This window comes from Topomyia yanbarensis, chromosome 2, assembly GCF_030247195.1.
Source record: "Topomyia yanbarensis strain Yona2022 chromosome 2, ASM3024719v1, whole genome shotgun sequence".
Lineage (NCBI taxonomy): Eukaryota > Metazoa > Arthropoda > Insecta > Diptera > Culicidae > Topomyia > Topomyia yanbarensis.
The window spans coordinates 194,860,392-194,986,107 of NC_080671.1; the positions used below are offsets into that span (position 1 = coordinate 194,860,392).

General features: G+C 38.3%; 3 protein-coding genes across 3 annotated transcripts; 1 reads left to right on the forward strand and 2 right to left on the reverse strand.

The window, feature by feature from the left end:
• Positions 1-41,955: 41,955 nt before the first annotated feature.
• LOC131682564 (ER degradation-enhancing alpha-mannosidase-like protein 3) lies at positions 41,956-62,188 on the reverse strand. Its single transcript, XM_058964135.1, has 12 exons — positions 61,524-62,188; positions 61,316-61,462; positions 47,487-47,639; positions 47,270-47,423; positions 46,644-47,207; positions 46,498-46,587; positions 46,181-46,433; positions 45,863-46,125; positions 45,571-45,802; positions 43,241-43,336; positions 42,924-43,096; positions 41,956-42,868 (listed from the first exon to the last, which is right to left on the reverse strand). Exons 1-12 carry the CDS (start codon positions 61,667-61,669, stop codon positions 42,734-42,736), a joined length of 2,406 nt encoding a protein of 801 aa, XP_058820118.1. The 5' UTR covers positions 61,670-62,188; the 3' UTR covers positions 41,956-42,733.
• A 452-nt stretch (positions 62,189-62,640) lies between these two features.
• Positions 62,641-65,954, reverse strand: LOC131682565 (DNA repair and recombination protein RAD54-like). The gene is made up of 6 exons (XM_058964136.1): positions 65,813-65,954; positions 65,249-65,760; positions 64,694-65,189; positions 63,814-64,638; positions 63,558-63,721; positions 62,641-63,495 (listed from the first exon to the last, which is right to left on the reverse strand). The coding sequence occupies exons 1-6, from the start codon at positions 65,813-65,815 to the stop codon at positions 63,138-63,140; spliced, it is 2,358 nt and encodes a 785-aa protein (XP_058820119.1). The 5' UTR covers positions 65,816-65,954; the 3' UTR covers positions 62,641-63,137.
• Positions 65,955-68,879: 2,925 nt separating this feature from the next.
• On the forward strand, positions 68,880-103,841 carry LOC131682566 (protein ABHD13). Its single transcript, XM_058964137.1, has 3 exons — positions 68,880-69,375; positions 69,440-70,202; positions 103,457-103,841. Exons 1-3 carry the CDS (start codon positions 69,222-69,224, stop codon positions 103,563-103,565), a joined length of 1,026 nt encoding a protein of 341 aa, XP_058820120.1. The 5' UTR covers positions 68,880-69,221; the 3' UTR covers positions 103,566-103,841.
• The last annotated feature ends 21,875 nt before the right edge of the window (positions 103,842-125,716 follow it).

The window sequence follows — 125,716 nt, forward strand, 5'->3', positions numbered from 1 at the left end:
TTTTCGATTCTCTCACTGAAAAAACGACAGAAAAGAGGCTTTTGATTGCTTTGGGTCTTAGGAGCGTTGCTTCTTAAAGTCAAAATTTTTGCTTGCCTTTTTGAGGGTTATTTACGGAATATTTTCTATACACAGAAAATAATATCCTTGTAAACATTACAAGAAATCTGTGTTCAAATTTACTATGGATCAAAATGGTAAAAATAATGGAAAATTAAGTCAGCACAACCACTTAATAGCAAAAAGGACTATGCATCAATTAAAATTCTATAGTGTTGCTGACTATATTAATTATTTAAACCAACTGTACATTTGTGTTAAAATTCACTTCATTTCCGATAGTATTTATTATGCCTGTTATTATCGTCCCGTCATTTTCTTGTGATAAGGTCAAATGTTACCATGATTATGGTAAAATTAAATGTAATGTACCGACAAATTTCAGCTGACTATGATTTTCGTTGAAATGTACTAGAAACAGAGTATATCTAAGTGTGAAGGAATGTTGACATGCGCCATTTCGACCCAATTAACTTGTTTTTGTTTTCTGTCGCAACAAGTTTACTTGTATTGCTTATTTTATTGTGAGAACGAATTTTCTACAAAATAAATATATTTTATCATCCACAATCACATGTCCGGAAAACATTGCTGGAAAGTCTAGGGGTAAGTTTAAAATGAAATGTTAATAGTGGTATGACAAGCTATCGATATAATTGATTCTTTTAGGATAACCATGAACCAGTTGAATCCTGACTGGAAATTGAACTCCAGCTTCATCATAGTCGTCCGTAAGTATTCGTAAATAAAGTTTTCTAGACCTCTCAATGCATTCATAACTATTAGCAGAACGACACACTTATTTGTTACATTATATTTGTTATATAGCAAAATCTTACAGTAAAAAGTATATCGTGTATGATAAAATTTACTATGAACTTAAATTATCACAGGAGAATATTAGTTCTCAACTTGAATAATTTCATAGTAAAAACGAATACCATACGGTGAGATGAAATACTACAAACATAATGAAAACTACAGAAACCAAAGATATATGAATATAGTAGAAATAATTGCTTGCGTGGTTGCAGCAAAATCATAATATTATCAGCTGAAAATTGTGGGTACAATGTAATTAATTTAACCCTCTAAAATAGTAATTTCAACCGAAACTTTTTTTGCGTGTACGGAAAGGATGTTTCATTCCAAACTTTTAAAATTATCTTAAGGGACCGATACAAGAATAAAAATATATTTGAAATTTTTTTTATGAACCTAATAGAACACGTTAAAGACAATAATAAAAAATTCTTCGCTTGGTCAAGTCTCCCCATGTCCCCTATATCTAATGGCACATGAAAAGATCCTGTGAGTTTTAGACATATTTGACAAGCTTTTAACAGAGTTAGGAGGTACTCTATTGGTATCAGGGCAACGGATTTGATTTCATCTAAAAGATAATTACTCCATCCAATTGCCTCCAAATCCATTTACTTCAAAATTTTCGTGCAGTATTGTTTATTTATGAGAATACATTGAACATAATATAGTTCATGTGCTTCTGATTTATACAATTTTTTAATTGGCGAAATTTTCTAGAATCGTATACTGTTATCTCATGTAATAAAAATCCTTATTCCCAGAAAGAAATCTCTCATCTCATATAACTGTGGAGATAATGAAAACAACATTGATGCAGTGATTAAACCGTTGGGAAACCGATTCTGAAGTACCTATGTGCCTCCACAGAGTGTGTGTACATTTTCAATCACGATGAGGTCAACTCAGGAAATAAAAAAAACTGCAACATTCCTCCCAAACAGCATATTGTTGAGTGCTTACTATAAAGTCCAGACTGCCTCTAGAGAATGATGAGTGTTTCAAATGTGCATATCTGTGCGCCAAACAAAAGTCAACTTTGTTTCCATGTGAATTGCTTTCTGCAAGTTTTCACAACGCTGGTATCTCGTTGGTCGGATGATGGCAGGGTGGGCTATTTCTGGTAGCGTTTGGAGTTTTCCTCACAAGGATAACACATTTCGCAGTTCATTCTTTCAACATTCATTTCATCCTTTGGTAAGCTTCCTTTGCCAAGGTTCTCTTGGAGCCTGGTAGGTACACAGTGCACACTGGCTTTCTGCGGACTTGGTTTATGGCTGTCGGACCATGACACGGGAGGTTTGAAGATAAGCTTCTTTAATAGCAACTAGTCCAACTGGGATCCGTCTCGTAGTAATCGTTTTGTAGCTTCTGTAAAATATGTTTAGAATGGTCCCGAGGGGAAAAGCGATGACATGTAAAGTAAAATAAACAATTCAAAATGCGTACCATTTAGCAACTATGTTTCGTTCTAACCGTGCTATAAATCATAAAGAAACTTGGTCTAATTCCGTCTTGGTAGGGGTTTATATTATATTGCCCATAATTGAAACCTATTAAACAAATTGCAAAAGTATACATACTCAACTCGGCACTGATAGAATATATTTGTAAATCGCTATGCATTAGTTTGGTACAGATAATTTTCATAAAATATACGAATTTTTCGTACATATCGTACATCGTTCATACATCGTTCGTAGTTCTATTGAAACACATTTATTTTTTATTACGAGTTTTTCGTGAAACCCACGAAACGACTTTCGTTGGCTTATTACGAAACAGCTTCGTTCGGCAAACGAATTGTTCGCTGCTATATACGAATATCTTTATAATATTTACGAGCACCATTCGTCGAACCGTCAACGTCAACAGAGCTTCAATAGAGGTAGAATATGGAGTCATTGTTACTATACGTCAGATAATTGTTGATGTTCACGACGGTCTCGATCTGGCTATTTAGTAGCCGTATCCGTGTCCGCCGGTTTCAGGAAGATTTTCTAAACCTCTTCCGCTTCTAGTTGATCCAAAATCCGGAGCAGTACGAATTCAGTTGAGCCATCGCTCGATGGTTTTGCATGAATAATTTTGAGTTTTTCTCTGTCGGAGCAATGTAAAAGAATATGCTAGTAAATACGAAAACTTCCCTTAGATGAACGAAATGAATTCGTACGACCAACGAAATTGATCGTAATATACATAGACGTTTATTAAAATAAACATTTCGTTTCATTCCCGAAAATTAATGTCGTTTTCAACGACACTAAATAAGTAAAATTCACGAAAACTTTCCTTCATCCAGCGACCATTTCTTCATATCACAATAAAATCGATTTTGCCAGATCTGTTTTTTCAACTAAAAAAATCGGTGTTGTCAAACATCGATCCCAAAAGATCGAATGAAAAAATAAGAAGATAATAAATACGAAAACTTTTCTAATATAAACGAAATGAATTCGTGCGACCAACGAAGTCGTTCGTAATATACACAAACATTTATTGAAATAAACGAATGATTTCATTTCATTCACGAAAAATAATGTCGTTATCAACGATAACATTCGTGCCATGTACACTTGATAAGTAAAAGTTACTAAAACTTTTGTTCATCAAGCGTCCATTTCTTCACACCACAATCTTTCTAGTACTCAATAATGATGAGCAGGTTGAAATAGAATCGAATTTGCCAGATCGATCCTTTTAATTAATAAAAAATCGGTGCTGTCAAACATTGATCCTTAAACACCGAATGCGACAAACGAAATCGTTTGTAATATACATAAACGTTTATTAAAATACACGAAACATTTCGTTTCGTTCACGAAAAATAAGGTCGTTATTAACGATTACATTCGTGCCATGTAACCTAAATAAGTAAAATTCACGAAAATTTTAGTTCATCAAGCGGCCATTTCTTCATACCACAGTAAAATCGATTTGGCCACATCGATTTTTTTTAAAAAAAAAATCGATGTTGTCAAACATCGATCCTAAATGATTGACTGAAAATAATAAAAGGCTAATAATACGAAAACTTTTCTAAGATGTACAAAATGAATTCGTGCGACCAACGAAATCGTTTGTAATTTACACAACTGTTTATTAAAATAAACGAAACATTTCGTTTCATTCCCGAAAAATAATGCCGTTTTCAACAATAACATTCATGTAATGTACACTAAATATGTAAAATTTACGAAAACTTTCGTTCATCAAGCGGCCATTTCTTCGTACCACAATAAAATCGATTTGGCCACATCGATTTTTATAAATAAAAAAATTCTATGTTGTCAAGCATCGATCCCAAAAGATCGACTGAAAACAATAAGAGGATAATAAATACGAACACTTTTCTAAGATAAACGAAATTAATTCGTGCGACCAACGAAATCGTTCGTAACACACGTTTATTAAAATAAACAAAACATTTCGTTTCATTCACGAAAAATAATGTCGTTATCAACGATAACATTCGTGCGGTATACATTAAACGTGTAAAATTTACGAAAGATTTCGTTCACCAAGCGGCCATTCTTGTTCATGAAATGAACGGAACCTACTACACTCAGGTTTTTTACACGGGGGATACAGGCCGCGTAAATGAAAACCGCGTAAATGAAAACCGCGTAAATTTCAAAATCCGCGTAAATGAAAACCGCGTAAATTTCAAAATCCGCGTAAATGAAAACCGCGTAAATTTCGAAATCCGCGTAAATGAAAACCGCGTAAATTTCAAAATCCGCGTAAATGAAAACCGCGTAAATTTAAAAATCCGCGTAAATGAAAACCGCGTAAATTTCAAAATCCGCGTAAATGAAAACCGCGTAAATTTCGAAATCCGCGTAAATGAAAACCGCGTAAATTTCAAAATCCGCGTAAATGAAAACAGCGTAAATTTAAAAAACCGCGTAAATGAAAACCGCGTAAATTTCAAAATCTGTGTAAATGAAAACAGCGTAAATTTCAAAATCCGCGTAAAAAAACCGCGTAAAAAATACCACGCAAAAAAAACCGCGTAAAAAAAATTTGAGTGTATTTAGAATGCACGAAAATATTTCGTTGCAGAAAACGACGATTGAATTCGTGTATTGTATGATCGATTTCATTATGTTTACGAATTTATATTATCAGTGGTTCGTCAATTTCCCATCAGCCGTGTAGTCAGTAAATTTAGAAACTAATATCACAGTAAAGTGAGATTTGTTTGCTGAGTTTCGGTGAGATATTTTCCAAGTTTCAGCTACGAAACGTCAATTTTAGTGAGATCTCAGCAAAAAATGAGATTGTTGAGATTCGGCAGAAAAAATTAAGGTTGTATATTTTTGTGAATGTCTAAAGATTTCCCCACAAATTACCCTAACCAGGTGGTCCTCCTTGCTATTAAATTTCATTGAAACGGACTAACTTTTCCGGAAATATGGCCAAGCGAATAATATATTGCCAAACGCCCTCTCGTGAGTGTCCGTGTAAAAAATAAAAGAATTCAAGCTGTTTGCAAATTTGAGTAGAATAAGTATTATCCATGAATACAAAAATACAATATTTTGGGACCATAAAATATGATGTATTCTAGCGATTCAAACGTGGCAAAATTTAGTACGAATGCATGTGTCATCCATTCGTATCACGAAGTAAAATTCGTTGATCTTATTATAAAAAGCGACTAGGTGGGGCGTATAGACGAAATTTTAAACAATATTGCGTTGCTTATTGTTGGTGGATTCCCGATTTTAACTACTAATGGGTTAACGCAAGTCAAACTTAAGAATTGTTAGCAACCTTATTTTAGTGTTCATATTTGACACTATTAAAATCCGTATCATTGTGAAAACATTGGTAACATGTCGGAAAATAGATAAAGTTTTCGCATACGATACGTTAATTTTTTATGGATTTTAATAATTCGACCACCAATCGATTCAGATAATTACTAGTAAAATATGTTGTCAAATTTAACGTGTGTGTAGGCAAGACTTTCCCATTATAATATTCATGGGTGTCATATAAATCTCATCACTTGATATAAAAGCTCTGTTGGTTGCATGAGTATAATAGTTACGAAATTAGCTATGGAACTTGCGTTTTTTTATTTTTATTTTATTTTTATTTCTTATCGTCTTCGTGCAAGCTCGTACAGACTAGGTGGTAACTTATATACTAATATTCATTACGGTGCAACATTATATTATACTAACAACAAAACATAACATAGCCAACAACAATTATTACGAATATCTAACACAATTCTATACCAGTAGTTGTTGAAACTCTCGAAAGTAAATTCCTTTCGGCCAAGTTGATGGGTTCAGCGCTATGTAACGTAATTCCACATCAATGCCTACTTTGAACGACACATACGACATCGTCGATGTATCCTTCCACGGTGGTACAAGTTTCTGCGCAGTAATTGTGTCTTCTGTATCCCCAATGCATTATGAAACCATATCTATTACCTCTTTTTCGGTGACGGTGTTTTTTAATCTGTTAAGAAAAATCCAGTATTTCGTCGATGGCAAGACTTTTCAACTGCGCCTCATCAAAATCCACCATTAACTTAGTGACAGGACTAACACTTGTATTTCGAAGCAAACTCCTAGTCCTTCGTGGTGTCCCACAATAAAAAGTGTTCTGAGTAAGCTGATGAGAAAGAATGAAATCGAAACTAGGTTTAGCTTAGCAAGCTAGAGCAATATGCACTATGGTGTATGAAAAATTTTGGTAAAAACTATTTTTTTTCTCCACTAAAGAGAAAATTGTTTAAAACCATTTTCGCACGTAAAGGGCCCAAAACCTATAACTAAATTAGTTATGGAGTTTGCGATTCCACTTCGTCTTATCAAAATGCGACACAAACGTAGTGGCAGGACTGAGCTAGCGCCGGATTGATGAACTCCTAGTCCTGCCTGATATCCCGTAGGACTAGCAGTTTGCTCAGAAACACAAACTTGTTTTTGAAATTGCATGGAATTACTCTCTTTTGGCTTTTGTCATATAGAAAGGTTATGCCATCACTCTGAAAATCGTTAGCTTAATTTTTCGATTAAAATAGGATGAGGTTGAGCCACTGTTTCTAGGTGCAAAGAGTACTAAGAATGCAATAGACATTTTCACAATTATATTCAACATAACCAGCCATGGAATCATAGTTTGAAGCAATGAGAAAGGCACAATTGCACCAATAGGTGGATTAAAACAGCATTTTTTTCATTTATTGATCCGTATTCTAGTTATTGAAAAATTATTTTTCAATCCGTTTATTTGATAAGGTACCATTACAGCTTAAAGGAGCCAATTTTTGCGTTCTACTCTTTAAATTTCTTAAAATTAGAAGATTGCAGATTTTTTTAAAACCGCATTTGAAAAGTAAGAAGCAATATTAAACTATCTTAGAGGTAAGGACAATTTCTAGACTATCTTAATAAAGTAAAGTTCAGAATACATGGTGAATAATTCACTAAGGCTAAAAGGGGGGAGTTGGTAAATACTTGAGTGGAACGAGACAGAAATTGGAATCAAAGCGATTGCTCGGCATTTTAGAGCACTTTAATCGCTTTTTATTACTACGTTAAAGTAAAACTGTAAATTTTTCACGCTTGAGAACGGTTTTATCGGTTTAATTTGGTGTAGTATTTCACTTCCCCGACTAAGTGGCAAGAATACAAAAGCACCAGCTGCTCTCACTGTGGAGGATATGTCGGACGAGCATTGCTCTCCTCCACAACTAACAGGAAAAGGAGAGCAAAGGAGGCAGAGCTGCGACTTCACACTATGTGGTGTCGGTTATTCATCACCAATAAATTTTAATTTCGCAACGAAGGGGCAAAACTCACCTCCCTAGCTCAGTTAGGGATCGCTGCCGGAGTAGCAACAACACCGGAAGAACTCGTTCGGTGTTGACCTAGTCAGTTGGATTAGAACAAATCTTAGTGCAGCTGGTGATAAGCACCACTAAGAGTGAAATGATTTGGTAAAATTGCAGTAAAATAACTTTTTTACACCATTTTAAGCGACTTAGTGGAATGCAAGATTTCAATTGTAGCACATAGCGAAATATTACTTTCCTTAACCCTCGCGCATATGGGCTACCGAACGAGCAGCCGCTGGTCCCCTAAGACGATTTCGCTAGATTTTCAGAGCAGCGTGTACTCAGTGCACTAGCGCGACTTCCGGAAGGTTAATTTGTAGTAAATTATATTTGTTTTTCATTTTCGTTGCTTTGTGAAAGAAATTAGCAATATTTGGTGAACTCTTCGCCACCTTGAAACGCAGGATTAGTCGGGAAAAATAAGTAGAGTAATAGTTAACTTAGACTTTTTAAATATTTTGTTAAGAATCAATAAATTCCAAAAAAATTTAACCTATGCTTTTTCCCACCAAACCCGGAGAAATTGATGTAAAACCCGGAGACCCGGGGATCGCTCCCGAAAACCGGAGTCTCCGGGTCAAACCCGGAGGGGTGGCAACCCTATCAGCACACGCAAATATATATCGTCACTGTTGTGCTATCTTATGACCAGCGCTATTTAGCACTTTTCGAGAAAAATTATTTTTAAAGTTTGAGGATGAATATCTTGAAATTTTTTATATGTTAGAAGCTTTTCGGAAAAGACAATCGATGCTTCTATACTTTCTCTAGTAAGCTCTCGATTTACGCGAAGATGACAATATTGACAGTTTTTGCTTAAAGTGTAAACCATACGTGTCATAGGTGTGTATTGATGACAAAATATGCATGACATATCACAAAATTACACAGAAGATTTCTATAAAAATGAATCCTAAATGATTCGTATGATTATGCGCTATAGGCCACTACCTCCAATGTTATATTTTCACATGCGGTAGCAGCAATATCAGGCTTCAAAATGATGATATTGAATTACAAATTTTCCACAATTTTCCTCCTTTATTCGGGAAAAATAAATAAAAGTTGGTTTCATTAACAATTTGGAGACAATACATATAAAACAATGTAAGTGTTGACAAGGGACTAGGCGAAAAAAATATTCTCCTAACATAATCGATCATTAAATTTCGGTATACTTTCCAAAAATAGTGGAAATCTTAAAAGGAAATTTGTTCAATAATCTTGAAAACACATGCCAGCCAAGCGCAGAAAAAAACCATGGTGGAAAAAGTTTTGGTCCCAAGCCTAGAACATGGTTGATCTGTATAGGAATTATGTATGTCATCAGAGACATCTGTTGGCTTCAATGTGCACTTGATGCCAGGATTGTTGTCTGGTTTTTTGTTGTCACAAGATAGCTTGTCATAATCGTATTTCACTATCCTATTCTTAGTATACCAGCAGAATTTCCAAATACTGAAAACGCCGTTTTGTGGATATTTTAAAATTCAGTAACAAAAATGTCGTCATGAGATAGCACAACAACGACGAAATGGTTTCTGTCAAAACGACCCATCACTGATAACTTTCCGTTTCATAATTATTGCCATACTTATTTCAATGGTTTTGTGAAGATGTTTCGACTAGAAACCATTCTGTGGTCATGAATTTGCGGAGTGTCCATCTATCGTGCCCATGTAAAGCACGTACTGCAGTACTTCCGCTTGAAAGTTCTCACATCATCCCATCGAACAGATAAACTTTGGTTGGGCCAAGGCAGTCGATTACCAGAAACACATCCTTGCCGAGTTGAGAAGAATGTAGATACATGTGTGGAGTATTGGCCCAGCATTGGAGGAAAATAAAACGATACCAACATAAAACATAAAAACAGAAATAAATTAGATATTTTGCCAGGGAACAGCAGTTTTCCGGTTCGTTTTTCAGTTCGATGCACCTCAAATCATCAATTAGAAAACAACCCGGAAGTGCTAGTAAATGTAGTCTTGCTGTGTGCATAATGCTTTGAACATACCATCACTTCAAGAATGTTTACTGTACACGAAAAAAACAATTTTTAAATGTTCTGCACTGCAGGATTGAATTATCCTCGTACATACAGTGACACAATTTCACACATAAGTTTCTGTACACTACACATAAACAATCATTACTTGGTGTGAAAATGGCACAATTTCATATTCGTACACTTTTGAAAAGTTAATTAATTTGTAATTTAAGACCAGTTATTTCTTTTTTGTTTGTTTTACTTAGAAAAATAGATTTTATGACTACAGAAAAGTGTTCATTGGCACAGTTCCCTCTACCCTAGTTTAAGAAATTCCCTCAAATTAGCGTAATGGTTAAAAAAGTAAACTAACTGCCATTATGGGACGGAAACTAATTATTACTCACCAAAATGAAGCTAAATCACTTCATGAAATCTTTTAAATTATTCAAAGGTTGCGTCCAACTATTTAACATGTCGTTAAAAACTTTGATGAGGCGAAACGTAGAGGAGATATTTCGAAAAACTTGAACTGTAAAAAAATTACGATGAGGGATAAACGATTTTCATTTCGAAAAATTTGGGAAAATCGAGAAATTAATGTTATATACATGGTAATTAAATTTAATCATAGCGTTTAAGTATAAGTCTGCTCTGGTGCGGTTCGTAGTGTATGGAGAATGGACAATTATAATGCCTGTGTTCTGAGCAACCGTTCATCAATGAGAAGAACAAAGAATTGATTTTTTATTTACTAAACAGCATTGAAACATTTTATCGGAACATTGAAAAGACTGTAAACTTTGTCTACGAGTCCAAATTCAACATCTTTGACTCAAATGGCTGTTGTTTCGAGTGGAGAAAGTTGAACTCAGACCTGGACGTAAAAGCCTTATAACAGCAGCTAAGTGAAGGGACAGAGGAGTTATCGAAGTCGTCTTAGGTCACCAGCGGGTCTCATTCAGAGCCATTTGTGCGATTTTCGGTACTAAAAACTGACTTCTATTCCATAATTTTCAGTTCAGCAATTCGAGAGATCGTACTCACCGCAAGCCATGAAAAAAATCTGCTTTGTGGAGCGACGGTCAGTACTCCGTTTATTTAAAAAATAAAATTATTAACAAATTTCAAATGCTTTATATTTTTCACAACCTTATTAGGAAAGTTGTTTAATAAGCTTTTGAAATATGGTGTAGGAAAAAGCTGAAAATTTTCTGTATTTTCTCAATCCGCAAAATATAAACCCTTAAGTATACCAATTAATTTAGGATACCCTTTAAACATAAACTATCGCACGAATGGGAATAGGTTCGCCAAATTTTGGAAGAAGCCGATAAAATAACCCCTTAAAAATTACCAAGAAAATTTCGAAGTTCGATGCAATTGAAAAAAAAAGATGAGTGGGTTGAGTCAGAGACATAACCGAAGTGAAGTAGAATACGCTTTAGGCTGTTGATAAGAATGCTAGGTTGTATTAAAACCAGTTTTTAGTTATTTCTAACGGGTGTTCAATAAAAAATGAGAATTTTTCAGTCATGTAGTTAAAAAACAACAAAAAATTTACAGCGAATTCAGTATTTTTTTTATTAAAACATAATGTTTATTCTTCAAAAAACGTCAATGAATATTGGAGAAGGGGCCCTGATCAGTTGTACGATGCAAATTATTGCATAAATGTATAAATTCTGATGACTTGAGATAGTCACAGTAAACTGAATGTAATTATGAAATGTTCTTAGTGAAAACAATTCCATAACTAAGACAATAGACACTAGAAACCCTAAAAATATGTTGTCTGTTACAAGAAAAGCTATAGTGCACCGACGAATTAAATTTGATTATTATTAGTTTATAAGTTAGAAATTTCTCTCAAGATTCATCAAGAGATCAAAGTATTTAGGGCTGATTGAAAATGCTACGCATTCTAGACTACACGTTTACAAGGTGTAGAAGACGCTAAATTGGAATGAGTACAAAAATATCCAAAAACCCCCTAACGAAACTTTACACGCATTTGCTAAACAGGAGAACGAAACCAACGTTAAGGTTGTCTCCATGGATAGGAATATATCAGTGTGAAATCCAAGTTTATCGTTGCAAAGAATGTCCGAACAAAGTGAACTTCAACTCCTATTTTCATGATCAGGCTACTAGTACTAGTTCTGTGACTTCATCCGAAGTATGCGTTAACTCAACTTTATGAAATTTCTGTTTAAATGATACTGATCATGTCGTAATTATAATCCTGAGAAAAACACATGTTTTTTCATTTGACTCTCGTGGGGAATGGGTTAAACGCTATCTTCGACAATATTATCAGGCAACTGAGAATAACTATCTATTTATTTATTTAAGTAGATTCTTTTTAGATACTTTCATATCATTGGACTTACGAATTAAAAATATCGTAGACTGATTTTCCTAGATCCCTGAAACTATAGTAAAAGTCAAAATGTAAAGTGAGTGCAAAAAACTACTTATTCCACTACAATGCAAGAATAAGATCATTAGCTCATTGACGTTCAGAATTTTGCAAAACCGTTGGAACTTGAGAAGATTACCTAGATTAAGTAAATATTATATTTGAACATTTGAAGGTATTATTTCGGATTTCATGGGTTTTTGGACAATGTAAAATATATATTTCAATGATTTAATCTACTAATGAAAACTACCCAGAATTTAATCTACTGAGCGAAACTGCTCAGAACTTGTTCACTAATCGAAAGAAAATTACTTAGCACTGATTCTGAATGCTTCTAATTTACGTAAAATTAGGTAAATATATCACCACCAAAATAACTAGAAACTATAAACATAGGTGAGTTTAATAATTTCAGCATCACTTGCTTCCGACACATGGAAGAGAACACATCGCACTTACATCTAATTTTCAAAAGAGGCTTTCTGTTAGAGTTGTCTGTTTTCAAATCACAGCAAATTATCCGTTTCCTGTGAAACTTTTGCAAAACTTTATGTCAATTCGTCAATTTTGCCTTTATGTTTGCGAATGTCTGATTTGTTCCTTGCTTCTCGCTCTCAATAATTATCCTTCCGAATGGATTCCATTTCTCCCAAATATGACATTAATCTGCGAGTAAGCGATATCCGATCTTGTAGCGGAACATTGATGTTCTCATCGTCCATATATAGGAGGATCTTAATTATAGCATTGTCACTTTCAACCATGTTTTTTAAGTTGTTCGAAATGAATGGTTTCATCTGGGCTAATTTGTTGAGCGCTAAATGCCTGACATGGTAGAACTCGCTTCCGAAAGTCCAACCTCCATTTACACCTTCAGGAAATGTTCCACATTATGAATACTCGGTCCTAAGCGAATCATCAATAATTTTATAATCACCGTATTTGGCTGGAGCACCACTTCTTGCTTCTCGACAGATTACTACAGCAACAATTATAGTAACAGTTTCTTTTATTCTTTAGGCAAGACACACAATATAAAAGTTACTATTTTTATCGTTCGCGTCGCACTGGCTCGAGCAAAAGCATAAAGTGACTGAATTTCGTGACCATTGCCTTTGGTGGTTAGAAATAGCCTTCTTCAACTTTTTCTCAAAGATTTGTTCAAACCAAATGAGCAACAAATTTTGTTAAACATCGCCGGTTTTTGAAATTCATTTTTGAAAAATTTCGGGAGGGGCTTTAGCCCCCTAGCCCCCCCCTCTGGCTACGTGCCTGCGCTGGACGGCACTGACGTCCATCTTCCGGATACTTTTATTTCAATACCTCAGTTTGCAGCATTCTGATGAATGGAATCTGCCCAAAAAGTTATTAAACATAATCCTAAAACTGAAAGTTTTTTTTGTTCAATCATCATTCTTTTAATATTGAAAAGGACCAACACGATTTTTAATCAAAAGTTGGAATAAAATCCGTCATTTGTTACAATGAATCGAATTGTCTGATTAAGTTCATTCGAATAGAATGTTTTGAATTTAAGCCAATTGTATTTTACCAGGGAAGATCTGATCAGAAAGGAAGATAATTCTAGATTACAATAGCCATCCCAATAGACACGAATACATGATAGAAAAAATAAAATCTGTTATCTATTTTAATCAACCTCTTTAAAAGGTAAGAGAATCGAATAAGTCTGGTCGACATTTCTCTATACTTCTATGTTCATAAAATATCATTGGCGCCCAAGAACCGACGGAATCTTAAAGTATGATTTTAAAATGGGACTTTGGAAACACACAAATTCATCTGAATGCATTGTTCAACTAAACCCAACAATTTTTTGTGAGTCCTTGCATAGGGCCCGTGTAAATCTAAAAATTGATAAAATGAATTGTTGGCGACCAAAAGGGGCTAACCCACATTTTGCAGTTTCTACAGGAAATGAAAAAAATTTCCGCATTTCCAAATTAGCATTGTTTTTATTGTAAAAATACACGTTTTTATTAGTAGTTCATTGACTCATGGTGTCCAGAAAAAAATAATACCATTACATGTACTAAGTTTAATTTACGAGCATTTTCGAACTGGAATACCCGAAAAGTTTTGTTCAACAATATACATTCGTGCCAGAAATTTGGTGAGGTCGAGATGGAGCGGCACTCACCTTCAGGAACGACTGTTTCAGCCGAAACGTCAACGTACAATGCAATTCAACTAAAACAGTATTATATAGAGTTCACTGATATGAAAGCTACAACATAACATTTACTGATTGCGGATCAAAAGACTACTTTTTCTTAAAACCTCGAAAAACGAACGAGAAAGCTAGAATTTCCATAAGACACAATGTGGGGTTAGCCTAAGCTGGCCAACTCTGCCGAAAAAAATCCGTACACCTATAAAAGAATTTGGCACCGCCAAGCTAACGCATTTGTGCCTATCAAATAAACAAAGTGAATAAAAAAACCTTTCTATATGGGAAAGGCAAATCTGTACACAATTCGGCAACGAAGCGTTATCGTAAGCGCTCAGGCAAACGGTTCGCCAGAGTTAAAAATATTCAAATTCAAATTCAATGAAAATTGATCATATTCAGCCGCATTCATTTTCAATATTCAGTGACGCAGCTGAAAACGTCAAACGAACAAACCGCCCATTCATCCATGCAGATTTTCATTCGTCTCCGATTATTACTCGAAGCGGCCGTGCAGCAAAGAATCAAACGCATCAAAGTAGGCCCTGGCACAATGTAAGCGTCGATGATTGTTGTTTTATATGTTTTACTGGCATTTGAAAACATTTTCCTATATAATTAGTGAAATGAATATATTGTACGATATTCAACTGAATGAATAACATGGATAATTGAATGAATATTTTTTTCTATTCACCGCGAGTCGCATCAGGGTCATTTTCAGCTGTCAAAAAAGAGCTTCGATTATTTTTAACTCTGCGGTTCGCACAGTGTACGGGTTTTTTCGTCAGTTTTGGTCAGCTTAGGTTAGCCCTTGTGGACGCCAGCTAGTACTGGGGTTACCGCCATGTTCAACTTTGACAGTTAATAGCAAAAAATCTAAAAATTATTTTCAATTTTCTCAAATGAAAGTCTACGCAGAACTATTAAAAAATCTAAAAATGTCAATTTTGTAAAAAGTCCCTTATGGGCGCCAGCCATTCATATAGTGTATGGTCTTCTAGTGACCAAGTACCACTACACCATGAGAATATATTGATTAATATGCGAATCCTACTAAATACCTACCCACTCTTATGAATAATAAGAAAAATAAATTCTGCGTGCTCAACATAACAGCTTCAAATCAACATAGCACCGATGTGATTAATATAATAATATAGATGAGTAGAAATATATAGGCGATTTACGTATATAAAAAGTTTAATTTCAATCCTTTCTCGGCTGCAATCGAATCATAAGACAAGTGCGAAAAGGACGATAGCAATTTCAATAATGCAAGACATAATCCAGAGGACAATAAATTATTCAATTTGGTCGCTCGCTACGTCGATGTCGGAGAGTATAATCTGATTGTCATACAAACGTCTAGACAAAATAACATTAAGATCGAATGGTGCAAAACACAAAATACATCTTCCCCTTTCGCCACGCCACGCCACTACAGAAGTGCAGAATTCCAATGTTGGTCTTGAACAAAAAAGGACATTCAACGTTTCCGGTCGCAAGGCAGGGAAGGTTGAAAAAAGCACATATTTGGCCAGGCAAAGGAAACGCTCAAGCTCTTACTGCACCACAATCGATATAGCCTTTGGTTTATTGCATTATACAAGTTCGTTTGACACTGTGCACACCCGTCCAATTTGTTTACGAACCAACATTTCCAAACCCGGGAGATGCTTTTGGGGAAAAATGTGCAAGCATCATTGCATGGTCGATAGTTTTTCTGTCAGAAATATATCTGGGAACCTTGCAAATGTTCGGCACACATGAATGAATTTCGATATTTGAAATTATGGCTTAATCCTACTATTGGTTGCTGTTGCTTATTGACAAATCTCTTCGGTATCCTTGTACGGATTATCGTTTTACATGTCTTCCCCGGATTTTGATAAAATATTTATTTTGAAAAACTATGGTTGAAATTTTCTTTAATATGCTTTTTATTCTGACTAACTGCGCCAGATCTTGTACTTTATCATCCAACTAGTAGTAGTTGATTTACTTCGACCGTGTCACATTTGCGTTCTAATTTTAGCGCAAAATGATGCTGTAATCTGGATCTTTATTTTTCAAAATTGTTCATTTTATGTAGCATGAAATAGAAAATTTTTGCAGCAGTTTGGCTTAGTCAGATATTGGGATTGGTATAACACGTCGTTCTCAGAAAATGTTCCAAAATCCTACAAACCTGAAAAGTCAATCCAGTACACCAAAGATCATTACATGTTATTAAACTGTTATTCGCTGTAAAAAAACGACTCGTGGCACCACTGAGTTTACATCTCGGGTTGTGTTAAATAAACGAAATAAAATAAACAGATCATTTTAAACAACACTTTAAAGTTTATTCTAAGAATCGTCGAACTTTTCAAGTAAAATATATTATCTGGACTTTTATTTCAATACCTCAGTTTGCAGCATTAAACTGAGGTATTGAAATAAAAGTTCAGCTAATAATATTTTTTACTTCAAAAGTTCGACGATTCTTCGAATAAACTTTGAAGTGTTGTTCAAAGTGGTGTTTATTTTATTTCGACCGAGATGTAAACTCAATGGTGCACGGGTCGTTTATATTTATATCGAATAAAAATAAGAAACACTGTTGATGAGTCATTAGATTCTGCGTTTGCAATTTTACAGTGCGCGCGGAGAATCGTTTTTCTTGGTGTTGCAACTTTTTCGGAATTATTCAATATGACTTCAATTAACTTTCTTCCCAAACGCGTTGGTTTTGCTGGTGTTTTAAAATCTACGGTCGTTTGTTTAATTTGGGTATTCGTCCTGTGAGTTACGGTTGGAAACATGTTTTCCTTGTTTTCTATATCTTCGTGTCTTGCTGGGTTATAAATACTGGATGCAGTCTTTGGATAAACATTCAATGCTGGTTTACAGTTATTACTGGTTGAATAGTAGGTTGTGACAATGTTTTATCTAGTTCTTTGACATAGCACTCGAAGGTGTGATGGGAAGATCTGTTGCGCTATGGGACGGAATCATTTTCAGATCTCACAAGATTCTTGGCTTCGCGGATGACATCGACATCATTGGTATCGATCGCAGAGCGTTCGTGCCTTTTAAAAGATAAATTGAGCGATAGTTGGTAGAGGATGAGGCAATTTGTACCGAGTTGAACTCGGAATAAGATATAAGATTATTGACCAGTTTTTTAGTCTAAAGATTTATTTGAAACGGCTCAATGCGTTAGCACAACTGAGCCGTGGGTCATTTAATTTTTTACAATTTTACAATAAGTAAAAATTAAAAAATGCTAAGAATGTCGGTCTTCTAGATCTTGTTGACGCAGTTTGCTGCTGCGTGTTGAGATCCTTTACCTTGGCGGTGAAGCGGCTTGGGGGTCATTCAGTCTGCCTTCTCTCGCGTTATTGTTCCCGTTCATGTCATCATCGGTACTGCTTTTTTGCTGTTCACGATCAAAGGTTCTTATTTGTTTCTTGTTCTTACGGGTCGCTGTTGTAAATCCGTCTTCATCGGTATTTTCTTCTTCATTAGCGATGCTAGTTGTAGGTTTGGGAGTGGTTGTCGTGGTCGTTGTACCTGCATTATTGGTTAATTGGATCGTTGTTTTTGGTTTATCTGATGGTGTTGGTGGCTGCTTGTTAGAGTTGGCTGTAGATGAGTTTTGACTAGTTGCTACGGCGCATGTTTTTCCGTAGTGGTTACAGAATTGGCATGTTGGGGTCTGCCCGGGATATGTGATTAGCGTTGTTTGCTTATATGTGATTTGCACTCGATAGTCATGTAAGAAGGTATTGGTTTAGTCACTTGCATTCTCACAATACGAACGCCGTTGGGAATGCCGGTGAAAAAATTTCTCCAGGTGTCATTCGTAATAGATTATACTTCCCCATATTGCGACATGATTTGTTTGATGTAGTCTTTCTTGGATGTGCACGTCCACCATTTCGTTTTCTATATGCACCGGGATCTTGATTCTGGTGTTATTAAACTCGATCTCGTGTTGCATGTTATTCTTTTCAATGAAGTTTTCTGCCTGTGCTAAACTTCTAAACGTGATCAAAACACAGTTTTTAACGTGATGTAGCTGAATGTACGTAACTTCAGCGAGATTAAGCTCCATTTTAACTTTAACTGATTGCTCCACTTCTTGAACTGTGGGTCTAACACGAGTTTTATTAAAGTTGATCGAAATCGTGTTATCCCGTAGCACGGGCACTTGTGTTTCATTTGGCAAACTCATTTCACTCCGCAGCCGGGGATAACAATACAATATTGTTTGTGCACTGATATGATATGGACTGCTTGTGCGATAGGCACCGATCGGCTTGTAGATAGAATTAACTGTTTCACTTGTGCGGGACGATTTTTAGCTTCTGCTCAGGGCGAGGTCGGGTTTCAATTTTTTCGAACCCGAACCCGACCCGAACCCGAGAGCTTGAAAATTGAAAAACCCTGACCCGACCCGAGCCCGAAATAATAAAATTTGAAAAACCCGCACCCGACCCGAGCCCGAAAATTTTAAAATTGAAAAACCCGGACCCGACCCGTACCCGAGAATAAAAATTTTGTAAAACCCGAACCCGACCCGACCCCGAGAATTTTATAATTTGAAAACCCGAACCCTAAAATTTTTAATTTGAGAAACCCGATCCGAACCCAGCTTGCTAATACGGAGAATCCACGAAAGATCTCGAAGATTTTATTCACCATAGGCTCATCTTAGAATAGTAGAATCACTCGAATCTGAAGTAGCACCATACGCGTTGAGTTATATCTGCCTATGGCGAAACGAATCACTGGCGAGTAGAATCCGCATTTTTATTTGCTATTATTGAACGTCGAATTTGTAATGTTATGAGAAACTTACAAATCGTCGATATCTTAACCGGAAAGTAGGATAAATTGGTGGCTAACTCATGGGGAAACAAAAAACTTAATGGTGACAGTTTCAAACAACCTTGCCCGTCGTACTTAACCAAAATTTTGTATCAAAAACCATTTCTGCAAGGCAGTTTTGTATGATTTATCACATGTATTAAATTAGCTATGGTAATTGACCACAGCAGTACCACCAAATTTGTGATTTCAATATATGGAAATTGTCAAATCGTCCCCGGGCTACAACGCCCTTTTTAGTCAATGGCTGAAAAGCATCTCGTGGATCGCAACTATGCCAAAAATATAACTCGTGCTGCATTGAAATTTAATTATCATTTTATTTTATGTCTCTGTTTACAATATACATAGTTAAATCCTGGGACGGGACGTGCAAAGTGAAAAAAAGTAACTGTCACCGCGAACCGGCAATGGTCTGTCATTGCGAACCGGACCTTTCTTGACGATTTTCATTTTCTTGGAATGGACAATGCCTGGGTAGTATCGTAATATCCTGGCAAGGTGTATTTAGAAAACATATTTTACATGTTGCTTAGATGCATGTAGATGCACACAAACAAATATGAAAAATGCACCGAAGGCACGTGCAATTTAATTATTCTACTCAACAGTTTTGGTTAATGTTGTTTTACATAGTTAAATGATAACATAATTCATGTCATGTTAGAGCTCTTATTTTCGGCACAAATCAATACCTCATCGACAGAAATCTATACCGCATCGGCACAACACTATCATCGGCATTTGCTTGAAATTATTTTGTAAGTGGATTTTCCCTGCAAAATAACATCAATATCGGGAGGGAAAAAGAAGACCGTCCTCGCATGTCCCGTCCCAGGTTAAATCTAATCCCTAGAACGGTTTTGTGGGGTACATTTGTACCCCAGAGCTATTTGCAATCCTTGTTATTCCATTACAGTTTAACTGCAAGCAATCTTTATCATAAATCAATTTGATTATTATTAAACTTCCGTTAAAGCAGGTGCATCCTATTTGTTGCATTTGACCAACTTAACAGTGCCAGCTTAAAGTTTGTTACGGGTACAAATGTACCCTACAAAACCGTTTTCGTTAATGTTTTGTTATGTGTACATAATTCCGAAAACATTATCATATATTTTTTTAAAAGCGAAACATCGATACATAGTAAGCGAGAAACTTGTGTAAAATTGTATGTTTTGGAATAAAACTATCCAATTTAATCATAAATTTAATAAAAATTTGGCATATTAGAGCGATTTTTGTTCTGGGGTACGAATGTATCCCACAAAACCGTTTACTTAGAGAACGAACGTTACGAAACCGTTGTAGGGTTAATGGACAATTATTATTCAATATGTAGCAAAAAGTACTACCATTCAGTGCACTCTCGACACCCACTTTTCGATTTCTCGTGACTGTCAAAACGACCAATCAGGAGCGGATCTATAGATTGGTTTTAATTGTTTCTACTTCCCGAGGATTTCAACTCGCTTTGTTTTAGATACTATTTGCTGTACGCTTTAGCCGAGTTTTACGCGTTTACTCCGACCGCGGCCTACGTATCGGTTTTAAAGTACCTGTCGAAATTAATATTTTAAAACAGAAAGTTGAACCAATGTTTTCCGATAAATTCCTGTTGACTTGATGTATTACTAATTATCATGAAAAATAAATCGCAAAGAGATTATAGATGTGAAACACGTATTGTTGAATGCTCTCTCATGAATGTTCTTTTAAAACATAAAATAATTCAGGCAGTTTGCGAATCTGAAGAGACAGAATTTTATACAAGAATGAAAAAATACTATATTTGAGCACCAGAAAATACGACGAATTCTAGCGATTTATAGGTGATACCATTTGGTACGGTTATATGTGTCTTCCATTTGTATCACGAAGTATGAAAAGACTGGGTTTTGTGTATAGACGCAAACAGCGTCAAGAAATGGTTGAGTTGTTTTGTTCAAAACCCGAACCCGACCCGACCCCGACAATTTCTAATTTGATAAACCCGAACCCGACCCGAGCCCGAAAGTTCAAAATTTTAAAATCCCGGACCCGACCCGAACCCGAGAATTTCAAATTTGAAAACCCGGAACCCGACCCGAACCTGAGAAACTTAAATTAATAGAACCCGAACCCGACCCGAAACCCGTCGGGTTCGGGTCGGGTCCGGGTTTCGGGTCTAAAAACCCGAACCCGACCATCTCTAGTAATGTCCCAGCTTATGTCCAACCACAACACATTGGATGCGCATTTGCGGCGTATTGGGCTTGCAGAGAGCAGACTGTGCGCTTGTGATGAGGGCTATCAGGAAATCGAGCACGTTGTCTGGGTGTGTGCCGGGTATTGTGACGCCAGGTCTCAGTTAAAGAATTCCCTTCGGGCCCGAGGTAGACCGTCTAATGTTCCAGTTCGTGCTATTCTGGCAATTCGCGATTTCCCCTATATGTCCCTTATTTACACTTTCATAAAACGATAAATATCCCAATTTAGCCCCTCTCTTTTATTACTCGTTTTTAGAAGTTTCCTCCTGCCTCGTGGAACCGATCAGCTCCAGAGTGCCACTATGTAACCGCCGTCGCCCTTACCACTACGGAAACTGAAGCGAGAGCGAATCGAGGTCCGATGACTCTTGAAGGATTCCCCGCGGATCCGAAGTGTACCATCCGTCAATCCGACCTACTAGACTGAGGCGCTAATTTGTTTCGCTGATCTCCCGTTTGCCCGAAAGTTGCAAGTTTTGTTCTTCTCTCCCGGTCACCATATACGCCTTCTCTCCCCTGTCCTTGATACAACTGCTGCTACACTGATGTGGAAATAAGCCCCCCTCTGAATAACTTGACCAAGCATAAGTCTTCGTTAAAAAAAATCAAATTTGTATTCTGTATTCCTAGTTTTAAGATAGCTGTAATTTTTATTCTTTGCTAAAACTATTGTCCTCCATCTTGTAAATAGAATTGTATCCCTAGTTTTAAGACATCTGTGAAATTTCTCATAAATATTTGTTCCCTCTTTATTGTACCAAACTATATTGTTAGTTTTAAGATAACTGTAAAATATTTCGTAAAAAACTACTCCCCCGCTTGTATATCAAACAGAATTCCTTGTTTTAAAATTTTTCATAAAAAAAATCTTTTGCCCCCCTCTCTTGTATATAGAATCTTATTTCTAGTCTTAAAATAGCTGTAAAATTATTCTCTTTTATAAAAAATATTTCAACATTGTAACCTAGTTTTAAGAAATCCAAAATGTAAAAACAAAAGAATTTGGCACCGCCAAGCCACCGAATTTGTGCCTATCAAACGAAATGAATAAAAAATGGAGCCTGTCAGAGTAAAAGCAGGTAATCGGCGCCGATCCGCTCGGCTTTCACTCTGACATCATCCCTTTGGTTTGCAGCAAGCAGGTTTCTCGCATCTCGCATTCTAATGTCAGTGTCAGCCCCAGCTCAGCTTCTCGCCGCCACTCTGTAAGCGCCCTTAGAAAGGCATGTTGCGAATGGGGGGATTTCGGGAGAGATGCCGTACATTTCTAAAAATGAACCATGCATCAAAGTAAACCATACAATATATGATGAAATCTGGATGAATTTGAACGGCTGTCTCAGTCAACAAAAATCAAAACGAATGTTGTTTGCTGCCCGACGTTTCGGCTTTTTTATCAATTCTAGCAAGTATCTGAAATACACTGAAATGGTTTTGATCATGAAAAAATCCATCAAGTTTCCACGAATATTTTAAAACCAAAGGACAAATCGAGAGAGATGCCGCACTGTGGTCCTAAACTGAAAAATAGTGGATTAAAGTATTTTCTAGCTCTCGTTGAAGTTTAAGGTGTCTTCAGCATAGTTTTATGAAGTTTGATTACTTCTATTAATCGGTTAGCACCTAAACTTTTTTTAAAGGGGTACTTCGATTTCTAGAAATATTTTTTATTCAACAATATAAAAATATTTTGCATTTCTCCAGGTGTCATTTATAATAGATTCTACTTCTCCATATTGCGACACGATTCGTTTGATGTAATCTTCCCTAGTGCGCGGGGCCAAATCATGGATACGCACGATTCTGGAGTTATTAAATTCGACCTCGTGTTGCATGTAGTTGTTTGAAATGAAGTTTTCGGCCTGTGCTAAGCTTCTAAACGTGATCAAAACATAGTTTTTTACGTGATGTAGCTGAATGTACGTAACTTCAGCGAGATTAAACTACATTTTACCATTAACTAATTTTTCCACTTCCTGACACGATTTTTATTAAAATTGATCGAAATCGTGTTATCCCGTAGCACGGGAACTTTTGTCATTTGGAAAACTCATTGCACTCCGCAGCAGGGGCAACGATACAATATTGTTTATGCACTGATATAGAACAAAAGGCTTAACTGGTGCCTATAGCCTGCTATAGCGTAGCAATTTTTATGTTTCTGCTTTGTGCGAGGTCAGAAGATAGACTGAGAATATCATTCCTTGTAGTCTACATCTGCTTGAATCAAAAAATAAATGAATAAAATGAATAACGAACTCTCGACACCTGCATATTGAGGACTACCAGTCTACAATCCTGGGCTACCTGAACAGTTTCGCTTGTTCTGACCAGAACGGATTATCAATTCCGTATCGTTTGAGGTAATTATGCTCATGTTCCGACTGACTACACCGCCCGACTCCAAGCCTGGGTAGGAAAGCTATCGCCTTACCACGATGCCACCAACCCTGGATACACACCCCTTTAATCAGACTAGTTTCACAGGATTCACAATTTCTGGCTAATCTCAGCAGCTAGTTGAAAAACATTGAACTTTTCTATACCGTTTCCGTAATCCTCTGGTAACTGTATACATACAGCTATTCTACTTGGATTGCCTATTATTTAAAATAACTCACTTTCAATCAAATTGTTTAGACTACAATGAGGCTCTATGGTTATAGTATCTTAAATTGTACTCCACTCCAATAGTGTTCAATTCAATGCAAAGCAGAAAGTATATTGATTTCTCCCGTAGTAGCCAGCGGGAAGAGATATCCGAGATGGACAGCCAGCTGCCGGAGACGCAACGGTTGTTAGTTTCAATGGCTTTGCCAAAATACCGCTCCCCAAACGGTGATGATGATGATCATGATAACAACGTTTTACGGGAATGCTACAGTTTGTGTGTTGACTATCGGACACTACAGTTTCTCTCCACACAGAACTACCACATTCTGGTTTCACTGGCAACACATGGTACATAGTTGTATCGAGCTGGTTTTGCAGATTTGGTGGAGACGCGTGGTTACCCATAATTAGTCACTGTTGCTAAGCAGTTGTATCGTGTAGATTCGAATTCGACCTATAAGAGACCGTGTAAGTGTGGCGAAACCTGTACCTGGAAGGCTCCTGCTCGGTTGAAATTCGATAACGAGTTAGAACAACACAATGGGGTACTGGTTACCATCGGACCACGTGCAGCGTTTCCCACATTAGTTTCAGTTCGATTGAATTTTTGTTTATTCGTCCGGTGCTTTGGACTCTAATTCGATATAGAAATCATAGCGCATAATTGGTTTGTGTATTTCATGGATTTCAAAGTTGTTTTATTGTCCTATCAGAAGATTTCAACATGTAGCGTTTTATGTGTACGAGCAATAATGGATGAATATTAATGGTGAAATATGGAAATGCATCCTATTTTAAGCGTCAAACGAGAAGCAGTTGGATTGAGTAATAGAAAACAGTTATGTTATATCAATGCGGCATGTCGTAAAAACGACGCTAGAATAACATACTGGTATTACATAATACTTATGAGTCATTCAGTAAAGCAACACTTCATCTCGTAAAAAGGAACTATATTTTAGTTCTTTTTGAATTTTGAATTTTAATGAGCATATTTCCTATGTGTTAATAAACAAAACTGGAGAAATTCATGAAACTGTAACTTTTCTTGGATTTGTTTTTGGAAAAAGCGTATTTTCGGGATAAAATGTTTGACTATATCAATTTTAACTACCATTTTATGTATAAAAGGGCATTTTGTTCTAAAGAGAAAAGAAAACTTGATTCATTCCACTCAGGGCATAACCTTTACAGTTATCATTCTTGTCAATTATGAATCTTAAAATTGAAATATGGAAAAACCCGAATTACCGAAGCATACTAATAATTTTGTAATAATGTACAATTTATAATTATATAACACTTATAATCCACCTTGTAGTGACATAAGACATTTCATACATAGATCACCGCATCCTCTTGATACTCTGCAAATCAAGAGGATGCGGTGATCTATACCAGTGGCGTAGCCAGAAATTTTGGTTTGCTAAGGAGGGGGAGGGTAGGGGGGGGGGGGGGTAATTTGATGAAAATTGGTGCATTTGTTTTTGAAAATGCTAAAATTTAATAAGAGATTAATCAATTATTGAAAATTCAGAAACATAAGTAGTCTAACAGATGCCATTCCAGTCTACAAACAAGGAGAACCAATATGGAACAGTGTTCGAACCTTTATAGATTTTTTCTTGTACGATAAAGTCAAAGAATGCGACTTCTGAAGTGGGGCATATTGACGAAAACTTTCTCTATAGTCAAGATCACATAATTTCGAAATCATCAACGTTGAAAGTTTAACAACTTCGAAGAAGTCACCTGGGTTCGAGTCCCAACCCCGCACATGGGGTTGGAGATTTTTCCAAAAGAGATTTCTCTTGTAAGTAGGGGTTTGCCCACTACTCGGGTTCTGGTTTGCCCGGCGAACCCTTCTTTTCAGGGCGGCCTAGGTGCTCCTACCGGAATTTCGGATTTTCGTATAATAACAAACAAAAAAGCAAAAAACAAATAAACTAAATTTTAACTTTACCGTTTATTCTCCCGAAACTCTCCTCTGCTGGTCGATTCTTACGGTCTGCTGCTGATGGCGGCGGGAAGGCGACGGTTTTTTTTTTCCGACCGGCCGGGAACACAACGGCCGCGTTCTCCTTCTGGTGTCGTTGGCTGCTCCGGCAGCGGTCCTTGGCTTTTAGCTAGGGAGGTGAGCTTGGCTCCTTTGTTGGAACCTCCCTAGCGACGTTGGCGACGAATCGCCGGATCGTCTACTCGCCGTAAACGATCCCGGAAGTTACCGCAGTAAGCTTCCCAGGGGGAACCTTTGTCCGCCCTGCTTCGTTCTCCTTGGCAATTAACTGTGGAGGAGAGCTTGGCTCGTTCGACTGATCCTCCACAGTGAGAACGGCACTGGTGTCACTTGGGTCCTTTTTATTTAGCCGGGGAAGCGAGTAGCTCCTTAGCGATTAGCTTCCCGTCTCGGCGACCCTACACCAGGACTTTTTGTATGCCCGGACCACACACCAATACACTGACGGATTTCACTTACCGTCACACGCGCGCACTGAACTTTTGTTACGGTGGCGGGAAACTGTCCCGAAAAAAAGGAATAAATTTGGAACGTCTGTTCCTGGCTGTGGTCCGTCACTTTCTGTCTCTTCACGATGGCCGCCTTTTTTACTCGACCCAAAACAAACACCAAAACCAGCACCAAAAAACACAGTACCGCCGCATAACTGTCATCGATATGTGCAGCATATCCAGCACACTTATTGCAGCAAGAGGAGAGCGGTGGCCTATCTAAGCCCTATGTTTCTTGTATGCAAACATAAAACAAAAATTACTACACCTATCTGATTACACAAAACCGTTCACAAACGCAAAACTATATAAAAATTTACAAACTAAATGTGAACGGTATCGAACAGCGGTGAGCATAACTTTAACGTAAACAATACACTCTACGGAGTGTATACGTAAAAAAGGGTATATTTCCACCCAATGCTAAATTGTTACCCTGACGGATTACAATCTCGCCCACACCGGGTGGAAAAAAAATTGGCAACAATTTTTTTTCTAACCTAACACCTAACACCGATACAATAATATTGAACGAAATGAATAAATAAATAAATAAACAAAGAAAAACTAACTACACCTAATCATTTCTTCCGCAATTTATAAATTTTCATCTCAGAACTAATCGACCGGATGTCCTAACCGGTGAACTGTTTGTCTGTGTTGGGTCTGATAATACTGACAGCATACGCGAAGCGAGAGGTTGTCAGCCATCGTCATTACTCGGTTATGGGTTGAACCCTAAATCTAATCCGAAAGCAAGATCGGTAACAACTCGATATTCCTAAAATTCTGCAAGTGACATTGACAATTTTCAATGTTTCAACTTGCAAGGGAACGGTTGTCGGCATTATATTGTTCTTTTTCATCGACTGTCCAGAAATGTCTTACGTGTCCTTACGATACCAGTACTACACACTTGTGTTGGGGATTCAATCCAAATACATTCATACAATCCCATTCATTCATCCTCAATCACTGGCCTGCTCGATCATTCCCATTCCGATAAGCACTTCGAATTAACCCCAAAACAATTTTATCTTATCATTCACACATGCATTCATGCACTCTGTTCGATTCCACACTCATACATTCACTCATACAATACCGCATAACACGTCATCGTTTCTCCCACTCACAGACATTCCGGACAAAAAATTTGTATATTCGTCCCTTTTCGCCTCAAAACGCTTCGTACAGGGCAAAAGAAACGTTTGAGAGGGAACAAAGAATGTCTTTCGCATAATTTTAAAAATATCAAAATGATTCCCGCTGGAATCAAACGAACCATCCCAGGTTAAACCACAAACCCAAAATTATGCGAAATAAAATGTTGTTATTCGATTCGAGATCGAAGATGCGTGGCGCTTTTTAACCCACATCTCCCCCTAACACCCATACCATCCTGATCCGAATCGGGCTACACCTGCATGATGCAGAGCATTGGTGCGAACATCGAGGAAAGTGTCAAATCGATGATCCATTCGATATGATGAATGAATCATCAAAATTGTAAATAAAAACAAAACAGTTCGCGAAATTGGCGGTCGCAAATTGTTTTTATTCGCGATTTTTATACCGTTTCCGCGCGATTTCTCGTGATAGTTTCGGTCGGGAATCAGCCGCGTGAGTTTTTTTGTGTCCCTATCGAAGAAGGGAAAAGAATTTTTATTCGGTTCAGTGCTCAAACAAGGGAGATTTTATATAATTTAGTGCACCCGTAGGTGCGAGTGTTCCCCACTAAGAGGGTTTTTTTTTGGAAATTTTATGTTGCCGAACACGGCAGAGGAATGATGTGTATGCATCCGGCGGTGAAAAGACGGTATAGGTTCGTTTTGTTTCTTCCAAACACTGGTACTGGTTTGGTGAGAAAGTTTTCTTTACCGTAACCGTCTCGACCGCCGGAGCAAAGCAAATTAGTGGATAATTTGGTTACCTCACTGCGCGAGTGGGGCGCAAAAGAATTTTTAGTATTTGTTTGCCGAACACGGCAGGTAGTGTATTTAGATGCGTCCGATGCCCGGGAGAACGGCACGGTATAAGATTAGTGTTTTTTAGTAGAGTATTCCACCATACCGTAGTCGTCACCGGGGCCAGAGCATATATTTCGTGCGAGTGTTTGTTTACCACACTGCGTGAGTGTGGCTCTGAAAAATTGCCAGAAGGTGTTGAAGAACCTTCTCGCAGCAGAGTTGGTCTTCCACAATAAAAATAGAGAAGACGGAGAAATGTTTATTGTTTTTTTTATTCGGACCAAAGTCCGTGTTGTTGCCGTCGGGAACTGACGGCTGCTTTTGGAAAACTCCCAAGTGAGTAATCCATATAAAAGCATACCGTCAGTCCACAAACGGCACGGAAAAGTTTGTTTGTGCTGGTTTAAGGAGATTTGCTGGCCAAACTCCGAGATTTTTACCTGCTAAATCCTCCAGCTCGTAGGAGGATACACCCTTTTTTGAGACAATTTTTGCCGGTAAGTATTGTGGTCCAAGTTTAGCATTGTAAGACTCGAGTGCATTCGACAACTTCATGTTTCGACGGTACACCATTTGTCCCTTTTCAAAAGGTTTGGAGAACTTTCGATGACGCAAGTTGTACTGATGTCGAATGCCCTCGCTTGCCTTTGCCAAACTTTTGACCACAATCTCCCGGATTTTCTATCTGTTGGTGTCTTGTTTCTAGGTCACCCTCACCGGAAATCCTGCTGAAGTCATCGGCAGATGCCATTTCACACCCGTGTATAATGAAATGAGGACTAAATCCAGTGGAGGAATGAACGGTAGTATTTAGGATGCGCTCCACATCACTGATGTGGACATCCCAGTTGCGCTGCTCGGTTCGAGCATATGCCCGGATTGCGGTGTTTATCGAGCGATTTGTTCGCTCCACTGGGTTAGCCTGCGAATGATAGCGGGAGTTCAGCCAATGTTTGACGTTGGTTTCTTTTATGAATTGACTGAACTCCTTCGAGGTGAAAGTGGAGGCATTGTCGCTTAGCAGAATTTCCGGCCTACCATGGCGATTGCACCACTGTTCGCGCAGTATCGTACAGAGTGACGCACTAGCGATTTTGCGAACGGGGGTTAACATGACGTACTTGCTGAAGACGTCGAGGACGACAAGCAAGTGTTGATTGCCACGTTTGCTTTTTGGAAGAGGACCAATATAGTCCACAGAAACCATTCGCCATGGTGCATTAGTCGCACGCGACTGACCCATTTCGGGCTGGACTGGGACGAAAGAAGCTTTGATTTCCTTGCACGTCCCACATTCTCGAATAAACTTTCGTACTTCCGATCCCATACGAGGCCAGTAATATCGCAACTGCACTTCGTGGATCGTTTTATCGTATCCCACGTGAAGCAAATTTTCGTGGGTACGTTGGATCAAATCTTGACGGAACTCGGGTGCTGGGACAAGTTTCCAACTGAACCGCGAGTCGCACGGAACAACTTTTGAGTTGACATACTTAAAAAGTTGATCATTTTCTACTTTGAAGTCGGCATAGTCGTCAGGATTTTGGATAACTTTTGACTTCATGAAACAGTACCAGTCTGAGGTGGACAAAGCTGAAACGGCTGCTACGGCCCGGGATAACGCATCAGGAACGACATTGTCCTTGCCTTTCCGGTGCTCAATAGACATGTCGTAGAGTTGTAATTCTAAACTCCAACGACTCAAACGTGAACTGGTTTTCCATTTAGTCTTCAGTATCCATGTAATCGCTGACGAATCAGTGACCAGTCGAAAATGATAACCTTCCAAGTAACCTCGAAAGTGTTCAACCGCCATTATCACCGCCAGACCTTCCTTTTCAGTTGCATGATAGTTCCTTTGGGGAGTGGTCAGTTTGTGCGAAAAGTAAGCAACTACTTTCTCACCCTCGGGGTACTCCTGCACCAGAACAGCAGCGACTGCTACGTCACTAACGTCTGTCTGAAGGATGAACCCTTTGGAGAAGTCTGGTGGGACTAAAACTGGAGGAGTGACTAGAAGTTCCTTAATTTTAAGGAACGCGAGTTCTGCCTCGGAGTTCCAAACTAAGCTCTTGGTTTTCGTTTTGAGCAGATCGGTCAAGGGAGCAGTGACCTCACTGAACCGATCAATGAAGCGGCGGTAATAACCGCACATCCCGAGGAAACGACGAAGTTTCGTCACGGTAACCGGTCTCTCGTAGTCGAGAATCGGCTGAATTTTGTCAGGATTGACCTTGAGTCCGTCCCGATTCAACAAATAACCAAGAAACTTTAGTTCGGGGACTCCAAAACGGGATTTTTCCAAATTGATGGTTAGGTTGGCTCTTGCTAGACAATCGGCCACTACTTTGAGCAACTGTATGTGATGCTCGAACGTTTCGCTTACCACGATGATGTCATCTAGGTAGACGAAAACGTAAGGTTCCCATTTACTTCGTCCTAGAACCTGGTCCATCAGTCGCGCCAGAGTAGCGGGGCTGTTGACGAGACCAAAGGGTAAACGAGTAAATTGGAACATACCCCTGCCGGGAACACTGAAAGCGGTATATTTGCGACTATCCTTGGCCAGGGGTACCTGGAGAAAGGCCTCCTTCAAGTCTATAGTAGACAGGTACTTCGCCTTGGGTAAGCCGCCCAATATTCGCCCAGGGTGGGGCAAAGGGTATGCATCCCGTACAGTACGCTCATTGAGAGGCCTAGCGTCTAGACAAAGGCGGATTGAGTCGTCTGGTTTCGTGACAGCCACAATATTAAGCGACCAATCCGAATCAGACTCCTCGATAATTCCCATAGACCGCCATCGGTCAACTTCTTCCCAGACCTTAGACAGTTTCTTTGGGCTCATGTGATAAGGATATCGGCAAACGGGTGCCGCACCTTGGAATTCATCTTTGATGACAATCCTGTGCTCTGTGAATGAGGTTGGGCTTAGCTTTCCGGGCTCTACTGCCTGGAAACACTTCTTTACTTCTTCTACGCACGCTAACTGTTCCGAAGTGAGTATCGACTCACGCGGTACTTCATCTTCTTCGTCGTCTTCCGATTCCTGACCTGAGTTCAACAGAGCACAGTTTTGTATCTCAGGAGAAATCTCAAAGGCGCGCCAAAAGTCCATACCTAGAATGGAGTTGACGGTCAGATGCTCTACTACAAGAGTGCATAAGACCTTTGTCAAATTTTGAAAAGTATACGGGAGATACGCTTGTCCAATGATTGGTAAGGATTGACCACTTGCAGAACGTAGTTCGAATGGTCGTTCCAAACTTTTCAAGGGACTTTTCGAAAACTTTCGGTATATCTTTTTAGTTATAATTGTGGCGTTACTATTACTGTCGAGCAAGGCTTTGAAGGATTTGCCGTACACTACGACAATTGCAAAAGGACGGTTATCGAACGGATCGTCAAGGACGATGGTTTCGACAGACAACGAATTATCATAGTCCTCATCACGAGCCGGTCGAAAACTGTCGTAAATCTGGGGATGGATTGTTAGTTGTTCTTTGGAGCGCTGCCTTACTGCCAACTGCGACTTCAGTTGGTTCTGATCCCGTTTTTTAGGCAGTAAGGGCAACGAGAAACATCAAATCCTTTAAAACCACACACGATGCAGAAGACCCGATTTGGTTTCCGGCATTCCTCAAATTCATGTCCTTTGTCTCCACAATTGTAGCAGACGCCGAGCACGGGAGGACGATGCTTTTCCACCAAATACTCCAGACACATTATAGGTTTCTGCGGTGGTTCGATCGGTTTTTGATTGTTTCCTTCGAGATTCTTGCCGTCCTGATTCCCTTGCTGTTTCTTTTTCTGGTTGTCAGGAGACTTGCTTGAATCAAGACCTGCCGGTTTGGCATTCTTGTTCCAAAACGTTTTGGATTTTGCGTTGCCGTTATTCTGTCCACCTCCCTTTTGGTTTTGATTATTTTGTTTTTGTTTGTTTTGTGGTGGATTATCAGAATAAGCAGCAACTTCCCGAGAAGAACCGAAAACTTTCTGATAAATCGGCGTCTTGGAGGCGTCGATCGATTTACCAAGGCTCATCAATTCTGAGAGCGTGTTCACTGGCCTAAGGATAAGCATTTGTTTATAGTCGGCTTTCAGGTTCCGCTTGAGCACGTCGAGTTTTTCGCTCAGTGCCATTGGAACCGTCATAGCACGAAATATTTTCTCCATTTCCAGGAAATATTCCTGGAAAGATTCGTTACGCATCTGCCGGCGCTGGAGAGCCTTCATTTTGAGCGTAGCATCAAGTTCAGGATGAACGAAATTTACCTTGAGCTCGCAAACAAGATGGTTCCAGTTAAACAACCGGTTTTGCGCACGCATAGCCTGATACCAGGTCAAAGCATTGCCAGTGAACAGATGCATCGCAGAATTGAAAAGTTCTTCTTCGCACATTTGTTCACACGCAGCGTAATTTGCTACGGTGTCCAAAAACTCACTAAGTCCAGTTCCTTCATCAGTTCCAGCATACTTCCGAATCTTCCAATCAGCGACGCGTTGCGGGTTTCGCGAGTAATTCCTGGGGGCCACCATCGATCCGTTTCCCGCATTGGTGGATATCGAAAAGTTCGGATATGATGGTCCCGCCAGCTGTTCGGTCAAATCAGGAACGTAAGGCTGGTTCTGAGTTTGGTACGGGGCTGTGAATCCAGTATTCAGTTTCGGTTTCTCGATAGGAAGTGATGGACATAGATTTTGTTGACCCGAGAATCCTCGCTTCAACACAAATTGGTCGGGACTGGGCGCCAGTGTTGGGCGAGGAATCTCTGGTGCATCAAATGAATCGGGTACGTTCATCAAACGCAAATCTTCCAGATCGGTCTGCAGATCCATCTCGGGAGCACTTACCTTCTGATGTACTAGTGCCCGAAGTTCACTGACGGATTCACGAAGTGAGACAACTTCTTGAACTGTCTTTCTCAAAACTGACGAAATTGTTGTCAGTGAAGCAATCCAACCCATTAGTGTTTCAGTAGCTTTTGAAAAAGCATCAGACCCCTGAGACGCTAGGGCTCTATTATCGTCGGATTGCTGTCGCAATTGTCGAATCTCGTCCCTCCTCTCGCACAAGACACGCAACAGGTCGTCTCTTGCGAGCTGTTTGGAAAGAGATCCTTCGTTATCGGAAGGATTGGATCCCTGTGGAATTGCAGGTACGTCTGTACTCAGCAAATCTCCCAAAATTTCTCCATCCTCCCCTTCTTGGTTGTCGGGAGGAAGTGCTGCCTGTTCGTCGCTGAAATGACTGGCATAAACTGCTAGAACTTCCTCCAGCAACCCCGAAATTTCCTGGTTGACCTCCCCTGCCGCATAATTTCGGATAACCTGGAGCCTAGACCCCAAAATGAAGCAACCGTGTTCGGTAAATCTCCTTGTTTGGGCACCGGTACTGGAGATCTTCCTTGATTGTTAGTAATTTACCAAGGCAGATCTCCTTTTCTTCACCCACGTCACCCCGGAAATTGCGAACTAATTCCCTCCGAGACGACCGCTCATGCGACAAAATTCCCCGAAGACGCCGCTGCCGCTGGACACCCGAAAGATCCGAATCAGGAGAGATAAAAATGCTTCGAGATAGCAACTCAAAATCCAGCTCATCGAAATGTAAATGATCGACGCGCATGAACACACACGCTTGGTTGAATTTCTCCAACGCCATCATAACTTGCGCTATATTGGAAGAAATCACCAAGACACAAAGCATGTAAGTACTGACACGGTATTATTTCTGATTTTTCGCCCACTAACGATTCCCTTAAAATTTCAGGAAATCAAGCTGCTCCAAAAATGTCTCAAACCGGATTGAGAATACAAGGCGATTGGCCACCGCAACCGAATAAATGACAACAACCTTCAAACTACTCGTCCGGCAGACCAAACACAAACAACGCAATCCACAAATTCGGACAAAAAAGGAAAAAACAAAAAATCGAAAAAATACGCCAAAAAATGTAAATAAATAAATAATACGACCGCGAAACAATATTGCGGAAGAAACCTCACCACTGTTCTACGAAAATCCTTGATTTAGTAGAAGCACCCCACACTCCGGAAGAAAAAAATATTTTCCAAAATAGGAAAATATTTTTTTCAATGTGTTTTGCGCTGTGCGCCAAATGTAAGTTGGGGTTTGCCCACTACTCGGGTTCTGGTTTGCCCGGCGAACCCTTCTTTTCAGGGCGGCCTAGGTGCTCCTACCGGAATTTCGGATTTTCGTATAATAACAAACAAAAAAGCAAAAAACAAATAAACTAAATTTTAACTTTACCGTTTATTCTCCCGAAACTCTCCTCTGCTGGTCGATTCTTACGGTCTGCTGCTGATGGCGGCGGGAAGGCGACGGTTTTTTTTCCGACCGGCCGGGAACACAACGGCCGCGTTCTCCTTCTGGTGTCGTTGGCTGCTCCGGCAGCGGTCCTTGGCTTTTAGCTAGGGAGGTGAGCTTGGCTCCTTTGTTGGAACCTCCCTAGCGACGTTGGCGACGAATCGCCGGATCGTCTACTCGCCGTAAACGATCCCGGAAGTTACCGCAGTAAGCTTCCCAGGGGGAACCTTTGTCCGCCCTGCTTCGTTCTCCTTGGCAATTAACTGTGGAGGAGAGCTTGGCTCGTTCGACTGATCCTCCACAGTGAGAACGGCACTGGTGTCACTTGGGTCCTTTTTATTTAGCCGGGGAAGCGAGTAGCTCCTTAGCGATTAGCTTCCCGTCTCGGCGACCCTACACCAGGACTTTTTGTATGCCCGGACCACACACCAATACACTGACGGATTTCACTTACCGTCACACGCGCGCACTGAACTTTTGTTACGGTGGCGGGAAACTGTCCCGAAAAAAAGGAATAAATTTGGAACGTCTGTTCCTGGCTGTGGTCCGTCACTTTCTGTCTCTTCACGATGGCCGCCCTTTTTACTCGACCCAAAACAAACACCAAAACCAGCACCAAAAAACACAGTACCGCCGCATAACTGTCATCGATATGTGCAGCATATCCAGCACACTTATTGCAGCAAGAGGAGAGCGGTGGCCTATCTAAGCCCTATGTTTCTTGTATGCAAACATAAAACAAAAATTACTACACCTATCTGATTACACAAAACCGTTCACAAACGCAAAACTATATAAAAATTTACAAACTAAATGTGAACGGTATCGAACAGCGGTGAGCATAACTTTAACGTAAACAATACACTCTACGGAGTGTATACGTAAAAATAGGGTATATTTCCACCCAATGCTAAATTGTTACCCTGACGGGTTACACTCTAACCCGAGAAGAGGCCCTAAGGTTAAAACCTCTATAATCAAAATAAAAAAAAAACTTCGAAGAAGTTTTCTAGCATAAAACAGATCATCTTTCGATATACAAATTCTAGTGATTAATTCTCCATGAAATATTTATCTCTTCAAAAAAAGGTAAGTGACTTGGTGCCTTCAGCAAAGTTGTTGATAATTTCATTTCGACGAGAACATTTCTAATAAACACTTAAACAAAACGTAAACAATTCCGGTTAATACTTCAAATGGATACTAACAAAGCTTTATACACACCATAAATCAGTCGATTCTGAAACGTAAACGTAAATTTTTGATTTTCGAAAAAACACATAAGCAAAATAACTTGGTTTTTGTTTCCTTATACTTCCCTCAAAAATTAACGGTTCATATACACCCAACAACAAAACGGTTAATGGGCCCTTTCCTTAATGAAAAAGACTATACTCGAAAAGGGTTCCCATCCCAACACCTAGAAAGGAATCAAAGTAAACGTCGCCAGTGGCGTAGTAGCGGGGGGAAGGGTTTTGGGGGACGACCCCCCCCCCCCCCCCCCCCGAAATATTTTGGAGAAATTTGAAAAAATTGAATATGTTAAATAAAAATATGCCTAATATTTTAAATGAAATTTTCAAAGTTTCATTTGCAAAAGTTATCTTGTGAAAATATTTCCTTGTAGTGAAAATTGGCTGCAGACTCGACACCTACCTGTCGGCACGTTGTGGAGGCTAGCTCAACCTCCAAGGACTATAACGAGTAGATCGCGGCGAAGCGAGGAGCTAGGAGCTTAATGGTTCACGAAACGGATATCGGTACCGAGAGAAATTTCGTCACAATGTGTAGTCCTTGACTGACGGCGAACATGGACTGGAGAGTGTAAGAGAAGTATCCCCATAGATACCACCAAGCGATTCGCTACCGCATCGGTCAATGGAACCCTGCTGCAGCGCGAAGAAGGACGGGCGACAAGCTAAAGTGGAAGACGAAAGCCTTTAACGAAAACCTCTTTGTTGAGTTACTTCGGCAAACAACGGAATCAAGTTCGTTGATACGGCTGACGGCTAACGGTTATCGAGAAGGATTGTGACGGCTTGTGACGTTACAATGTCACGAAAACTAGGGCCATGCAGTAGACGGCGTGCAGCTTACTGGTTAAATGAGTAACTCAGTACGTTACACGCTGCTTGTCTTAGAGCCAGAAGGCGGGCTCAGAGCGCAAGATGGAGAGTGAGAAAGTAGTGCAAGTGACATATCTAGAAGGTAGGGACTCTTTAAAACGGGAGATCAAGCTTAGCAAGCCAATTGCCATAAGTAGCTGTGCTGAGAAATAAACGCCAATCCTTGGGGGACGAGTACTGAGTCGTCATGACGAAGACGAGGGCCCGTCGACACCAGCTGAAATATGCCCGGGTAAGCTAAAGATAATCGTTGAGGGTCTTCCCGAATCACGATTCAACTACCTGGTCACCGACACCGTACGGCGAAGAAGAAGGAGGTACCACAGTCGAGTGGCAAGTGACTAACGACGATCTCAAAGACGCGTCAATGTGACTAAAATCAAAGAAACCTCCCGGTCCGGATGGAATACCAACCGTGGCGCTGAAAGCTGCGATCCTGGCATATCCGGACATGTTCAGGATGCTACTGCTGAAGTCTTTAGATGATGGTAATCCCCGAAATGAGGAAGGTGCAGAAACTGATGTTGCTGCCAAAGTCAGGGAAGTCACCGGGCCATCCAGCCTCGAATAGACCAATGCCGCAGCGTGGCATAAAAGAATGAGCCAGATCCTGAAGAGCTACTTCCAGAGCAGAGCACTGCTGTACCAGCTGAACAAAAGGGCAGAAGGCAATGCGAGTCGCAGCGGGCATTACTCAGGGCTCCATTCTCTGCCCAACACTTTGGAATGGGATGTACGATGCACTGATAATATAAATTCGTGAATATAATGAATCATGCAATGCACGAATTCATTCGTCGTTTTCTGCAAGTTTTCAAGTATTTTCGTGCATTGTAAATAGTAAGTTTTGTTCATTTCATGAACAAGAATGGCCGTATGGTGAACGACAGCTTTCGTAAATTTTACACATTTAATGTACACTGAACGAATGCTATCGTTGATAACGACATTATTTTTCGAGAATGAAATAAAATGTTTTGTTTATTTTAATAAACGTTTATGTATATTACAAACGGTTTCGTTGGTCGCATTCGATCTTTTAGGATCGATATTTGACAGCACTGATATTGCTTCGGCAGAGAAAAACTCAAAATTATTCATACAAAATCAACGAGCAGTTCGCGACGGCTCAACTGATTCTGTACTGCTCCAGATTCTGAATCAACTGGAAGCGAAAGAGGTTCAGGAAATCTTCCTGCAACCGGCGGACACGGATACGACTACTAAATAGTCAGACAACAACAATTATCTGACGAATAGCAACAATGGCTCCATATTGCTCTTTTGAAGTGGACGGTTTGACGAATGGTGCTCGTAAATATTATAAAGATATTCGTATATACATAACAGCGAACGACTCGTTTGCTGAATGAAGCTGTTTCGTAATAAGCCAACGAAAGTCATTTCGTGGTTTTCACGAAAAACTCGTAATAAAAAAAAGTGTTTCGATAGAACTACGAACGATTCATCATATGTACGAAAAATTCGTATATTTTATGAAAGTTGTTTGTACGAAATTATTTCCTAGCGATTTACGAATATATTCTATCAGGGTCTTAACACTGCGGCTGCCCAGGAAAGTGAAAATCGTTGGTTTCGTGGACGATGTGTGAATAACGGTGAGACACTTGATGAAATGGAGGTGTCGGTGACGGAGACATTCGATGCGATCGAGAGCTGGATGAACCGGTCAAGCTGCAAATAGCTCACTACAAGACGAATTTGTTGTTGGACAGCAACTGCAAAGCGGTTCAGCGGATACAGATCATCATCGAAGGGCATGTGTATGCATCGAATCGTGCACTGAAGCAATTGGGAGTGATAATCGACGACTGATTGAGCTTAAACAACAACGTTGATTACACATGCGAAATGTCGGGTCTTTATCTAGTGTTTCGTCATCGATACTGCGATATGGGGCTCCTGCTTGGGCGCTGAAAACCAAGTGAAACCGCGAAAAGCTGAACAGGACGCTTCGACTGCTTGTCGTACGAGTTGCGATTGCGTATCGGAGGCAGTATGCCTTGACGCCGAGATGATCCCCATCTGCATTACCCTGACGGAGGATATCAAGTGCTACAATCAATGAAACGTCAGAAACGTGAGGAAGATGATGAGAATCGATTCGATGGTGATGTAGCAGCAGGAATGGGATAATACGGAGAAAGGAAAGTGGACCTACCGGCTCATCCAAACCTGTCGACGTGGATCAATAGAAAGCACGGAGAGATGACCTTCCACCTGAAACAGCTCCTACCGAGCCACGGCTGCTTAAAGAGTATCTTCATCGGTGTGGGTACGCAACGTCAACACTGTGCCTGGAGCGTCTTTGAATGTCCGACGTTTGAAGTCTTTGAATGTCCGAGGAGAGTCTTTGAATGTCCGAGGTTTGAAGTGACGTGCAGGGAGTTACTTAAAACGGGAGGACCGGACATCAACCCGGATAATGTAGCCTACAGAATGACAAGCGACGTAGAGACGTGGAACGCAGTAAACAGAGATATGATGTAGATAAGTGATTCTCAACCTGGGGTCCGCGGGCCCCAAGGGGGCCGTGAAGTCATTGCTGGGAGTCCGCGTAGAAAAATATATTTTCCAAGTGCATATTGAAATTTCAAATCTTGTTTCCTAACAAATTGAAAATAACATATTGATAGCATACAAAATTGATGTTTATCTGTGGGGGCCCGCAGCAACCCAGTGTGATATCTAAGGGATCCGTGGTACGAAAAAGGTTGAGAACCGCTGATGTAGATTATAACCGTCTTACAGCGGAATGGACATCGAACAACGGTTTCGGGAGAGCAATCACCGCCAGGGAACTCTCCGCAGGTATAAGCTAGATCCACGCCGAGGACTTGCCGAATAGACTGCAATAGATCAGCGAGTATGAGTCGTCGAAACACCAGCGAACCGGACGTCACGCTCCATGCGGATTCGCCAGACCGACCACTGCACCCCACCGGTTGTTCTGATAGAAAAATAGCGAAAACCAAAGAAGAATCGATATTGGGAAAACTTTTTTGGTCAGGGAACTCTCCGTTAGCGTAAGCTAGATTCATTGCTGGGGACTAGACTGAGTAGACAGCGACGAGACACCACTAGTCGCGAGTCATCGGTGCACCAGTGCATCGGATACCCTGCTTCACCAGAATCGCCGAACTAGCTTTAGCTCGATCTTGGGAGAACTTCTCTCGCCGGGGAATTCTCTGTCGGAGTAGGTCAGGTCCATCGTCGGGGACTAGACCGAGTTGTTCTCGAACAAATCGAGGACTGAATGGACCATCAAGGAAGTAGTGATAAATGGCCCAAGAAGAGAACTAAATGGCTCAAAGGAGTTGCGGTGCTAAATGGCACCGATTACAGAGTCAAAGGGCTCAAGAAGTTGTGGTACTGAAACCAAATAAGAATCGGTATCGAGAGAACTTCTTTCGTCTGGGACCTCTCCGTCAGCTTACAGTTAGATTCACCGCCAGGAACGAGACCGCGTAGACCGCGACGATACACCACCAGTCACGCCGGGGCTCCATCAATCCGGATGCCCTACTCTACCGGAATCGCCGAACTGACCGCAGCACCTGACTGGTTGGCTCGAACTTCTCTCGCCGGGGAACTTTTCGTTGCAGTGGGCTAGATCTATCGTCGGGCACTAGACCGAGTAGTTCGCGATCCAGTTGGAAGCTCAACGAGGAAGTGGTACTGACAGTCTGAAGTTTACCGCCCAGATTTTATTAAATTAAATTAAGTCTCCTCGATGCACGCCTATCGTAATGCGTAATGCAATAACCATCTTGAAGCAATTGTCTGTCAGAGGTTCTGTAGCACTGATACACGCAACATGCTTGATGATGTTTGTAATACTGTCAACCCCCTCAACCTTGGGGAGGGGTACAGATGATGTAAACAAATCTTATGCATTGAATACGTAACTAGCGCTACCAGCATAAACATTGAATACGTAATTAGCGGTGGCAGCTTCAGGTAACACACAGTTTTACGGGACTGGTGCTAACGCCCACGAGTCCGCATCACCAGAATGAGATCTGTGAACATAGTTCAGCTCGAACCGATACAACCTGGAAAGTGTGCGTTGAAGAGACAATAAAGAACATCTTTTTTGTCCATCATATTAACACCATCTCTGATTTTTAAGGAGTTCATCTGAAAATTTTTCGATTTTGAGAGAAGCTAGCCTCGATCAGTCTAGAGACTTTAGTGCATAGGTTGCTGTACGAACAATTTACAGTAGTTCTGGAACAAATTTTCTTACACATCTTACTAAATGTTCTAACTGATTATTTGCAGTTTCAGCTTTTTAAGGTTGAATTTATTATTTACTGAACATTGGGATTGGGTTTTAATTTTTGTGTTGACAGATACGGGTCGGGTTCAGCTGCAGATTGTTCTTTTTCTCAAATCTGGGTTTGGGTCAGGCTCGAGTTTGGTATTTCTTTTTAAATTTGGGTATAGCCGTATGGGTCAGGTTTGAGAAAACTTACAAAAAGAAAATTCGGGTTCGGATCGGGCACGGATTCGAAAAAAAAACCATACCCGCCCATCTCTATTATAGGGACTTAATATGAATCACGAAACAAATAAAACGTGATATCGATTGCAGGATAAACTCTGACTTCTGGGTAATCTCAGTCTGAGCGACCGCGACAAATCTGACAGCTGAACTACCTATAATCGCATGTACGTCCCATGTTCTATGGGATTCCTCTTCGACATGGGGTTGACTTGCGATTATAGGCAGTGAGTACCTAAAAAACGGGCATCGAAAATTAAACAGCTCAACGGTAGATCCTAATGGTGCACAGACGAACGGAAGCAAAATGACAATAAGCAGTCGTGGCGCAAAATTGTTTTTTTTTGTTAGCATCGACTAAGTTGATAGCAAAAGACATTATTTTGGTAAAACATTTCCATTTTATTTACAAAACTAGAACAGTGTTATAAGAAATCGCTTACTGCTAATAGGCAATTATTTTTTATTCACAACTATTTTCGCTAATTTTTTCACTTAAATTCATTATCATATTGCATCTTGATTGTGACTAACTAGTGATTGCTATCGATGCCGAAGGAAACATTTTGAAAAATAGCAACCTAATCAATGCCTTTGTTTATGTACACTTGTATAGCCATCTGCTGACCATGGAATCGTTTCACTTAGTTGAATAAATAATTGCAAGAATCGTTTGGAATTACATTGTAGTACTCCAGCCATTCTAGTCTTATTCTATCTTCGTTTTCTCGAATTAAGGTAGACTATTTACAACTAATCTTTTATACATCGATCACCTTATCTTGTCCGGCAGTTCTCACGTTTCTACCTCTTGTGTGAAACGGTAAATCAGCCAACCAATTGATATGTTGCTCAGCACAATCCCTTCGTAATGGCTTAGCTATTAGTTGTAACAAATCGTTTACCCATTTTCTATGCTTACTTATGATAAAAAATATTGTACACTACTCTTAACTAAGCATTATCATCTCCAAACAACTTGCATCACATCGCACTTTTACTCTGTCAACAAATATATCACTTTGAAGAGAATTGTAACTTGTATTTAAAACGCCCAAACTATGCATCTCACACAAACTCTAGATTTCACACGTCGCATTTGTATTCGGTTTCGGACAAAAATTACCGAAATCTCGATTATAAACTAGCCCACTCTAGTGAAAGGTTGGAAACTTTACTATTATGGCGCCGTTTTCGATCCGCTGTTAGAGGTCTCCGTTGATTCAGTCTTGGTTGATCTTTGTCCCAGGAATTGCTTGGATTCGGCCGGAGGCACATGATCATCCGTCGAGTCCATCAGTGGCCTTAGTGTAATCTGTAAAAAAAAATCTGATTAATCGGCGGAAAATTCTATAATTATGATGCCATACCTCAAGGTCTGGATCACCTTTTATGGCAGCAATTAACACTTCCGCTTCCTTGGTGAACAAAAACACCACTGGAATTTTTACATCATCTGTCCCATCACCAGACATCGCAAACATTTGCTGATTGTCGATTGAGGTGTTTGGTGTATTGTCGTAAACGATGGCAGCCATCGCACCTGTTTAATAGAATATTGATGAATCAATGGAAAAAACCTTAACGAAAAAACCTTAGTCACGTCACCTAGTGACTAGAATAAAATTTCCTTCTAGTCACTAGGTGACGTGACTGTGAGAATAGGGCCTCAGATCTCTGATCGTACCTCCCGCTTGTACCCTGCGTGCTTTGTCCACGAACGTGCAATCACCTCGCTCAACGATTGCAATCTTACCGTTCAACTCACGGCTGTTTTTGAGACCTAAAAAATACATATTTAGAGGTATTATTTAATTTAATGTAATAAACTCTTCACTTCGACTAGTTCGCAACCGAAGTATAATTGAACAAAGTATTAGATGATAAAATATAAATGCTTTTATTGTATGCATCGATGGAACTGAACTTTCTAAATGAAAAAAAAACTTTTTCAGATATGACATCATATTTTGATCTGATTTTGATGTGCTTACATGCTTTACGTTTTCTAAAAAAAATGTTTGTTTCTATTTCTTCGGCAAACATCAAATTGATTACTTATTTTGTTATCCATGAAATATTTCAACATCTCAACGAATTTTCAATTTGCTTTCACTGATAGCATAAATAGTTTTCTGTTTGATATCATAAGACATTTTTTTCTGCTTTCGATTTTGATACTTTAACCGTTAAAACGACCAAAATGATAACAACCTGAGCAATCATTAGCTACTACATCACAACATCAAGTTTAGTTCTCAATTTGTGATCAGACTCTGCTCGTCACGTAAACATGTGTTTATTTGGTAAAGACCTAATTATTGCCCCATTAGGATGGATGCCGCACTATTCTATTAATTACGCAGCCTACAATCGATAAAATGCACGCTTTGTTGCCAAGAACGAATATAACAAAAATGTTCTGAGAATGATGAAATACTTCTGTTTGAGCGCAACGAAAATTCAAATAATCGCACTACCACTTGAGCCAATGCGTTGATCAAAGATGGCAGAAGCTTCTCTAATTAACGTCTTCAAATGGGTAGGGCGATAATAGAAACAGGGTGAAAATAGGTTCCACACCAACATATATGATCCTGAAAAAAGTTCCACTCTTAAAAATAATTAACACAAAAAAACTTCACCAGAAAATTCATTATTGCACATACCAGTAAAGATGCCTACTAATCTTTGTGGGCAACAAGACAATTCAGAATAACAAGACAGATGTCACTATGAACAGGTTGTGCGACACAGAACTTGAAGATATTGAGAGAGATTCACTTTTTTAATTCATCACCTCCAAAATGCCCGACTTGACATAAACGAGAAATTGAAATCGATGTTACGGGATGTGATTAGCACATAGAAGAGTTGGCCACCGATACAAAACTGCTGAATATGCTGATATGTTAGCCAATGTGTACACCAAAGTACAAAACGCTGAAAGTCATCCACACAGGTAAGCATGGATCTATTAGTAGCACCATACCTGGTAGGAACAGATACGTTATGGTTATCATGGGTGATTTTTGTGAATACATGGAACTGTATTTATTAAGAGACAAAACTGAGAACAAGCAGTTACGTCAGTTTCGTCTCAATCCAATTTGGACAAAAGTCGTACATCATTCTTCGAGGTGCGGAGTTTTTAAATAGATATCTGGGCACATTAATAATCGTGACGAAGGCACGTTCTGCAAAACCTCATAGCTGTCAACCTCATTCAAATGCCGGTATTGGTACCGTGGGACGATATTCCGTACCTACAAGAAATTACATTGTATGCTTCATGGTATAAATCTTGAAAGCGATACTGGATCCTCTTGAGACTAGTGCAAATGTTCAAGATGACTTGTCATAGAAATCGGTGGTGAATAAGATTGAGCTAGGGAGCCGAAAAACCGAATTTGGGTTAGCTCAAGCTATTCGGATGTGACGAATTCGTTGACTAACTTTTGTAGGATATGGCTGCGGATCGAATGCGTACATATTCCTGTACAAGTAAACAGGGAAGATAACGATAAGCTGTGCTGTGAAATGCGTTTGCTGATAACTTTCAATGCTCAAGAAACACCTTTATATAACACCTATTCCTGTATGACGAATTCATGCTAAATATTTGCTAAGCAGCAGCTATGTCGATACTTAGCATGAAAAATGGATATCTAGCTGGCACAGCATGATTAACTAGTGACCGAAAAGAGATTCGATTACAACGATGCCAGTTTTGTTGGGTAGAACACATCATAAAGTATGCAAAATTGTTACAGTAAAGACATGAATTTGATGAAGAGTATGTTCTGTCAATATTAAGCAAACAAGATGTATAAAAATTATCATTGTCCCTCAACGCGCACTGGATTTTTTGTTCGTCATTAAAAGTCATAATTGTAGTATGACAATTTCTACTTTTACTTTTAATATGATAGAGGCGTCAATCTTCGATTTCTTTTAAAATTGTATTTTATTCCACTAGGTCAAACATTTACGATAATTTAGATATTTTAGACTTACTTGTACACACTTTGGATGGACTAACAAACACCCCTCTCTGGGAAATCATCATATCGCCGGTTAGTTCAGGTCCAAAATGGCTTGGTCCTGCCTTCAGAATCTGCGGCTCTTCGCTGGGCCTTCGGAATGATACAGCTTGTAGTTGAGTTTTTGGAATTGTGTTTGATTTGGACAGTTCGACCATTTCCTGCATGAAAATGAGTCCACGTTCGGCTTCTTCGGGTGATTTTGCCTAATAATAAAATTTGGCACGATTAGTTTACGATAGTCAATACTAATGCGAAAACCTTACGTTGTAGAATGTATGTAATAGCTGTACTTTGCCCTCGCCTAGAGAAACCATCGTAATACCCATGTCATAAACTGTGCGTAGATGATCTGCATTGCTTGCCTGAAAGTCAGCCGCTCTAAGTCTTTTGGCACTCGATATACGCGGGCATACTCCTGTAACCAGGTCTCTAAGGGGACGTCTAACCGTTTCAGGAAATAACTTGTTTGGACTAGGGCAAGACCGCATAAAATCTAGCATGTGGCCTTCTTCGTGGTCTTTGATATCTGTAATTAATTAAAATGTAAAGTTTTCTTTCCGTGAAATTTTCTTCACAATTACTGAAGGTATGATTTCCCAATTGGCCCAGCGTGAGTGGCAGCAGATGTGCTTCAGTAGTAAAGATAAAGTTCTCAATGTTTAACAGCAAATCCGAGGGGTCAGAGAACAGCAAGTACAAATATTTAAACGTCTCCGATAGCACATAGGAGTCCATTCGATCTTCGTGTTTACCCGTACGTACATCGTTTACTGCGGCATATCCGCAAGGAACTCTCGCATGCTTCTGTAGCGCTTTTAGCGCCTTTTTGCCGACCTGAAAATTTAAGATAAATCCTATATGCAAATGCTTTTCAAATTTATCAACTCAACAAATATACCTGCAAATAGTAATGGTCACCCGTCGCGCGGTACAGGAAATATGTTGATTCGATGAATTCCGGCCTCAAGTGGTGCTGACCCCAGTGAACCTTACCGAAAATAGCTAATTAGAATTGTAAATCATATCTAGCTAAATATTTCTCACCTGAAAATCGTAAGTGAAGGCTTCAGGAATGAAGGTATGCATCTGCATTACTTGATACAGCATTTCGTGCGTCTGTACGGCTGGTTTCAAATCACCAGACAGCACTTGCAGCCCGGGCCAGAAAGCCAGCAAAGCATCCATAAAATTCCTCGTCTTAGTATGTGGTCGATGCATTTGCACATCTAACAGCATCGGTCCTTGGCTGATGTATTTCATGATGGCATTATAGTGACGATTGAACCGCGCCAGATAACGTTCATCACCGAGCAGAATGTAGGATTTAAGGCAATACTCATAGTAGGAATCAATTCCTGCGCCAACCCCAGATTCTCGTCGGATCCAATCCCCGGAATGTACGTTTAATACCGTCCCCATTAGATCCGAGCTTCGATGTCGCATTTTCCATAAGGCATCCATGGCAGTGTGCGCTTTAATCTCAAAAATTGGTTCTCCGCTCAATCTGGATAGGGCAGCAAACTCCAGCAGTATCGTCCCTGCACATGCCGTGCAAGTTTCCCTCGAATGACGCAAGGCTTCTACTTTTATACCATGTTTGAGGTTTACCTTGAAAGAGCAAGCGTACAAAATATATGAAGTAGTTATTGCACCTAGTATCAATAAATTACTCGCGCGTGTGGTATCCCCGTTGATGTATTAAAAGCTGGTAGTAATCGATAACCTAAATCTTTGGCCATCTCGAGCATCTCGCCACGGTACCACATCATTACATCTGCCTGCTTTTGGATGTACTCAGCTAGAATGTGAGCTGACAGTAAACCTCTATAAGGAAGAAAAGTTGTTATTTTATCGTGGATAACACAGACATGCAATTTGGCTACATACCCAATCATTCTAATGTTGGTTTCAAATACGGATACAATAATATCGTTATCGAACTTGACATCCTTTATCACCAGCTTCACGGCTCGTTCAAACTCCTCCAAATCTCCCAAAATGACTAGCGTGTCTAGCGTGTCGACCAGTGTCATGGAGAAGCTGTTGAAAAATGATAAACCGGTGTTAGGAAAATCGCAATAGATCGAAGACTTCTGCTGGACTAGGTCTCTCCAAATTTTACATTATTGCAACAAATCTGGAGGAATTGTGATTATCTTATTGACAGGCAAATACAGATACCAAAGAGTATTCAGGAGCACACGGGCACAACAAACTCAAAAATATTAATACTAACTATTCAACCTAATCGATTAAACTATTAATTAACAAAACATAGAGTTATGTGTCTATGTTATGTTCACGAATTTTGGTAATTTTTTTACCCAAAGAGACAATCGTGTTTTCTTGTTTTTTTGTGCATTTAGTTCAAATCTGTTGCCCAGTTTACGCCATCAGGTCGGATTATTCACAAAATTATGAAGAGAAATACAACGATTATATATTTGTCCTCTTAGAAAATAATGTTTAAAAATCGTCCAATGAGGGTCTAGCGTTGGACGGTGATCCACGATTCATTCTTCTGCTGCTGCGCATGATGGGCACAGTGCACAGTGTGTCCAAAAACGTTGAATAAAAAGGGTTTCAGTATTACGATGAAAATTGGTGCTATGTATTTCGGTTGAGTGTTGATGGTCGACGAAACTTGCGTCAAGGTAGACTTCGAACAGTTTTCTGAGTAGAAGCATTAAATTTAAATTGAAAGGGGAAAGGTTGAAAGCATTTTAAAGCACCTATCTGGTTTGGCAGGCTATCGGTACCTGTGGTTTGCAAAGCCACATTTTCATTGTCGTATGCTTGAGTTACACGAGTAAGCAAATGTATCATAGGTTTACGAGGCAATCTAAAGGCAAAAGAAGAAACAATACTCTAAACGCTCACTAAACTTTTTGTCACAATGTACATAAATTTTGTTTGTAATACAGATTAAATGTAAGTCTGAAAGAAGAAATCATCCACTATATTCGAGAAACTTGGACATTCAAATCTTGCCAATGTAAATCTTAACGAATTCATTGAAAATAAGAAATAATCAGTTCATTTCATCAGCAAACCATGGAGTGTCGTTCCCCTTGGTGTCATTGTACTTGACCATAGGAAGGAGATCGCCGGTTCCTGTGGTTGTTATGTCAAATGACTTTATGCCTAAAGCGTTTCTTGCCCTTTCAAACATACTATTTACACCTATCCGATCCGTTTCAGTGACGGGTTAGTGCCATGCACGGATTCTAAAATTATTCCATACACATCACATGCGAGCACTCACACTATTCCGGCACTGCATCGTGTCAGATATATGTGAATGCTCGCATATAAAATGCATAACGGAATACTGGTGTCCGTGCAAGTTACGGAATCGTCCCTGAATCGGATCGGAAAGGTGCGAATTTGGCTTGAGAGGGTGCGAACGGATCTAAGCGTGAGAATACTGTCGTAAAAATGAAAATTTCTTCGGAGATCAGTCACAATACGACTTTAATCTGGCTCAGTGGCGTAGCCAGGGGGGTTTTGGGGGTTAACCTCCCTCCAAACCAAAATTGAAAAACACGAACAAACTAATTGATGCTTGCTAATTTAATTAAATATTGCACAATGAAAATTTTGGTGGCATATTGTCTGATCACGACATTGAGAACCTATAGTTTTAAACATCATGGGGACTCTGCAAAATTATCATGAGGTCTTTTTTGAAGAGATGCTCCAAAATAGGGATCAGGGACAATGTTTTGAATGGGAAGAGCAATTTAAAAAGTTTATAAACATAAACTTTCTCCCCAAAAAATTGTATACAATTCAATATTTGCTAAAAATGTGATTAACAACTACTATAATATTTAGGATCTAATATCTTAAGTTAGTGGCTATTGATGGTGTATATTTGAGTGTTGAATTGAATGGTACAACCATTTTTTGTATACGAGGACTCGTTTTTTTCTCATTTAATGACCCAATTCATCGATTAGTCAATTTAACCGATACCGATAGATTGAAATCAGCGTGTGTTACAGCAAATACGCGAGACGAGTTCATGGATGTTTAAAGCAAAAAAAGTTCAGCGTGGTCACCAAATTGCGGGATTCTAGAGGTTCAATACTAACAAGCGAATAAAAAAGAAGTCGATTTTTTACCCACTACAGCAGACGCCTCCCCTTAATTGACGTATTATAAAAGAAATTATAAAATTATTGTTAGGCTAATTTGGTTTTAGAACTTTACATAAACTTACGCTGTTGTTATACGCACACTCAAAAAAAAGTAAACGTTATGCCTATTGATTTTACACATAGATTTTTGCAATTAACGGAGGCATATAGACACTATTTGCTGACACATAAACCTAATGTGTGTATTTACAAGAAATATTAATCTTACATTCACATTTCATAACTATTAGACACATAAAACCCCACTCTATAACAATATGCACATATAACTTATGTGTGTGCATACATAGTTTATACAGTTGACACATAGAAGGTATGTGTGCGCGTGATAACAATAGCATTTCTTCTTCATATGAATTTTAAGCGGTTTGAAGCAAATAGAATTAACGTTTGGATTTTTTTCAGTGCATAATTGTCTCATGTATATACACTGAAAAAAATCCAAACGTTAATTCTATTTGCTTCAAACCGCTTTAAATTCATATGAAGAAGAAATGCTATTGTTATCACGCGCACACATACCTTCTATGTGTCAACTGTATAAACTATGTATGCATACACATAAGTTATATGTGCATATTGTTATAGAATGGGGTCTTATGTGCCTAATAGTTATGAAATGTGAATGTAAGATCAATATTTCTTGTAAATACACACATTAGGTTTATGTGCCAGCAAATAGTGTCTATATGCCTCCGTTAATTGCAAAAATCTATGTGTAAAATCAATAGGCATAACGTTTACTTTTTTTTGAGTGTAGGGAATCCCGTAGAATATGTGACAGATATGGGTATAATGGCAGTACATGAAATTTAAGCATTTTCAAAAAAAAAAACAATGATTTTCATCAAAACCTCCACCCAAAACAAATTTATGGCTACGCCACAGACCTGCACTGAGCCAAAAAATCACATACGTTTCATGTGAAAAAACACCTAAATTTTAAAAATGATTATGAACATCAGATTCATATGCATCAAATAAAACTTATACAATCACCGATGAATTTCAAATATAAAATGAATAACTTTCAATCGTACCCCACATACATTTTATGTGACTATCACATACTCCTAGGGTTATGTGTAAAAAACATAACTATTACAGGAACATACGATGTGAAAAAATCAAACACATTCAACATGGCGTCAAGGAACAGCACGGCGGAGAATACATTGCTCCCCGACTTGTGATTTTTCTAATTAAATGTGAAGACGTTAGAAATATATATACGATATCTCTGCTCCAGGTTGAAGATTTTAAGATGGTGTAGAATGTATTTCAAATCAATGATCAACACAGCCCAGTAAGTCCAGCCGAAAAATACGCCAAAGTTCTGGATGGCTCTAGTTAGTGACCGGTTCCAGTGACACGATTGTTTTGTCACTGAAACCGGATATTAACTAGAGTCAGTTAGAATATCGGCTCAATAATCGGCTGGACTTTACAAGGATACTCCGCACCTTTATTCAACCCAGGTTCATTACCTATCAAAGCATTTGAATGCTATTATATAGGCAACTATCAATCACATGAATATCAGATAAACCCTCTTCACGTAACATGATTGCTATTATACATTTAGTTAACGATCATCTGAATATCAGATAAAAGGTATATAGGTTTCAAATAGAAAATATTTGGCATTCCGATAGAAAGTAACTGAACATCATGTAACATATATCTGTAGTCAATACTGGTTTTTATAGGACGGAAGAGAGAAAAGATTATGTGTGAAAATAATAACATTCATGTGAAAAGTATTATGGAAAATATTTACATGTTTTTGCATATAAAAGGTAAGTGATATTTTGGTTGAGTGTACGCGAGAACACCGAGGGACCGAATAAAACGAACACTCGAAATTTGCTTGGGTTGCTCTGATGACAGTATTGGTGAGACGATATTGCTGTTAAGTCGAATCTCTTTAGTTTAGATTGAATTTTAGATTGAATAAAAACACAGTTTGTTTTCGGTTGTATATTGTTGGAACATTTTTAACGATTTTCCACTTTTCCAAATGGAAATTTGCCCATTGATCAAAACGGATAACAATGTGAAGGACCACTTTTTTGGTACACGGATTCCCGTTATCATTATGTGGATTCACGGCGACAAACGATACATTCGCTAATGCACAGAATTCCGAAGACCAGACCACCAAGACAGCTATTGCATGGACTGAATTGCAGACTAAATATATTATGGCATATAAGGAGTATATGAAGGTCGTAGGGCTGACCGAGAAACTAGGCGGATCGCAGATCGAGAACCGGTACAAAAATGTAATCAAACGCAACAAAAATGTACAAAAGCGCAACTCTACCACGGACTACTGTTCGAGTTAAAGCAGGAGGTCGGAATGATCGATGCTCTGGATAATTCGCTTGAATTGAATGTAATTATGACCCTCACGATAACGAAGAGAAAGACAGTGGCGATAAGCAATATAGATGACCCCCAGCTGGCCCAAAAGCAGAATCGATGAACGAAATAACGAAAGAGGAGAGCAGAAAAAGACCCGCAAGGCTGATGCTGCAATATTTTGGAGTTGTATGTTTGTTTACCAGTGCGATGAGAAAGAAACAAAAGGGCGCACACGTGAAGACAGACGGGAATCTCGACACCGGGAACGGATGGAGGCTATCCAGCTTTTTACGTGCCATAATGGCGGTCTAAAATGTTCAGTTCGTAATACGTTTAATTGCCCTTTTTGACAATGATCGTTTACGCCAGCATGACAGCAACGCCCAGTTGAAGATATCGGGCGTTCATTAAATAAACATCCAACGCATTGGGCTAACGTAGGATGACTTAAGGACGATTCAGACGATACATCAGCTTCCGTCAACGTCAACGGAACGTCGCCGTTTCGTCAGGATAAGTTTAATACTTTTCTCTTGTGTCCGTTCACACGTGCCGTGCGTCAAAACGTTCCGTGCCATGGACATTGTGTGTGAATGCCTCCATTTAACTGCATGTAACTTATCCTGACAGAGCGGTTACGTTCCGTTGACGTTGACGGAAGCTGATGTATCGTCTGAATCGTCCTTTAATCTCACTGGTCGGTTGACGTAAACGATTCTTGTCAAAAAGGGTCATTAAACGTATTACGAACTGAACAATTTAGACCGCCATTATGGCACGTAAAAAGCTAGATACATGAGCTCACCAAAGTGTGTTCGTCCATTGCACAAAATATTCGAAAATAGCTTGAAGAGCTAAATAAGCAAAAAACTATCTTCAACGACGGAATTATTAGAATTTTACTTGAACTGTACATAAATAAGTTTGAAATAAAGAATTTGTAAAAAGACATTTTTCACACATCCCATAAAGTCTCCCACTTATCCTGTACATGTATATCACTAGGAAAGATCACAATAGTAATAGGAAAAACCTGTTTTAATCCACCTATAGGTGCAATTGTGCCTTTCTCATTTCTCCAAACTATGATTTAATAGCTGGTTCATACAATATAACATTATGGAAATGTCTTATATTCTTATTACACTTGGTAAGTATATATAAGAGCACCTTTTTGCATTCATCGCGGTATCGGTTTGAATCGGAGTTTTGTATGTGATCGCACTCCAGAACCCGTAACTCCGGAGCCGGAAGTCGGATGGAGATGGAATTTAATATCAGTTTCCGGGGACGCAACACCTTTCATTTGAGACTAAGTTGATCAAATCGGTCTAGCCATTTTCGAGAAACCAATATAACCGTTATTCTGAATTTGGATGCTTCCGTATCCGTCGATGGTGGCCAGTGTGGCCAAAGAGACTTTGAATGACTGTTGGGGACCTAGATCTACAAATTCAACAGTTGTATTTACATTTTGGAAAAAAATTCACCTTTTTACATTCATCGCAAAATTCGTTAGAATCGGGATTTGATGCGTGATCGTACGTATCACCCTGTAATTCAGGAACCAGAACTCGGATCCACACAAAATTCAACAGCAGCTGATGGACCTTTCATTTAAAATCAAGTTTGTCAAAATCGGTTCAGAAAATTCCGAGAAACCGATGTGAACAAATCAACAAATTTTGTTTTGTAACCATACTCTTCAACTCGTAATCCGGAACAAGATGTCGGTTGAAAATGAAATTCAATAGCAACCTATGGGAATATTATACCCTTCATTTGAATCTTAGTTTGTAAAAATCGGTTCAGCCATCTCCGAGAAACCGATGTGGACATTTTGTTAACAAATCCGTCCATACACATACATACATACATACATACATACATACATACATACATACATACATACATACATACATACATACATACACACATACATACACACAGATCTCGGCGAACTGAGTCGAATGTTCTATGAGACTCGGCTCTCCGGACCTCGGTTAGACAGTCGGTTTTTTGGAGCAATTGCATAACCAAATGAGAAATATGAGAAAGGCAAAAGAATAATATTTAATTAGCTTAATCAGCATGAGTTCAATGTTATCTTCATGTGATTATATTTTGAAATGTTGGTGGAGGGAATGGGGGGGTTAGTAGAGTGGGAGTGGAGGATGCGTCAGAAATCCTTCATCTTATTTCGGTATACGGAGTGGATGAAGGAAATGCTGACGTGAATGTGGTCCAAGGGGAGGGGAGTGATGAAGAAGTGAGGTGTAAGGGCAAGGTGGGGGAGGGGCAGGGGCGGCGACGCAATACTCAACTTTATATTTTGCCTTCCATTTGAGACTTGGTTTGAGAAAATCGGTTCAGTCATCACCGAAGAACCGATGTGACTTTATTTGTGGAATATGCCCGGAATTCCGGACTTCCGGAATCGTCGATAGTGGACAATATATTCAAAGAATGTTTGATTGGCAATCAGTGATCTAGATCTGCGATTAGAAGTAATTTGGTGACCATTTCAATAGTTTTTAGCCTCTGAGGTATTACGATTGTACCGATTTATATGGGAAATTCCAGTGTATCCTTACTAACACCCCTGTAACTCCGGAAGCAAGAGTCAGAACAGAATGAAATTCAGCAGCAGTCAATGGTATTACTGTATCTTTCATTTGAAATCAAGTTTGTAAAAATCGGTAGAGAATTCGTTGGGGAATGGGTGTGATATTAGCTTAGGAACTTGGCGAGTTCTCCGGGGGCATCATGAACTGTCATAGGTGGCCAATGTGGTCAAAGCTGCTTTGATTGATCATTAGTGATCCAGACCCGCAAACTAGAGTAATGTTACATCAATTTATATATGTTTTACATCATTTGAACATCATGGTGGTACCAGTTTATATGGGAATTTGCTGTGTGACCGCACTCTTCAACCCGTAACTCCGGAACCGGAAGTCGGATCAACTAAAAATTCAATAGCAGCTTATGCGGGCGTTATACCTTTCATATGAAGCTAAGTTTGCGAAAATCGGTTCAGCCATCTCTGAGAAAATTGTGTGAGTTTAAATGACACACACACATACACACACACATACACACACATACATACACACACACAGACATTTGCCGATCTCGACGAACTGAATCGAATGGTGTATGACACTCGGCCCTCCGGGCCTCCGTTAAACAGTCGATTTTTACAGTGATTGCATAGCCTTTCTTTATATGAGAAAGGCAAAAATACAATAATACTAAATATTACATTCCAGGAGAATTCCTAGTTAATTTGAACAGTAGTAGCGGTTTCATATGCTTGAATGTTGCTGTTTCTTGTGGTTGAGTTAGGCCGCGGAAATTCTTTACAGCATCTCATGCGGGTGTGGCCAAGGGCCTGCGCTTCTTGTACGGTAGGTTGTTGTGCCACGAAAAACCTTCCCAGTACTTGATTCAAGCGAGACGAAGGGTCCACAGGTGACATGTGTTGCGTGGTGTTGAGTTGGAACGTGGAAACCCTTCCCATTACCTCAGTTGGGTTTGAGAGAGGATCTGCTTTTGACGTGAGGGTAGACTGGTTCTTTATGAGGGATTCGGGGTTCGATTGTAGTATAGTGAGTACCGTCGTGCGGGGCTACGTTGAATATGTGGGGCTATTTTGCACACTTTAGTTTTTCAATATTTACTAACAGACGCGCTTTTATTAGTTTTTTATACTTTTGACTTTTGTAGAGCCATGTCCTTTAACCATGTTGCATATGCCTTTTATCCTTTTTCTTAACACTGTTTACCAAAACAAACAAAACACTTCAAGGGTCGATAAAAGTGACTGGAGGCTCGTAAAATGAGACTGCTCAACAAAACAGAAAATCTTAAGTGTAAGACTAAGACCACATACTGATTTTCTGAAAGAAGAAAAAAATGATGAAAAATGGCGTTTTCCCTTTGTTTCTAGTATGTAATATCATGTAATATCATTATCAACAACTTTACCGAAGATACCAAGTCTCTGAATAATGTTTTTAGTTTATTCCCCGTAATTATTTCCAAGAGAATTAATTACCAAAATTGTTTTTTCAAGAGATGCACTGTATTATAATTTCTTTGAGGACATTGAACCTCCAAAGTTGGTTGTTGCGAAATAAAGATCACATTATTTCGCAACAACCAAACCTTTATTGCAGAATTCTTGACGTAAAAAGTGCATAGCTTAATAACGTGGCCTTGTGTACTAATTACGCCATCAATTTAGCACTCAAATGTACGGTATAAATAGCCCCTTATTTCACTTTTTTATTTTGCGAAATTTTCAATCCCACCGTATGGCAATTTTTATAATTTATAATACAAAACAAATTAAATGCTATTAAAAACCTATTCTGGCATATTAGAGATAAACTGATATCGCCATTTTTATCATTTTCATTTTTTCTCTCTAGGAAAAACAATATGCAGTCTCAACCCACTCAAGTTTTTTGACAAGTAACGTTGTAAATGTTATATTAAAATATATCCCTCATTTGAGAAAATTGCGATAAGTGGAAGATGTTTTATTGCTGAAAAAGCCTCTGATATCAGTATAAATTAATGATATTTCAATAAAAGTAAATAAAACTGTTTAATTTTTATTTTAAATCGAATTCAAGAAGTGTGCAAAGTAGCCCCCAGCTACTCCACAAAAATATTTTTAAACGCTATATGAACAACTTTTTTGGAACCAATTCTGCTCATATTTGGCATAAATAATACATACACGATGACGATAAATCTGTGCTGATATGATACAAATCCTCCGATTATTAAAGGGATTATAATTCGTCAAAATTGAAAAATTTCCAACAGAAAGTCCATTGTGATTCTTTGCATATGAATTGATTATTTTTTCGCAGAGAATTGAAAATACATTGGAATGAACAAAGTTTCATTTCATTCCCCAAATTATAAAAAAATGGATAATCGTAATATGTATGAATTGCAATTTTGGTGGTGCTGATAACTAGATACAGAACACTAGATTAGGATTGTCGCTGGTGTTCCCATTGTTTTCGTCTCGGAACATGTTTGTCTTGCTTTCGGTATATATCTGTCAAGGTATCGAAAGTCTCTCTAGTAAAAGTCTTTGGTCCGCACTTTTGGTACACGCAGAAAAATATGGCCTGCTTGTAACCACAAACCGTTTAGTTGAACTTCAAATTAGTAAAATGCAGAGTTTACCTTTTTCATTTCAGTTTCATTTATTCTGCTGTGATTTTTATGCATTCAAAACCGAAAATGTCCAATACATAAAATTTACAGCAGAATAAACAATAGGCAAACATAAAAATGATGTGATATCTGCTATGAAACAAATTTCTATGCGGCATACTATTTTAATTTAATTAATTTTCACATGGTGGTATCTATGCGTGACAGATAATTTTTATGCTCTACTACAAATTGCAAAAAAATATGTATGAAATCAATATATTCAATATAACGAATTTTTTTTAGTAAAAGTCTGGACAAGATAAGTTTGACATATTCAAACGAGCAGAAGTTTTTCGAATTCAAATGAGCGGAACATCGTATATTAACGTTTCAAGTAGAAAGTATAGTGGTATTGACTAACTTTGCGCTCCGGTTGACTTCATGAAAAGTAAATCTAAAAAATTGAATCAACTTCGGGATTTATTATTAAATTGATAAATAAACTATTCCATTTCCGACAATGAAACGATTTACGATCGGACCGTCTATCTTTCGTCGAAAATGCAGTGTATGCCATTTGCCTTGAATCACCTGATATTTATGATAAATTCCCAAAAGTCTGTGAAAAATCACAATATTTCATAAAATCTGTGGAAATCTGTGAAATTTTTCACAAAGTGCCAAAAATCTGTCATCTGTGAAAAAGAATCTGTGCTCAAAAATTATGAAAAAAAATCTGCGATATTACAGAAAAATCTGTGAATATTATAACCCTGCCAGGGACGCCAGGTGATATTTTGAGAAATCACTACTATTTACACTACTAACGTCTCCTTTGGATAGTTTTGGACGTCTGTCAGTCGACCCAACTAACGGATCATATTCGTTAGTTGGACATAGGCTGTGGCCCAACCAACGAATCACGACTGTACTCGTTCCCACTTCCATCAAACGATATTCTTCTCTTTCGATTCGTGCACATTCCACACAAAATAAAATACCGAAGTGTTTTCCTCAGAAAGAACTATTGTCCAGGAAACATGTAGAACAAATTGCAGAATCTAATACAGGTGTGTATAAAATGACATTGGGCAACAATTATAGGAAGCGGTAGCGCCCCTTCCTAGGATTCAAAAGAATGAAACAGTGTAATGTAAGTACGGTTATATGGTGAAACTAAAACTTTGTGCATTATCGGAGTAATTGAAGTGATGTGGTGTTAAGTTGCTGAGCTGCAGAAAGCAGTGGCTCCTCGCAAGTAAGCCATTCGCTTACCCGATTTACTCTAACATAGGAATTTATTCCTACTTTCAAACATGAGCAGTTCATTGGATCTTCATGAAAATGACTCTTTACGTCTGCCCAGTTTACACTTGAAGAAATGTCTCGACTTTTGAGCAAGACTATCCTGTTCGGCATAAAGTCTTTTGGCACAACATCGTCTGACATAAGACATTATATGCTAGTTGGCCATTTGACCTAACAGTCTTGTAGCATATGCAAAGACAAACAGACTTAACACTACGATTAATTCCTTAAAAATGTCGATCCGTCAAACACTATATGGTTCTAACCACTTATTTACAAATTAGTTAACCCTCAGACCCAGGAACATTTTTTTACTAGTGGTCTATACCGTATACTTGGGCATATATCAGTGGCGCCATATATGGATTATAATCGTAAATGCGATTACTGTTCCAACTAAAAATATATACAAAATAACCGCTAACATTGGCGAAGAATTGTTGTCGAGTGTTATATTTGTTAGTCTGTGGTATAAGTACCATTTGGCATAAGGTATGAAAATACTTTCGAATGTATTTCGTATAGATCGTACATTTGCGTACGAAACATTTCCAATGCAAGAGAAAGATAAATCTCGACAAACATATGATTACGGCGTTAAAGCCAACTGTCAAAATTCACTTTTAGCGGAAATTCTGGACAAACCGTTACTCTCCATCCACAGATGTTAGTAGTAAACAAAAGAGAAAAGTTTTCTCTTTCATTAAATGCTGTGAACTGTGCTGTCATGTTTGTCGAGAAATGCTTCAAAAACCGTTTGTCAAAATGAGCATTCATTTCGATTTTATTATAGATTCAAGGAAAGTTCAAAAGAAGGAATTAACACCTATGTTTGAATAAATCGGTCAGACGAAAATATCACAAATTTGCGTGCAAGTGTTATTTGGCATACAAAATCAAAAAACTGCTCATGATTGAAAGAAGGAACCAATCCCTATGATCGAGTAAACCAGTTATACGAGTGGATAACAGGCTTGCTTGCGAGAGGCAGCCACATTCGGCGGCATGTCGTCAGCAGATTCATACCGCATCAGTTCCTTGAATTTGGTAATGCGCAAACCTTAGGCTTCACCACAAAAAACGATTAAGAACATTAACTTTTCTGGGGAATGGGGCGTTCTGGGTTATGACTTTCTGGGGAATGGAGCATTCTGGATAATGGCTTTCTAGAGAATGGTACATTCTAGACAATGTCTTTCTGGGGAACGGTGCATTCTGGGGGATGGAATTCTGGGGATTGGCTTCTTGGGGAATGGTATACAACCAATAATAGCTATAGTACCAAATAGGAAAGATAGATCAACTGATTTGATAAATTTTTACAGTATTGCTGTGTACTGCTATAGGGGCGTTAGAGTACCTTTCAAAATTATTCCCGAGTCGGAGGGATAACCCACTGTTTGTTTAAAACTTGTAGGTAGTCGTATCGGAGAATCAATACTTTTTGAAGGAGTTTCCTTATAGTGTTAGGCCTTTTAATCTGTGGTTTAACTGAGTAGATTTTGGATTGACCGAAAGTATCAAATTGGACAACAGATTCAAGCTTTTCTTTTGCGAAGAACAGTTGTCCTGCCATTAATTAAAAATTGTTTCGTCACCTTTAGCAGATTTAGTGACAGAACTTTGTCCCTTTTAGAATCGCCATCTGCTGTATATGCAGCTTTGAAAGCTTTGGAAAAATTCAGACGCTAATGGTCTGCCGTTGTACGCATAATTGTCCAGGGAATCCCGTAGAAGATGGGACAAATATGCGTATAACAGCAGTGTTGGTCCTCATAAAACGAATATAAACGTTTTTGACGTTGCTCTGAATACACACAGGTTTCATACTACCGCCCAGGAAGTTTCAGTATATAGCTTTTTCCGCCAAATGGAACTGATGTGCAATAATGAGCAGTTATGGTAGATTAATGGTAAATTGAGAAAGGCGTGTACGGGTATATTAACCTGTATCCATAGAGTTCGGGACGGATTCGAGTTTTGTTATCTCTGGGTACAGATCGGGTTAGGTACTCGAGTTAAAGTCAAGTACTGTATTACGGGTACTGGTTGGATCGGTTTTTCATATTTTTTTTTACAAATATTCGAATTTGTTATTTCTGTAACAATCAGAACGTGCTAAACTACTGTCATATTTTTTTCTGCCTATAAATTCCATGACGAAAAACAGCAAAGCCGAGCAACACGCTGTTGGTAATTTTTTCATTTAAAATTTACACCCGGTATCATGGACTATAAACTCCACTCTCAGGTGGTCGTGATTATACACCACATCTGATCTAGCCGATGCAAACCAGACAGGTTACGATTCTAACCCACATTATTGCGGTATTATCATTTAATGACGTGTCGTTTCAATAACTCATAAGAAAGCTGCTGCAAACTAACGACGACTGCCAACAAAAATCAAGCGTCTACGGATGAATTGTCTATCTCTTAATTCGAGTAGAAGTGTTTTGGTGTTTCAACTTCAGTTGGTTTAAATTGTAGACAAGTTCAAAAAAGTTTAAATACTACCAACACTTGAGCTATTTGAATTGGCCTCATAAGGTGGTTTCTCTTATCAAACGCGCACACGTCGCCGTGTAGCTTGAGCAAATATAATGCAAGCTGTTTCCATATAAAAACAGAGATAAACATTTGCTTGTCGCTCTTCAATACTCCATGCACCTACACCCCGATCGAAATACTTACTTCCCCAGAACATCGTCAAGGTCTCCTCGCGAGGGCGTAACGCCTCGATACCGTCCGGTGCAGCTCAGTGGCATCAACTCGTCCGCGGGGTAGGCTTTATCCATGTAGGCCCTGTAGGCGTGGTAGAACATTTCTTTGGCTTCCTCCCTGAAAGTGTAACTACGATGTAGAAAACAATCTCGACTGAACCGATCACTTCAACACTCACTTGAGCTCATTTTGCTCTTTGCTGGACATATTGTGCGTGGGAACGGAGGGAACCTGTTCCGCCGCAATCGCGCTCCATAGCGAAACCACCAGCAGTACGACATACTTGATCCAGAATGCCCTTTGAAACCGTTTCAATGTTCGCATTTTTTAGCTGCGACCCAATAATCAACTACTACGGGTCCAAGATAACTTTCTCTTGCAACACTCCCAATGGCCTTCAACTAACAGTACGAACTAAAAACAAATCCTCCAGCTCTCTAGTTGGCGAACTTAAATGCGGAAGAAAACTGCCTCGGCACTGGGATTTCAGCAGCCTCTACACGACTTCATTGGTGGATGAAACACTCACTCAGTCCGCTTCCGTCCGGATTGCCAACTCGCAACTTTTGCAGCTTCCACGGGAAGCTGCGGAAGAACAACAAATTTCTTGAACGCGGTTTCGCGCACCATCAGGATGAAAGCCAATCTATTTCCAGAATGCTAAACCATCCTTCGCGGGATCACGCAAATAGGGGCCAGTGTTTTTCTGGAACTACAACAAACCGTGATGGGTAAAAATAGGAACGAATATCTGCCACCTATTTTTCCATCAGCAGCCTTCACTTTTTTCCTGTTACTACCCTCGTCGCTGCTTCGCAGATTTTCTGACACAACACAACTCGCATGACAGCTCCCTCCGCAAGTTGTCCAATTTGGTTTACAAATCCGACCACGCGTAGCGCTCGTATCCAACGAAAAGCAAATGAGTGCGTTTAGTAATGCAACTTTAAAATGCGATTACAAGCGAAAATATCATAAATAATTTTGAAATATATAAATTAAATCAAGGTGCTTAGAGTTCTTTTAGAGTTTTAGAGAATAAAAACTCCTTGAATTAAATATTGTACACCTCAAATCAATATTAATTCTTCAAAAGGGCTAATGAGATTTTTGTAAACAAACTTATTTCGCTCATTATTCCGCTGCCGTTGAACTTCATGAAAAATTCACACGAATCAACATCTTTACCCTTGATAGAATCAATTTCAAACGTTTTTCTGTGTTCAAATTATAACCAATTAAAAGAAATCAGCAAAACAAAAGTTGTTCACAAATCTATTTAGTCCTATTCATAAGTTGATATGGAAATGTTAATATATATTTTCATAAAATGGAAAGTGAATATTAATATTGATTTAGTTATTAAGAAATTAGGTTATGCTTTCAGGGGAGAAGTCGATTCAGAGAATATCGTGAAAAATTAAGAAAAGGAGTTGGCCCTCCCCTAATAAGCATCTTATGATTCAAGAGCTTACGACCAAACCATCATCCAAACAATATATGGAATCATTGCACTATATGGGTTAAAGTTCGAGTATAATACTTTTATTAGGGTCTGGGGTTGTTCTGTTTTAACCTAATGAGAGTGAGATGAATGATAAAACGACTATCACAAGGAATGCAAAGAACGACTCGGAGTGCATGTTCAAAGGCATCTAAAGTTAAATAAATTATCGAATGTTCACGAGACATATTGCGATATTACACAATTTGAATTTTTTTAACAATTTAGATTGTCATAATTCATATTCGAAAAAAAGGGAATTATAACAATAATCAACTGACTATTAGTTCATTTTGTTGGCACAAAATCTTCATCGCGGTCATCATCGGAAAAGGAATCATTTTCCTTTTCCTCATCTTCTTCGCCACAAGACTCGGAATCTTCCGCTTCTTTCGATTCTTCTTTTGCCCTTAGAGCCTCAGCACGTTTTTGTTCGGTCAGCTTCTGTTCGACGACGGCACTGTTCGAACGGTGGTGGAACACAAATGAAATGCATTTGGTAATCTCCCAACACTTGGACAGAATTTCATCCGGGATGCCCTTGTTATTGGAGCAGTGATACCAGTGCATTAAATCCGACGTGCAATCGCTATCGTCTGGCGGCAACTTGATCTGGTTATTGTTGAGACATCTTTTGCACTTAAATCTGTAACGTTGATTAGAGACTCAAATTCCTTTCTGTTTGTTTAAAAACATAAGTGTTCTCACATGCTATGCGTATCCGATAGAGTAGACTCATCCATTCGGAATAGATCTTTTAGGTCATCCTGCGTGAAGTGTCGCTCGCCGTCCTCATCATTGTCCACCACGGTATTGGATAAAGCTTTTTTGTGCGTTTGACGTTGGAAGATTTTTTCTTCGATGGTTCCAGTCTACAACAAAAGAAAAAAAAAAAAGATTCTATGGTGATCCAACCAAAATATTTTTGAATGTGTGCTTTGTGTTAGAATTACAAACTACATACCGCCAACAATCGATAAATAAAGCACGGTTTCTTCTGCCCGTCGCGCCAAACGCGAGCCATCGCCTGTTCATCGTTTGCCGGATTCCAGTCCGGATCGAACATCACCAGTCGATTTGCACCGACCAAATTCAACCCGCAGCCACCAGCTTTCGAACTTAGCATAAAGATGAACTCCTTCGAATCCGCTTTATTGAATTCATCAACGACTTTTCCACGTTTCTTGATGGTCATTGTTCCGTCCAGCCGAACATAGGCGTATCCACGTTTTCGACATAGTTTTTCAAACAAATCCAACGTTTGTGTGTAGTTTGAAACCAGTACTATTTTATCGCTTGTGTTCATCTTTAAGCTGGCCAACATACAGTCCAACAGCATCAGTTTTCCGCCAAACTCCGGTCGGAGATCTTTAGCACTATAATTGCTTGGTAGAATTTTATGTGCATTTTCAAAACCGTCAGCTCGCTCTTGAATTTTATCGTAAACCAAATCCGGATGGTTGCAGAGTTTCTTGAGCGAAGTTATATTAGAAAGTGCCGTTAGGCTGGCCTTGACTTCGCTCTTCTCCAGCACACTTTTGCGAATGGAATCCGACTGGAGAAAGCTCTTATAAAGCTCGTTCTGAATCTCGGTCATTTTGACGCAAATCACCATTTCAAACTTCACAGGCAGATATTTGGTTAACAGAGAACTTGTCCGCCGAATCATACAACGATTAACAAGAGCTGAAAGCTCTTGCAGACGTTCCGCTGCCTTCTTACGCTCAGTTTCCGTGGAATTTGCATCCTGTCCACGGAGAATGGGGTTCTCGTACTGACGGCGAAATTCCTGTAAAAAAATATTCAAAATTGTTTGCTACAAACATAAATCCTAAACTACCTACAGCTGTACTGCCCAGCATTCCAGGATTGACAAAGTGCAACAAACTGTAATACTCTGTCAAATCATTCTGTATAGGAGTGCCGGATAATAGAACCCTCCGTTTTGTCTTCAATCCCATCAACGCCTGATAGGTGAGATTCTCGCTGTTCTTCAAACGATGACCTTCATCGCAAAGCACTGCTCCGACATCGGAACTGTTCAAAATATTGGCGTACAATCGAAAGGTCTCATAGCTGATGATCAACACCGGTGTTCCATGTCGCAAACTCTGGTTGGCCATAAACTGTTCAAGTTCTTTGGTTGTATGCTCTTTCGAACCTCCGTCCATTGCCAGACAATTCACGCGACACCCGAGCCATTTCCCGAATTCTTTGTCCCAGTTTTTAACCAGTGAGCTTGGACAGACGATGATTGCTTTACCAATCGTAGGCTTACAATCTGGACTTTGTCGCAACAAAGTCCACAGAAGCGTTATGCACTGCAAGGTCTTTCCAAGTCTGCAAAGAAAAATCGTAGCATTATTTCTATAAAATAACCCAAGTAGCAAAGCTTTCACCCCATTTCATCAGCCATAATACATCCATTGAAATCTCCTCGCTTCCCGGTAACACACTCATACATAAACTTTACACCTTCACGCTGATGCGGCCGAAGAATATTTCCCAGCAGAGGATCGACGACGACGTGAACCTGGATCTTGTTTTGGTCCATCTTCAGCTTATCATGCTCCGAAAGATCGTCCGGTGTGTACAGCACTAGAGAGTTACAGGCATACGGATCGTGAAGGGCCCTTCGAGCGGCGGGTCGTTTCATACCCAAACATCGTGTAGTATGTTCCGCTACGTAATTCGGAATCGGAATTTTGAACGGACGAGTCAAAATTTGCAGAATCATCATCTCGTACTCTGAGGCGGATAATTTCGCTGGTGGAGGTTCCGCATCTTTGCAGTGATTTTTGGATCGTTCCCGACATTCTCTCGTTCGTTTGTGATTTATCGAAATTGGACTTTTGAATGTGGAATTTACCGGTGAAAGCGCTGTGCTTTGACTTGGCGCCAGACTTTTTCGCTGATTAATGAGGGAGTTTTTAATTGTTCATTTGATATTATTTTGCTCTTACCATTTTGCTTGAAATATACTCTTCAGGAATAAATAAACCTTTAGATCTAAAGCTGAATTGTTACAGAAATCGAACGAAAAACTTTTTAATGAAATATTTTGTTCTACACGCTGTTTGTAATAATATTTGAAATTTGACTCAACGAGAGTGCGTTCGCAAGTAACACTATCTATACACGGAAAAATAAAACAACCCGCAGAATAAGTTCTTCTAACTTAAATTTCAGGGGGACGCTGACTAGCAAGTATTCCGTAACCAACATCGGCTGGACCGGATCTGATTATCATGGCTAAACAGCAATAAATAATATCTTTTATAAATATATCAACTACTAGTACACGAGACATGCGAAACCGCTTACCCAATATTCTCTTTTGGGGTGAAGTAACCAAAAAACGGGGTCCAAAGTGCTGGACCGAGGCGAGATGTTGGGTACGCGCAAAATATTTGTGATTTGTCAACCACAGCCTACCCCTGTTAAAACTTACTGTAAATTATTGTAAAATTAGTGTACTGTCACAGTAAAAATCATGGTTTTGTTACTGTACATTTCTATTCGGGAATCCATTACCTACACGCAGAATTTCAGTTATTCATCGATAGCATACTATGCCTCTCGTTTCTTCTGCTGTAAATTGTATGCATTGGAGATATTCAGTCTATCCACTCATTGAATGCTTACTAGAAGTATATGCATGAAAATGCATAAAAATCACAGTAGAAGAAAAGAGACGGAAATAGAAAGTATGCTAACTATGCATATTTGTGTTTCTCAATACTATCAAAGATAAACTCAAGATAGAGTGGTCAAAGGTTTTCCATGTACCCCTCGATGAACGCGGTTCACCGTCAGAATGACAGATCAATACAAAACTGAAGCGGAGCTTTGCGAAAAAGGACACAACGTCGATCTTTGCGTCGTATCCATGACAATCAGTTATTAAACTAATAACAATACATTTTTCAACAGAAAAATAAACAAACTGAGCTTTTTGTAGTTCGGTAATTAATTGATGTGCCTACGTTAAATTTCTGCCTTTGCTAATTAATTAGTAAAATAGTCTCTAACTGACTGATATATTTTTCGTCAAATTCTTCAACGTTGTACCTTTGTATTAGATTGTACGGAAGAATTAAGTGGATGATCTCTACGACATTCCTTATTCTCGATTGTTTCGTTTGTGTTTTTCGTGGAGTGAGGGAAATTATTACAGAAATTCACCTGGTCAGGATACGAAGTGTTAGGAATGGACGAATTCGCATCAATGATTCTGGCCATCAGTCTTCTAGGAATAAGTTTACTGGACAGTATTTTACTCGTCGATTTGAAAAACATGTTTCTTTCATAATAAGATTGTTTGCAACTTTGATTTGATTCGTAACCATAGCATTTTGTTGGCGCATTCTAAAAATTATCGACGCCTATTACCGAGAGGGTAGCAAATGCTTACTATTATTGAGTTCAACGGTTCACGGTTACCGATCCATCTTTTGTTAATCGTTTGTATGGGACCTAATAATCTTGAGTTTATCTTTGATACTACACTCAAGTTTTTTTTACGCGGTTTTTTGCGCGGTATTTTTTACGCGGATTTTGAAATTTACGCGGTTTTCATTTACGCGGATTTTGAAATTTACGCGGTTTTCATTTACGCGGTTTTTGAAATTTACGCGGTTTTCATTTACGCGGATTTTGGAATTTACGCGGTATCCATCAATGAGGTTCCAATTATTCGCGGATTCTTAAATTTAAGTGGTCTTCATTTACGCGGATTTTGAAATTTACGCGGTTTTCATTTACGCGGATTTTGAAATTTACGCGGTTTTCATTTACGCGGATTTTGAAATTTACGCGGTTTTCATTTACGCGGATTTTGAAATTTACGCGGTTTTCATTTACGCGGCTCGTATTACCCGCGTAAAAAAACCTGAGTGTATTTAGTTTCGTTTTGTAATATAACTATGAATCACGCACGATCTAATTTATTTGTTCTGCTTGAGCCCAGTAAACGAAATGGCGGCTAGGCGTGTTAAAATACATGCTGGCGAGCGGTAGGCTATTGAAACATTGTTCTAGGCAACCCGCCGTAACTCGCCAGCAACCCACCCTGATAGTGTGGGAGACAATACTGACAAGAAATAAATGCAAAAAACACTGAGAAACACAAATATGCATAGTTAGCATATTTTTTATTCCCGTCTCTTTTATTCTGCTGTAATTTTTATGAATTTTCATGCATAAACTTCTAGATAGACTGAATATGTCCAATGCATACAATTTACAGCAGAAGAAACGAGACCCGGATAGAATTTTACATTATCATTTACCCTACAATCATAAAACAATAAATATTATAGTTATTACTGTTTCAACATTGTTCGATGCCTAGTTCTCACAGTAGATTTACAATAAAATTTCATGTAACAATAAATTTCACTGTTCAGCAAAAAACTGAAACAGTGCATTCACATTAAATTTTACTGTTTTCGAGAAAAAAATGTATGGAGAAAAATTGATTTCTTTAATGTTAAGATACATAACCAAGGGGGTGTAAAAGTCTATTTTTCATTGAAATTTACTGTAAAAACGTTAAAGTTTATTGTTTTTGTATTGTAGCATAACACTAAAACTTACTGTAAATTATTGTACTGTCACAGTGAAAATCATGGTTTTGTTACTGTACATTTCTATTCTGGGAGGCAGATAGAAAAGTATACTCGACTGAGTCAAATCTCTCGTTTTGTTTTTGACAAGACTAATAAATGCGAAAGCGACGCACAAACTCAAAAGTAGGTTAAGGTTGGACAGATAATGCGCAAAATTCGCAAACGAAAAAAGCAGTTTTTTCCACACCGTATGTCAGATCTTCATAAAAATCAATCAGCGTATGTAGAATGTTGTTACAGTACTGCTGATTGATTTTTATGAAGAGCTGACATACGGCGTGGAAAAAAACTGCTTTTTTCGTTTGCGAATTTTACCCTTTCTCTGTCCAACCTTAAAAGGACTTATTCTTTGGGTTATTTTATTTTTCCGTGTACATCATCTCTGACTGCGTGGATATTGTGAACGCATTCCCTTTATCATGACAGAAATGGAAGAGAATCAAAACAAAAGTATTTCGTTAGAATCGATTGTTTTGTGATTTAAATCTTAGATTATTTAAAAAAATCGAAGATAAATCGTGGGTGCCGACGAAAACTTGCAGATACAATAACATCAAATTCAATGGCTTACAGACCACCGGCTCTGGAAATGGTCAAACCTACGGAACCAATCGATTAGCGATTTGCATTGTTTATTATTTAACAGCTACCGAAGAAACACGAAATTCCTGCATCTAATAATTGTTGCCTTTATATTGTTGAGTATAAAGACGTTCAATAGCGGAAAAGTACGCCTGCAGCGATGGGATTCCGAGATTGGAAGATTGTTCGGGCTTTGGCCGGCATCGCGATGCGCATCTGGGCGGCTAGTGGGGCAGCTCTATTGGCTTCCTTCGTGATATACATTGTGTATGGCGGATTGCTGGCTTTCCTGTTGCTTCTCTTCGCAATTTCGGGTTGGTTGACCGATTTGCGTAATTGTGGTTGTTCGATGAAATACTGATTTTTTTTTCTTTTTAGGAATTCTATACCACGCACAGGATAATCTTCTGTATCACCCGGATTTACCGGCCAATTCCAGAATATTCATTCCGGTACCATCGATGCATGGTATGCCTTACGAAACTTTGCATTCGAAGACTAGAGATGGCGTGTCACTCCACTCATTCTGGATACGACATCCTGGAGACAAAGGGCGCTATGTTCCAACGATCGTATATTTTCATGGAAACGCCGGCAATATGGGTCATCGGTTGCAAAACGCAAGTGGGTTTTTTCACAGTCTTCAGTGTAATGTGCTTATGGTAGAATACCGTGGTTACGGCCTATCGGACGGAACTCCGAGTGAAAAGGGTTTCTTCTCGGACGCTCGAGAAGTGCTAGATCATTTGTGTAGTCGGCATGATTTGGATCACAGTCAGATTGTTGTATTTGGGCGATCTCTAGGAGGAGCTGTGGCCATCGATCTTGCAGCCGATGCCGTGTACGGATCAAAATTGATGGGTGTGATTGTAGAGAATACGTTTACAAGCATTCCTGACATGGCAGTGGAATTAATCCATCCTTGTGTTCGTTATTTGCCGCTCTGTTGTTATCGGAACAAATTTCTCTCGGTGCACAAGATTCAGTTCATATCGGCACCGATTCTGTTCGTTTCCGGCCTAGCGGACACACTAGTGCCTCCGAGGATGATGACGATGATGCACACTCGATGTGGCAGTACGCGTAAACAGATGCTTCAAATCGTCGGGGGATCGCACAACGACACCTGGGCCATCAGTGGGTAAGTGATATAAATTAGTCCGAAAGTACAAGACAGGTGAGGATGCAACTCATACTAGTCACAGTGGGACGAATATCGCTGTATGGAAATGTAGCATATCTTGATAAACCAAACCAAACGTTGCGATGTTACTAGTGCATATCAGCTTAAAATTGAACTCCTTTTCTTATGGGATATCACGCAAGACTGAGGCTTTGTTGGAAAACACTAACGTGTTTTCGCCAATTAGGAGGTTGCTTAGTTCTGTCACTAAGTTAGTCTAAGTCAAAACGCAAATTCCACAACGAATTTACTGAAAAATGAAATAGCGTAGTTGGTAAATCGATTGCCTTGTACGCAGCTCACTTGGGTTTGATTCCCAACCCCGCACATAGGGTTAGAGATTTTTCCAAAAGAAATTTCTCTAACCCAAAAAAAAAGCCGAATGACCTAAAGGTTAAAACCTCTATAATCGAAATAAAAACAAATCTCCGTACCAGCCCAAACTAACAGCCAGCCAACAGCCTGTGCACATTGGCGAGGCATGCTGGTGGATCGCCGTGGATTGGCCTTTTCTGTGGGCTGTGTTTGTAAACATTGTTCAACAGCTGGTAGTGTTTGTGGGCACAGCTCGCAGTGGAGGTCATTGCGTGTCGGTTTATTGGTCTGTTTCGTTATCGTGCACAGGTCAATAAAATAAAGAAATGTAGAAGTAGAAACCTATTAGTTAGTTTTTAGTACTATGTGTACAATGGTAATCTGGTAAATTAAGGTACAATTAGTTTACCGACTTACGTTAATCATCCATTCCCGGTCAGCATAGTATGATGAAATCCTGTTTTTGTTGTAGGGTTACTGCTCCCTAATTCATCTTAGCTCCTTTATTCATCTCACCCATTTGAACACGTTAGTTAGAGCAGTATCTGCTATCTCTATTCAACGCATTAGCTTAAATGGTAGGATGAATAAGGGTACGTTGTACTCGACTTTTCGCTTCGCTCAAACGGGAGCATTTTACATTTTACAGGCAAATTTTTTAACTGTACTTCTTCTTAGGTACGTGGCAAAGATGATGATACCTATTTAAGCGCAATCCAGTCACTATAAGTCGAGTTATCAATTAAATAATGTGACATACTGACTAATGAGATGAATAAGGGCACGTCTACCCTAGTTCTATTAGTTTGCTTTTCCACTACTGATATATACCAAAAATAATATCGATCAATTTATACACTTTTAGTTAATCTCTTTGCATCTTATTTCTTTATTCGGCATGCTATGAACCCTTTTATTACTATATCCTAAATTAGATTCATACTAACACTGACTAACACAATTAATTGCATATTCTCTCATATACACTCACAATCTCTCACATTCCAAACGTACAAACGCTCGTTTCTTTCGCGTTAACACAAACCTGGCCTCAAGCGCGAACATTCAATTGCAATCATCTACACATATTCAAGCAAACCCACTGCTCGCGTGATCATGAATAGCTCACGTCCGGAAGTCTACCCTCGGTTATAGAAGCATAGACTCATACCTTCAGTTGGACCAATCAAACAATGACGCTCATGCTCATTAGACAAAACGATCCACGTCGACATGACCGGGAACTCTAGTGATATGGGGAAACTGACTCTTCTAGCATTTTGCACTAAAAAATAAGCATCAGACTCACGTTTCGCGCGCAATCATTCAAAAATACATGCGAATATGCGAATTGCCACACGATTATAAAATCGAATTTATGCACGCAAAGTTACACACACGCTAACGCAAGCGACAAACACGTTAATATACAAACGCTCGAGCCCTTCGCGATCACCAACAGACATATATGTACTGTAGCGTGCACGACGTTGCTACGGATTCAATCTGCCCAATCGTCCCACCTTTCCGAACAAATGGCTTAAGCGCCACCTCTTTCGAGGACCACTTGTCGTGCTTTAGGGTTGCCCGACCAGAAACCCAGCCTCAGGGCGGGTCGATATAGTGAAGGTTTAGAGGAACGACCTAGCAGATGCAACTGAATCGAGAGGTACTCAGTTTCATGCATCAAATTACCCACGAATTAACCCAAAGAAGTTCGCTTTCCTATCCCAAAATACCTAAGAACACCACTCGTATTGTCTCATCACTGGAAGAATACCTCAAAACCAAATAACTATACCGAAAAAGAAACTCGAGTGGTGGGGCTAAGATTCCCAAGTAGCCCTACTTGGAGTAAAGAACCCAAAAGACTACAAAACTAACACGACGCGAAACATGAGATACCTCTTCAAATCAGTAAACTTTATGGGAACATGACTACCACAACAGTTTTAACCTCAACATGATTTACCGAAACAACAATTAACATAATTAGGTATATTTTAATTCTCTAGCATTTTCATAAACTTAACCTAGGATTTTCTAACATAGTGTTGCCTATATTCGTTCTGTTCCCTACTGTGTGCGGATGAGCGATCGCTATTTCCTATCGGGCTAACGTGCCATAATGTTGCCGAACTTTAGTTTGCCGGGTGCGTGTATCGGCTAAACTTTCACCATGCGCATGGATTTTGTGGTAGGTGTACTTACAGTCTTTTCCGTTGCTTGCCCACTCACTTTCGCACTACTGCGAAGACTGTCCTGATGCGGCGATGCGGTGGCGGCGATGTATCTACACCGGCGGTGATGAATCTGCGCAGGCGGCGATTAAGTATCTCCGGATGTCTTCCTGCGTACGGGATTAGATAACTGCTGGCACTGTCGGTACGCCGGACACGCTGCCAGCAACAAATTACGTACACACCAGATGGTCGTGACGTGCAGCTCAGTTGAGCAAACGATGTAAAACCGTCGCACTTCTGCCTTATTTGGTTGTAGCGGCAGAATCTTCCAAACTAGCGCGTGGGTCTAGAGCGCGTCGGTGGGCGAAGGGCGGTGTGGCGGGCCGATGAATAGTGCCAATCTAAACGGTAGAATAAAAGCCGTCGCACGGCTATTCGATGCCGTGAATTCATTGTCTCTTTTTATAGAGTACCATTGTATGTTACCTTTTTAATTTTCAGCTAACGCACACGAAATTTCCGCACTTCCTACTACTTGACTTGACGCAACACCTAATAACAAACTAATTACTGAATTTTAAAGACATCTCATATTTAAATTTGACAAACCTTCGACACACTGCGGGAAAAATTCAAACACGCACTCTAGCCTCTTTCACGGTCTATATTCAAATGGATGAGAAGCTATTCCTAAACCCTCAGATAAACGATTTTTGGTTCTACATACCCGGAAGTACGTAATTTTACCGAAGTAAAACTCGTATTTCGAAAAACGAACTTCTTGGACAATTGATTCTGAATCGCTATCTCATTCCCTCTCGAAACATTTGCATCATACCATTACGCGCCAATACCCTCACTTGCGTTCAAATAGTTTTTTTTCTGGTCGGGCGGTTGATAAGACAACGACAAAGAGGTCCGTTCGGCGACCGACACTTGCTCTAGTTTGTGCAATCGTGAGACAGATTGGGAAAGAGAAAAAACGTGCGTGCGCGAGCGGATAGTACGTTTTAGCCGCCTAGTGTTCATTCTTCCTCCTACGGAATGGAAGAAGTAAACACATATTTGCAACAGGGAACTTGGGTTACTGAATTTGGAAGTTATTTTGACTTCTGATACACGTGCACGCTACATTTTGGCGCCCAACGTGGGGCCACGTTATTGGGAAATTTCTGGAAGTTAAAGTTTTTCTGGAGTAGGTTTTCGTTTAGGTAAATGATACGGTTCAAGATTTTTCTTTCTTTTGCGAATTCAAATGCTAGGCTATATTACTGGATATATGAAAGTTTATTCTTCATGGGTTTTTCCTACCGCTATTTTTAAATTTATGGTACAGTTCGGATACTTGAGTGTTGTGAAAGTCTTAGTTATAGTTTGTGTTTAGTTGTTCGGATATTTTGTGTTACAGTGTTTTTACTTTATGGGAAGTTCTAACGTCCATTATGGAAAACAAATTTCCCAATGCATATCACCTGACAAATGATGAGGTGGATTACGAATTGGTAATTCGGGGTAGGATAGCGGAGACTAAATGGGGTCTGGAGGCCAAATGTCAAATTTTAGGGAAACTGTTTCGAAACGATGCCCGAAAGAAACGCGAATATTCTTCCCCAAATACAATTTACGAAGAATACGACTATACTAGGGTGAAAGTGGACTTTTTCGGGAGGAAGTTGGATCGATGTCACGATGAAAGGGTTGTTTCTCGCCTCAAGCATTACTCGATGAGAGTAGCTAGAAGCAAAACACCCGACGATGCGTCGGTAAGGATGCGAAATGAGCTGACTAACTTCATTCGCTCAATATTAGACAGGTCTAATGGGAAACGGGGTCCAGTTGAGCAGAGTAGGGACGTGTTTCCAGAAAACCGCAAAGGGCCGTTACACAACGCTTACGCAGTTTTCGACAGGTCAAAGTTCGAAGAATGGGAAGGTACGAACGATTCGCAGTCAGAACCTTTGTTTTCCAGATCGCTTAGTCGGTTCGCAGAAGAGTTTCCTCTCCAACTTAGTCCTGAGCAGGCATTGTTAGACCGAATATCTGAGTTAGAGAAGGAGATCGCAGCAGTGAATGAAGCCAATCAGCAGAAATCGAACACCTCTTACGAGTATGACACGGACGATACTCTATTCGATAAACCCTTCTATGGAGAAAGTACATTAACCGAATTGAAACACAGTAGTTGGGGTCAAACTTTCGAAAGGGACGGGATGACCAATCGTTGGTTTGAAGATTATGGTGGGGATAGCCGATCGTACGAGATTGCGGGCGATGAACAGCGAATAAACCGCTTTTCTGAAGTGTTTAGTCAGAACTGTAAAAGCGGTCGGTTAGAGCGGCGTTTGCCATGTAATAACGACGATCGTGTAGATAGGGATAGTTTGCTATATAGCTTTAGTTCAGAGGAAGTCGACGATGACCATTGCTATAAAATACGGGACCCAACTAACATCCAGGTACCAGATTGTCCATCTCCATCTTTTTACGAGAGCTCGTGCGAGACGAATCATGAAGTGGAATATTCGGGATCGTCGTATTGTGATGCCGATGAATTAGATCGCGCTCGGAATCAGTACGACTATGATCGGGAGTCGTGTAGGTCTTTGAATACTAACGTAATCGAGCCAATTCGATTGGATACAGTGCTAAATGAAGAAGGCAGTACCGATGAGCATAGTCCCGCTGATGAACTATGTAAGACTGGGTTGACTGATGGTTCTACGAAGTTTGAGGAAAGGGGAATCTACTCGTGTATCGATGAGATTTTAGACGGTGAAACTGTTCCCTTGCTAGATTCTGGGATCAGTGATAGTTTGAACCCCGAGGAGACATGGGGCGGTTTGATATTAGGAATGAGTCCGGTTCCAAGCGAGGGTGGTAACCGTAGTGTTCACTTAATCCCTTCTTCAGGATCGACACTAGAGGAAAATAGTTTTTGCGGGATCGTCGGCAAAAAAATCATGGAAAAGCGGCAAAGAATCTGCCGAAGGGTTGTCTGTACCCTCGAAGTGTGAAACCGCCGAACCGCAAAACACCTTACTGGAGAAAGCGAAGATCGATCGAGATGTCGAGAAACATGGCAGAATTCCGTCGTTAGTCAGAAGCGAGTCGTGTCCAATACGACGACGAAGGGTTTTAATTTCAGATGGTCGTGCATATTGCCGCCTTCGAGATTCACTCGTCACTGAGGATGTTCAGTCGAGAACCCAGAAAACGGTTTACAAAAAGTCTGGCAATAATAACTATGTTCGCTACTCTGTGGAAGAAGGAACTCCTGTGCAAATTTTGGAGCAACCGGGCAAAAGAAAACTTTTTGTTATGTTAGCACTTAAATCCGTGCTGGCAATTGTAAAGTGGGTTAAGGGAGCGCAACGCTACGACCGTGAGGATTTGAGTGGGAAGCAGCCTACGATACTGAACTTCAGATACCGCAGAAAACTCAACCCGCCCAATTCCTTCCTCTCTCCCACTTGAAAGAATTAAAAATAATTCGAGCTATGTATCTCTCATTTGTTGAGTAGAGACAATTGCACCATGATGCGAAAGCTCTGGTTGCGGAAAATACTGTTCCATCGTTTGTAAGGCTCTGCACTGTTCTTAGCACAGCTGCAGCCCCCACAACAACTTTAATTTACTGGGGGAACCTTGCGAAAGCTCAAGAGGCCTTACAAATCTGGTTGGAAACAGTTAATTTGATTTCAGGAAATAAGCTTCGTTCCCCCTCACTAGTTACTACTGCACGTATAGCTATCCCCTCGACCAGAAGTCAGAGAGAGTTCACGGCGCAAGCCTGAACGATGATCTACCAAACCAGAAACTCCGAGCCAAAGTGGCGTTGAAGAGGAGTACCAGGAATGGGAAACACATCGCGAGTCCAAGACTGGGGATGCTTGGATGATGACCGTGCAAGACTCGGAGGACTTTCCTGTGTAAGGTCGATGACGAGCAAACCCGAGTGAATCGAGCTGGCAGTATTAACTAGGAAGAGGGAAAGTTACGTATTTTCTTAAGGAAATTCAAGAGGGAAAGTATTTGAACAGGTTGGCCTGCCTGTCGAGAGAGGAGTCGATATCTTCCCCGGGGCCGAGACTAAGACGAATAGGGTGTTGTGCTAATCACAATCACCCACCCTCCCCCGTATTTCTGTAAATAATTCCCGTTCGGATTAAATGATGTTAGTGTTTTTACAACTACATCGAGTCTTATACTCTATGTTAGTACCTAACGCTAACATATATTGAAATTTACCTGCTACTTATATCTATATTGTTAGTATGGATTTATTAAATGTTTTTTTTTGTAAAATTTCATGTTTATATTTTGTTATTTATATGCATGCAATTTATTTATTTATAATTATTTATTTGTGAAATATTTATTTGTTCAGTTATTTCATGTTATTTATTTATTTAATGTTTAGTTATTTATTTTGGTGTAGATTATTTAGTGTTTATTTTGAAAATTTATGGGGTGATTATTTTTATGGCAACTTACGGCCTCCCAGATGAAAATTTTGAGGGTCTACTTTTCGGTCCTGGTGATTTGTCCGGTTGCTCCTAAAAGTAAACTTACCATTAGATCCTGTACAAAACCCTTACCTTCAATCGGAATCCAACTTTCCTTAGGGAGTCCGCTGGTTTCTTCAAAACCAGCTCCCGTACAGTATATTCCTGTGGGGTGGGTTGGCCGTCGACACCCGTCCATCTCCCGCGACAGGTAGCTAAATAAAAATAAACTGATTTGAGTTACCTTTTCTTTTGTAATCCACCGTTTACAGTACCGGTTTTATGCACAATTTACCTGGAAACTTTTCAAAACATTCCGATCTACTTTCAAACACCATCGATCACTATTTACTTTTTTGTTTTGACGTTTCTTTTCGTGACCGTGTTGGTGGTTCAATGTGTGCATGTGCAACATAATGTAAAGTGGGATTAGGGTAATGTAGGGTATGTTGTTTCAGTGTGTGTGATCATGTGGTCGGAAACATTCCGGCGTTGAAAACGCAGCTGAAATGAGGTGATGAAGTTTCTTGGGGAATTATTTTGGCAGATTTCTCACTGGCCGATGCATTTCGGCGTTAGAGTTACTGCTAGGGGTACGGATATGAGGTTATTGCGTTTTGTCGTTTCGAGATTTTTTGACCAAGAAATATTTTGGGGTTTTCTCGAAAGACAAAACTGTGCGGTAAATTGGATGTAGGGATACCTTTCCATTGAATTGGAGTAGTCCCGAAATCTGATGAGCCTGTTATTGTGTGATATGGAGTTATGCGTTTTGTCCATTTGAGAGTGTTGACCAAGGAATTTATTGGGGTTCTCTCAAAGGCAAAACAGTGCGGTGAGTTTAACGTAGGGATACCTTTCCATTAGATTGGAGTAGTCCCGAGGTTGAATGAACCTGTTATTTAAGGTTTCGTTATGTGTGTCATTGAGGTTTAATGTTTGTATTGTATGGGGTTAAGCTTGATCTTGAATTGAGAAATTTTAGATTCAATGCTATTTTGGGAATTTTGTATGTGCTTGAGTGTTTGATGTTTGAACCGCCAACAAGGAAACGAAAGAGATGTCAGACCCACTCAGTATTTCTGTACGATATATGAACTGATCATTTGTAAATATTTTGTATATAGTAATCTTAAGTTACTATACGTGATTGCTTGTAATGTGTAAGTCTTCAATGTGTTATTTTGCTTCTTCTTTACGGTTTACCGTTACGAAAATTTGGTTTCACTCCTTCAACCAAATTTTCGTAAAATAAGCTGGGGTGCTGGACTTGAACACTAAAACACACACCTTCCACGCACACATCACCACAGGGCTCATAATTAAACTTTAGATACAATGTCACATGCAATAATGACAGGTTTTCGTCTGATAACCGGGGGAAGTACATCTCAAACGCAGAACTTATTATTTCAATGATGGCCTTGGATCTGCGTTGCCTGTGTTCAAGGTACCATAGATTCGTCCGTCAGGTTAAGGTTGTATGAAACCCGCTAGCCACCACCTTCGGCCCTAGTTGCTTATAAAGGGATAAAAAATAAGATTTTGGGGGAATCCAACATTTTACAAATAAAACAATTTCTATTGCATTTGACGCAACCTAAGTTGGAAATTTCAAAACCACTGTGGCACTGTGCAATAACTCTCAAAGAGGCAAATGTTCTCTTTATTAATCGATTCAGCTGGATGTATTCATGCAAACACTTTCGATGTAGTACACTTTTGTGGTACCTACTCTTTTTCGAATTAGGTGATTCATTAAATCTCAAATTCCTAAGATATCGGAGAGGCTAGATGATAAGGTTCTTTGGGACTGCCTATGGACAATTAAGCATTGTCCCGCAATGCGCACCTAAGCGATTCAGAATAGTTTTATATAAGAATGAACATAATAGTTTTTTTTATTGATATTTAGTATTAATATGCTGCCCATGATCGCATATTTGTCCCATTTTTTGTGGGATTTCCTATCTTTATGGGACTGATATGCTATCATGGGCAGTATAGAGAGCAAGGCTGGAAACGTGACATTTTTTATGAACGTCATAAGCTTACAAACTTTCACGTTGCTGCCCAAGCAGGAAAGTCATAGACGAATTTCATGGTTGGTGTACGTATGAATGTCGTTCAATGAATGTAATGCCTTTGGTGTGCGTGAATGCCGCCACACAGCAGTTTTGTTTTCGGTCATCAGGACTGGCATTTTAATGCGAAAAACTCGTAACAAAAAAATTAAAAACAAAATTCCATTAGACGCATCGGCGGGCCTCCATGCGCACTGTAAATGTACAAAACTACTGATTTTCAACGGCCACCAACTTCCCCTTGAACGATACTAGGTGACCGCCAATATTTTGTACGCAGTGCTTTCCTATAGCAAGCGAAAAAGAAACTGACGCATATACCCATCTTGCAAATATAAGCCATGAATGTCGTTCACTACATTCATTTTGAACCGCTGCTATGAAATTTGTTTGCAACAGTTCCAACGCAACGGATGATGAAAGTTAGACTTACTGGCCATTCACATACATTTACAACTGTCAGCGAACCAAACCAAACTACGGCACCAAGCCGAATAACCGAACTTTCACGAACATTTAAGGCTCAAGTTACCTCAAGGCTTGGTAGTGTGCGTAAGAAAAATTGTGTTCAGCTTTGCCACCAGATTATCCATTTAAACCTTTCCAGAACTCTAAAAGAAGAATATCAGTCGATTTATTAGATCATCACGATTCAATTCATGCAAAATATCTGCTGGAAAAACTATCGGTTTAGCTGAATGGTGCTTTTGAAAAAGTGTTTGTGGTTTTTTCATTGCGCAGTTGTGTTGCGTAGTTCAATACGGTGTGGTAGTGTGACAAAAAATCACAGCCACTTTTTCAAAAGCACCATTTAGCAAATCCGATAGTTTTTCCAGCAGCTATTTTGTATGATTTGAATCGTTGTGATCTAATAAATCGGCTTATATTCTTCTTTTGGAGTTTTGAAAAGGTTTCAATGGATAATCTGGTTTTTGCCACCAGATTATCCATTTATGCTAACTCAATAGTGTCTAGTAATATCGCCCATTCGGAGCTGTTTGATATGAAAATAACACGATTTATGCAAAGCTGCAGTAAGTAGCAGTATTAGATGGTTCGATTTGGACCGTACTGTAAAAAATGTTAATCAATTTAGTCAGGAGCGGATCCAGAAAAAAATTTCGGAGGGGATCCGAAATTTCGAATTTGAAATGTTCGTTGTACAATACGTAATATTTTGAATTTAGAACGAATTTAAAATATAAACTATTTTAAAATTTCTCAATTTTTTGTTTTTTGTTTGAATATTATTTACTTTACTAACACATGATGCTTTTGATCATTATGACGAACTTTGGAAATCATTTAACCACAGACTAACAGACATAACACTATGAAGGAACTTCATTAAATAATATCGATTCGGCAATTTTCCCAGAACACTAGCTTCACCTTTTATTCACGGTCCCAAACACTGATTTGCTGGTGGGTTACCCCTCAGTGGTCTATCCCCCATATGCTTGTCCATATGTCAGAGGCGCCATAATTTCAAAAGCGGCCACAGTCCCAACTACGAATATATTTAAAATGACCGTTAAAGTGGGCGAAGCATTACTTTTGAGTGTTATGTCTGTTAGTCTCAAAAACTCATTGAAAGTAAGCACATCTTCCAGATTGAGTGGTTGAGTCACACCATTTGATTGAAACTTTCATTTTGAAAGCAACTTTCAGCACAGACCAAGTCGGAACACTTGCTAAATAGAAGCAATGCGTTCAGGTTAATTTAGGTTTTCATTACACCTGTATCTTTTAATTCTAGCTGCCCTTATATTGAAAAGCTTTGCTCGGTACCATTGTTTACGGAAACAATCTATGACATTGCGCTGGTCGTAATTCTAGGCATGCTAGACTGCACGTTAAATGATTTTTATTTGAATGGATACCCGAATAGAAATGTACAGTAGCGAAACCATAATTTTCACTGTGACAGTACAGTAATTTTACAATAATTTACAGTAAAGTCACATGTGATGCTACAATACAAAAGCCATAAACTTTAGTGTTTCTACATTAAATTTCAATGTAAAATCGACTTTTACGGTAAAAAAGGGGGTGGATATGTATTTTAACATTAAAAACAAACGATTTTTTTCCATTCATTTTTTGCTCGGAAACAGTAAAATTTAATGTGAATTTACTGTATAATTTTTTGCTGGAATCTACTGCGAGAACACTGCATGGAACAATAATAAAACAGTAATAACCATATTATCTATTGTTTGATGCTTGTTTGTAGGGTAAATGCTGTTGTAATTTTCTATCCGGGTAAACCACCGGTAGTAATCCTGTTTAAAATAGCGGAAAAAGAAAGCGGTTTAAACATTTATTCTAGGTTTGGATTCGAAAATTTCGATTGACAACATGGTCCTATAAAAACCCACAGTAGCACAGCATGCTTCGATCATGTAGCGTTGCCAGATCATTTTTATTTCGTCAACTCCATCCTGTCAAGACCAGGGGTGCCAATAGTACTACCTCGCGACAGTATTTTAGAGGTTGTCGTCTGCTTTTCGCTTCGACAGCACAATTACCGAATCAAACACGACAGCCGTCAGTAAAACTGTTATGCGACTTGCAACGTTGCCGTCTTGTATTGCACTGTTCACACCAAATCGAACTGCATAGTATGAAAGTATGATGCATCAAAAGTGTGATCAAAAGTGCGACTCCTTTGACACGACAGCCTTTTGACATTGACGGTTGTCAAAAACAGACAGTAGTTGTTGGTTCGACTAAATTGGCTACATAGATGTGAATAATTTATTTAATTACTTAGTCCCTTGTGGTTTTCTGTTTCCTTGCGCTCTGGCTTTCTCGAGAATATGGCCAACGTTATCCTACAGAATGTTCAACACCAACATGCTAATACAAATACAAAGTATCATTGTCTTTATGGGTATTATTTTCTCGGGATAAATAGAACTCAATTAGCGGTCATATATCGGAAGACCAAATGCACCAGCGGGAGCAAATATTTCGGAAATTCAGTGCCCAGCATAGGCTAATGGATTGTGGACTTGTATCATCAAAATCCTGTACTTTACCTCGACGAAAGCCGCGAACTATTCTACCGTCGCTTTCAGGTGAGTATCAGTGGATCAAGTATCTGCAGAATTTTGCACGCCAAAGGACTGACCTGGAAGGCATTGGAGTGCAGAGCTATTCAAATCAAAGAGCATGAAATTTTTCGTTTCTGTTCGGAAATCAACACACTCGACTGGGATATATACCATCTAGTATTTCTCGACGACGTATCGATGGACAATAAAAATATATTAAGAAACCGCGCCTATGGAGCTAAAGAAAAACGATTAATCTTTCGTGGAGAATTCGTTCGTCGCCTTAGAGCATCATTCTTGTGTTTCCTCGGTTTGCATGGGGTCATAGATTTATTTGAAACAGAGGCAACTTTCACCAGGAAAATATTTTTCGATTGCTGCCGTGAATTTGCACTGAATAACAACAAAGTACAACGGTATCCTGGATACAACTCTGTGTGGATAATGGATGGGGCACGAGTTCATTGTGATCCCAATATTATACTTTATCTACGCTCCATTATTTGTGCCTCCTTATTGCCCATTCTTTAATCCCATAGAAATAATATTTGGAATTACAAAATCAAGAATAAGGAAAGCTTATGTTGAACACAAACTATCTACCAGGGATGCAATGCACGTCAGAGCAAATAAAGAGAAGAATAAAAAACGCTTTTTGCACTTTTCATGCGCACTACCGCTCTTCTCTTCCACAATAAACCTCTTCACTCCGATGTGTGTTGCTCCCATACGTTCATTCTGCTCCTTGGCTGCACACCTCAAAGAGTAGAAATAAAGAGGCTCTTTAGTGTGAATCTTGGTCCCAGGCGCACAGTAGCAGAGAAGGCAACCAAAAAAACATTTTATAAATGTTCTTCCGATCAAACTTTATGTGAATTATAGTTTGATTCGCCTTCCTACCTGCTTGCCAGTGAGTGGAGGCACAAAAAAGTGGCTCTTCAAGGTGACTCTTTGAACGAAATTGTGCAGCTCTTTGTGCACAGATTTTTCTCTTTTTCGGTTTCAAGTTTCTCTTTGTGCGGTCGTTCTGCACATCGCAGTGTTTTTGTGCTGCTCCATTTTTCATCGGTGTATTTCGCTCTTTATGGCACATTGTGCGAGTAAATAACAAGCCTGCTATCTACACTAGCTTTTGAAACATTCGTGACTCTAGAGCATAGTGGACTGCAGCAAAATTTTTAAATATTGCGGCTATTTGCCAGGCGGAGTCTTCGATCCATCAGTTGGATTATAGCAAAATAACGGTCAGTCTGATACTGATAAAGTGGAATAAATTAAGAATTATAACAAACAAGATAAACGATTTATTTTTAAAAGCCCAACAAAACTAAATAGTTTAGTGGTTTTTAAATGATCTATGTCGAGCATATCCGAAACGTTGTCTGCAAGGGAACGACTTATATCGTTATCTTCTGGTCTGATGGCCTCTTGAATTGCAGAGATCAAACTGGAATTGTTCGATGACCGGGTACGTAGTGCGCTGACACGCTGATTCAACCTCTGTTCGAGAGAAATCAATTATTCAACTTCTTCCAATGCCAAAGAAGATAATTGGCAGGACACTGATGACTTATGAGCATATTAATAACAAAAAAAAATTAACTTTGAATGTCGGAATATATGGAATGAACTATAATATTTCAAATGTTTATTAATTTCACTTAATAGTTTATTTTTCATGCCTTATAATACAAATAATTTATTGGAACGCTAGTCTATTTTATCCCACATTAGGATCCTATAAGATCCCGCTATGATTTATATATGTATCAATAGGGTATTTCTTGCTGAACACAAAAAAAAATAGCTGCTACTACCTGCTACTCTACAAACCAAAGCCCTTTAAAGTTAGCCCAAAAAACCAAAAAAACAGACGTACACCCTAAAAACGAAGAGATATCGAGTTGGTATATTCCACAAAAAGGTGTGTTTTGAAAGCATCTACAACTTTCTAGAACATCGAGAAACTGTTAAAAATCAAAAAAGTTACAGTGAAAAAACACTTTTTAAGGGGGTATTCCGACATGTACTTCAATTTCACCCAATAACTTATTTCACTTTACAGATAGCCATTTCTCTACTTCAACAAAGTTTCATAAAATCATTTCGTCTTCAAACTGTCCATACATGACTATCAATTTTGGCAACAACTTGCAAAGTTATTTTTTTTTATCTGCGTATATACCCCCATAAATAAAATTTTCCAACATTATATTAAACTACTTAAAAATGAAGAAACCTTTCCGAAGACATCAAAGTGCCATAACCAATAGTTTCGTTGCAAATATCAATGTCCGGCTTTTTTGATTCCGTCCCACTGTGCGCCGGGGCCGTATGGATGTAGTTCGCCCATGGTTTCCATGCACTCGAATGGCCGGTGAAGTGACTGCCATGCAGCTCTCGAAGTTCATCAGCTAACTGAGAGAGAGAGAGAGAGAGAGAGAGAGAGAGAGATTGCTGGGTGCACCCGCTCTGTCGGTTTGCTGGAATTTTACTAACTGTTTGTCGTCCAACTCCCAGAGCTGCTTACACGAAACAGCTGTAGAGTAAATGTGCACATGCACTCGTATATCCTTGTCGCGCCGCCTGATCATTATTTTTTTCTATGTTGATGCGTCTTCGATTTAGGTGATTCTGCATATAAACAAATTTGCTCATATCATCAAATGACAGTTCACTGTCGGACCAAGTCGGAGTGCGAATCCCGTTATTCTCTACAAAGATCACTTCTCGATATATCATTGGCTTAACAATCGTCCACACTCCCTGTAAAACTCCTTCGACAGAATCAGTGGATAGCATTTCCGATGCTACGAGGCTACTGGATGTTTCACCAACAAAGCGACTTTTGAATAAAGAGGTACACAAAGATAAGTTGTTTTTACTGCCTCATTCATGATATTTTGTTTTGGATCATTGTGCACATCGTCTTCGATGGAATAATCGCGGGATCCGTGCGGCAGACCTTATTTTTGAAATTTGATTCATGCATTTTTAATTACCAACAGTCAACAGTTGCTATCAAGGTCGAATGAAGCAGCATATAAGTATAAATGTAGGAGGAAAACAATGAATGGTTACTTTGTACGGCATAGATATACGTATTGTCAAGGGATATCGCTTCCAACCAACGTCAGCCCTTTCGGAATCTTCATCCATCGTGCAATGTTTTCAGATCGTATCAGCTACCACCGAGTAATGAAAGACGTAGGATACCGGAACGCCGGATATGTTTAAAATGCGAGGGTCTTTCTATCTCTGGTACCGAAATACATACTCCATTCGCCTTGAAACTAATGGGGAAGGAGAATATAATCATTGCTCACCAGGGAAACCCCTTATCATTATCTTTTGGCGTGAAACATATCGCTTAGGCATTTGCAAAGGCGACAGTTCGAATCATAATGTTGACACTTCTGCTGGAAACCGAACAGCGTAGGATTTAATGCGCGCCTACTTTACTTAATTTGGAGAAAGGAATGAGAGGCCAATGTGATGACGGGGAGAGTGTTCCCAGATTTTTTAAGCATACAATTCGACACTGGTTTGTTAAATGGGCGTCAAATTTAGACAAATTATGTTTTCGGTACCTACGCATGAAGGTCTCGAAACGCAACATATCAAAATAACATTTTTGCCAATTGTATCCTTAAACTCGATACAAAATGAAACGAGCAGAACTGCAAACAGCGCGGGCCAATTGTGGAATTTTCGATGAAACAAATATCGTTTTTATTTATTTGTATGTACCGTACAATATTGCAACATCTATACTATATTTTTCCAAATTTTCTTTGCAACATATTGAAATGTGTCTTTTTACCGAATTAACCTTACCCACTTAACATGATAAAAAATCCTGTTTTAATCCACCCAGACACGAACTTAATGAGCTACGTGTCAGTATCAGTTCAGGAGAGAAACTTTTGAAGTAGAATACATCTAACGTTTCAATATGGTGTCCCGTTTCAAAATATCGGCTGTGGCAGTCGCGTCAGATTTTGAACGTTAATAACTTCCATCATACTTAATAGAATTATGTGAGGTTTAAAGCAATTTTATTGAAAATATGTTCCGCAATGTAGTATTAAAATATGGAGTATGTATAACATGCATTAATACCGAAAATACTGTTTTAAAAATCTTTCAAAAACTACCGAAAATGGTGAAAAATTTTCAGCTCATCTCAGCCAAAGCCGTCAATATGGTGCACCAACCGAAAACTTAAATGATGAAAAGTTTTAAATATAGGCCGCTACAGATTTGTTTCTATCAACATTCGTGTTTGGTTGCTTGGCGCGAACGAATGGCTGTACAATACAGAGAAATATTTGTGAGTTGTACACGACTGGTGGATGAATAAGTTTGTGTGTATACATGCTACTAGCAGAGGCCATCATTTTCATTTCTGATAGATGTAAGATAGCATACACACCCACACGCGAAAAAAACCGATTTCAAATCATCTGACTGAAGCTCGTTCTTGATTGGTTGGTAATTTCATGCACCGAGCTGCAAATCTGTATCAGAAAGAATTGTCATTTCAGTCGGTTTCAGCAAGTCCACTTGCCAGATGTCCACAGACTGTATGTCAACACCGAGAGAGAAGGTGATTATTAGGATTCATCTCCGTGGATTAATTTGTGCAGCTCCGTGTTAGAAAGCAGGAACAATTGGAACAAAAATCTCCCACCCGGAGAGTATTTTCTTCGGCAAACAAATTAGCCCTTATCAGCGCTATCATTCCACTCTAAAGAATTAAATTTGAAAATCTTTCCTTTCGTCAACTATTATTGTGACTACGACTAACGTTTCAAAATAGAAACCCCATTTCAAAGTTTCGGACAAAGATGGGTGGGTAATGTCTAGGATATAACCGGAGTGTCGTGATTACTCGTTTGACTTGTAATTCAAATCGAATGATACTCAATGAAATATGTGGGAATGTTTCAAATTATTCTTTATAATAATTATGGTGGTTCTGAAAAGAACCTTTGTTGTTGGCCTCTGCGTTGATAGGGGATGCGATGGATTCTAAGCTCGTTGAGAAATTCATTCAGGAAATGAACAAATTTCATATTTTCTTGCTTTGAAATATCAATGTTAAAATCTCTCGAAACAACCATCGGAATCTTGTTCCTAGCGTACAGAAATGAATCACGCTTAGCGAAAAACTAGGGGCGGGTAATGTCTGGGACATAACCGCGATGATCATTTTCTTAAAATTCTGCTTGTATCTTTTTCAAATGGCTAAATTTTACGCATTAAGTTCGATTCACCGGGCTCAGCGAAATTTTCCTGGGGATCCCGTTTGTTAGTCTGATCAGTAAAACAATTTTATTACCGAGTTCTCCGCACTAAATACAGGTTAATAATTGTATATGATTTCAACAAGCAGACAATGTACTTGTAAGACAGGTAGGAGTATTTTTAAGTGGTTTTAGTGGAGGTAACAACATAAAATCGTGTATTGGATATTTTACAATGATTTTCCTTAACCCCGCAAAATCACGAGGTTGGCAGCAGAGGGTTAAGTTATTTGGAAGAGATGACAGTTATTATATGATAACTAAAAATATAAAATTGTTCTATAAATTGCAAAGTTATTGCCGTGTTAACCTGAAAATTTGTCATTTCATTCATATAGGAACAATCATTGAAATTATGTCAATTTATCCTTTGCATGATTTGAAATAACTTCGAAGTGTGGTCACGACACCCCTGTTATGTAATATACATTACCAACCCATCTTTTTCCATTTTGCATTCGTCCTAATAAGGACGGTTTGTAGATAACTATGGTGATACAAGACGAGAATCTTTTGAAACGATTCAAACGTTGTCGACGATTTGTTTCTACTGCGTACATACATATTAACATTCCCCTTTTGCAGCTCACACCGAATGAGTTCGCTTTGCATCAAGGCGTTCCTATTTATTAACTTTTCGTTGCAGATGGAAGGCCATCCTTTTGTGCCATAAATGAAAATATTTTCATCATTGGTTTTGGTGTAGCTTTCGCTTAGTGGCAGAGTTGACAGATTCACTGATTTTCTTGGAAGGAATCTTCGGGTTTGTAGATTAATTTGAAAAATATTTTCTTATATAATTTTTTTTTTAATTATACAAATTAATAAAAGGAACTTCCTAATAAAATTATTTTTCCGTTATATATTCATCCTAAGGACGGTTTGCATATAACTATGACACAAATCCATCCAAGTATTTTGTTAGTCCTGAAAAGGACTGTTGGCAACATTAGAGACGCGTGAATTTACTTATCTTCTTCGGGCAGCTTTCTTGGCAGGTTTGGCGGCCTTCTTTGGCAGGTTTGGCGGCCTTCTTTAGCTTTGGGGTCTTCGGCTTGTTCGCTGCAGCCTTCGATGTTTTGGTGGCATTTTTAGTGGCAGTTGCTACCGCCTTTTCAGGGACTGCGTTTCTTAGCCTTTGGCTTTTTGGCCTTCTCACCGCCACCACCTCCACCAACGTTTTTCTTCTTCTCTCCGGTGGTAGCCGATTTGATTGGTCGTCCGATGCAGCTTCTCACGACCACGCACGTCTATTATGCACTGCGTCTTACACACGTCTGGCTTTGAGAAAAGCTGCGACACCTCTATTTATAGGTTTTATCATTAATGTTGATTCTCATTTAAAGTAGTTTTTGAACTATTTAAACAAATTGTATATAGCAAACAACGTATCGGTAGCAAGCGTTGAGCGTTTTTTTTTTCCGATTTATGAAACAAGATTAGCAATCAGTTTAGTAGAAGGAAAGTTATTAAGGTTCAAAATGTACGTAACACTTTCTCTAATTTGCACTACTATCGCTTTCTCGCTCGTTCTCGTGCGATCATGAGCCTTTCCTTTCCGTTTGGATTCTAATGGCATAACCAAAACTAATATGCCGGTTTTCCCCCACCAACTGCGCTCGTCAAGCAACCCAATACGAATAATCATGGGAACAAACATGTAGTGGACCTATATATAAACTTTTCATTACTTTATTGTTCGGTTGGTGCACCATATTGACGGCTCTGTGCGGGATGGGCTGAAAATTTTCGCTTTTCCGAGTCGTTTTCAAAAGATTTTTCAAAACACTATTTTTCCGTTGATAATGAATGTCCTACATATTCCAAAATTTAATACTACATTGGTACAAATATTTTCGACAAAATGCCGAAGAAATTGATTAAATCCATTCAGGATATAAGCGTTCAAAATCTTACATCATTTTTCTTCCGAAATTTTGAAAAGGGGCCCCTATATTGAAAGGTAAGTCGTTAGTCACGACAAAACCGAAGGTCGCGTTTTGAAAGTTTGTAACTTTCATTGTACTTAACCAAAATACACAATGTTTGTACCAATCAGTCAGAAAAATACTCAGGAATCTTCTTTAAGATTTGTAAGTATGTATAACTTACATGAATAAAGAAAAATTGATTTTTCGAAATCAAGTATTATCTGTCCCACCATTGGCCAGTACTATACGACTCGCGTATGTTAATATTTTATTTCATAGCCGCGCCTTTTTTGCGACGTTAAACCATGCAACGATTATAAGATATAAGGTTTGTTTGTATTTTTCGTCATTCGCTTACATGTTCCCGATTCCGGCGGCAGCAGCAGAAGCAGTAAAACAAGAGCAGCATCGCCAGGTCAACTGCATGTGTGTTACATCGCCAGACTGGCAGAAAGAATTTTAATACGGTTGCCGGAAAGGAAAAACACCACGAATACTGGCGCTTCCGGATCGTTTAAGGTGAGGGTCGAGGATAAGAAACCGGCTGGTGCTAAAAAGGCTGCAGCGAAAAAAAACCCGAAGAAATCGGCTACCACAGGAGAGAAGAAAAACCATTGGTGGTGGAGGTAATGAGAAGGCCAAAAAACCAAAGGCTGCCGCTAAAAAACGAAAGCCAACGCTGTCGCTGCAAAGACGGTAGCAGCGGGCAATAAACAGAAGGCCAAACCAACGAAGGCTGCAGAGAACAAGCCAAAGAAGACCGTCGCACCTGCCAAAAAGCTGCCCCGAAGATCGCCGCCAGCAAAAAGTAAACTCGCACGTCCGCAATGTTGCCAAAACATTTTTTTATCAGGACTAACAAAATCTACTTGTGAAGAATTATTAGTGCAAATTTTCCGTTAATGCTATTTCTTATGTTTCTAGTCTGAGCAGCGCTCACCTATTCAAATTGTGATAATAATTAGTGGCTTTTTCTCATCGGAAAATAAATTATGTACTTTTCAATTCCAATAAAAAAGACGAGCATGTAACGTCTGACAACCGAAGTGTTATGAAGTTTCAATTAAAATTTTTTGCAATATAATTAATTTGGTCCTGAAAAGGACCATTGGTTTGTTTCATCGTGGGAGGAAAATTCCGTTCACTTCCGATAGCGGCGAATTTCTCACAGGGCTAGCCTAGTATATGTAAGCCGTGCGCACTACTATCGCTTGCTCGCTCGTTTTCGTGCCATGCACTTTTTCATTTCTTTCTGCTACTAATACTAGCATAACCTAAACGAATGCGCATCTTTCCTCCACCATCCATTTAGTGGGCAGTGTTGCCAAGCGCATTTTCAGCTTTTCATCAAAAAAATTTCAACAATATTTTCAAAGAACGTTGCAGATTTGAAAAGAAGAAAAATAGTGGACGTGGAAGAAAAATAGTGGATGGAAAAGCATTCCCAATTTTAATTTTTAATTTCTTAACCATAATTATCATAAAGAATCATTTGAATATTTTCCATTCAAACGTGATTACGTTCAATAGCATTAGATTCGAATTACCGCCCCGAAGTGTAGTCACGACACTCTGGTTATGTCGCAGACATTACCCACCCATATTTTTTAATGCTAGAAATGAGGATTTTTTGGAAGTTTGTGATCGATTAAATATCGGTTTTTGTTTTGCAAATAGAGAAAAAGATGGGTAAGTAATGTTAACGACATTACCGAAATGAAGTAGCATACATTTTAAGCTGTTAATACGAATGCTGCAATTTTTACTAATTTCAGAAAGGTTTTATTAAAATAAGTTATTTTGGTGTTTCTAATGGAAATAGCGAAATAACGGTACAAGTATATTCGATTCTCTGTTGGTTCCAAATGAATTGTTTCACTCTCATTAAATGCTCTTTTCAGGGTTACCATATGAGGATAAAAATGTTCGAATATTTTAGGTTTCGATGTACGTGTACCGATATTTCGGTATTTCCATTAGAAATAACGAAATAGCTGGTTTTAATACAACCTATCAGAAGATAGTCAAAATTGTAGTATTCGTTTTAACAAACTAAAGTATATTCTACTCCACTCCAGTTATGTTTCTGACATTACCCACCCAACTTTTTTTTGTAATTCTAGATGATTTTAAAGATGCTATCAACTGTAAGTAATTACATGATTCAATCTAAGATGAAAAACAGAACTTCGAAAACATTTACTATTATCTATTGATTATTTTTATTATTAAATTTGGGATTAAAGGAAAGAAATCTAAAAAAAAACTATAAAAATGTGTTCAAAAGAGAATTAATCGTTGTGCAATTTACTCTTCTGGCAACCCTTTTTACTTTCCATGCCTAAGTACAATAAGTAACTAGCTACACATATAAAGGGTGAAAGGGTTGACTTCCCGGCTGTCATAAACTGATGAAATTTGGGGCACTAAATACATACGTGCTTTGTCTGGTCCAACGGGTCGCTCGAAATCAGCACAGATTCCCTAGAGAAAGATTTGCCAGCAAAAAGGGCTAAAGTTCTAAAATGGGTTGAATGATGGCTAATGAAATTTTTGTACATAATTAAAAGGATATCCAGCAACGCACATTGTCTTTGCTCGATTGGCCGGAAAGATGAACGGCTGAGCGGGACACAGGCGTGTGTGTGTTTTTTGGTGAATGCTTTAAATTTATGCAAATTAAAGGAGGGCACTGGCAAACAGCGGCTAGTGGTATGGTGTGTGTAATGTGCGTTCTTGTCGAGTCAAAGTTTTATGATATTCCTCCTTATGGCCTGATTTAAAATTCCATTTGCCGCAAACTGTTCTCGTCGTTAAATACCGTAATTAATCTCAACATCCTAGTGTCATCCAATTTGATATAGGAGGATTTGGCGCGTTGGTTAACACATTCTAAAGCATCTCAAAAGCTCATTGACAAACAGATATACAAAATCGCTTTGATTCATTTGATAACGAGAAGCTTTAAAAATCAATCTTAAAGCACGAAACTTTTGTTTTGTTGATTTTTAAATTGATTTGTATTTCATGTTTCTCGCTATTTCTCAGTACTAAGCAGAATTTCAAAATTCTGAAAACGCCACTTTGTAGAGAATTTTTCAGACAAGGAATGTGGCATACCATACTCAGTTTACCCCAAAATGGCGTTTGACATAAGATAGCACAATAGCGACGATGTGTGTTTAGCGTTTCGATTAAATGACAATTCGGACCAATTGCCTTCGAGTCCGATTTTACAGAAAACCGAAACAACTCTTAAGCGTCATCGTGGGTTGTACGTGGCTAAGTATGTTTGAAAAATGTTTCTTAGTTGAAACGTTATTGCAGTGCAGTGACTCGGCACGTTTTCACTCGCTCTTAGTTTTGCTTCCCCGAAGAGAATTTTCAGCGGATTATGTTGAAGGAATGTGACATTCGTGAATTTAATAAATAATAACGTATTCTCATTTCTTGTTGATGGTTTTCACTGTAGACTGAATGTCATCTCAGTTCGAATGCGGAAACGGATTTTCATCTAGCGATGGCAGGTGAATCTTTCGGTGTGTTTTATACAAACTCACGGTGTGACGAATTTAACAAAACCGGGATCGAGCTTACGGTTATGCTTGTCACACCTCCTCCGGGAGCATCCTAGCGTTTTACCGAGACCACGGTTGGCAGAGGATGGGTGTCAATGTCGCTAACTAAACATTTCAAAAGTCATCCTGATGCCGGTTCGTCGGTGATACACGATGTGCAGGAGCTTTTAAAACATCCCTCTTCTTTCCAGTTTGGATGATAGGATAACGGTGGGTAACCGATTCGCAAATGTGGCACATGTTTACCATTTCCCAAAAACGAATACGTCCCGGAAACCTACATTATCGCATAGAAAAAGTGTTTATCATGAGTCCAGTGTGTCAGTACCCGGAATTCACAAAATGACAAACACAATGTAGAAGTTGCGAAAAGTTCCAGTAGTCAACTTCCCTTTTAATCGTTTTTGCGTCCTTACATCGCTTGACGCGTGTCACATTCGTTCCTAGCGACATTCAGCATTGTACCGTCAAATGTGGCTCCAGCGCGTTATCCGTTATTTATTCATGGGTGTGATCCGGTTTTAGTACCGACCGGTTGTTTTGGGACTAGGTTCTAAGAAATGTTTACCCCTTTTGTGGGGAAATGGGTGGAGAGAACTGGCGGAATCTGGGCGGGGCGCAAACAACCACGTCGTTATTATTAGACGTGTGAGATGTGGGGAAGCACTTTATTGGCGTACATGATTTTACATATTTGCGGTTGCACACGTCTAATGGAAAAGCATAAGTAAGAAGCAATATGGTGCGTTGTGAGGCGTTTTCCGAATGTATGAACGTGAATGGGTTGTTGATTTTTCCGACTTTAGTATAAAAATGTTTTCGAATGGGTGTAAAAATCGAACCGAAACGAAATACCAACCCGCTTCGGATTGAACAAGATGATGACATTTTACTTGTCGTGCGTATTGATAGGATTATTCTACATCACTTGATATCCTTTTTTACATAATTGAAGTGATGCTTGTTTGTACTGCCGATTCTTTCCGAGTGGTTGGCTCGCATTTAAACGCAAAGTGCTTGAGGTGTGTGGTAGGATTCGAATCTATCTGTGACGAGTATAAATCACAAGCTATTGATATTGATGCAAAAAGTTTATTCAGCATGGTTGCGGTTGCCAAAATGCGTGTAGTCTTTAATTTTGACGATGATGAAAAATTCGGTTCCATGTTTGACGGCGTCGGTAGATGAGTGGTAAGCGTGACCGTCACTCATTCCAGTTGGTCTGGGTTCATTACCAACCGAGGTCGTTGAGATTTACCTGAGATGAAAAAATCTGTGGTCACGTCTGCCTTCGGAAGGGAAGTAAAGCCGTTGGTCCCCCGGTCCATGAGTTGATATCTACGCGGTAAAAAATTTTCTCGTCTAATTCAAAAGATTTTGCACTTGAATCAGTTTATCATGTATCACTAACAATTGAAGTGATTTAGCATTGATTTTTTAAAGATTCATAACTCGTATCAAAATGACCTGGTTTTTGAAAGCTATTTAATAGAAATGATCTTTAAATTGAAATAAATGTCCGTTGAATTCGCACAACTGTACTAATCTATTGAATTTGAGTGGTTCCACCATTAATTACAATTTTCAAAAGTGCCAAAACACTTACGGCCAATTTCTTCACTTCGTTGAAAACAGGTTTTCGGCTAGTTGGTCATAAGAAACCTGAAAACTGATTTTCAGCGAAAACCGGTTTTCATCCAGTGAAGAAATTGGCCGTTAAGTCTTTAACCTACTACAAACACTTGTTCGGAAAAAGGAGCAAAAATGGAAAAGTTGCATATTTATAGTAATGTAGAAGTTGAGTATTATATATTGTACTTGTGGTTAATTTATTATGCAATTATTTGTTCTCAGGTAACATTTATATTGGGATATACCGTAAGGAATGCGTGTATAGCTGAATGCAAGATCTGTCAGAAGCAATGTGCAACACATTTAAAATGGAAGTGCGTTGCTGTTGATTTCGTAGTGCTTTCAACCGATCTATTCCAATAACACATCGCATTGAAATGTTGGGCAAGTATTGCAAAATCAACTGCAAATCATTTTCCATCAACGTGAGGATTTTTTATTATAGTTCAGATAGTGTAGTCACCTCTCTGGCGTTGGTAAAGAAGATGTAACATCCAACTTCTATACTCTCTAACAAATATCTCCTCCTCCCGTGATACTTGTGGAGTGCGCAGTAGTATATACGGCCTCTAGCAAAATCAAGTATCGGACTAACATCCCTTCCCTTACCTTCCGCGATGTACGTTCGGGTCTGGCCGGCGCCGGTATTGATCAGTAAAACACTTTAGGATTACCAGGAATTGCACGTTGAAAGATGTTTCGTTATTCTCAAGCTTAATTTTCTATTGATTCCCTGTGCAACTTCAGCTAGTCCAGATCGATAACGGAGTAGCAGTCAGGGGCGGTAGCACAAGCTCAAGCTCAAGCTGATGAAAAATTCGGTTCCATGTCTGAACCTCTAACTGATGGTCGATAAAACATTGCAATTGGTCGGTGTTAAGTCAGACCGGACTAAGTCGCAAAATATAAAAAAATGAGATAATTACAACACTGGATAGAGAGTTTCTTCAGCTACATTCAACTTTTGCCAGATTTGAAATATGTAACTATAAACAAGAATTATGGGAAAAAAGAATTTCCAATTATAACGTAGAGGATGCTGCGATTCAAACTTTAAACCCGTTTTTCTCGAAATCAATATTTTGTCACTTGGTCCGGTCTGTGTTAAGCCGACCAGTTGTTAACGGGATGGTCTTTCAAGGATGCTTTTCGAAGTAAAATAGTTTTCTTGGATCACGGTATTACCAAAAAGAGACGAGCGGGTAATGTCAGAAACATAACTGGAGTGAAATAAGATACACTTTAGCCTGTTAAGGTGTAATCCCACCTTTTCCGCACAAATCGTAGATCATGTTAGTTTTATCTTATGTAAACAGATCTTTTATCGTCTATATTTCTAATGGTATTTTCATTTTTTAACGGTGCACTACACCGGTGTAATCGGTGCTACAGTCATTCAAACTTTGGTGTAATCAGTCTATCTCTTTTTTGCACTACACAAAAGAAAAAACGAAAATGCTATAAGGTACGAAAACAAATCTTAATTCGATTTTTCAAATACAAAATGGCGGCGTAGTATCTCTTGCGATACAATACACTGATAAAAAATCACACTATAAAACCAAAGGAAATTTAACATCATTTTCAAGTTCACTTGCCTGTTGAAAAGCAAATTAAATGATTTCCCTTCGAATTTCACATGAAAATCTATTAAAACGCAGTTCATGTGCTATTTTTATTTTTTGCCATTAAATTTTGGTTGCCATGCTGTTGAGTCGCATACTATGAACTTTCCAAATGACATTCATGTGAAAACCATATAGTGCAAATCCATATGTAAAACAATTGATTTCGGCGATTCTTCTACCCTAAATCTATAGGTAAAACTAATTGATATTCACGTGTAATTCATTTGGAAATCTTAGCCAATGGTATTTTTTATGATGTTAATGTGATTTTCACATAATGTTCTCAAGAATTCGACTTGAAAATCATATTGTCCACACTCTATTAGATATTGAAATGGCAAAGTATCATTTTCATGTGTTTTACAATTGAATACATTCAAGTGTTTTGCACATGATGTTAACGTGTCTAGTTTTTTCAGTGTACGTTTTATTGACTTTGACGATACAACTATACGGGTGTACCCTATTAGGCATAAAGACATAATGACAATGAATTCTTACCCTTTTTGATTTTGTAGATTTTCACTGATAGCTGGTCAAACTCGATCAACATTTTATGCTGCTGTATAAACGTTCAGAGATAGGATAGACGGTTGGATTGTGCATAAATAGGAATCAACAGCTTTGCTTCGTTCCTAAGAACTAACTAAAAAATCTGCTTGGTAAATGAAAAATACTGGCACTTGAACTAATCGAAAATTAGACTGAAACGCACTATTATTCATACTACCATTGGAGCTAATCCGTTGAACAGAGTTATCGGACACTGCTCTAACCACTGTATGCAAATGGGGCACTTGCTTAAATAAATCAAGCAAACCGGACGCTTGGTATGAGGTAACTTACCTTGCGTTAATATTGTTATCAACATTTTTATTTTTTGACCCCGAGAAATATTGTAATAATGTAACTGAGGTGAAAATGTGAATTAATTTAAGTCTAAGTCGTCACTGTTGTGCTATCTTATGACAAGCGCCAATTAGCACGTTTCGGGAAAATCTATTTTTAAAGTTTGAGATTGAGTATGTATCTTATAACTTATAAATAGTAGAAGCAATTTAGTGAAAACGGATGCTTCTGTCTATTCTGTGTTAATCTCTCAAATATTACGAAGATCGATTGACCAAAGTGAGAGTTTTTACTAAAAATGTAAACAAAAGTCGCTACGTGTCATAAGTGTGTATTGATGATAAAATATGTATGGCTTGTCATAATGGTGCATGACAAAATTTATATACAAATAAAGCATTAAAAAAATATTTTCATCAGTTCCTTTCTAACATCAACAAATTTGGATTGAACAATTTTGTGCGTGAAGAATGCCTAGTTTTAGTAAGTTAGGGAATTTGTATTTCGATTTCGTCTCACCTGTATGCAGGCCAACTTGATTCAAAAAGAAAATACTATTTGAATTCTCGAGCAAACGTCACGAATGAAATTTCGCACTGCTGAAAAACAACGATATCGAACAATTGTAGCGCTATATTTTGCTTTAAGGAAAAAGTAAGATTAAAACATTTTGTGCACAAAGCACACAATACCTCAATTTAGAAGTCGAAGAATTTCCTTCAATTCGTCAGAATCAATAAGGCATTTTCGTTACAATTTAATATTTTAAAAAATCTGTTTAACACACACACCGTTATATACAACGAGGAGGTAGAACTCGATTGAATGTTGATATAACTGGTACACACCTAATTTGTTCTCCCGAATCTCAGCTTTTGTACATTTTCGCCGACATCTCAGCAGCTGAGATCTCAGCCATCATTTTTTTGCTGAAATCTTAGTGAGATTTGACAGCTGAGGCTCGGAAAATATTTCGCTGAAAATCTGTAAACAGATGTCATTTTGCTGAAATATCAGTTTGCAAATTTGCTGACATCACCGCTCTAGAGACCGCTGAAGCCAAAAATCGATCCACTGTCCTCCGGCGGCCAAAACGGTAGTCTTCTGTTCATTTTTTGGACGAATGTTGAGTACGCAGTAATATATACAGAATCTAATCACAACTTCGATTAGTCATATCTTGCCAGTTATCTATTTTTAGCTTACACGTAAAAACTTATAAAATTATTATCAGAAATTAACTTGTACCACGAAAATTATTCGTTTATTCACATTGTTGTGCGTACCAAAATAAACATAAGAAAGTTGTTGGATCTTGAATTTTCTTTGGTTTCGCTTTAGTGACATTGATAATGGAAAAATAATTTTAAAAAATTAACATGTATGTTAAATCGAGGTAAAAATTATGTTAAATCGAAGTACGTTAAATCGAGGTATACCTGTATATCCAACATTGACCTGCGATAGTGACTATAAGAAACATTCAATAAAAGAAAGCACATATTAGACGAAAGTTCTGTTTTCGAAACATGTTCCCAATGAAGCGAAGTCATAAAAGAGTGTTGGTAGAGGCGATGGTAAGGTTAGTTCAGAGAAATGACAAAAATATGTTTTGGCGATACAGAGAGTGTTAGTATATTCATTAGCTTTTTCTATAATCATTGCACAATTGAATAATATTTCTCCTAATATCATAGCAAAATACTGAAAATTGAGCCTGTAACAGCGAATCTCCTGAGGCGTCTCGTTGAAAACTTGTTTTGCGGTTTACATCATAACTCAAAATATATCGGACCAATCGTTTTCAAGGCTTGCACAGCCCTTCTGCACAACCCTAGATATTGATCGAAGCTAAAAAGCGATTTTCGTTAAAAAAATTTATCTAACTTTTTATTGTAAAAATAAAAAGTAATGATGTAATGATGAGAAGAACTGTGCAAAATTGCAAACAATTTGGTTCAGTAGATTTTGAGTTATGGTGTACATCGCGTGTCTCCTGACGATTCACTGTAGCTCACCTAATTTTTAATATTTTGCGGTGAAAATTTAGAAAATATACTCAATTGGGAAATAGATATAAAATCACCGTAACGTTTAAAATTTAAAAAAAATTGCTTGATATTCTCAAAAACCCAATATCGCCCACAACTTCTACAAAACAAAATGTTTTTTAACAAAAACACATTGGATAATGGGTTTCACATAACTTGAGGTACACAATGAGAGGCAGCGCTATATGTCTAATAGAAACGAAGACAAAGAGATTCCGCCAACTTACCCCAACCACGAACTAGCCCCGGGCTCCCCTAATATTTAATTAACTTAATCAACATGTGTTAAATGTTATCTTCTTGTGATTATATTTTGAATGGGTTTGGAAGTGGAGGGGATGGAGTTTTAGTAGAGTGGGTGTGTTGGATGCGTCAGAAATCCTTCATCTTATTTCGGTATATGGGATGGATGAAGGAAATGCGGATATGAGAGTGGTCCAAAGGGAGAGGAGGTGTAAGGGCAAGGGAGCGAGGTGTGAGGGCAATCGTGGGGTGGGGGTGTGCTGAGCGGCGACGCAATACTCAACCGCAAATGTTGCCTTACATTTGAGATTTGGTTCGAGAACATCGGTTCAGTCATCACCGAAGAACCGATGTGACTTAAATTGTGGAATATGCCCGGAATGCGGGACTTCCGGAATCGTCGATATTGGGCAATATATCCAAAGAATGTTTGATTGGCAATTGGTGATCTAGAAGTGCGAGTCGAAGTAATTTGGTTACCATTTCAATAGTTTTTAGCCTCTGCGATATTACGATTGTACCAATTTTTATGGGAAATTCCGGTGTAACCTTACTAACCAACCTGTAACTCTGGAACCAACAGTCAGCACTGAATTAAATTCAGCAGCAGTCAATGGCATTACTGTATCTTTCATTTGAAATTAAGTTTGTAAAAATCGGTAGAGAATTCGCTGGGGAATAGGTGTGATATTAGCTTAGGAACTTGGCGAGTTCCCCGGAGGCCAATGTTGTCAAAGCTGCTTTGATTGATCATTAGTGAACCAGACTCACAAACTAGAGTAATGTTAAACCATTTGAATATGTTTCACGTCATTTGGACATCACGGTTTTCCAGTTTATATTGGAATTTGCTATGTGACCGCACTCTTCAACCCGTAACTCCGCAACCGGAAGTCGGATCAAAAAAAATTCAGCAGCAGCTTATGGGAGCGTTATACCTTTCAGATGAAACTAAGTTTGTGAAAATCGGTTCAGCCATCTCTGAGAAAATTGTGTGAGATAACTGACACACACATACACACACAGACATTTTCCGATATCGATGAATTGAATCGAATGGTATATGAAATTCGGCCCTCCGAGCCTCGGTTAAAAAGTCGATTTTTTTAGTGATTGCATAACCTTTCTTTATATGAGAAAGGCAAAAAGGGTTTCGGGGAAAAAGCTACAACTCCGCCAATTTTCAGCACATTTTTTTAAACTTATGCTTGTTTATTTCACTGGAAAATGTACTACGAATATACTATAAGTTTGATGTAATGAAATCATTGGTTTATGCTTGTACGTAAATTCAAACTTTCTTGACATTTTTTGCTCAAAAAGGTATCTAACCCCTTAAAGAGATGGTCAAATCAGTTTGACCCTAATCCGGACCAATGTAGTATATACCGGTATGGCTAAGGTGGCACTTTGGTATTCGTAATATGAAACTTACATGAGTGGTGTGAGTGATCACAGAATAAATCGACTTGTTTTTGTCATACCGTTCGTTTCGCTCCCATTAAATGACGTCGACCCGTTGTGCTTCTGGATTGTTTACATATTTTTGGTTGCCAACACTAACAAACCGTGTTTTATGCCCCACCTATATATACCACATTGAATCTGGACCACATTTGAAAAGATTTGTTCTTTTGAAAGCAATGATTTTAAGAAACTTTTTTTCAGAAAATCATTGAATGGTTGCAAAAAATATTTTTTTCTTCGTAAAAATCACTTACAAGTAGAAAAAAATCAAAATCACAATTACAGGTTCTGTCCAGAGGTAACCAATAGCTTATTTTGTGCGCAATATTTGTCCAAATCTCTCGCACGTTGCAGTGTAATTTAATTAATTTAGTTATTTCTAGGGGAACATGGGGAGACTTGATCAGGTTTTCAGCTAAAACTGCATAAATCTCTAAAAAAACCTTCAATCCCTCAAAAGTCATTGAGATGTAATGTGCAAAGTTGCGTCTTCATGATTTTTTGCAGAATTTTTATTTTAATTTTTGAAAAGTTACAAAAGTTTTTCTGTTATCGTTTTTTTTTGGTCAAGTCTTCCCACTGCGGGAAAAATCATAACAAAAATAATGATATAAAAAATTCTGTAATTATTTTTTGCCATATTGTTGAGATCCTTAGGTAGCAGTAAAAAATATAAAAAGGCTGCATTTGATAAATTTCGATTTTTTAAAGCATTTCTTTTTAAGGATTAACTGTATTGCTTGCATTACATGTTCACACGTCACGAAATCAGTCCTAGTATTGTTAACTTTGTTTATTATTACTTATATATAGACTTATGTTTAAGGTGCGATTTTTTATGGCGTGATTAACATTAACAGTAGATACCAAAGCATAATAAATATTAGGAATTTTGTATCTTTCTTTTGCTAATTGCCATTTGGTCAAGTCTCCCCATAAAATCTTGGTCAAATTTCCCCAACCTTAGTTATTGCGTTCAATGTCATGCAAATTCTAGTAATAACTATTCCAATGTTCCAATTTATGTAAAATCATTTCACTGCTTCATAAGGATTAAGATGGTATATTAGTACATTGATAGTAATTAGTAGTCGAGTATATATGATAAAAAATTACATCATTTAATGCAAATTTATTAATTACGGAATATTTTATGTAAGGAAAGGATTTTTTATTCCAAACTTTGAAAATTACCTTAAATGATCGAAACAAGTATAAAAATATTTTTGAATTTTTTTTTAAGAATCGAATAGAAGATGCCATAACCAAAAATAGAATTTTGCGCTTGGTCAAGTCTCCTCATGTTCCCCTACATGTTAAAATTTGAGTGTAATGGTGTAATGGGTTACATATAGGCGAGCCAAAAAACAAAAATTCACGAATGTAAATAATTGTTTTTTTTTATATTTACTTTAGAGTCGAATAAGTGTTAGGGGGATACATTTATCTTGGCTTTTTTATTTCCATAAACCATCTTTAACTTAACCCTCCGGAAGTCGCGCGAATGGCTCACTGAGCGAGTAGCCGCAACTGCTCTAAGACGATTTCGCTGGATTTTCAGAGCAACGTGCACTCAGTGCACTAGCGCGACATCCGGAAGGTTAATGAAGAACTATTGTATTTTTATATTTTGTGTATTTAAACATTGTATGACGTATGACAAATAACTGCTAAAGTAGTTAGGTGACTTCACAATTTTGCAGATGAGCAAAGACATGTTGTCCCTGATAACAGTTATTTGATCTGTAATATATGAATTATATGTTATTTTGTTACAAGTTTTCTATCGGCACTATGTGTTCGTAGATATCTTATCAAACAATTGCCCTAAAAGACCAAATGTGCCATCTTGGTTGCTTCACCCTGTTCTACTCTACTGTGGAGCTTTTAGTCATTATTAGACAGATAAATTAGGAATATCAAAAAGAAAGGGCCAATTCGAAAAAGATCACTTTAGCGACTAACAGGTAATAATACTTTAAACGCCGCTCGTTTTCTAGTAAATTATTACAGGAATAATTCCCTAATGGAATGATTTATAGTGAAAAATGAAGTTTTCAAAGGAAACGCAGCGACCGTCACGCTTATGCTCCCGTTTAATATGATCTCCGCGAGATGATTAATTGCTGGAAATAATTATTTTCCTCTTTCGAGATTTAGCTTCGCTGTAGAAATGATGAAGTAGCGGCCATGGTTAGAGCTTACCCCTTTGCCGGAAACGAGGCAAATATTGGCTTCATCGCATTTAACATCTTCTTCCTATCGTCTCCATCGTGTCAATGCCAGCCTATTTTCTCGTCTCATTTAAATATGAATAATGCCGCTTGATTATTTCACCCATTTAAGAGCATTTCCTTCTCGTTCTCTTCTCGTTTCAGCTATTACCAGGGCATCGCAAAATTTCTAACCGAATGTAAGGAAATCAAGGGGCCTCTACAGACGCCACCTGTTAGCCAGAATGTGTGGCCTAGGATTGAGGAGGTGTAGGAAAGTCCGAACCGAAACTTGGCTGTGCAGTATTTGTGTGTCTATCTGAGAGTATGCCATAGCGAATGAGTGTGATGGTACAATATGAAATACCTGCCTAGAAATATAAGAACGTGGAATAATAAAATTAACAAAAAACTGTGCAAGTTGTACAATGAAGCAAGTGAAACACCCAGCAACAACAACTAAAACAATAAGCAGTAACAAAATTTTACGCGTTAGCATAACAATGACATTAAGATAATAAATTAGTGCGAAAATATTTCAAGCTCTCAATCATTCTTTCAATTACCGCATCTACAATTTCGGAGCGCTATTCGAGAAAGAAATCCTCCCTCCATTGGCCATTTAAATATTTTTCCTGCCAAAAAAATTTATGAATCAAAGAAACGTAGGAACATCACAGCGGAAAATATTCGCATAAACAAAGGGAAAGAAATATTGCATAAATTTTTTACGAGAGTTCTCCGAGCGCAAATGGCAAAGGCTTTGATCGGGACTTGCCTTCTGTCGTACACCTACTACTGCCGTTTTCTGCACAACCGTGCCATTTCCTGTGGAATATCTATATAGGTGGGACTGTTATACGAATACCGACAATATGTATAGGCAATCGACTAGCTAAAGCATCAATCTGTTTAATATTTGATGGGATGTTGTGTATTTTATCCTACGCGAACACAAGGAACAAGATTGTGATAATGTGAATTAATGGAGGTGATCCGGTGGAAAACAATTTGTTGTTTGTGTATTATGTGCATTATTAAGATAACATTATTGGTAGATCGTGGTCTGTGAGCGTCGATCATTATTTTCTTAAACCGATTGAGCGTTTTTCGTAACAATATCATTGTTAAACATTCGCTACTAACTATAAATGTAGTTTTTGGAATTCGATCACATTCAGTGCATCCAAAATATATTTTTGATACTATTCAAATAGGCGCAAAATGGTCCGAAATGAAAAAAATCCATTTTGAGTTTATGTCAATTAATGAATACGCTTATTGCCGGGCTTCAAGGAGTAACAGTTTTGGAACAAACACGGGCTTGTTATATTACATAAGTAATATTTATCGACGTAAACGTATAGTCATTTCCTCTAGCCCTTTAATGGTTTCGTGACTTGTTCTATACGTAAACGGTTTTGTCGGGTACATTCTTGATTCTCGACACTGCGATTCAAGCTCAGACTAAATGTGTACAAGACGCGACCTCCCGCGAACGGTCTCCCTACCCATGGTGGGACAAGGAGTGCTTAGACGTGTATGTAGGGTTCTTAGTAACGACCGTTTTTGGTGAGAACCGGTTCCTCGGTACTGTATCCTTCAGTACCGGTAAAATACCAGTACTAGAATGTATTATATAAAAAAACTAAAAGGCACAAGAGCGACAAAAAATTTCAAAAATATGCTTTTTTTGGTAAGCTTTTATATACTTCAGTTTACCTTTTAATCTCACTAAGAGCAGAAAAAAACTCTGTTATAGCTATCAATTAACTAAGCCATCAGTTCTACTGCTTTGTTGCTTGTCCATCGCACAAACAGTACAGTATCGTTCTTCTGGCTGATCAATGAAACCAGAAAACTACAGCAGTGAAACGTGCCTCTGTTACCATAAACATTACCATTGCGACTGGCTTTAAACAAAGTCGTATTAGACCAAATTTGTGCTTGGTGGAACTGTTTATAAGGTGATAACGGCGATAATCCTTGACGGAAGTGGCTATTTCGTAGACGTTATGTGGTACGGCCAATGTTAACAGAAGTTTAACTGAGGCTGGATACGTCATTGTGAAAAATTTCATGCAATACAGCATCGAATACAACAATGCTAGAGCCTAGGTTCCCGTGTACAAGGATAATGATGAAATCAAGAAACGTCGATTTGCACCGCGCACGCTTGGAGCTCCCTGAAAGAATCAAATCGAAATAAGGAGACTTGAAATCCTTTAGGGAAGAAACTTTTCCCATGTATTTCCAATAGATCATGTTGTGAGAATACAGATAACGAAACATATTCTTTCTTACCTGGATTTGGATGCAAATCATAATCAAACAACACTGATCACAAACTCAGGTCGGATCACTACATGCCCTATTCGGATCCAGGTTAAGTACTAAGTCGACGTTCGTTCTTTTATAGATCAACATTTAACAGCAAAATGTATATAGGCCAGATCATTCAGTTTCTATCAATATTCTTTCTGAGAGGCTATGCTAAACAACGATATTGTCGCTGATTTCCGCTTCATTGTGAACATAAGCTCTATCTAACTGTAGCGATTCCAGCATTGTTGTTTGCGTATTGTTTTGGGACGCATGCACTCAATCCATAGATGAATCTCGAGGTGCTGGCGGGCATTTTGTTGAAAAATCAGTTATGGGTTCTCTCATTTCGATCGCTCATCCCGTGTGAGAAGCCGTTGGTGATTGAAAATTTCGAGAGACTCGGCAAGCTTAATCCTCAAACCCGAAGTATGTCCTTGTACTTTGATTGTGAGGGGACGGCCATAGCGTAGTTGGTAAATTGATTACCTTGTACGCAGCTCACCTGAGTTCTATTTCCAACCCCGCACATAGGGTTGGAGATTTTTTCAAAGATATTTCTCTAACCCGAAAAAGGTGAAAATCTCTTTAATCAAAAATGGAAAAAAATAGTTTGATTGCATGAAACAGAACATCAGGCCCACTTCGTCTTATCCCATCAATGTCAATTTCTTTCGTGCTTTTTATTCAACTGAATTCTCCGACACATCCGTGAGAAAAAAAGATTTGCGAATTCTTTAGCTAAGGTGCGTGTATTAGAAAAAACAATCGGTTTCAATGAATTTTTCAACATTCCTCGTCACATGACACAGTACATCGTGGAGCAATGGAGATTTTTTTTATTAATTTAGTAATTAAGACAAATGTAACTATTCCTATAACTATACCAGTTTACATCGATTGACGAAATAAAAAATATAGATTGGAACGGTGGTATCAACGAAACCTTGATTTAGTGTAGTGGATGTTGCTCGGGCTTCCATTCGTGCGATGTCTCGGCTCAGGTCCAATCATTAAACGCTTGATGCGCATTACCGACATATTGGACTCGTAAATAGTGGTATTTGTGCTTGTGGCAACGGTTATCTTGACATCGAGCATATTATCAGGGCTTGCGCAGTGTATTATTCCGCCAGGTTGTGGGTTGCACTGAAAAGTCGTGATCTTCCTCATATAGCCCTCGCATACACTTTCTTAACCCTTGTGAAGGCAAGCTAAAATCCTAACGCTAAAAGGCAAGACGGGCCTCTGAGGCCCGGTAAAATTTGAAATCCTCTTACAGTAATACATTAAAAATCCAAAGCATATTGACCAATTTCATTCAGAAATACAAACTTTTCGAGTGCTTGAATGATTTCTCTATTTGAATTTATTGGACAATGTAGAATAGACTGTGAAAAAAACATAAGCGAAAAATGAAGGACTAGTAAATTGTTTCAGAATATGTTACCGGATTCAAAATTAAAGCTCACGCAAGTAGTTACTTGCTGTGCTCTATACTAATAAAGTCAAATTCTCATAAAAATACGAATCCCCGGAATACCCACTCTTGGGATTAGCTAGAGTAAGCACTGGATGAAGCTGAAAGCTAAAATATGTAAATAAATAATTACCACTTTTCGAATGTGTCGAGCAATATCTTGTTTCACCACAGGCGAAAAATGGAGAACTTTGTCCTTGGAAAACGTTCGTTCACTCCATTTTCTGGCAAGAAAAAATTCAATATTGTGGAAATTTACAATTTTGACAGTTTTCGCTCAGGCGTAAAAGAATTGCCGGACAAAATTTTGCTCTTCAAAACGCATGTCTCAAACTTCTATACTGCCCATGATAGTATATTTGTCACGTTTTCGATGGAATTTCCTATCTTTATAGGACTGATTTGTGAACATAGGGAGTAGAGTGACAGGAAAAAATGACCCATATCGGCCCACCCCTGAGTCAATTCCTAGCCCCACCAGGAGTACTTGCACCCAATTTGAAGCAAATCGGACAAGTCTAGCTAACGGACCAACGTGCCTGAAGTTTGTATGGGATTTTTCAGCAATTTACATGGAGAAAACTCACTAGTTCGCATTCTCGCCGCTAGGTGGCACTGTTTGTATTGTATTATCACTGTAAGTGAAAATAAGAAAGATAATTTAATTGTCTACAACTTTTCCGTACATTGCTAGTCAATCCGGCTTTGTTAAAAGAAGTTATTAAACTTTTAACGAAGTGATGTCTGAGTCAGTTTTGCATGGGGCCTAACAGTGCATGGTTGTGTATCAGTACTCGATACGCACGAACTAAACATTTTTGTGAAATAATGGTTAGGTTTAGCTCAATTCTATGTTCAGAAGAATTATAATACATAATACGAGTCATGTTTTGATTAAAAAAAATTAGTCCTGCATGTTACCGCATAGAGGGCGCCAATACTAACTTTTCAACGAAGAGAGATAGAAATTTTGTGTCCTCTACAAAGTTATAGAACAAGCGTTTTTTAGTATTTCTTCCGAACAGCTTGATACTTTATCTCTCTTCTATGAAAAGTTAGTATTGGCGCCCTCTATGCGGTCACAGGTGGAACTAAAATTTTCTAACCGAAATATAACTCGTATTGTTTACTACAATTCTTGTAAATATACTATTCAGCTAAATCTAGTCATTATTTCACGAAAATGTAAAATTCGCGGGACTCCAGTACTTATACACAATCATGCACTGCTAGGCCCCGTGCAAAACTGATTCACACATCACTTCGTTAAACGTTTAATAACTTCTTTTAACAAAGCCAGATTGACTAGCAGTCTTCGACAAAGTTGTATACAATTAAATTACCTTTCTTATTTTCACTTTCAGTGATAATATGATGCATATAGTGCCACCCAGCGGCGAAAATACGAACTAGTGAGTTTTCTCCATGTAAATTGTTGCAAAATCCCATACAAACTTCAGGCACGTTGGTCCGGTAGCTAGACTTGTTCGATTTGCTTCAAATTTGGTGCAAGTACTCCTGGTGGGACTAGGAATCGACTCAGGGGTGGGCCGATTGAATTTTCAAAAATTCGTCATTTTTCTGGGCAGTCTAATAGGCAGTGTAACTTTGTCAAATCAGAGAATGAGATGAGATGACAGCTTCGTGTGCTAATATATTGACATTATATTACCCAAACTATGAATCCACAACTGTTATTTTGCCATACAAGCCACAAAAATGGCAGCTCTGTTCTTGAATAAGATTTTTCACAAAAAAATTCTTCAGATATCTATGTCATTATCTATTTCATCAATTGTGAAATTCTATTTGAACCAAACAGTTATATAACTTCATGAGTATGGGTCAGAACGACACAAAAATTGACTTTTTTCGGAACACCACTCAATCGAATGGTAGTTAGCTCCAGACGGCCCATTCCAAATACAAACTTGTTCGGATGCTTCTGGTTTACTCACAAGAATTTTTGAGTTTGGATGTAAAAATATATGAAATATCGGCAATGGAAACAATTTGGAATATTATTTGCATCAGCAGTATGCAGAGTTGATCTCGGAAAACCTAGCGGGTCTTTTAGGCCCCTTTGTCTCATTGTGCATGTAAAAAGTTATACACGAATCTATGAAGCACACCATAGCATATGTGATATTTCTGAAATATCTTACTTTTTCAATGAATTTTAGCGTCAGTTAATGAATTTTCCATGATAAAGCTCTTACTGCATGCATAACGCTTTGTAACTAAGAAATCGATAGCCGCCGGGCCTGGGAGAACCGCGTGCCTTTTTGAGGGTTAAATACGAAATTTAGCTTTCCCTTGTCCTTTTATTTCTTTTTTTAGCAGCATCTTCTTCCGACATCGAATGTTTGATGTAGCTTCAAGGGGACACAATACATCTCAGTCGTATCATTCAAAAAGCAAGGCAACTACAGCTAGGATATCACACGCACAACTCGGTGTGTTGCCGATCCGCATCTGAGTCGTACGAGGAATTCGTCTGGAAGAATCCTATGCTGGTCCGAGGAGGACAACCTGGTGTCTTAGTTCATGATATATCGTGATGATGGCCGCCCGAGCCTGTAATCGATGTCGTTCATTTCTCATTCACCTGAAGCTGAAAGTTAACATTTTTCTTCTCACTGTCATTATTGCCCACTCTCTCTCTCTCTCTCTCTCTCTCTCTCTCTCTCTCTCTCTCTCTCTCTCTCTCTTTCCGTTATTTCTGATACGGTTATGGTTCATCTCCCTTCTGATATTACATCGAAGCATAATAACTCTCCCTCATAATAAACAAATTCTAATGTGTTTTGCTAACCAAATGGAATCGAATCCTGAACAACATTCATTTCACTGAATCACGGTTTTGTTGACGCCTTCGGGATAATAGAATGTAACCACCGTCCCAATTCTCCATTGCTCCACGATGAATGCCAACTGTATAGTGTCATGTGACGAGGAATGTTGTAAAATTACTAAATTCAAATCCCGTTCAAAATACCGATCCCTCCTAATCAAAATAAAATGCAATCATGCCCCCTTGTATTTCGAACTGTATTCCTAGCATTAAGATAGTTGTAACAATAAGCTCTTTAGTCCAATTTGATTAATTGCTTCAATAATCTTTCTTGCTTAAGAAAATACCACACTGTATTACTACTCATAAAAATAACTCTCTTCTCTCTTTTATTAACAAAAATCTTCTACCCCCTGTAGTATATCGAAATGTGTAACTAGCTTTATGATAGCTGTGAAATTTTCCCCCTAAGTTTGAATATAAAAAATTCAATGTGTAATCCCCTAGCTTTAAGAAATTTAAAATGTGAAACAAAGAAATTGGCACGTTTCACTAATGCATCTTGCTTTATCGGATAACGAAATGAATAGAAAAAAGTATTCTCGTATCATAGAATATTAAACACACATGCGATAACGGCTAACTCTGTTTCCGCGACATTCCGTGGAGAAAAATGAACAATTATTTTTTAGACGAGACCACTAGCAAAAGTGTTGTGTTTGATACCAAAACCGTTAATGCATTATCTACTTTCCAGGAAAATACTCAGTATAAACTAAAGTGATTTTGATTCATTTTGAAAAAATACCTGCCAAAGGCAGCATTGCTCTTTCTCTTACATTCCGGTGATATTGTAGCTGTAAGGTATTCTTTTGATCGCTATGAATGTTGTCGTAAAACTTACCCGGACGAAAGGTAAGCAGATGGTAGCTATTCTGTTTTCTCGACTTATGAAAAGTTTGATACTGAAAGAAGCTTAAAACATTTTATTACGACGTCAGCCAATTCATAAGCTATGCTATTAGTGCGCTTTTAGTGGAAAGCAGGTGGGTGAAGGGCGTGAGCGAACAGAGGTTATAGTGATGTATTTTACGACAAAAGAGACCAGATTACACCAGCAGCGAACGAAAATACTGTGCAAACTTTTGTAAAGGCAGGGAAAGGATTAATTGTATGAAACATTTTCGTTTCGGAGTATCGTCCCTAAACTTCCTTATTTTCCTGGTAGTAACCGGCCACCTAACACCAGTATTTCTGTCGTTCCTCTTGTATCCTTGGCAAATAACAAAAAAATGCTTTGAAATATTCCCTCCATTATTGAGACAGAGTTGTTCCACATGTAGGGGGATGTCCCCGGTTGTGAAACAAGTTTTTGTTGTCTATCTAATATCGAAAATTTTGACGAAGAAAGCATATTGTTTATGTTTCAAACCAAACAATCATGGAACATTTCCGTTAGATTGCGTGACCATATAAAGGGTCTAAATATAAAGTGAAACGAATAATTACGATCAATGAATTGTTATTACACTATTACCATTATTCAACATTTATATACATGTAACATTTAACAATTTATAAACATATTTAAAAAATACCCAAATGTTTTACAACGATAGGCAAATAAAATCGTCAAAGATAATACAACTGGAGACATCCCCCTAATCGTGGCATATTTGCTGCCCAGCCTTTTCCACTTTTGCAGCATTAGTGAAAATTTATGAAAACTTTATCCTCACAATATAATGCGGCTGTGGCATTTTCCAGACAGAGTGAAATAAGCGTCATTGTTTTTGGTTTATTTATTGAATACCGTCTATGCTATACATCAAAATTGCTACTCGTAACTTTGCTTTCCTTATTATTTAAATATATGACCGGGGTAGCTACTGTGCTGTACTGCTTATGCCACCGTGGAAATTCGTGGCGGGAGACCGGTATTATTCCGCATATTTACTTTGAGTGAATGTAATTTATTGTGCTGTCAGAGTCGATTCGGTTGCTGTCATAATATTTTTTGAAACGCAGATTTAGTTGGGTGACACTGAAGGGGATCAAGTTTGAAACTTTCCAATGAAGGATGACAATTTCACGATTTATGCGAGAGCTTGATGCTACTTTATTTTCCGTTTTTTGCTCGTTCGACGAATTGTGCAATGGGACGTCTGGTTGATTGAAACACGGATTTGTAAGTAATGATGAAATAGTCCGATAAAGTCATAGCTGTAAATACTGAGTACAAGTCACTGGAGATTTTTGTAATGGTTTTGAATTGACGATGATTGTGTTTGTTTCAATACTAGTTAGGGCTTTCTCAGGAGCTGGTTTGTTAAGTATAGGGGAACCAGGGGCTATTAGGACCGTGGGGGTTATTCAGAACATCTTGAGTTCTCAGAAAATCGTAAGACTTTCTGACTGTTGTACATATTTGAGGAAACGCCATTCTGAAACTTTAATTTTGACAGATGAATCTCATTCTGCAGTATTTTTTAGAAAGGAGATACAACGTGTTCCATTTTTTGCCATCCTCTTAACAAAAATGAATATAATAGTAAAACCGTGAATTAAGTAACAAATTAAAGTGAAAAAATACCAGGTAAGTGTTCTGGGACGGTTGAGGCTGATTTTTGTTTGGGTGAAAACACAGATACTTTCAAGACGCTTACAACTTTTGTGCGAAATGAGCCTACGAGCCTATTCGGACCCCTATTCCATCGACCACTGTTTAGGGGCTTGCGGCTGCGCACACACCGCAGCAAAGAAAATATTAGCGGCCGCGCTTCATGAAATACTGTTCTTAGCTAATCTGTCATAATATCGCAAATTTCCCTAACGAAAGGCTGAATGAGAACACAAGATGTTCCAAAAATCCGCCCTGCGTTATGTAACGTTTTGTGTAGGTTGAGTATTCCAGATGCAAATGGTGCCAAATACATCTCGTTCCGTGAAATTCATAGATTCTTTTTAGATTACAGAATAGATAAAATTGATTTAATGAGCTATACTTATCAATCAAAATCTGCTTTAAAAATTAATTTTTAAAATTTAATGCTACCGCAAATAGCAAATACAAGTACTAGTTACACCAAAAACTCGCTGGCAACCTTAGAGCGGCCCTTAATAAGCAGTTGGTGCGGCGTGTACTTTTCGGTGAATGCCTCAATGTTGAACGTCGAATTTGTAATGTTATTAGAAATTTATAAATCGTCGATATCTTAACCGGAAAGTAGGATAAATCGGAGGCTAACTCATGGGGAAACAAAAAGTTTAATAATGGCAGTTTCAAACAACCTTGCTCACCGTACTTAACTAAAATTTCTATTTTTTATCGAAAAGAACAAACAATATTTTTACGATCAATACCGTAAGATCATGAAAATACCTTAAGATCGTGAAAATACTTTTATTTTCATGGAGGAATACGGGTCATCCCGGGGACAATCTGGCAGAAACTGCTTGTTTCATATATGTACCACTGATTTTACACTGGCACTAGTATACCATCAACCTATCGTTTTACATGCCACTATGAAACAAGCAGATTGTATTTTGCGTACAAAAAAGCGAAAAAAAGTTCGACTACGTATCTTCAACTTAAGCTGCATCGGAAAAAATAAAAAAAGCACATAGCTTAATGACCTAATTTGTCTGTTTGTTTAAGTTTGTGAGTTCAATACAGGCCATATTCGATTGTCCGTAGACTTGATTATCCGTAACTCGATTATCCGTAGAAAATGATTTGATCCGAAGAAATTGTTTTGTAGTATACGCCTATCTTTGTAAGCTACCAGAGAAACTAACAACCGAATAAACACTTTAATCAAGTACAGCACATTCTTATTATATATCTTGTGCAACCAAATAATACCAAACCTAACTTACCTACCGAAACAGAGCTATGACCATATTAACATGCAGTAAATAAGTCATCGCATCAGGTTACACACGATAGGAACAGTTTTTCCCGCTTTACACCGAGCCGGCGCTTGCCTCGGTGCACAGCGACGCAACCTAAAAACAATCAATAAATTCAATATTGTAGTCCTTTGTAAAATCTAACCAAGTCATCCATCCAAGTTGCATCTCGTTCTGCGAAGATTATAAACATATTTAAATGCGAAAACGCAACTTTTATTGTTTAATGTTTTTTGTCACTAATCTAATAGTTTCTAAGTTATCAGGGATTCAAAAATGCTCAATTTTATTACATTTATGAAATTTAATAGAATATTTTATAAAGTTCTAAAACTTAAAACTTGAAAAAAACTATCAAATTCAACCAAAGCTTAAAATTCGTGAGAATAATTTTTTGATAAAGAATGCAAAAAATTGGAGGGAACTAAAATTACAGTTGCAAATCTGACGTGGAATGACTCGCATTCTGTAAATTTAAGATTTTTTTTTGGTGGTATCCAAGTGTTAGAAGCAAATATTTTTTTTAAGATCACCCTAAAAACATTTTTGTTTTTGATAACATAAGTATTTTAAGAAGATTATGTGAAAATTTCAGAATGTGACTCGAAATATTTTACGAGATATTTCAATTATAACAGGCTTATCACTGGGCGTTTAGTGTAAAATTGACTTGTTTTAAGTTTATGATTGTAATATCTCGCAAAGTATTTTGATATCCACTCCTAATTTTTTTCACAAGCTTTTTAACATGATTCTTAATATTCAAAGAAAATAATAAGTAAAAAAATGTGGTCCTATAATTCCTATAATATAAATTCAATTTGTTTCAAATAATTGCAAATTCTATAAGTTATATAGCAAAAAATATTTTTTGTCAAATTTTTTCGGTAAGCTCATTTCAAAACGCAACTTTTTTGTTTAACATTTTTTTCATATATCGAATCGTTTCCGAGTTATCAGTGATTGAAAAATGTTCAATTTTATAAACATCTAACGTTAAAAAACTAATAACTAGAAAAAATATCATATTCAGCCAAAACAAAAAATACGTGTCAATTATTTTTAGCTGAAGAATGCAAGAAATTTTTTTGGAAGGAATCAAAATTTTGGTTGCAAATCTGACGTGGAATGACTCATAAACTTTTTCATTCCATCAGTAACTCGTCAGGGTTGGTTGGTTGGAAAATTATCAAATTGACCCACAGTCACCGTTGAGTGTTTTGTATTGGCAAAGCACAATGAGTAACAATGTTCTGTTCCGTTCACATTAGGCTTTGTGAACACTAATTTTTCGCGTCATTGAACAGTTTTGTTGGTTTAGATGGGTGTAGAATTTCACTTCCCTGGCTAACCGCAAAGAACCCAAGAGCACCAGCCACTCTCGCTGTATTGAATAAGCCGACCAATTGCTCTCCCCACAGTGGAAGAGAAGAGTTGTAGACACTTCAGCGTCTTCCGGATTTCTTTGCGGGTTATTCATCGCAAGGAAGGCTCTAACAAAGAAGTAAATCTCTCCTCATTGATCAACAGTTGAAGATCGCCGCAGGAGCAGGCAGTAAAACACCAGAAGAATTTGTTTGGAACGAATACAAATAAATTTAGGTACTATAATAGTTTAACAATGTGTCGTCTCACCAGACCCGGAGAAATTGAGGTGAAAGCCGGAGTCCCAGAAATTGCCCCCAAAAACCGGAGCTTCCGGGGCAAACCCGGGGGGTGGCAACCCTAGTTTCAAAGGTCTTCCAAGGGTTCCAGGAATAGCGGACAGCAAAATAAATACCCGCTAAATCAAAACTATGGCATTTTTAACCAATTTGGACACTTTGAAATATTTTGGATTCAGAAACTCATCTACTTTTGGAGGCTGTATAAATGAACCGGATGAATTCATATGGTTCCTGCGAATTCGGTTTGCCGGATTGGGATCCAATTTCAGAATTTCAATGTGGAGTATGGGTATCAAAATTCTTGGAATTGCCAGAAGGCTGCATCTTATAGTCATGAAACAATCTGGTGAATTACCCCGGAACGGGTATTCAGGAGCAAGTTACAATGGGGCCGTGAGTGGTCGTTCCGAGGTCAAATTGTCATTGTCCCAATTCAAAACGAAGTCATGGGTCCTTTTAATTAAAGTATTGTCGAAACTCTGCACCTAACATCCTGTTTGGTTATATTCCGCATTTACTGCATTACCTTTTGTTGTGGGGCATCCATTTACCGTCGCATCCGTACCGCGATGAATCCTAAAAGCGAAACACCAATCGATAATTTTTTGGAAAATTTTCCAGTGAAATTATTTGTACACACTAAACTGCTACTGGAACAACATCCATATAGAATTGGGCACAATATTTTGTTTCACAATACATCCAGCAAAGCTTTGTCAATTCGGTCAGATGATAGAGTCCCAAATTACACAGACAACGTGAGGTTTGCAACATACATGTTAGTTTCCCGGCTGCATATACGTTATTCCATTTATTTCAAGTTGCTTTTCATTTTAGATACCTATCACCTGATTGCATCGTGTTTCATTATTGTTTGAGCGCGGTGGAAGTCGGGGAATGAGCCTATTTTAGCCATATTAGGTAGGATGCCGAATTATTTCTTTAATTACTCGTTGTTGAGCGCAACGTAAACTTAAATTGGGTGCTCCTAGTGTTACCGTACCATTTGAACCAAGACGACAAACAAAAAAGGGCAGACGTTGCACTAATCACAGGCTACAAATGCGTAGGCTTATAACATGAACAGAATGAAAACAGTTTCATTACCCAATTTCAGCGGAGCGACAATTCTAATCAAATTCTAATCAACAGGGCTTCAAACAAAATTTTCACTCCACTATGAATTATTGCTCAGATCATCTACGAGGTCGCTTTTGACTCGCTAGATCATGTAAATCTGCACAATGTGCACGATTGATACGTCGAAATATATTGTAGTGATTTTATTGAAATTGCTCTGTACATAAAATATGCCGGAAAAACGGTGCACAGCTGGCTGGTAGACGAATGGAAATTGAATTCTAATTATCGCAGCTATATTCTCGTCTGAGTGGAATGAGCTGAATCACTGAATGAATGTGTTTGAAACGAGCTTTTCCATGAGAAGGGATGGCACATGCGGTGGTCTGGGGAGAGATCGGGTAAAATGGCCATTATAGATTCCCATTAGGGTCTGAGTTTTTTGTTTCAATGGAAAATGAAATAATAGTAATTATCCCATAAAACAATAGATCCAATGTCTTGATATTACATCTAAGTCTCTGGGGTATACATTTTAAGCTCCTTTTTGCTCCGGTATAGGTTAAAATATTCAAATCCACAAACAAAAAATAGAAACTGTCCGATTTGCATATATCTTGGGCTGATGGATTGAATGATGGTTCTCATTTTCAACTGACTGCTGTATCCTTGTCCGATCAATGTGCTGTTCTAGTGGGAAGGTATTAATTTGTAATCATTGAGTTGGTTGATATATGTATTGCTTTTTGTTACAATTCCATCAATTGAATGCATAATTTCGAAGGACGAGAAATCATAGCACTACAATCCTCAAGTTAGAGTGTTCGACATGATACTCTGTTCCATCAGAAAATAACGTCGCTTTTATGAGATTACTCGTTTTTTAAATCACTTAAGTTAAATTAGAGCTTTGTTCAAATTATCTACGGCGTATCTAATCGAATACGATACATACCTTTTTATTTTTCAAAAAATCGAATTTTTTGTTACATTATCTGAAAATACAATGCCTATAGAATATTTTCCCAAATTTTACTAGAGATCCGAGAAATAGGTCGATGTTACAGCGCTTCCAAGCGCGCCTCGTCTACCAAGAGCAGTGGTAACATGAAATTTTAATCTAGATTATCTCGAAATGTCGTTTTACCAAAAATGGTTTTTCGACGGTTGCCGAAAAACCACTCAACCGATTTTCTTCATTTTTCTTTCAATTGATCGTAATTAATTTTTCTCGTACTTTAACGATTCCTTTTTTAAGTATAAATTTTTGTTTTGTGGATGAAAACTTTTTATTACAATTTTTAGAGCGCAAAACAGCATTTTTTTTTTAGGAAAAACGTTCCTGAATGCAGGAAAAAATTATTATTTGTTCAACTAATAATTAAAGTATGAGGAATACTCATATACTAATGAAAATTTATAGGTTTTGTGATTTTAGTTAGATCTATTGGTCTTTAATCGTGATCACCACAAATCTCTTAAATAAAAAAGGGTTTCGGGGAAAAACCATAACTCCGCCAAAATATTGTTATAAACTTATGACTGTTTATTTCACTGAAAAATGTGCTACCAAAATACTATAAGTTTGATGTAATGAAATCGTTGCTTTATGCCTTTACGTAAATTCAAACTTTCTTCGCATTTTTCGTTCAAAAAGGTAAGTAACCCCTTAAAGATATGTTATGTGAACATAGTAAATTTTGAACGAGCTACGTTCGTTTCCCGGGACAGTTATTTTATTTTTTGCTTTTTCGGTGACCACAATCATTTCACTGATGGCACCGATAGTTAGTTTGTGAACGAAATATTTTGCAATCAAAGAAAATGAAATTGCAACGATTTTTCTAAAATAAATCTGTTGTTTTGGTACCAAAAAGTGAATTTTTCATTATTTCAAACTAAAAGGAAGAAATCTATCTTAGTGGGTTGAGTCAATTTTCATCCAAAATCCACCATCTTCACGAATAAACTTGATAAAAACTAACTAGGTACTAAAACAACCAGATGCATCAGTGACTTCGTTGTGGAGATACCGTGCTCACTGGAAACGCTATGAAAATAACTGTTTGTGAGGAACGAACGACCACACAGTGGAACCAATTCAACATGGTATGAACCTGTTTGAAGCCTATGATGCCATTTTAGGACCAACATTCATTCGTATGCTATGCTCACAACATTATTCTGCAACTTTATAAACAAAAGTTAAAGAACTTTTACAAGGAAGTGTAGGAGGGAAAATTTTCTATAATTTCTAGTTACTCCAGTTATTTGTTATGTTATTTTGAATTTCTTTTATTTGTTGCTTTTGAAAATCGAGTATTAAATGATTTTGAAACACTGTGAGGGGAACTTGCCAAGCCTTTTAGAAGTATTCTTATTAAATATTTCTGATTTTCGTTTGGACCGCACATAATAACTTTTCTAACACGCATTTTATTCGACGCTATTTTTGAAAGCGCTTCTTATACTAATTATGTATTTTTAGATAGAACAGACCGACGTCTGTGAGAAATATTTCATTTTTAATATTTCAAGAGATTGTCGTGAGCAAGGCTTATTCAATTCATCAATGAGAAATGTAGTTACAAAATTTGAATAAAATATCAAAATCAGTTTTGCTGTATCCGGAAATTTTTTCTTTTGAAACGTAGTGTTGAGGGGAACGTATTCACAGTGTATTTTTACTCGCATATTTACGCAAACACTCAGAGACACCATTATTTGGATGAATTGTGCAATTTCTTTCTTTGTTTTATTTGCTGCATAAATCTAACTGCGTACAATTCCTTACCTCATCACCTGAGTAGAGGAAACGGAATATTGCCCAGCACTTCGTGGATCGCAGAATAAATCAGCCCATGCTCGCAAAAAGATGTTTTTTTTTCTGCCTGTAAGCACCAGCATCACTTACCCTAATCCCAAATCATGCAATTTTAATCGCGCTTCCTGACCAACCGAACTTGCTCATCTGTGTAGATGGTAAAGGGAACGGCTACGCTGGCTGGCTGGCTTTTGCCACTATTTGCACGATGATGAGTTGAGCTCCTGTATAATATAGTAGGGGATCCACTCCCGCTCCGGAAACAACAGAAGCATTGCTAGATGGTATAATTTCGTGCACTTTCCATCCGGTTACGTGTTCATAATGTATGTGATTTCGGGGCAATAATGGTATATTATGAATGTGGTGAATATTTGAGTACGCTTTCAACGCTGGATTCCGACTTTTCTCGGCGATTCGTGGTGGCCTATTTCATGGATTGTGGCTAAATAGAAAGAAAGGGGTTTTCTGTGCTTAATTATGTTATTGCAGCGTTACATTCTGGTACACGTTAGCTGAAACGCAGGGCAGTGGGGTCAGGTGGGACAGAAACATCAAATCTGATTTTCGTTTATTACAGGAAAATTATGGGTAAGACCAGCAGTACCTTTTTATTCTTCAAAATAAAAGAAAAGCATTTATTACTTTATCTGAAAGCGCAACTCATTGAGAATATTTTTCCAAATTTTCATAAAGATTCGAATAATAGATCGAAAGTTACAGCTCTTCGAAGCTCGCTTCGTCTACCGAGAGCAATGGTAACTTGAAATTTTAAACTCGATTATCTCGAAATGGCTTTTCTATGAACACGATTGCCAAAAACTACTCAACCGATTATCCTATCTTTTTCAGTTGTTCTTAAATATTTTTTCTTGTACCTCAACGATTCCTTTTTTATGCATAAATTTTAGTTTTATAGTATTTATAGATATCTGGATATTTTAAAACTAGGAGGTTACAATGTTGAAATATTTTTTTCATAAAAGAGAAAAATTTTACAGACTAGAAATAAGATTCTATATACAAGAGAGGGGACAAAAGATTTTTTTTTTATGAAAAATTTTAAACCAGGGAATTCAATAGTAATAGTTTTTTAGGAAATATTTACAGTTATCTTACAACTAACTCAAAAGGGGGAACAAATATTTATGAAAAATTTCACAGGTGGGAGACAATAGTTTTAGCAAAGAGGTAAAATTATAACTATCGTAAAACTAGGAATACGGAATATAAATTTGATTTTTTATCGGAGACTTATGCTTGGTCAAGATATTCAGAGGGGGGCTTATTTCCAAAATCGGTGTAGAAGCAGTTGTATCAAGGACAGGGAAGAGAAGACGTAGATGGTGACCGGGAGAGAAGAGCAAAACTTGCAACTTTCGGGCAAACGGGAGATCAGCGAAACAAATTAGCGTCTCAGTCTAGTAAGTCAGATTGTCGGATGGTATTCTTCGGACCCGCGGGGAATCCTTCAAAAGTCATCGGACCTTATTGCAATTTTTAGAGCATAAAGCATTTTTTTAGGAAAAACGTTTGTTTCGATCGGGTCAAAAAGGTAGAATGTTTCATTTTACAAACCATGCGATGGCGTCTATGATCGTAATACCGAGTAAGAAATTGTTCGCTATGGTAAATAAGGCATCCCGTTTCAATCCATTTTTTCGATGCGGTGAAATTTGACCAAAGATGGTGTAACGAAACCTCAGGGCAGATTCGTTGTGCAGACAGATGAGTTCAGTTCAATACCACTCGCAGCTGTCAAGTCGAGCAAACATAAACGTCAGTTGCACCAACGTCAGAACATAACCTCGTGTGCTGAACTGTCAGATGGAGCATAGATTCAACACGATAAGTCAAGTGGTTGGAGATCTGAGAGCTATATAGAATATTATATTAAAACTATTAAAACTCATTTCTATAATAACTTAAATACTAGTTAAAGGAGTAAATTCGTGATTAAATTAGGTAATTATAATTTAACATGCATTTCACTTAAAAACTATGTGTTATGCACAAGCAGCTTGTGCATAAATTGTTATAGATACTAAAGCTAACAGTACGGTTAATTGGCTACTCTGCTAGTTATCGCAAATTTGCAAGACAAGTAAGTTCTATTCATTAAAATCTAGCTTAAAACTAATGAATTTGTTAAACCTAGGATAGTACGAACGCATATAAAAAAGAAGAATTTATTTCGGAAAAACCCGGAAGAAGAAAACAAAAATGTAAGCATAACCTATATTCTAAACCAAATGAAAATTAATATAAATATTGCAGCTTTGAAGCTGCGTGTAAGCTGCTATCAGGGCGTGTTGTCTTCCCAATCCGAACAGATGGATTGTTGAAGTGAGAATAGATGCATAAAATAAAACAAATGTTAAATATGTATTATATAGATGTTTAAGCAACAGTACATTGACACTTTATTCTGAGAAACATTATAGATAATATAGTTGAATTTAAAAGTTTTGCAATAATAGTGCGACCCTCTCCCTACACTGATAGAAAATATTCGTAAATCGCTACGAATTAGTTTCGTACAGACAATTTTCATAAAATATACGAATTTTTCGTACATATGATGAATCATTCGTAGTTCTATTGAAACACTTTCGTTGGCTTATTACAAAACGGATTCATTAGGCAAATGAATTGTTTGCTGCTATATACGAAAGTCTTTATAATATTTACGAGCACCATTCGTCAATCCGTCAATGTCAAAAGAGCTTCAATGGAGGTTGAATATGGTGTCTTTGTTTATATACGTCAGATAATTGTTGATCATCACGACGTTCTCGGTTTGACTATTTAGTAACCGTATCCGTGTTCGCCGGTTTCAGGAAGACTCCCTGAACCTCGTTCGCTTCCAGTTGATCCAAAATCCGGAACAGTACGGATTCGGTCGGATTCAGTTGAGCCATCGCGAACTGGTCGATGATTTTGTATGAATAAGTTTCAATTTTTCTTTCCGGGATAATTCACAATTAAACCGAGCTCGATCCATATTCTGCCGGAACAATGTCAAAATAATTTGCTATTAAATATGAAAACTTCCCTTAGATGAACGAAATGAATTCGTGCGAACAACGAAAACGTTCGTAATATACACAAACATTTTTTAAAATAAACGAATCATTTCGTTTCATTCCCGACAAATAATTTGGTTATCAACGATTCGTGAAATGTACACTAATAAATAAAATTTACGAAAGCTTTCATTCATCAAGCGGCTATTACTTCACACCACAATCTTTTTAGTCCTCAATAGACGCAAACAGGTTGAAATAAAATCGATTTTGCAAAATCGATCCTTTTAGCTACAAAAATCGCTAAAAACACCGACCCTAAAAAATCGAATGAAAAAGAATATGCTAATAAATATGAACACTTTTCTAAGATGAACAAAATGAATTCGTGCGACCAACGAAATTGTTCGTAGTATACATAAACAATTATTAAAATAAACTAATCATTTCGTTTCATTCACAAAAATAATGTCGTTACCAACAATAACATTCGTGCAATGTACACTAAATATGTAAAATTTACGAATACTTTCGTTCACCAAGTGGCCATTCAGCTCATGAAAGGAACGAAACCTACTATTTACAATTGCATGACCAATTTCATTTTATTTGTGAATTTATATGTTCAGTGTAATAGGACAAATCTAAACTCATGACTTTAGTTCCAGTTACTTGTTAAAGTTTTTGTGAGCTAAAAATTCATCAACCGATAGCTAAAATTGTTTATTAAAGTGTGTCTCACATCAAATTGCATCACGCTGTAGAAAATGAATTTGGGTAGAAGTAGTTTAAAGTGTATTGTTTACACTGTATTTTTATTTTGACAGTTTTTCGAAAACTGTTACCGATAGATTGAAATCTGCGTTGTTATGGCAAATACGTGCGAGGAATGCATGGCTGTTTAAGGGGATTTCTTGTTTATCCGCTTAGTTGTTACTATTGAACCTCTAGAATATATCTACCGCAATCTCTGTGGCCACGCTGAACTTCTTTTGTTTCAAGCAGCCATGCATTCCTCGCGCATATTTGCTATAACAAACGCAGATTTCAATTTATCGATAACAATTTTCGAAAAACTGACAAAACTGACAAGAGAAAATACCCAATGGGTCAATGGGACCCTTTAATAGCGTTTTTCTCGAAACACCATTTTTCAAATTGGTGAACACGATAACTCAAAAACTAATTGACGAATTGACTTGATTTTTTCATGAGAATGCACAATATGTGTCGATGAACTACCGAAAACAGAATAATTTTTTTTTCTCCCTATTATTTTGAAGAAAAGTTAGCGAATTTTACTGTAAAATATGAGATTTTTCGGTTTCCATGAAGCTATTTACCGAAACTCGAACTTTTTTTCTATTTTTTGTGGTTCACCGACTAAGTCTAAGCTTTACAAAACTTATTGAAATTCCTATATCAGACAATTTTATCGAGAGTTCTCGTGTTCGCCGCGGCGCTCCTCGGCTTGGAAATGGTTGGACCTCTACTTTTGGAACGCTCTTATGTGTGACTCTGCGTTACTGAAAATCTTCAAATTAAAAAAAAGATTCATTGTTACCTTGCCTTCAAAATCGTAGACCAAAATAACCTTCGGTTAAGGCACTTTAGCCCAAATGCCCCCATTTAAACAAAAGAAGTTCAGCGTGGCCACCGAGTTTGCGGGAAACTATTCTAGAGGTTCAATACTGACAATTAAGCGGATAAGAAAGAAGATGATTTTTGCCCATATTTCAATAGACACACCCTTAACGGTGGTACAGTGGAATCAAGTTTCTTGGGCATATATTTCTTATGTTAGAGATCCGAAAAATGCAAAAATAAATATATATATATTTTTTAAATTTTGCTCTGTCAGACCCCCTTAAGAGGAACTTAAAGTAAATCAACAGAAAAGGTGGCGAGGCTATATCTAAGGACCAAAGAAGAATATTTTAAGAGCTTCGGTTTATTAAACAAAAAGAAAAATATATGTCCCGATTTTATCAATGTCCCTGTTTTATCAGTTTAAAATTCGCCAAAGGTTGATAAAAACGGGTCTTCACTGTATCGACATATACCGACTCCACGATGAAAGTTGCTAGTAGAAACATACACGTTGAATTCGATTACAATGTTTTATTGAAGGATCTAATTAAGAAACTAATTTTGGGTTTATAGATAATCCCACGAATTAGTATAAAATTTGATGGCGCGTAGGAAATTTTCGATTGTAACGCAATCGCATCGAAAAATGTCGGCTCTTTACAATACAAATTCACCCTGAATTACCCGAGTATATTGCGACTCTTTACCAAAAATGTGAAACTAACGGCAGCTATCCCGAAAGTAGTCTACAGTATTGTAGTCGAATTCAGCAAAAAAAGTGGAACGTAGTTTTATCAACATAAATATTAAATCCATTATAAATCTTAGACGTAACCGTCCGTCTCGATACGACCGAGGGAAAAAATCAACTTTTGCCAAATGTTTCTCAATGTGATCCCTTTAGGACAATTTTATGTGCCACGATGCTTAATATTTATGCTGATTCTTATTCTTGTAAAATAAATTTCGAATTTGGTACTACGAACGAGTATAAAGGCTACACATAAGGTTACATCTCAGTATATTTGTGCCGCTCTCACTGTACTACCGGCTTTCTACGACAAGGCGAAACAGCACTTAAAAGTAAATTTCAAAAAGAGCACGAATAGCAATTAGAAAATTGAATCTTAAACAGTGCTCTTGTCAGCTATAACAGTTTCAATGAAAAAGTTAAACAAAAACTTCAGTTCGTCTCATTTCTCTCCGTCTCGTCTAACGTTCCGTGCGGAATGCATTCAACTTTGTTGAAATTGTTCTCGTCGCTTGCGGTCACTTCGCCAGACACTTCCAAAAGTGGATCAAAGTTGCGCTGTAAACTCGTATCCCTTCTACAAGTGACAGTCACAGACGAAAATAAGAAAGAACAAACCATCCACTAGTCGGTACACTTCTCAGAACCACCCTAAGGGCTTCGTTGCGAGATTCGAAGCAAAGTTGCTCTCGGAAAACTGTTTAAACTTTTTCCGCACGTTCGTATAGAATTCTGGCGCACAAGACACTAATTAGTGGGATCGAGTTTGTAATAGAGACAAGTAATAAATTTACGAAAAGGCAAAGTGGGACTTTATCCTTAAATTTTGAAAATTAAATTGAGTGGATGTTTGTTTTTCCGTTGGTTTGAATTAATTTCAATAAGCATGGTGAGAGCAGCTGTGCAGCTTTTCTAACCAAATTCGCAGATTTTTCTGTTCACCCATTGTAATTCCAGTCACAGCCATTGATTAATA

Excerpts from the sequence above, each read along its gene's own strand:
- LOC131682564 (XM_058964135.1), bottom strand. The coding sequence starts at position 61,669 with ATGCGAACATTGAAACGGTTTCAAAGGGCATTCTGGATCAAGTATGTC. Across the intron at positions 46,126-46,180 it reads ATTGGGAAATCATACCTTCA|ATATCAAAGACCACGAAGAA; the intron begins GTAATTGTGAAG and ends AATTAATTACAG. Across the intron at positions 45,803-45,862 it reads TATTACATACATTCTACAAC|GCAAAATCACCCGAAGAAGC; the intron begins GTAAGGTTTTCG and ends TTTTATTATTAG.
- LOC131682565 (XM_058964136.1), bottom strand. Across the intron at positions 64,639-64,693 it reads GAATGCTGGGCAGTACAGCT|GAATTTCGCCGTCAGTACGA; the intron begins GTAGGTAGTTTA and ends ATTTTTTTACAG. Across the intron at positions 63,496-63,557 it reads CTATCGGATACGCATAGCAT|ATTTAAGTGCAAAAGATGTC; the intron begins GTGAGAACACTT and ends TCAACGTTACAG.
- LOC131682566 (XM_058964137.1), top strand. The coding sequence starts at position 69,222 with ATGGGATTCCGAGATTGGAAGATTGTTCGGGCTTTGGCCGGCATCGCG. Across the intron at positions 69,376-69,439 it reads GCTTCTCTTCGCAATTTCGG|GAATTCTATACCACGCACAG; the intron begins GTTGGTTGACCG and ends TTTTCTTTTTAG. Across the intron at positions 70,203-103,456 it reads GACACCTGGGCCATCAGTGG|CTATTACCAGGGCATCGCAA; the intron begins GTAAGTGATATA and ends TTCTCGTTTCAG.